Source organism: Aquarana catesbeiana, linkage group LG06, assembly GCF_042186555.1.
Source record: "Aquarana catesbeiana isolate 2022-GZ linkage group LG06, ASM4218655v1, whole genome shotgun sequence".
NCBI classification, from domain to species: Eukaryota; Metazoa; Chordata; class Amphibia; order Anura; family Ranidae; genus Aquarana; species Aquarana catesbeiana.
This window is the reverse complement of record NC_133329.1, coordinates 40,894,425-41,006,261: the sequence shown is the minus strand read 5'-3', so window position 1 is coordinate 41,006,261 and position 111,837 is coordinate 40,894,425. Positions and strand designations below refer to the sequence as shown.

General features: G+C 44.4%; 1 protein-coding gene and 1 long non-coding RNA gene across 2 annotated transcripts; both read right to left on the bottom strand.

Moving 5' to 3' along the window:
• Positions 1–13,113: 13,113 nt before the first annotated feature.
• LOC141148348 (F-box only protein 6-like) lies at positions 13,114–27,595 on the bottom strand. Its single transcript, XM_073635739.1, has 7 exons — positions 27,453–27,595; positions 23,910–23,970; positions 21,156–21,193; positions 19,124–19,250; positions 17,308–17,403; positions 14,631–14,766; positions 13,114–13,413 (listed from the first exon to the last, which is right to left on the bottom strand). Exons 2-7 carry the CDS (start codon positions 23,924–23,926, stop codon positions 13,279–13,281), a joined length of 549 nt encoding a protein of 182 aa, XP_073491840.1. The 5' UTR covers positions 23,927–23,970; positions 27,453–27,595; the 3' UTR covers positions 13,114–13,278.
• Positions 27,596–72,621: 45,026 nt separating this feature from the next.
• On the bottom strand, positions 72,622–105,034 carry LOC141147552 (uncharacterized). Its single transcript, XR_012245066.1, has 2 exons — positions 104,880–105,034; positions 72,622–73,498 (listed from the first exon to the last, which is right to left on the bottom strand). It is a non-coding gene; the product is annotated as an uncharacterized lncRNA (long non-coding RNA).
• Between the last annotated feature and the right edge of the window lie 6,803 nt (positions 105,035–111,837).

Here is a 111,837-nt window from a genome sequence, read left to right as displayed (position 1 = left end):
AGGACACGGCCCTCTCCTTAGCAATCAGCTATATACAGTGTGTTTACAGTGCGTTTAACCACTTCTCTCGCACTTTCAATAAGAATTGCGCGGTCATGCAACACTGTACCCAAATGAAATTTTTATCATTTTGTTCACACAAATAGAGCTTTCTTTTGGTGGTATTTATTCACAAATCAGTTTTTTATTTTTTGTGATATAAGTGAAAAAAAGAGCAGAAATTAAAAAAAAAAAAAACAATATTTTCTATTTTCTGTTTTAAAAAAAATCCAATGAAATCAAATTTTGTCATAAATTTAAGCCAAAATGTATTCTGCTGCATGCCTTCTAAAAAAAATCCCGTTAAGTGTATAATAATTGGTTTGTGTGATCACGGACAGATGTACGCAGATGATCATGTACAGATGTGCGCAGATGATCACGGACATCATGATCATTGGGACATATGATTTTACTGTTACATATGTGGGGAACAGGTGTTTTTACTGTGTGTGGACAGTGTTTTGGGGACTTTGTGATTTTACATTGTGTGGGGACATGTGTGGGGACACTGGGCCGGTGATCAGTGTGTAAAAAGCTGTAAAAGACAGCTCATACTCACTGATCACTGGCTGGCTTCAGCGATCCGCTCTCCTCACTGACAACTTCCGTGTGAGGAGAGGAGAGCTGATCGCCTAGCAACCGACTCTCTATTTACATCACATGATGGCAGTGATTAGACACAGCCGTCATGTGATCAGGAGATCCAATCACAGAGCCCTTCTGCCGATCCAAGATGCGCCGTGTCTGGGTGATACGAGCGCATTGGGATTGCGCCGCTGCGTGGGCACCCTTGCGTGATCCCCCTCCTTCTGAGGGACGTTCCTGAAATTTTTTTTCCCTTTTCTTCATTACTCTTTTCTCATTTTCCCTTTATTTTTCTTTGGTTGATAATATTCATTTATAAAATCAGGATACTTTTTCCTTGGACAATCTTGCCTTGTACCTTGTTTCTGGTGAACCTCTAACTCTTTAAACATCACAAGAACCTCCTTTTTAGAACAGTGTACAATGTGGAAATTTAGCAATGCTGAACTGACGTCATTCCTGACCAGCCAGTGAAAGCGGCCTGCGTTCAAAACCCTGAAAATGGCTGCTTAAAAATGTCAGCGGCCGGCGGGAGCTCCAGAAAGTCACATCTCTGGAGCCAAGGTGGGTATAGTTCCACTTGAAGCTATCCCTTTGCAATACCTGTTTGCCAAATTATTCTGCGAATACCGAACATTATGGGGCGTTCGCGGGAAATTTGAGCGCCGCGGAACGCCCCATAATGCACTTCGAGATTGCAGTGCATTGGCGTCTTACATTGTACCCCTACCCATTCACCAAAAAAAATGTAAAAAAAGTAAAAACGACAGGAGACAGTTTTTGACAATTCCTTTATTTAAAAAAAAAAAGTGTCCCGCGATGTAAATCCATCTTCAATCACGGCGCCGACAGAACAAAAAATAGAAAGAAAAACAGAAAAATTCCGCCTCAATGGGAGGCGTCCCAGCGACTGCTGTCTTTTCGCTTTGACAGCTGTTATATAGGCAAGAGTGGGGCCACCCGGTGATGTAAACGGGTGACTGCCCCCTCTGACGTCATAGGAGTTTTTCCTTTTTTTTAAAACTTTTTCAGGTCCGTCGGCGCTGTGATTGACGATGGATTTACATTGCGGGACACTTTTTTTTTAATAAAGGAATTGTCAAAAACTGTCTGCTGTTGTTTTTACTTTTTTGACACATTTTTGGTGAATGGATAGGGGTACAATGTACCTGATACCCATTCACATGGGGGGCTGGGATCCGGGGGCCCCCTTGTTAGAGGGGGCTTCCAGATTCTGATAAGCCCTCTGCCCGCAGACCCCCTTGGGTTGTTGGCTAAGGTCCTTTACCTCATCAACATGGGAACAATGTGCTTTGGGGGGACCCCAAAGCACCCTCCCCATGTTGAGGGGATGTGGCCTGGTATGGTTCAGGAGGGGGGCGCTCTCTCATCCCCCCTTTCCTGCGGCTTGCCAGTTTGCATGCTCGGATAAGGGTCTGAAGGACCTGGTATGGATTTTGGGGGGGACCCCCATGCCATTTTTTTAAAATATGTTGGCATGGAGTTCCCCCTAATATCCATACCAGACCTGAAGGACCTGGTATAGACTGGGGGGGGGCGTTTTTTTCAATGATTTTTTATGTATATTGCTGGGATCCGGCAATACATTACAGCCGCGAGCAATTTTAAATGAGATTTTTTCCTTTAGGAATGTAATTTTGCTGCGGTATTGTTATACTCATGGGAAAGATGCGCTACTTTACAGGCAGACTAAGGGGACCCCGCAGGCATGATATTTAAAGGAATATTTCATTTTTATTGTTTCACTTTAAGCTTTATTAAAATCACTGCTCCTGAAAAAACTACCGTTTTTAACATTTTTTTTGCATTGATACATGTCCCCTGGGGCAGGACCCGGGTCCTCAAACACTTTTTATGGCAATAACTTGCATATAAGCCTTTAACCGCTTCAGCCCCGGAAGATCTGGCTGCTCAATGACCAGGCCATTTTTTGTGATACGGCACTACGTCGCTTTAACTGACAATTGCGCGGTTGTGCGATGCTGTACCCAAACAAAATTGACGTCTTTTTTTCCCACAAAAAGCTTTCTTTTGGTGGTATTTGATCACCTCTGCGGTTTTTATTTTTTGCGCTATAAACAAAAGAAGAGCAACAATTTTGAAAAAAAAAACAGAATATCTTTTACTTTTTTCTATAATAAATATCCCAATTTAAAAAAAAAATGTTTTTCCTCAGTTTAGACCGATATGTATTCTACATATTTTTGATAATAAAAATCGCAATAAGCGTATATTCATTGGTTTGCACAAAAGGTGTAACGTCTACAAAATAGGGAATAGATTTATGGCATTTTTATTTTATTTTTTTTGGGACTGCGACATTATGGCGGACAAATTTTTGACACATTTTTGGGACCAGTGACATTTATACAGCGATCAGTGCAGTAAAAATGCACTGATTACTGTATAAATTACACTGGCAGGGAAGGGGTTAACACTAGGGGGTGATCAAGGGGTTCACTGTGTTCCCTAGTGTGTGTTCTAACTGTAGGGGGGGTGGGACTGACTAGGGGAAGAGAGAGATTGGTGTTCATGCTTAGTATGAATACACGATCTGTCTCTACTCCCCTGAAAGAACCGTGATTTTTGTGTTCACACACACATTCCCGTTCTCGTTCTGTAACGAGCAATTGCAGGTGCCCGGCGGTCATTGCACCCGCCGGGCACTCGCATTGGTTCCGGGAACATGCTTCGACGCCGGAGGCGTCTTAAAGAGCCGATATACAGCTATGACGGCTTGTGCAGGGGAGCCAACCTGCCGCAGTATAACTGCGGCGGCTGGTCTGGAAACAGTTAAAATTAGCACTTTTGATTTTTCCTCAACTACGCTTCTGCTTGATCCTAACCTGCAACCTGTTACCAACCTTTGGTTTGTTTACTGACTATTACTTAATCCCTAATGCCCCGTACACACAATCGGAAATTCCGCCAGCAAAAGTACGATGTGAGCTTTTGGTCAGAAATTCCGACCGTGTGTATGCTCCATCAGACTTTTGCTGGCGGAATTCCCGCCAGCAAAAGATTGAGAGCGGGTTCTCTATTTTTCCGATCGTCTGTACCAATTCCGACGCGCAAAATTCCTACGAATGCTCGGAAATAATTCGACGCATGAACGGAAGCATTGAACTTCATTTACTTGGCTCGTCGTAGTGTTGTACATCACTGCGTTCTTGGCGGTCGAAAGTTCAGAGAACTTTTGTGTGACCGTGTATATGCAAGCCAAGCTTGAGTGGAATTCCGTAGGAAAAACCATCCAAGATTTTTCTGACGGAAATTCCGCTTGTGTGTACGGGGCATATCTGCTATATCTGCTACTGGATCCCAGCTTGCTCAACTCCTGGTAGGGCAGTTCTGAGGGCTGTGTTTAGGCAGGTGCCTACAAGGAGGATTTTGAGTGCAATTAAGCTAGTTGGTCTGCCCAGGCTGGGAAAGGGTTAAACATGTCTAGTTTCACTTACCAGGCTTTTTGAGCCCTGCCTTACTTAAGCGTGCATATATAGATAGGGGGGTGGCCGGGCCCAGAGAGAGAGCCTGCACATGAGATATTGAGATAGGGCTGCTACATCATGTAGACCCACAAGGTACTGGAGTTTAGGAGGAATCTGCCAGCCTTAGAGCACACCAGTTATGGACTTCACCTTTTGAAGGTATGCATTGAACTTGTATTTACATTGCCACACAAGTTTTCAGTAAAGTTCCTAAACTGTTCTAAGCCTGGTCTGAAGTTACTTAAAGGGGTACATGATGGTTTCTGGCTTATGTAAGAACTGAGCCTGTAAAGCACATATGGCGTAGGTAGCAAGGCCACTACTAAAGGTTAATTTGACATGAGAGTTGGAGATGGAGAACAGTTGCCACGGATAACCAAGTACTAGTGGGAAGTGTATAGCAGCTGGTCATAAAGCTTGGTACCTGCAACATACATCAAGCAAGGTGTGTAGTAACAGGGGACAACACACTTCACTGCACACAGTGTACGGTTTATCTCTAAGCTGGGTTACCACCATAATGTTGACTTTCACATGAATGCCGACCTGCCTGGTCTTGGGTATTGATGAGCGCGCACATGGAAAGAGCCCCCCTGCCCCAAAGCACCCCCCCTCCCCATCTTGATCCTGAGGGCATATGGCCTGGTATGGTTCAGGAGGGTGGGGAGGTGCTTGCTCATCCCCCCTTTCCTGACCTGCATGCTCAGGTAAGGGCCTGGTATGGTTTTTGGGGGACCCCACATGGGTGTATTGTCAGGGGTCACAGTTGCGACCCCACCCATGCTCCAGGAGCAAAAATGTGGCCAACATCTTCCTTAATAAATGGGAGGAGGAAGAGATTTTTGGAAGGTGCTGGCCACACTTGCTGACATCCAAAAGATTCATAGATGACATACTGATCGTATGGAAAGTCAGTCAGGAGGAGCTGAAAGAATTTGTTAACCATATAGGTACAAATGAATATGGAATAAAGTTCACTGCAAATGTGGGTTGGTACACCATACATTATTTGGATTTAGAAATGTTAAAAAATGGCAATAAACGAAGCACTAGAACACACTTTAAGGACACCGATCGAAATGGATACATACCAATGAGAAGCTGCCACTACCCCCAGTGGAAGAAGGCCGTCCTCAAGGGCCAATTTATCCGAATTAGGGGCAATTGCGACCTGATAGAGGATTTCCTTACACAAACAAATATCTTGATTGAAAGGTTTGTAGATATGGGTTACAACAGGCAGGAACTAGTAGCTACCTGAGAAAGAGTTGGAAACATGGATAGGGAAACCATATTACAAAATAAAAACAGGGAACGAAACTATAAAGATGGAGTACCGTTCATAACAGGATTTAATAAACAATATAAAGATCTGGAGGATATTATTAAGAAAAACTGGCCCATAATTAGCAGTGACCCACAACTAAGTAAAATTTTGCCACCAAAACCTACATTCATATATAGAAGAGCAAAAAGAATCAGGAACCAGATTGTGAAGAATGTACCCGACCCCCCAAAGCGAATTTCCACTTTTTTGGACCAGAAAGGTTTTTACAGATGTGGCAGATGCAAGCCCTGCAGACTAACTAATAAGGCAGAAAGGAAAATAACAGGGTTCAAATCCAATGCAACCAAACAGAAATATAAGGTGGATAAGTTAATCACGTGCTGCAGCATCCATGTTTCATATGTGTTGGAGTGTAGATGTGGGCTGCAGTACGTGGGCAGAACCACAAGGGCGCTTTCGGTGAGAATTGGTGAACATGTCAGGAACATTGAAAAAGGGTATAAATACCATAGTGTGTCGAACCACTTTAGAGAGATACATAGGAGAGACCCCAGACACCTAAAGTTTTATGCGATAGACAAAATAGAACCTAACTGGAGAAATTTAAACATGCGTAGGGAAGTATCCAAAAATGAAACTTATTGGATATTTAAATTAAATACAATGCAACCTATGGGGTTGAATGTGGAGCTGGATGTGAACTGTTACATAGAGGATATTTAAACACATATTTTCCATTTTAATTTACTTTATTTTTATATTCATATTGATTTTTATTTATTTTTTATTATTATTTTTTCAGTTTTTTGTTTTTTATTTTTTATTTTTCATTTTATTTAATTTTATTTTTTATTTTTATTTTATTTTATTTTTATTTTCATTTTTATTTTTATTTTATTTTCATTTTTATTTGTATAATTCTTTCCTGTATCCACATTTTTAAATGAAAGAATCAATTTGTGTTATGAAGCTCCCCCATATATGTGTCCATACATGTGTGTGGTTTATTTGTTTATATGCGGGCATATGTGTATACATATTTTCTAGTTGATATGGATAAATTAAAAGAAATTTTTTTAGGTATTAAGTAATACTGAAATATATAGGCATTTTAGATAAATATTTTCTGATGTTTTTTGATGTTTATATGGGTTTAATAAAGACTCAGGGTTTTTTAAGGAATTTTTAAATGAACTTTTTAAAGGATTAAGGATAAGTAACATAGTAACCAATGTAAGATTGTGAAAGTTTTTCCAGCCATTTGTATGGATGACCTCGGCGAGGAGAAAGAACAAATTGCAAATGTAAGGTATAATGCTCAGATAATAGCCCAAATATGATATCTAAAGCGGACGTGTAAGATTGAGTAAATATATGTAATAATACTGATTTGGGTGTGGGCAAAAAGGAACAGTAAAAATGGCGGCAAGAAACTTCCGGGATGGGAAAATATGTGATTGGCCCACAGTAATGGGACTAGGACATAAAGGCAGTGACACCCAATCACCATGTAGCTTCCTGATGACGCAAGTACCATTACGAAACGTGTAGAGGCTGCTGGGAATTCACACGTGACGCCACTACGTCATCTCCTGTCAGGCGATAGCGAGGCCTGAGCTGCAAATCGGAAGACGAGCGGGGACGAGGCTTGTTCCACACGCCGGCGAACGAGGTAGACGGCGACCCTTACCATTCATTCAAACTGCTGGATAAGCTTGGTGCCGGCTCATGGGCACCAGTAACATGAGTTATATAGCCTTTTACTTTTGATCTTTAACTGCTTCCCTACCCGGCCATAGACAAATGACGTCCACAGATGGGATCTCCCATCCTGGGTGGACGTCATATGACGGCCTCGGGTTCCCGGCCGCCTAGGGGGCGCGCGCGCGCGCCGCGTTGCTTGGGACCCAGTGCGTGTGCCCGGCGGCGATTGCCCGTTAACCGGGTTGGACCGTGGATCTCTGTGTGTAAACACAGAGATCCACGTCCTTTCAGCTCAGAGGAGAGCGATCTGCGTTCCCAGAACGGAGGAACACTGATCGGTCTCCTCCCCTTGTGCGTCCCCGCCCCCTACAGTTAGAAGCATTCCCTAGGAAACACATTTAACCCCTCCCCGCCACCTAGCGGTTAACCCCTTCACTGCCTGTCACATTTACACAGTAATCAATGCAATTTTATAGCATTGATCGCTGTATAAATGTGAATGGTCCCAAAAATGTGTCAAAAGTGTCCGATGTGTCCGCCATAATGTCGCAGTCACGGAAAAAAATTGCGATCGCCGCTATTACTAGTAAAAAAAAAAAAAAAATTTTTTTTAAAAATGCCATAAATCTATCCCGTATTTTATAGACGCTATAACTTTTGCGCAAACCAATCAATATACACTTATTGCGATTTTTTTCACCAAAAATATGTAGAAGAATACGTATCGGCCGAAACTGAGGAAAAAATTTGTTTTTTTTTTTAAAAATTAGGATATTTATTATAGCAAAAAGTAAAAAATATTGTGTTTTTTTCAAAATTGTCTTTTGTTTATAGCGCAAAAAATAAAAACCGCAGAGGTGATCAAATACCACCAAAAGAAAGCTCTATTTGTGGGGGGAAAAAAAGGACATCAATTTTGTTTAGGTACAACGTCACACGACCGCGCAATTGCCGTTTAATGTGCGACAGCGCTGAAAACTAAAAATTGGTCTGGGAAGGAAGGGAGTGAAAATGCCCGGTATTGAACCGGTTAATAAATGGTTTAAGCATATTGCGCTATGAAGGCTGTTTGTTTTCTATGAGGACGGATTTACATGCTAAGCGGCACGGGGGACAGCTTCAAGTGGATTGGTTATCCCTTAATGAACCGAGGACTTGTATGTATTTGCATTCTGGTGAGTGGCCATTTCATATGCGGTGGTGGTTTTGGCACTGGAAGTCACTTTAATCACTAAGGAGGGATTAGAGCACCATAGCAGCACAACAGTGGAGAGCCCATTCAGGGACCCACGTTTTCACCAGCACAAGTGGATATAAACTGGACTCTATATATTTCAAACTTATATTTTTTAAATTGGTAAATCTTAGTGGTGGTATTAAGAGTTAATGTAAATCACTGATGTATATGTAGAAGATTAAATTAGAAGGTAGCGCAGTCAACACCAGATATACACATGATGGGACTTGTAGTTTTGCAACAGCTGGAGGGCCGCCAGTTTGAGACCCCTGACTTAGAGGGATGTTCAGATGTGGTATCTGCAGATATGTGGAGTGCTCGGATGTCTTCACCGACTCTGATGGTGTTAATAAATACAAGATTAAACAATGTATTAATTGCGTCACCACTAGAGTGCTCTATATCTTGGAATGTCCCTGTAGGAAACTCTATGTGGGTAAGACAAAACGCCAATTGTGCGTTAGGATCGCTGAACACGTCAAGAGCATTAACCGAAAGGGAGGACAATCCTATCGGACAACACTTTGCAATACATCATGGTGCGTGCACGAAAGGCCTTTTTTTCCCTGAATCTTTCGACCAGAAGAGAGGATTTCGATCCAATCCTTCTGAGAAGAGAAAAGGCCTGGATATTCATGCTAGGAAGCTTGACCCCTAAGGGGTTGAATAAGGAATTGAGCCTCAAAGTGTTCTTGGAAAAATAATAAACTAATATCTATGCCCCCTGAATCACTGTGCATCAAAGTCAATCCCTTTAGTAAGTAAGCTAGGTTCTGATATTAGTCTTTATATATATGTATGTCTATTCAGATATGTATACCTCAATTGTTACAACATGGCCCCTATACTCCAATAAAATAAATAAGTATATAATTTCTCTCCCCACCATAGGTACTCTGGTTTGCTCTGTCATATTCCCCTCTCCTCATTCAATGATAACACAATAAAATTAAGAACTATTTATGCCAATCGACCTTGGTTCCGCTCTTGACTCTCTTTGGGGGTCTTTTGGTTTTTCACTGTTCTTAATAGAATCTGATAAGTCACAATACACGAAAATACAGTGTTAAAGAATTGTTTATTTCATATTTACTATGTTCTGCTATTCTTTAAATGGCCGCTAGATGTCCCTGCTGCGGCACTTAAGGACGCGATTCAATTTAATCGGGGATTCCCCAGGCTTTAGAATGAACGTCTTGTCAGTCCTTCAATGTCCTGATGAAACAAACGTAAAAGTTCGTGAAATGCATCGACTTAAGCAGTGACACCAGGACGCCCAGCTGTATGTCATGCACCGCTGAATGGAGGCAACACAGAGCGCAGCTCTTTTTGCTGAAGACGTGACGCCGCTGATTTCTTTCATGGGGAATCCCGTCTGAGTTCCAAAGGACTGTTACCCTTATGTCAGTTGGTGGACACTGGAGTCTCCAAACAGCCTCAGGAGGACAGTCAGTCTGACTGTAAGGTTCTCAGGGAATGTTTACATTGAGCCGCCCCCCGCACTGAGGATTACCTATCCAGGATACCCAGAAGCCTGTGTATATGCTGGAGAAACTAGACAGCTGCACGGAGGTAATCTACTAAGGTTCAAGCTCTACAGTGGAATGTGTTTAAACTGACCAGCCTTTCACATGGTGATCTATCTACCCGGGATATCTGGAAATTGTATGTACAGGGGATTTCCCTGAATTACTTTGATCTGTCCATATCTCCTACACGAGGCTCTGTGGATGTGGGCTCCTCTCGTATATTATCCATCTATGACTCAATCTAAGTCTGTTGCTCTCTTTCTCTTAGAAATCTGACATACACTGGATCCCGATTTATACTGGATAGACTTTCTTGAGCTAAATGGATCCACCCAATCTGGGACACTGGGACTAATTTAATCCATGTATGTGTGTCTATTGGCTCTTTCAACACATTTTTTAGGAGGACATTTTTCTCAATTTGATTTCACAGCAATGACACTTCATTTAACTGGATTTTTCTAAGCGGGATCCCCATTTCATACTATACAGCTGCAGAGCTATTTTCACTAATACCTAAGGACTTCCTTTTAATAACCTTTATATAACTAATTGGTATTCAGCTGCAGTCCCATGCTACTGATCTCAGTGGTGTACTATTTCCTCAGGTATCAGGAAGCCCTGGACAAGCAGTCCTTCAGTTGGTCATCATCTGTGGAAATCTTCGACACATGTAGCATACAACCAGCTCGAAAGGGACAAGTGTGGCTCTGTGTTCAGGATAAAATCCACCTATAGACCATCGTGGATCTGATACGTGGAAATATACGTGATTCATGTATTATGTGGTTTCTACTTGTTTACAGCTATGTCTTGGTTGTCCAATATTTTAGAGTGATGACGGTTTCTCTTTAACATATTTTTAAACACTATTTTATGGTGCTTAGAGGGTATTTTTTCTAACTTTAGATATTTTTTTCTTTAATAAAGTCTATATGGCATATGAATACCATGGTTTGGTCCTCCATTTAAACTACCTTATTTATCGGCATATAACACGCACTTTTTTTCCCCTGAAAATCGTGGGTGCATGTTATAGGCCGATCCCCGCCAATTTTGTGTGATCGGAGCGATCGCGGCAATTGCCGCCGACATACACAATTCAAATATGGCGCCAAGACTGCGGGGACTCGGCGGAGCCTAGATACACATACCCGAGTGTCCTCGGTGCTGCTCACAGTCCCGCCCAGTCCCACCATTGGACCTGTGTTATGTCCATCATAGGGCGGGACTGGGCGTGACTGTGAGCGGCGCCGAGAAAAGCCGAGGACTCTCGGGTATGTTTATCTCGGCTCCGACGAGTCCCTGAAGTCTCGGCGCCATATTTGAATTTACACACAGCTGTGTATGTCGGCGGTGATCGCGGCGATCACGCAAGGCTGCACTGGAGAAAGGCTGCACTGGGGCAAAGCTGCACTAACAAGGCTGCAATGGACACTGGGGCAAGGCTGCACTGACACGGCTGTAATGGACACTGGGGCAAGGCTGCACTGACACGGCTGTAATGGACACTGGAGCAAGGCTGCACTGACAAGGCTGTAATGGACACTGGAGCAAGGCTGCACTGACACGGCTGCAGATGGACACCGATAATGCTGCATTGATGGGCATTTTAATGTAAGTTTTTCTTCCTTAAACTTTACTCCTAAAAGTTTTTTCCTTAAAATTCCCTCCTAAACTTGGGGTGTGTTATACGCTGATAAATATGGTACTTGTCCCTTTCTCGTTTCCTTTCCCAATTTTTTTTCAACTTTTTTCCCTTTTGCTTATTACATGTAATTTTGGATGTGGTGCCACATCAAACATGGTGTGTCTCAATTTGCACCCCATAAACAACAATTATTTGTGTCTATGCGTTGATCTGCATTTTACAAGTGCGCTTAAAACACACATCAATCAATGCACTTGTGTGAATTAGCCCTATATGTTGCTGGGGAAGGGTGGGTTAGGCAACCCTTTTTTTCTTTGCACTACATGGACTTAGGCTCCATTCACACTTGTATGACTCCAAAGTTGTGAGGACTTTGATGCAATGGATGGGTGCAACTTGTATACGACTTTGGCTTTGACCAGTCATAATGGACATCTGTTGCACAACTATTGGATTGTATACCATTCAGGTACGACTTTAATGCGACTTTTGAGGGTTAACATTGAAGTCTATTTTCCTCAAGTTGCATTAACGTCAGACCAAAGTTAACTAAAAGAAAAACAGAAATGTAAGGCGTGATATCTGTTACTCCACACCATGGAAGACCTATTAGCGCTGGAAGTGACTGTTTTGAACCCCAAAGTTAACTAAACCCTGTTTTTAACACATGTGCTCCTTGCTGTGAAGGTCAGTTATAGGTGGGGGCAGGGGCCATCTTTGTTACTGGTGTAAATTTGGCGACGGGGACACACTTGGCACCTTTGCTGCCATTGTGCTATGTGTCCAATATGCCACCTCCTGGCCCACCTGCCCCTTATTTATCCATTAGAATGCATATGCTTCCATTGTGGAGACCCTCAAAAATTTAGAAGGTTAGGACTGCAGGTGATACAAGGTGCCATGAAGAGGCCTTGCAGCTTACGCATGAGTTTGCAAATGTGTGCCAACTAAACCCCTGTTTTTAACGCAGACTGTTGAACAGGTTAATTCGGTTGGTAAGCAGACTGGTTGGTCAATTGAGTTGGGCATTTTCTATGGTTTTGTCTTCCAGCCCTTATCACTCCCAGATTACCCAATAACATTCAGTATATGGGGAAGGTGGTTAGGCTACCAGAGCATCATATTGATTCTTAGAAACATTTATGGGCCTATTCAATAAATAATGCGAAGCTCAAAAGTATAGTAGTACATAGCAAGAATTCACAATTTACTTTGTTAAAGCAACTCAGCAGGTGCCCATTCAGAATGGTGAACTGTAAATCATTTTACCAAGTGTTCCCGCAATGCTTGACAATGCAGGTACCGTGCTGTAGTGTATTACTGTGCCATTCATTTGTAGTACTGTGTTGCAATTAAAAAGAAAGGACAAGACCGTTTTTTTGTGTTGTCATGCATTGGCAGCCCTTTTATAATAAATGGATGCATGTTTACATGCTCCTCAACATTAAGTGGGCTTAGTGACTGTAGGTACTACAGTTTTCACTGAGAGCTTCACGGCAACTGGTTGTTGAATAAGCATAATATATTGCCCATTAGATTTATTTGTAGAATAAATAAAAGTCTGAGGATGAGAGTCATGCTTTATTGACACTGGTACTGTAGTACCAGAACAATGACAGAGTAATGCTTCATATTTCCACTGCTTTGAATTACAATTCTTAGACTGCGTCGTATTATAAAAATATAAAAAGAGAAGAGGAAATGAAAACATGTCACATTCACGCAGTTGGACCCTAAATGTCTATAGAGATGCTGCTGTTGGTGACTCGCGATCCATACCAACCGGCCCAGTTCAAAGTGTCCTTCCCGCCATGCTGAAAATAGATATAGCGCACTCCTGGTCCATAGTTACTGAATGTGTGTGTTACCTAAATGGGAAGAGAAAGTAGAGAAAAGTCTTAACATAAAATTGAATTAAGGGTTGCTACACATACAATTTATGTAGAAAAGGGTTAAAATTAATAGGAAATTGTATAAAGTTAGAAAATTAAGAAACGGGGCGCTCTGGGGGAATAAACTAAAGCACTGCTTCAGATGTACAGTTCAGCAGCACTTCAAGGAAAGGGAAGCAGCTCTCTGGTAGAAACAAAAGGGAACAGCAGAAGGTGCTTCTAAGTGCAGTATAAACAAGTATTTATTGCCTCAAGGAGATCAAACTCACAGGAACCAATAGGTAGAAAGGCTCATCTGTGTAATAGAAGTCACTGAGTCCCAGCGGTGTCCAAGAGACATCCAAACGGGTGTCCGGCAGGTTCTGTCCATGTATGATATCTGTGTCAGGCGGTGGCGCTGATGGAAGATCCGGGGCCAGGCAACAAGGAAGAACCATGGAAGCTGGAAGAGCAGTCGCAAATGTGAGAACCAGCGTGGAAGATGGGACACAGGAGTGGGGGCGGAACACGTTTCGGAGCGGCCCATCGGCTGCTCCTTCATGCCGGGCAATGGGCCGCTCCGAAACACATCCCACCCACTGCTGAAGTCAGTTCCGGGTCCTGCGTTCCATGATTCTCTTGCTGGCTGGCCCCAGATCTTCCATCAGCGCTGTCTGACACAGACTACCATACATGGACAGAACCCGCCGGACACCACTGGATGTCTCCTGGACACCACTGGGACTCAGTGACTTCTATTACATAGATGAGCCTTTCTACCTACTGGTTCCTGTCAGTGTTTTATCTCCTTCAGGTAATAAACACTTCTGCCTTCTGCTGTCCCCTAATGATACAAAGTTGTCAGAACTTTGTGTGTGGAAGATCGCAGCTCATCTAGAACAGTCTATGTCAGAGTTACCCCATCAGTGAGTGTCAGGGGTCAGAGTATACTACCATGGTGCTCGTTTGTGTGTGTGGGGGGGGTCAGAGTATAGTACCGTTGGGGGGACCACAGGCATCCAGCCTTCCCAAAAGTGTTGACAACAAGGAGACTGAGAGCTGCAATGGAGGAAAGGGTTGCTACAAGTGATGTCAAAATATCTGAATTTCTGTTCAAACATGAGATTTTACACATATTGATGTGTCAAATGTCATCAGCAACTCTTTACATAAAGCAACATTATGGAAGGATCTGTGAGGAATTGGAACATTACATAATGCCATTGGCCATCACAATGTTGCGGTAGGGTCACGGGCTGTGGGTGAAACTCCTGTAAGGTTTTCTTGTCTGCAGAAAGCAGTCGGACCAACAACTCATACTGGCAGCCACAGTCCTTCCTAGCCGCATACCTGAGGGGAAGAAAGTTTCATAGGGCGTTACCACAAAGGAGATTACAGCTTAGCAATGATATGTTAATCAAACTTTTAACCCCTTCCTTCCCACCTAAGGGTAAAACAATCTAAATGCCTAAGCACAATTTTGCAACTTTGATATGTGTTAGTAAAACTGTAAATGGGCGGCACAGTGGTGTAGTGGGTAGCACTCTCGCCTAGCAGTAAGACGGGTCACTGGTTCGAATCCCAACCACGACACTACCTGCTTGGAGTTTGCATGTTCTCCCTGTGCCTGCGTGGGTTTCCTCCGGGTACTCCGGTTTCCTCCCACACTCCAAAGACATGCTGGTAGATTAATTGGATTCTGTCTAAATTGTCCCTTGTATGAATGTGAGTTAGGGACCTTAGATTGTAAGCTCCTTGAGGGTAGGGACTGATGTGAATGTACAATGTATATGTAAAGCGCTGCGTAAATTGACGGCGCTATATAAGTACCTGAAATAAAATAAATAAATAAATATCACAACTTTGTGCATCCAGGTGGATTATACCGGATTTTTTTTTTTCAGGTCAAATTGGACTTTCATGTGGTGGTAAATGGTAATGGATTTCTCTTGATTTTTTTTTTTTCAAAAGAAAACTAGCCCAAAATAGTAAAAAAAAACACATTATAAATTTAGCTGCATATTTCTTGCTACTACCATATTATCTCCATACCATTGCCCTGCAATGTTATGGAGATGGGTGGGGGCCATCTTCCCTTCACTCGTCTCCATACCCAGCAGAGGAGAAGATCTGATTGCCGCGGCAGAGGGGGGGGGGCCCCCTCTCCCGCCGCCGATTAGTAATCTTGTGGTGAATCCGAAGCAGAGACCACTATTATCGGAAAGCAGACCGCCGGCTGAAGAAGAGGATACTAGGGTTATGGTAGCTAGCTGCTGCCATAACAATAGTCCTCTTCAAGCTTAGAAAGTATATCGGTGTGCGGCAGTCCATAAGTGGTTATAATAAAACATGTTCTACTTACCTGCTCTGTTGCAGTGGTTTTGCACAGAGCAGTCCGGATCCTCCTCTTCTCGGGTCCAAGCAGCTTGCTATGGGGGCACCTGAGGCCCCGCCCCCTCTCTCCCCTCATTGGCTCACTGACTGACAGCAGCATGAGCCAATGGCACCTTGCTGTGTGTCTCAGTTAATCAGGAGTGAGCACCAAACAGCCGGGTCTCTCGCAACATCTCTGGATCGAGATGGGACTCAGGTAAGTATTTGGGGGGCTGCTGCACACAGAAGGTTTTTTAACATTATGTATCTTAATGTATAGAATGCCTTTACAACCACTTTAACTCTTAGGCCCCTTTCAGATGTAGCGGATCCACCTGCTCAGTGGAGATTTGTCTGCTGAGCAGGTGGATGACAGGTCGGTGTCACTATGCAGAGCAGACACGGCCCACTTTCCTCTATGGGGCGGTTGGATGAAAACGGACTGCATGTTCATTTCCCTCTGATCTGCCATCTGTCTGTTTTTTAGCGGCCCGCATCGGATCAGATGCCAGCGGACACATGTCTGCTGACATCCGCCGCCCCATAGAGATCAATGGGTGGTCAGATTGGGTCCGCCTGAAAAACGGACAGGCGGACCCAATCGCTCTGCTGGTGTGAAAGGGGCCTTATGGTTTAACCGCTAGCTGACCAGCCGCCGCAGTTATACTGTGGCAGGTTGGCACGGCTGCGCAAATCGCCATAGCTCTACGTCGGCTCTTTAAGACACTATAGCAGGCACGCCCCCCCCCCCCCCCCCGAGTCCCCCCATTTATTACCTGAGGCAGTTCGTTCCAGCGACGAGCATGAGCCCAGTGGCTCCAGCCGCTGTCTCAGGTCCTCATTAGACAGATTGATTGCAGCAGGAGCCATTGGCCCCCGCTGCTATCAATCAAATCCAGTGACAGGGGGGCGGGGCTGAGCCCTGCTGTCTGTCAGTGGATGCAGCAGCAGGACTCAGGAGTGCCCCCATGGAAAACGTCTCTGTGGGGGCATCAGATGAAGAGGAGACGAAGAGGAGGGGCCAGGAGCACCACCGAGGCACCCCAGAAGAGGACGATCGGGCTGATCTGTGCAAAACCCTTACACAGAGGAGGCAAGTACAACATGTTTGTTATTTAAAAAAAACAAACAAACCTTTACAAATCACCATAAAGTGTATGTAAACTTACTAAGAACTTCCCTTTTTTGCTCTATTGTCTGTTAAATATACTGACTCTTACCCAGCTATCTCTGTGACCTCTAAAACATCTACCTCTTATGTTGAGGAGAAAAAGGGAGAACCTTAATCAGGACATGCAGGAGAGGAGATTTACTAAAACCGGAGAGTGCAAAATCTGGTGCAGGTCTACATACGAACCAATCAGATTCCAGGTTTTATTGTCAAAGCTTAAACTGAACAAGCTGAATCACAATTCCCATTTGCTCTGCACAGATACAAGATTCATCCGACAACTCTCCCTCCACCAATCACATGTGAGATATTCCGTAGATTCGGATCAGCTTATAAATTACACTTACCAGTCTGTGACGATAATGGCCGGTTGAGCTTTGTCCAAAATATCAGCACTGAACCCCTCTTTCAGTAGGTCAATAGTCTGAGACTTCTTGCAGGGTCTGCAAAGATCCAAAGATTTTTAATTTTTTTATTCCATATTTAGGACCCCAAGAAAATCATATACAACATGATCTATATACATTGCAAAACCTTCTACCAAAAACGTATCCTTTTCACACCTGGTTGCACTCCCCCAAATCCATCGGGGAAATGTCCTAGTTGTAGACTTAAAAAAACAAAAAAAAAAAGATAACTTGGACTACCGGTAGATCAAGAGATTTAAATGCATACACCCACCTTTTGTAAAAAAAAAAAAAAAAAAAAAAAATTGGCCCTCATAAAAAAAAAGTGCATTATTGTTTGTATTGGCAAAGCATTGCAACTGCGATCAGTGGATCGTGGGTGCCATGCTTAAGTCTCTGCAGATTATTTCCCAGCCTCAGGTCCTCATGCACACTACTCCCCCAGGAATTATGTACCTTCATTTACGGGTCTGGAGAAGTAAATGCTGGACATGTGCTCCATTAGGAACTCCAAGTCCTTTTTCATGGCAGCAGATGGGTCTGGTGGTCCTCCATTCACATATTTGTGTGCCTTGTCTGAGTGGATAAGGTAGCTGTGTGGGTGATCCATCCAATTTAAATAAAAATACAGGACGCTATGGGCAGAAGTACCCCATGATTGGGGCTTCAGAATGTGACTGATTCATAGTACACCCTAAATTTTGGGTGAACATAAAACGTGGTCAGAAAGGTGGACTAAAGGCGTTACCTTTTTTTCATTTTGGAAGCAAAGCAGGCCAGTCAAGTTCCTCCACCCCAAACTCATTCATCCATGTCTTTATGGACCTTGCTTTGTGCACTGGTCCAAATCATTTGGTGGAGGGGGGGATTATGGTGTGGGGTTATTTTTCAGGGGTTGGGCTTGGCCCCTTAGTTCCAGTGAATAGAACTCTTAAGGTGTCAGCATACCAAGACATTTTGGACAATTTCATGCTCCCAACCTTGAGGGAACAGTTTGGAGATGGTCTCTTCCCGTTCCAACATGACTGCACACCAGTGCACAAAGCAAGGTCCATACAGACATGGATGAGCGAGTTTGGGGTGGAGGAACACACTAGAACACCTTTGGGATGAATTAGAGTGAAGACTGCGAGTCAGGACTTCTCGCCCGACATCAGTGCCTGACCTCACAAATGTGCTTCTGGAAGAATGGTCAAACATTCCCATAGACACACTCCTAAACCTTGTGGATGGCCTTCCCAGAAGAGTTGAAGCTGTTATAGCTGGAAAGGGTGGGCCAACTTAATATTGAACGCTACGGACTAAGACTGGGATGCCATTAAAGTTCATATGCCTGTAAAGGCAGGTGTCACAATACTTTTGGTAATATATAATAGTGTAGGTATCTTTATTATATAAGCATCTCTAGAATCCTATCCCACTACCTAGAATATGTGACTTTCAAAACCGCAGGAGACTCGAAGTAGGTTGATGTATCTTTTGTGGCTATTCGGAAGAGAATACTGGTATTGTTTATGATTTAGCAAGTAAAAGCTCCCCCTTATGTGCTGGAGATGAGGAGGAGGAGGCTTTATGTAGTCCAGCAAAGGATAACTGGGCAGGGCCATTAGGAGCCGAGCGCAGAGATGTTTTCAATGGATTTTTGTCCCCAGAGTTCAACCATCCCATTTCCCATTAGAAGTATAAAATTAAAATCTAAAAAACAGTTTACAGCATTTTTGTGTTAATGACATTAATGAAGGAAAACTGGCCTTACTGGTTAGAGGTTACAAAGTATTTTGTGACAGATGGATTTGGAAAAAGCTCTCCTTCACCTCCAGGCAAATCTTCAACCTTCCATAGACTACCACCATTTGCATCTATGGTCCAGTATTTTAAATCCTCTACAGCGGGGAACACAGAATGGGAAAACACATGTAGTTTAGACAACAGCAAAAGTCATGTTTCTACCAATATAAATGTTATGATATAAAATTGATTGTTGTTAGGCACACATGGTGAAGTCCGCTTTAATAACTTCCATGTCTGTGGAATTAAAGCAGAACTCTAGCCATAAACCCCATATTGACTAGTCCAATAAAATATATAAATAAAACCAGTGTTGGCTGTAATATTCGGCATTAATACAGATATTTCCCCCTCTGTGCCTTTCTGCTGCTAGATGTCCTCCTCAGTCTGATGGCCATCATCATTCCTCCCACTTCCTCTGAGCCCAAGTCATCCTGGATCTATCCCCAGCCTGTGACTGGACAGTGAAAGAAGTCAATCTCTGTCTCCCCTCCAGGTAAATGGAATTATGTGAAACACAGAATGTTGGATTTGGGCTTCAACCTTCATACACTACAACATTAAGTTCGTTTTTTTTTTTTTGTTTTGTTCTTCTCTGGGGCCCTCGCCGGTGTTTATGGCTCCTCCCTCCTGCCGGGTGCCCCCACAGCAAGCAGATTTTTTTGGGGTCACCCAAGCCGAGCCGCTGCTCTGTGCGTCCATTCAGACATGGAGCCGTGGCTCAGCCCCCTCTCTTTCCTCATTGGCTAACTGACTTTGATTAACAGCAGTGGGAGTCAATGGTGCCTGCTTCTGTCTCAGCCAATGAGGAGAGAGAGTCCCGGACAGCCGAGCCTCTTGTGCAACATTGCTGCATCAAGATGGGACCTTCTGCCTTCAGAACGACTTTAAAGTGTTACTAAACCCACAACAGTAAAATCTCTGTATATGCAGTAAAGCATGCTTGTTATACTCACTGTGGAACCTAAGGGGTTAATCCTCCTGCATTGTGTAAAAAGGCAGTTTGAGCCTGTCCTCTGATCCTCCCCTTCTTCCACTGTCTCTAATCCATCTCCTGAGAGCACAGAGCTGTGTGGGCGCTCTGCACATGCTCAGTTTGGTGTATATTGCTAGAGAGGTTTTTTTTCTCTTGGGAGAGTGCATGTGATCAGCACTGTCCAGACAGGGTCAGGGGTCCTGCAACCTCATAGGACAATCAGGGGAGAATGAAAAGCTTTAACCAGACACTGATAGAAGTCACAAGGCTGCTATATACTTCTGATGAGAAAAGGTATTTAGCAGTTTATAGTTACTAATATCATTGCATTTCCATGTTCTGTGTACTATGGGAGACCAGATATAGTGAATGCAGGTTCCTGGGTTTAGTAACACTTTAAGGCAACATTCACACTGCTGCAATCCAACGATTTTTAGTGTGATTATGTTGTGCAACTTGGATGTTTGCATATTCTTTAGGGCCAAAATGGTGCTGGAATCACACCGATGTAGTACAGGAACCTCTTCCAAAGTACGCCATGCTGAGTTGCATTGGGGCGAACGGGCACCATTGAAAACTATGTGATTGCCATTGTCATGCAATTCTGTGCAACTCAAGTTGCATCTGAAATTGCACGGTGTGAACAGAGCCCAATAGAATTAGGAAAAAAACTGGCATGCAAATTCCCTTGCACACCAGTGTCATATATAATCATGGTAATTTGCTATGTTTATTTCCTGTGATCATCAGCTCCATCTAGAGGCAATGATGTAAATCTTTACATAACACAAAGCACGCAAAACAAAAACCAAAAGTGATGGGTCTGCAGAGATCTCAGGATTATTGTGTATTGTATGTACAGGGAAACAAACCTCAATGGAGAGGAACCTCAACACAATCCTACAAAGTGCTTTTTTTGTATCCTTACAAATACAGTAATCACTTGTATATCAAATAACATTGAGCTCTTCATGTAACTAATCACATTTCAATTCATACTCTCAAATAGGAATAACAATCATACCTAGAGCGCGTGAATTTTTGATCAAGTTGGTCTTCAGGCTAGATAGAAGAAAATGAATAATTATTGGTGAAGGATTACCATTGATCCACTTCAATACCGGGCACTTAACCCCCTTCCGGCCCAGGCCATTTTTCAGATTTCAGCGCTGTCACACTTTGAATGACAATTGCGCGGTCATTCAACACTGTACACAAACAGCGTTCTTTTGGTGGTATTTAATCACTGCTGGATTTTTTATTTTTTACTAAAAAAAAAAATTTTGAAAAAAGTTTTTTTTTTACTTAGTTTCTGTCAGTAAATTTTGTAACTAAGTATTATTTCCCCTTCACTGATGTGCGCTGATGAGGCGGCACTGATAGGCTGAACTGGTGGGCATTGATGAGGTGGCTCTTACGGGCACTGATTAGGACACACTAATATGCTGCACTTATGGGCACTGATATGTGGCACTGGTGATCACTGATAAGTGGCACAGCTAGGCGGTACTGATGGGCATTGATTGAGAGCATTGATGTGCAGCACTGATAGCCAGCATTGCTAATGGGCACTGATTGCTGGCACTGGTGGGTGACACTGTTGGATCTATATTGTAATCAGGGCACTGATGATCAGCTCCCTGATTACATGCCTAGATTTCCCCCTGCATGGAGATGCTGCTGATCGGTTCTACTCGCCACACACTCAGTGAGAGGTGAGGAGAGCCGATTACTGGCATCTGTGTTTACATGTGACCGGCTGTGATTGGACACAGCCGATCACATGGTTAAAGAGCCGCGGACACCTCCCAGAATGAGAGCCGCACTGCCCCGCCGTCATTTGATGGTGGGCGGGCGGCAGATAGTTAAACATCAGAAACATTTTCATGAACATACTTGCCTGCTTTGTATAATGGTTTTGCACAGAGGAGCCCCGCGATCCTTCTTTTGGAGCTCCTGGCTCCTCCCCACTGCAGTGTGTCCCCACAGGAAGCCACTTGCTATGGGGGCACTTGTGTATGCTCACTCCCGAGCCCTGCTCTGTGTGTCCATAAGACACACAGTTCGGGGTTCAGCCCTGTTCCCCCCCACTTCCTCATCAATGGCTGCGATTAACAGCGGGAGCCAATGTCTCCCACTGCTGCGTCTGAGCCAACGAGGAGGGAGACTCATGCACATCACTTGATTGAGATGAGGCTCAGGTAAGTACTGGGGGGAGCTGCATACTGAAGGTTTTCTTACCTTCATACATGGAATGCATAAAGGTAAAAAAATCTCCAGCCTTTAGAATAAGGGAGCAATCATGTTTATTTTAAAAGGGTCACTCTTATTCTAGGTAGCTTCAAATTGCAGTGCCCCAAACTGCATTAATGAATTGAAGAGCAATTACCCCAATTTTTGGCCAAAGGGAAATCAACTATTTCTCGTCAAAATAAGTTTGTCAACATGTGACAGACCCAACAGGGACAGGGGACTGCAGGGTGGCCTCTTGCCTACTTACTATGGGCCCTGGCGTTTAAGGGGGCTCCATTCTTTGGGAGGTGTGTACCTGGGGGATCTTTAGATTAGTTTTACTTTGGATTCAAGTCCATGTCTCCCTGAGACACACAGACTGAGAACCGGAGGACCCAAATACAGATTTGGGGCCTCTGTGTTTTGTTGGGGGGTAAAGAACCAACAGCCCAAAACAGCTTTGGCTGCTTCAACCCCCTCCTAGACTTAGAGACTCAATACAGAAGATTACAATCGGCTCAAAACAACTTGATGCCGGGGTCTCCTGCTGATGTGTTATAATGTGTACCCGTGTTTACCTATCCTGTCTAGGTGTGAAGGGTCTTTCTCCCATTGTGTGCCACCTAGCTGTGAATTCCCCTTGTTAATTGAGTCGCCTATTGTTTCTGTCTGTTTGCTAATCCTCCTAAAGATGTGATTAGTCTTGTGTGGACTTTACCTCATTACTTAACCACTGTGGGATATTTACCCCAATGTGTAATATGTCTTTTCATTGTTCATGTGATGACTGCTCCAATATTTGAAGTGTATAAAAACCTGTATTTCTGTTCAAAAAAATTATTACTTTCGGTTCTACCTCAATATCTTGTCTGCGTACGATGCTTGGGGTAACAGGTTGTTATTAGCTACCGGTCTGCTGGAAGGGTTTGGAGGGCAGGAGGCACCCGGTTGGGGTACCAGGTGCTCCGCCACACAAAATTTTTGAGATTATAAACACTGTAGTAGGTTTACATTACAAAACCAATAAGTAACACCATCAATTACAAACATACTCTACATAGCTAGTTATTCCGCTAAACTGGACCAATCCTGTTGCCAGTGCAGTTTTTAGGCTGTGTTCGCAAAGTCTAGACACAGATCAGCCCCTATTGCTTTACCTCTCATTCTGATTACTGGGGGAGTGAAGATTGAGGAAATGCTTCCTCCTGCCTGCAGCACACTGATGACATCAACTTATCCTAGGCAAAGTCACTGACTAGTGTTCAAGGACGGCTTTTTAATAAAAGGTGGCGTTTCTGAAACATCATATTGCTATATATAATATGACTTATCAGAAATGTATTTATGCAGGCTTGTAAAGTTACTGCCATACCTTCTGACAATTTCCTGTTAAGTCTTTGTAGCCTTGTTCTCTAGATTTTCCAAATCTGGTTCTGGCTGAGAATCACTGTTCAACAATGTTATCTACTTCTCCCTATCCTGCATGGTGTGTGCACAGAAAATAGACCCCATACATCGTGTGTGATCAGGTCAATGGTAATCTCACCTATTTGTTGTCCACATATTTGCAGTCACAGTCCCCGCAGCTGAACAGGATCTCACGTCCACTATGTAAATGAAAAAAAACATAAGAGAATTACAATCATGCAAAAAAAAAGGAAGTGGTACAGTGCAAAGTCCATACATACAGAATAAGAACAGATACTGAAAATTACACCTGGCATACAGGACAATAGAAGTGGTACTGTGCAGAGTCCATACATACAGAATAAGAACTGTCTTCTAGTTTTTTCTGGGTCTTCTCCACTGTCTTCTCCCTCTGTTCTTCTTCCGGTATTGACTCAACGATCTCTCCCGCTCTAATGCTGGGTGCGCGGTGTGCCACTACTTATATTGGCATGGGGCGGGGTCACCAGAGGCCCGTCCCTTATGACGTCACCGCCGATCACCTGGTGACCCCACCTCATGCCAATATAAGTAGTGGCACACCGCGCAGCCAGCATTAGAGCGGGAGAGAGCAACACATCAGCGGACAGGGGAGACGAATCGGCAGAGGCAGAAGGCGGTCGCCAGAAGAGGGAGAAGAAGTCAGAAGAGCCCCCGGAGCTGCCCAATAAATTACTTTAAAAATCTGTGTACTGTGTTTTATTTTTGATACTTCTTTTGGGTGAATGGGTAGGGGTACAAGGTACCCCATACTCATTCACATAGGGAGGGGGCCAGGATCTGGGGGCCCCCTTGTTAAAGGGGGCTTCCAGATTCTGATAGGCAGACCCCGACAACCAACGGCCAGGGTTGTCGGGAAGAGGCCCTTGTTCTCCATGTTGCTCTTCCCCTGCTTCTTCCTCTATCTTCCTCTGCTTCTTCCTCCAGTTTTCTCCTCCGGCTTCTTCTTCCCCGCTTTGTGCTCCGGACGATCCGCCTCAATGGGAGTCTTCCGCTGTGTGACGCTTATGTTCTTTTGAATGCCCTTATTGGACAGAGGGCGGGGCCGCCCCCTCACCATAGGGAATTCCGTGCGTCAGAGGGGTGCAGGGTCACCGGGTGGCCCCGCCCTCAGTTATATATGAGCTGTCACAAGAACAGAACATTTTTGACACTTTTTTTGTGAAATGGTAGGGGTACCAATTCACACGGGGGGGCCGGGATATGGGGGTCCCCTTGTAAAAGGGGGCTTTCAGATTCCGATAATCCCCCCGCATACCCCCACAACCACCAGGCAAGGGTTGTGGGAATGAGGCCCTTGTCCCCATCAACATGGGGACACGGTGCTTTGGGGGGCTACCCCAAAGCACCCTCCCCATGTTGAGGACATGTGGCCTGGTACGGTTCAGGAAGGGGGGCGCTCTCCCGTTCCCCCCCCCTCTTTTTCTGCGGCCTGCCAGGTTGCGTGCTCAGATAAGGGTCTGGTATGGATTTTGAGGGGGACCCCCACGCCATTTTTTTTAAAATTTGGTGCGGGATTCCCCTTAATAGCTAGACCTGAAGGGCCTGGTATGGAATTTGGGGGGACCCCCACGCAATTTTTTTAAAATTTTTGGTTCGGGGTTCCCCTTAATATTCATACCAGACCCAAAGGGCCTGGTAATGGACTGTGGGGGAATCCCATGTCATTTTTTTCAATGACTTTTATGTGTATTGTCGGGACCGACAATTCATTAATAGCCGCGAGTAGTTTTAAATGACTTTTTCCCTTTAGAAATGTAATTTTGCTCTCGGACTGTTCTAAACACGGGAAACATGCGCCCCTTTACAGGCATACTATAGACACTCCCCAGGTACGAAATTTAAAGGGATATTACACTTTTATTGTTTGACTTTAAGCATTATTAAAATCACTGCTCCCGAAAAAACGGACGTTTTTAAAACTTTTTTTGCATTGATCCATGTCCCCTGGGGCAGGACCCAGGTCCCCAAACACTTTTTATGACAATAACTTGCATATAAGCCTTTAAAATTAGCACTTTTGATTATTCATGTTCGTGTCCCATAGACTTTAACGGTGTTTGCGTGTTCGAACAAATGTTTTGCCTGTTCGCATGTTCTGCTGTGAACCGAACTGGGGGGTGTTTGGTTCATCCGTAATCTACATGTCCAACCTAGTTATCTCTGTTTTGGGAAACCTCTTCCCCTTTCCTCTCTTTTCTTATTCCTCGAAACTTCTAGCAACCTTCTCTCGAGGTTAAACAAAGGTGATTTATTGTTATACTGTTGATGGTGACTAATTGAATTACGTGTGATTCAAGATTCTCTCTTTCTTTGTAATTGACATCACTGTTCTAATAATCTTTACATTGTAAACAATAAAAAGAAAAAATGATTGAACGTAAAACAAGGATGCTATATAGACGACCGGCATGCTCCTTATCAACTGATGATGCCATTGGCCGTTACGACACCTGCAGCTAGAAGGTTGTAATGGTGCACAATGAAAACCCATGGCTTTGTATAACTAAAAGGCTTCATCCACCCGCCGGATTGTATTCAATTTTTGAGAAGCTTTTAGGAATTTTGCCAAGGCACCCCTGAAGAAACCTCAAGGCACCCTGGTTGAAAAAAAGGCTGGTCTGGGACATCAAACAAATGTAATATTTTTATTTACTACAGCATAGCCATACAGTACATGAGCAAACAACAGACTTGAGGGGGGGGGGGGGGGGGGGGAGGCACACCCTAAAAATGCGTTTACATTCAAGATGGTGCTGTTATAAGACCGCAAACAGAAAAAAAAATAGATTACAGCGCACACATACAAAAATGACATTTAAATCTTGCAAGGCTATTTAAAACACCTGAACGTATTGAAAAATATGGGGTATTTGGTTACACCATATGGTCATATATTGCTAAGCCCACTACTGCATCACAGTACCCCTTTATCAGTGGGTCCTACACTATCCATACAATTTTTGTATGTGTGTGCTGTCACTCTATTTTGTTCTGTTTGTGGTCTTTTAGCAGCACCATCTTGAATGTAAGCGCATTTTTAGGGTGTGCTCCCCAAGTCTGTTGGTTGTATATTGTAAGGGTCCTGACCAGATCCCCCCCGCCATTACCTCTTATTAGTGTCCACCAGAGACATATATGGAGGAGTCCTTATAGTTCTCCCATAAAGAGGAGTTTGTCTCCCATGGTTGAGATGCAGGACCTTTCATTCTATGGATAGTGTAGGACCCACTGATAATGGTACTGTGACGCAGTAGTGGGCTTAGCACTACATGACCATATGGTGGGACCAAATCCCCATATTTTTGAATATGTTCAGGTGTTTTAAATAGCCTTGCAGGATTTAAATGCCATTTTTTGTATGTGTGGCTGTAATCTATTTTATACAGTACATGAGGACACAAAAATGTTATACATATAATCATTGTAAACATGTACTAAAGAGGCAATGAGGAAAAAAACAGTTTGTATCTTAAAAGCATGCCTTAGGAATTGAGATGGACTCGGGTGAGCAGAAACCAAATAAAGCTGCAGTAAAAGGAAACCTAAAATAAAACATATCAGTGGCAAAGTAGCTCAGAGTGGAAAGGCTCTATCAGCAGATAAGAAAATGTCTGAAGCAGAACATTAAAAGGCATCATACCTGGGATTTACTGCTTGGAAAGTTTCAGGAGAACAGATGCACACCTGTGTAAGTGAATGCTGCAAAGGTGAGTGATGTTCTCATGTTGGGGGTTTATATAGAAGAAAAAGGTGCAGAAATGTGAAAAAGGGGGAGGAGAGCGGGTGCATGGGACCAATGAAGGATCAACACTGACTAGCCCTGAGGGAGACAGGAAGGAAATACTTGGATGAAGATGGGGACACTGATACTGATAACAACATTGCCTAAGGAGAGATTGCTTCACACATTTAACCACTTGAAGGCTTTTTCTGGCACTTTTTGGTTACAAGTTTAAATCAGTATTTTTTGCTAGAAATTTACTTATAACCCCCAAACATTATACTTTTTTTTTTTTTTTTTTTTTTTTTAGCAGAGACCCTAGGGAATTAAATGGTGATCGTTGCAATTTATGTCGCAAACACAATTTTTAAAAAAAAAGAAATACACTTTTTTTAATTAATTTAAAAAAAAAACAGCACACAATAGTTACCCCAATTTTTCTTTAATGTGAAAGAAGATGTTACATCGAATAAATTGATACCTAACATGTCATGCTTTTAAAATCGTGCACGCTCGTACTATGGTACCTAAAAATCTCCATAGGTGACGCTTTAAACACCTTAGCAGGTTACCTGGTTAGAGCACTAGAATTATTTCTCCCGCTTTAACGCGATACCTCACATATGTGGTTTGAATATTGTTCACGTATGCGTGCGCGACTTGCTTATGAGTGCACTTCTGCGCGCAAGCACGGAGGGATGGGGGCGCTTTAATTTTTAAATTTTTTTTATATTTAACTTTTTATTTTTACACCTTGTTTTAACCTCAGAGTCACCAACACTGCCCAAATGAATGACCAATCTATGCTGTCAAAGGCTTTTTCTGTGTCTGTAGACAAAGTGAGATAAGGTCTAGGGCCTGTACTAGGCCCAGTAGATAAGATGAATGGCTCTGGGATAGTTATCTCGCGCTGAACGACCTACAATAAATCCCGTTTAATCCGAATGTATGACCTGGGGCATGAGGTGCGATTCACTAGTATCTTTGCCAGAATTTTAATGTCTGCGTTCAGCAGAGATATTGGGCGATAATTCCGCGCTAAGGTAGGTTCTTTGCCCTCTTTCGGGAGTACCCTAATGTGTGCCAACAGGGCTTCTGGGGGAATTCGACTACCCTTGGCTATAAAAATAGTAACTACACATAGGGCCGAGTAACAGGGGGAGGAAACATAGTATGAGTAACATAGCATGCCTTAGTATACCCATATGGGCTGATAAGACATTCCAGGGTCATCCATTGTTCTTCAGCTAGGGGCGGAATGCCGGACCCAGTCAAGTATGCCTGAATGCTTGACAATCTAGAGGCCTGAGCCTCAGGGGTAACCTTTGCATCTAAAGAGTAAACTTGAGCGTAACAGTTGCAGAACAGGTAATTTTTATTAGAATGAGAGACTCCTTCCCCAGAGGGAGATTGAAGTTTATGGACATGTATCTGAGCACGTCATTTATGAAGAGCTCTGGCCAGCATCCTGCTGCATTTGTTACCATGTTTATAATATTTGTGAGAAAGATAACAGCATTACCTGCTAACTTTATGGCGTGAAAAAAGGTCCCTAAGCTCAGTTAACTGTTTCAATGCCTGGGGGTCTCCGTGATGCTTATGCCGAAGTTCAGCCTGCTGAAGTTTGCCCAGGACCCTCTGAAAGTCTGCCTGATGTTCTTTCTTGCTTCTAGATCCACTGCCTTCTGTCCCTTCCAGACCAACCCCTCACTTACATCGTCGGTAGAGTTCCCCCCAAAGTAATACATGAGAGTATCAGAAACCCCTGCAACCACTGCAGCATTATCCAGGAGATTTTCGTTTGACCGCCAAGACCAGGCTCGGTGGGTGCCCCGCGGCAAGGTAAAGGTGGCGGAGACCAAGAAATCTCGTCTGAGTCTGAATTAACTTTTCTTTTCTCTGGCCCTAGTAAATGGCTGGAGAAAAAGTCACTGATATACTAGCACATTAAAACTTTTGAGGAATATATTAAAGAAGATTTGGTAATAGAGGGAAAAACACATGTAGGAGAGATGTAGACGCTGCACACCCCGAAGCAATATGTTAGCAAAAATGGACAGTTTCCCCGATGTGGCTTTGGACAGCAATATCTTAGAATCAAGAATTGTCTAAAATGAATAACCAGTAAATGCATTTATTTGAACAATAGGCACATATCATATTGTAATTGAATTTACATTGTAACATATAAAGGACCGGCCAAATAGTACAATACATATTCCACAATATAGCACAAAATTGTATACATTGATACATATCCGGACTGTTGAAAGTATGAAATCCCCGGCGCGTTTCGACCTATGGGCGGTCATCATCAGGGGCATAATTAGTTCTATAAAACACATTAAACAGCTTCAAAATTTAAGAACATATCATCATAAATCCCATTGTAGGACTAAAATGGAGATATATTTACAGCTAGAGAGTGGAGGGAATAATCCCATGGCCAGAACTGTTAACAGCCGTAAATGGATCCGGAGGGCCCCATGATCGCCCCTGCCTCCCCAGAGCGCATGGATCCAGCCCAAGGGGCTTACAAGGAGCCACATTATTGACGCCCTCCAGGGAAAGGGGAGAATCCACACCTGCAACAAACACCCAATCAGTCATAATGATCGATATATATTCATCGGGTATCCTAAAGTCTCATAAGTATAGTTGATTAGATATAGTGTGGGTAAGCCGTTATAGGATAAAAGAAATTGTAGTATAGTTGTGGGGTTATTTGGAATATAAGGTGTGTGAGAGTGAGTGGGGGAGAAGTGGTGTGGAATACTGGGAATAAAGAACCCTTAGGTGATTGAGTTAAATAGAATGGATGGCCAGCACAGCACAGTGCTGGCTAAAGTGCCATATTTAAGTGAATAAGTATGTGTATGGTGTCAGCCAACACAAGTTGCAATAAAACCATCAAACAATCAAGAAAGTTTGTGAGAGACCTAAACCAAATATAGGAATAGGAATAATAGTATTAAAGTTTACCTTCTACCGCAATGTAGCTGGTATGGTATGGGAAGTTGTACTTGTATATACCAAACTGCAATAAAGCAAGAGAGGTAGAGAGTTGGAGCCAAGAAAAATATATGCAGTGCCATCCATTGGGTCTGCGTGGAGTCATGGTTAGACTCACAGGCAGCCAGTCATGGATATATGCCTAGGATAGGCAATTAGGTGAGTGAGCACAGGTGCTAATCTCCTCCCCCCCAGAGTGGTGGCGTCCGGGCCACTGGAAGAGTGGCCCACGTGTGGTTCCCTCAGTGTCCCGGAAGGCAGATGCCCCGGCTAATGCCGTCATCTCCGCTGCAAACCGTGAGATGTTGCGGCGTTGTGCGCACACCGAAGGAGCTCGCACATGCGCACCTCGCTGCAGCTCATCTGGAGGTGATCAAGGGATGCCGCCGGCAGGGTGAACCTCACATCGGCGGATGAGGGAAACCACTCGTCCGTCAACCAGAGCATGGGCGGCAGAGCGCGGTATGTATGTATGTAGGTATGTATTTTAAAGAAGATTTGAACCCTCTTGGGCTTCGCATACAGATTTTTCCTTCCTTTGAGAGTATAGATTCTACCGTTAAAACGACATGGGAGAGCAATTTGAAATCTTGCTTCACCAAAACGATGAGTCTTCTCATTGACGAATACCAAAAGCGTCTAATTTAGACAGACAACAATGTGGATAAAATATACTTGCAAATCCAATCTTTACAAACTCATTCCTCTTTTCAAGAACTCAATGGAAAATTGAAAACTCATATCGAGATTTTCAACAAATCTATACTCTCCAAGAAAGAAAATCAATTTTTAAGAGACAAACAGGCCTCCCACGAAGGCCGGACCTTCTAGATCCCTGCTAAATCAGTATGCCTCGCACCTCTGCCTTATGTCCCTCCCAAACCATCCCCTCGCTTACATCGTCGGTAGAGTTCACCCCAAAGTAATGCATGAGAGTATTAGAATAGAAACCCCTGGGGGGGCCTGGAGGCGGAGTCTAGTGGTGTGGACATGCACAGTAAGAGCTCCGTCCGGTATGGGAGAAGAGCTGCTGTCAAACTAAAACCCGCAAGTATTAGAAATAACCACGGGCTTCAGTATCTACCCGGGAACTCGGGGTCCGTTTTTGTGGGAAAAATATGGTTCTGGGAGGCGGCCGTTCTAAGTTAAACAATCCCCTCACCTCACAGGGGAAAGCAGCTGTTAAAATGGCGCCGACCCCCTCTTCATACACTGCCTCAGTGCGCTCTCACAGGCACAAAATGACACAGCCTGACAGGCACAAAATGACACAGCCTGACTCCCCAGCTGATTCAGAAAGTGAACTTTTCACCTCACAAGATACCTCACAGAATTTACAAATAGCTCCAGCTATACTTAAACAATTTGAACATATGTTGCATAAAGCCCTAAAACAAACCTCTGAGCAAATTACAACCAACCTTACTAGAGAAATAAGAGAATTAGGCAACCGCACAGCTGCACTAGAACTTAAAATGGATGATTTGGAAAATGCCACACAAGAACATAACACTGCTATGGAAAATCTCAGAGAGGAAAACCTAATGCTCCAAACTAAATCGGAGGACCAGGAGAATAGAGCCAGAAGGTCCAATCTACGCATCAGGGGAATTCCTGAATCGATCATTGACCTACAATCCACCATAACGGCTCTATGTCATGAACTGCAACCAGATATCCCAATTGAAAGATTGGAGTTTGACAGAATACACCGAGCCCTTACAGCAAAAAAATTGGACGGTCCGCCACGTGATATAATAGTGAAATTTCACTATTATCGCACAAAGGAACAGCTCTTATCATCAGCCAGAGATAAAAAAGACCTACATTTTCAAGGTAACAACTACCAACTATTCGCTGATTTATCCCAGGTCACTATATCAAAAAGACGAGCAAAGAAACCCCTCCTCATGGAATTCCAACGTCAGAGCATCATTTATCAATGGGGCTTCCCATTCTCTGTACGCTTTGCTTACAATGGAACGAAATACATCTGTAGATCTAATGAAGAACTTCAACAAACGCTCATAGACTTGCACCTAATGGATTCCTCACCACGTATTACTTCAACACGTAGAAGATCACCATCCTTATCATCCGCAGGCAACTCCTCACAATCCACCTTGAGAAATGGAAACCATCCATCCCATAAGCGAGGTCGCTTTGCATCTCCCACTCAGGAAAGAGATGATTCTATGGACTGAAGGAAGTAATTTAAGCAGAGCTTACTGTTCATTCTTCATCCTGATAATAGCTTTCATCACAGATGCACCGTGCACTCTTGCCTTAAAACTAGTAATCTACTAATATAAAAACTCTATTTTACATTTCCTTTATTTAATTACCACATGATTTATAATTCTCATTAATCTTTTTAGTCACAGCTGAAGATAACTATCTTTAAATGTATTTTTTATTATTTCTTTCTTTTTTTTTTTGTGTTTTTTTGTTTTGTTTTTTTGCTCTAAAACTACGGTCAGTATCCTAAAATTAGAATATAGACCATTGCACATATAGTGTAGAAAATTTAAAATACTTTAGTCCTCCTGAAAAGATACTTATAGATGGTCTAAAAGTATTTCTAATTTTTAGTCTGACCACAAGATTTAATTGATTTACTTATTATTGTTCTCAATCTTTAGTTGATTTTTAGTTTAATAATAGGAATTCTAATATGCTGTTATTATCATAGGAGTTTTTCACTCCAAACCCTTCAGGTTGACCTATTGTTTTACCCTTATTACTAATTTAGGGACCCATTAATCCTATTCTATCCTCCAGTTCCCTTCTTCATTATTACAGCCTGATACACACTTTACCATGGGATCTTGAAAATGCTTAATAACATTCTCAAATTTCCCACTTCCCCGGTTTTCCCCTCCTTAATTTTGTTGGATCTCGTTTCCAAAATTTATCCTAGATTGTGTGGTGTATTGTTAGGAACATCTTGGTCATGTTCTCATTGGAAGGCTCTTCTCCCAGGTACGGGAGATCCGTGTGCCCTAGTCTGCCTCCCTCATTCTTCCACTTATAATATGTGGAAGTCTGACGGTTGCACTTTTTTCCCTGAGATGGATCTCTATCCCTTCTCACGGGAAGTCTCTGTACATTTCTTTATAATATCTAAGATATTCGTTAACCGCTTCTGTTTTCTTTCTCTTTCTCACCTCAGCATTTATTTATATTTTCCTCCTCTTCTCACTCTTCAAGTCCACGTGGAATGACCCATTTAACCGGAACAACACGCTATTTGGTAAGTCTCACTTCTCCATTCGGTTACCATGGCACCACTATCTATCCCTGAATGTTCAGGGAATTAATTTACCCCAGAAACGAACCAAGGCTTTTCGTACATTTCATGCCCGAAAGGCTCACATAGTTTGTTTACAAGAAACACACTTCACAAAAAATTCTACTCCTAAATTTATGTCCCATTTTTATCCACAAATTTTTACAGCCTCGGCTACCTCTAAACAAAGAGGTACCCTCATAGCCTTTCATCGTTCTACTCCATTTATTCTCCAATCTCAAATTAATGACCCAGAAGGATGCTACATAATTCTTACAGGACAAATAATGGATAAACCAGTTACTGTCATCTCATACTATGCGCCTAACAAAAAAAACAAACCTGTTCTTATCACACTTACTACAAGTTGTGAATGATCATAAAATAGGAACAGTTATTTTGTGTGGAGACTCCAATCAGGTCCTCCTTCCATTTCTGGATAAATCCCCTTACACTCCATCCAATAAAACATTCAAAATGTCTTTTTCCCAATTGTTATCCAAATATAACTTAGTAGACACATGGAGAGAGTGTAATCCCACAAAACGTAGATACACATATTACTCTCATCCCCATCAAACTTCAACACGGATTGATCATATATTCCTAACAATTGGCATGATTCCAGAAATACTTACAGCCGACATAATTCCTATCCCATGGTCTGACCATAACGCAGTACTCACTTCAATTAATTCTACTATACCCAAAGGCCATGACCCCACATGGTATCTCCCAGATATTATGCTCAAACCACCGTCAAATCATCGAACAAGCCCTAAAAGAATATATATCATTTAATACCAGCCCAGAAATAACTACATTAACACTTTGGGAAGCACATAAACCTGTGTTACCTAATACAATTCAGAAACAATTTACTTTATTCAAACGTGAACGAAAAACCCTTGCTCGTAAATTAGAATCTGAGTTTAATAATGCCTTTATAGCCCATCAAGACAATCCATCGCCCATCACAAAATCTCAATTAGATAAAACCCATACTGCATTTGACTTATTTTTAACTGAGTCAGTCGAAAAATCTTTTAAACGCTCTAAATACAACCATTTTATGAAATCCAATAAACCGGGTACTTACTTAGCACGTACACTTAACTCAATAAACAAACCCTTTAAACCAATTCGCTTAAAATTAGCGAAAGACATATACACAAGTAACCCTATGAAAATTGTCCAGAAATTCCACTCCCACTTAACCTCATTATATTCATCTTCTAACAATTTTGACTCAAACCCAGCAGATGCTTTCTTTTCTAGCATAAAATTACCAGAGCTTTCCCTAAATCAAAAGAGTCTACTAGAAGAAAGCATCTCTCCAGAAGATGTCTCTAATACCATTAAAGAATTAAAGATAAATAAGAGACCAGGCCCGGATGGTTACTCTGCCTTATATTATAGAACTTTTATAGATACCCTATCACCTATGTTAGCTGATGCTTTTAATGCGTTACTAGAGGGAAAATCTTTTAGACAAGAATCACTAACTGCCATAGTTTGCATGATCCCCAAACCTCTCACTGATGACACCTCTTACACAAATTACTGTCCAATATCCCTTTTGAATCTAGATATCAAAATTCTAGCAAAAATTTTAGCAAAATAACTAAACAAGATCATAGGCAATCTAATCCACAGGGACCAAGTAGGCTTCATGCCAACACGCCAAGCTGGCGACAATGTACGTCGAGCAGTTTTATTAGCGCAAATAGCTAAAGCACGCCATATTCCTTCTTGTTTCAATCCACTCGTTATAAAAAAGGCCTTTGATTCTGTATCATGGCCTTATCTACGCTACACATTACAAAAATGGGGTTTTGGACCCCACTTTTTGACATGGATTGAAGCACTTTACAACAAACCCAAAGCATATATCAAATATGCGGGTTACAAATCTAATTCTTTTAATATAGAGAGGGGAACACGCCAAGGATGTCCACTTTCCCCTCTCTTATTTGCCCTCCTAATAGAACCTTTAGCTCAACAAATTCGATCAGACCCGACTATCACTGGTATAGAAACCGCTGGATACCAACACAAATTATGTTTATTTGCAAATGACATTTTACTATTTCTGTCATCTCCACAAATTTCTGGACCCAATCTCCTGCCCATTCTCAATAATTTCGCGATGATTTCAGGTCTCTCAATTAATCCTAAAAAATCCATAGCCCTGGATATATCTCTCTCCAAAGTGGAATTGGACTCGGTAAAACATGCACTTCCATTTATTTGGGCTGAAAGGTCAATTCCCTATCTAGGAATTCACTTAACAGCCTCTCACCACGACCTCTTCTCAGCAAACTACCCCCCAATCCTGAAACAGATTACAAAACTCCTACAGCAATGGACACATCTTCCATTATCATGGATAGGCAAAATTAACGCAGTAAGAATGACAATTCTGCCAAAACTGCTTTACTTATTTAGAGTTTTGCCAATCTCAATCCCTCCTCACTATTTAAGAATAATACAAAAAAGATCAACAACTTTTATCTGGGGCTCCATCAAACCCCGCATATCTTTGCACACATTACACCTGCCAAAACTCAAGGGAGGCCTTGGCTTTCCGAACTTTGCAAACTATTACAGAGCAGCACATATTGCCAGCCTCTCTAAATACCATGCAACACAAGAAATACCTTTATGGGTAATAATAGAAGCTTCAGAATGCGACCCGCTCTCTATTTCAAATCTATTATGGCTCCACTCCAAAGATCGGAAGAATCTACGTAATCCTATCACCAAATACTTTCTATCCTTATGGGATAAGCGCAAATTTAAACACCAATCACAATCTCCTCATAACCCTCTTTTATCCTTCTTCAAAAACCCTGCTTTTTATCCAGCATGGGTCTTCCCTAAATCATTCAAAGCCTGGACCTCTTTAGACATTACTCGGCTAAATAAACTGATTTCTTCCACGTCCTTCCTCACCTTTCCTACCCTCTGCGATACCTATAAGCTACCACACTCCGAACTATTTAGATACCTTCAAATTAAAAAATTCTATTCACCTTTGGTAAGCACAAATACCTCCATGTCCCAAATCACTAATTTTGAATCAGTATGCCTAAAAGACCCCCCACTCAAGAGGTATGATTTCTTCCATATATTCACAAATTTCAACGAATACTGGCCTCGAAAATCCACCTTATGCCCGGAAATGGGAGGAGGACTTGGAAAAATCGTTAGATATGGCTGATTGGTCTAAAATCTGGACTGCAACTAAATCTTCTTCACCAAACATTCTGGCGGTAGAAACTAACTATAAGGTTCTAACTCGTTGGTACCTTGTACCCTCCAGGTTGGCCAAATTTGTGCCAACCCAAGCAGCTCAATGCTTTTGGGGCTGTTCAGATCCAGGCACTCATATGCATATATGGTGGTCCTGTCCGACGGTACAAACGTTTTGGGGAAAAATATTTGAAATTGCCTCCAGAATGTTTGAACTAAAATTGCAACCAGATCCTGTCATAGCCTTACTCAACTTAAAACCAGATTGTCTCACACATAATCAATTTAAACTCGTTACTCAACTCCTCACTGCTGCAAAACAGACGATTGCAAAGGCATGGAGGTCTGCCAACTTGGAAATACCCGAGACCAAACTCAGATTAAACACTTTCATGTCACATGCCAAAATGCTGGCAATAGAAAGAGACCAAATTCCTATATTTGAAAAAACTTGGAACCCTTGAATTAAATCATTTATTGCCAATATTTGATAATTCACCCCATTATTATAATATAGCGTTCTTAATATCAACAAAATCATACCATGTTACCTGGATCAATCCTGTGGACTCTTTCTCTTCTATTTCTATCTTTCCTACTATTCTTTCCTTTCCTCTTTCTTACATCTTAAACTCATTTTTACTATATTTTCCCTTTGTAATGTTTTAATAAAACAATATCTCCAAAGCTCTGGTCCAACAAATAAGACAGTTTATTTTAACATAAAATCTCCTTCATTCCCTTGGTCAGACAGTAACCAAATGTTAAATGGAAGATATTGCATTGATTACCTGATTGTAATGAATTAATAAGCCAGTGAGTTGTACCATTTATCATTTCTGTCATATTATATTATTAGTACTTATTGTATCTAATTGTATTAAACTTTTATGCTCAACTAATAAAAACCTTTTTGACAAGGAGATTAGAAACCCCTGCGACCACTGCAGCATCATCCAGGAGATTTTCGCTTGACCGCCAAGACCAGGCTTGGTGGGTGCCCGGCGGCAAGGTAAAGGTAGCGGAGACCAAGAAATTTGACACGGGATCCATGGATATGATCTCTATCTCTGTGCCTTACCCTAGGTTAACACCTATGCGTTTCTTAGTGCGTTTTGCAGTTTGCAGCAATGCACTACAGTCCATTTAACATGGTTTCCTATGGTACACATTCACAGCTATACGTTTTGCGGCTGGTGCATTTTTGGAAAGGGTCAGGGACTTTCTTTCTGCATTTTGCGTGTAATAGACTTCGATGGAATCACACCAGAAACCCAAGTTTTGTATTTGTGATGCGATTTTTGATGTGTTTTGCATTTTTATTTTTCTGTTTAAAACACTGTATATAGTTGGTTGCTAAGGAGGGGGCCGGGAAGCTGGCTGCCTTGTCCTTAACAACAGATAAGTCATCAGCTGTCAGTGGGCTTCCCCGCTGAAAGTTGAATGTAAAAAAAAAATTACCGGCAAAAAAATTTGCAAAAAAAACAGCGTGGGGTCCCCCCCAAAATCCATACCAGACCCTTATCTGAGCATGCCACCCGGTAGATCAGGAAAGGGAGGGGACGAGCCTCCTGAAACATACCAGGCCGCATACCCTCAACATGGGGGGGGTGCTCTGCGCACTTTGATAAGACTTTGATAAGGCTCTCCTTCAACGGGAGCTGAGATGGATATCAAATTTGAATGCTACTTTCCCACTAGTCCTGAATGAGGCCTTTATTCTCAAACCATTCTTACCAGGCTTCTCCTCTGAAGGTTTTGATAGGGACGTGTAAACTTATGTTACGCTTTATCTACAGGTTGTAGGCCATATCCTTTTAATTCTTCAATTAGTGCAATCATTCTCTATTCTCTTTCCCTTTTTTTGATTAATATTGTGTGCTTTGATGGTCACTTGTATTGTCTGTTCCACAAATTCTAATCCAATTGCAAAATTTGTATATTTTTTAGCTGTACAAGCAATGGCTGATACCTCTCCTAACTCCACCATATTATATGTATATATTCTATCTATGTGACATGGTTGCATCGAAGTGCCCGCCCTTTGATGCATCGAGGCTCCTCGGGACTGGGGGGCCCCCTGGTGTTTATTGCCCTATGGGTCCTTCCTTTTACTTGGGCTGCGGCTTCACTATGCGAGTGCGAGCTCCCCATCCCACGCCTGCGCACTTGGGGCATTTCCACTCTGCCGTTGGTCACCGCCGACTTGTTGCGTCGGCAGCTCTGTCGACGTCTGACGTTATTGTGTCCTTTGACATGGCTGCGCCGGACACCGCACGAGCCGGGGGTTTGCCAGTGAGATGTTCGGTCTCACACTCTAGATGTACAGGTGTATCGCCAGGGTTCAACAATCGGATGACCCTGCTGATCACCTGTTAAACTTTATCTTCACCCATTTGACAGTCCATGTATGTTCAAGCTTGGTCCCTCCCCTATACTTTCTTTATTAGCCAGGTAGGTTTGTAATCACTTTTGCTGCACAGCCCGAACGACACACAGGCCTTCCATCTCTGCAACATAAGATATAGAAACCTAGACAGGTGAGCATTTCTGGTGTATTGTCTCTGGACATTCTGAGCACTACCCTCTCTGGTTGACATACACTGACTTTATATTGAGCCAACTCCTGGCATTTTTTTGCAAACATACTTATTGCATCATTTTTCCTCTTTATGATAGGTCCACATGTCCAGGCATTTTTGGCTTAATCCTTGTGAGCATTGATGTGTTGTGCGGTGAGGCAAGTGCTGCTACCTTCCGATATATAGTCCTTTTAATTTTTCTGCTGTATTTGGATTCATACAACACTAAATTGGGTGAGGCCTCCTTTGGCCCCCACATACAATACTTTATGAATCTTCAGAACATATGGTAGAGCATAATAGGAAGATTTCAGCCTCGCTTTGTGTCAACTCATCTTGTTGTGTAAAAAGACATGAATTATGTAAGTACTCTTTGCAATTCTTGATGTTTTGCCATGCTTATGAAACGGCAAAGAAACAGCCACTCATACTATTATACTTACTTATTATGAATTTTGTATTATTGTTTTTTTCTTTTGGTAATAGAATAAAACAGCATACCCCAGTTCCGTCCCTGAAGAAGGAAATAAATACTATACCATCTTTCTGAAACATGTCGGGTATACTGTAAACACATTTTGGTCGACTACAGGTCTAGACCTCATGTGTATATTAGTAAATTATTTACTGTTTATCATTTGTGTCATGTACTATTGTTTTTTTTTAGGTATTTCTATTTTTTGTGTATCAAGTCTATGCTTTTGTGAATGTCTAATACATTTTGTACTTTTTTTTTTTTGTATGATCTGGTTTTACCTCCCATGCCCATATAATCCCTGGGACATTTCCTTTTTGCAAATTTCTATATATGGGATGTGGCAAGGGCTTCCAGCTCTGACTCCCAATTGTGGTTTCTCTTAAACAATTTTCCCTGTTTTTTGGGTAGCAGATACCCTTTAAGCCCCTCTCTTTCAAACCTTATTCTTTTGAGTTTACATTGGCTGTTTTTTTTCTCTCTCTTTCTAGCATGGCAGAATTTTGTGGTCAGGCATGGGGCGACTTTGCATCTAAACTCCAAAGAGAATACGGTCAAAACTAATCTTGTGAGTCTGAATTGACTTTTCTTTTCTCTGGCCTTAGTAAATGGCTGGACAAAAAGTCACTGATATACCGGGACATTAAAACTTTTGAGGAATATATCAAAGAAGATTTGAACTCTCTTGGGCTTAGCATACAGATTTTTCCTTCCTTTGAGAGTATAGATTCTACCTTTAAAACGACATGGGAGAGCAATTTGAAATCTTGCTCCACCAAAATGATGAGTCTTCTCATTGACGAATACCAAAAGCATCTAATTTAGATAGACAACAATGTGGATAAAATATACTTGAAAATCCAATCCTCTTTTCAAGAACTCAATAAAAAATTGAAAACTCATATCAAGATTTTCAACAAATCTATACTCTCCAAGAAAGAACATACATTTTTAAGAGAAAAACAGGCCTCCCACGAAGGCCGGGCCTACAAATGGCATCAAGGGACTAGTGGCGGGGGTTTCCGGCGCAGGCCTACACAACACCCAGGCCAATCTGATATGTTGGACATTTCCTCCGCGTCGTCTCTTGTATCCCATCCCTTTTCTAAGCAGTCTAGACGTACGAGACGCCCAAAAAGACTTTGCGATGGTGATAATCCATCAACAAACACTTTTCCAAAATGTTCCTCTAAGGATAACTCACGTATCCCTCCTGGAGGTGCTAGAGGTGCCTCGGTGTCAACGTCTAGTATGACACCGATCCCCTCAGCCTGTTCCAATCATTAGTGCCCCCAACCCTTCACTTTTTGTCACACCTAAAATCCCCACAATATTTTTTCCAAAAAAACAGGGGAACCTCCCTGTTCCACCAATTCTAACACCTCCTTAAATACTTATCAAGTTGAATCTTCACAATTTAATATAATTAACTTGTCTTCTCACCCTCTTACAACGGCTTTAGACAAGACTTTGGTCTTGTCTAAAGGCCTCACTTTTTGTCCAAATCACAAATTGGACAAATTTGAAGCAATTAAGGATTTACACCTATACACACGCACTCTCTTATTAAGAACTATGTTTGAAAAACGGAACCCAGACGTTGAAAGCTGTCATACCTTCGGTGAACGACAAGCTTTGGAGATTCTTAATTCCCTGCTTGAGGAGAGTGACTTTACAGATCTCATTGATACGCCAGATCTGGAGTCCCTCCTCAGACAGGCAGATGATCCAAACACTGAGAAGATTGTGATCACCACTAAATCCCTATTGAAGAAAAAGTCATCTTTATACCCTGCACCTTGTTCCAATCATGGAATAGCCACCTTCCTCAAGTTGACTTGTCAAGAGATAAGGGCCCTAAAACCTACACCCAATGAGCTGGGAAATCTGTCTGATAGCGAGAGGGTAGCTCTCCAAAATGTATCCACGAATTATGATATCACCATTAAGCCCTTCAACAAGGGGGGGCAACATTGTCCTTTTGGACAATGAGACATATAAGCAGATGTGCATGAAAATTTTGAATCACACAGATTGGTATCATCCTGTAAGCCCTGGTACTGTTTATATCATAAACAGGAAATTCTATTTGTGGATAATGCTTTCCACAACAAAGTTATTTCCAAACAATCATGGAACTTCATCCGTACTCCCTTCCCTAGAACGGCTACCTTTTATTTACTGCCCAAAGTACACAAAAATGCAATAGAACCCCCAGGGAGGCCCATCGTATCTGGAAATGGTGCCATTACTGAAAACCTGTCCAGATTGGTGGATGAACATATTAGACCATTTGTTCTTGCTTTACCCTCATATGTTCGTGACACCATTCATCTACTTCTAATTCTGGAAGGAGTGCCGATGTCTGATAGCTCCATTTTAGCCACCATTTGCGTGGAAGGTCTTTATAGTTCTATTCCACACTCTAAGGGCCTAGCATGTATTTGAAAGGTTTTGTCTCAGATAAGTCATCATGAGGAATCGTTCATTGAATTTATACTTCTCTCTCTTGAATTCATACTGAATCACAATATTTTTTCATTTGACAGTCAGTTTTTCCTCCAGGTGCAGGGCATAGCCAGGGGCACTTGCTGTGCCCCTGGCTATGCCAATCTGTATCTCGGGAATGGGAACACTCCATATTTGAGGATGAGGGTCTCTCTATGTACCTGTGCCACGTTGTTATGTGGCACAGGTACATAGATGACATCTTCATCGTATGGGATGGACCCGAACAGTTGTTGGTAGACTGCTTGTCAGCCCTTAACTATAATGAATTTAACCTTAACTTCACCATGTCCTTTCATTCTTCAAAAATAACCTTTTTAGATGTTGAAATATACAAAGATGCGACTAATATGCTGTCAAGCAAATTATTTAGAAAGCCTACTGCAGGCAACACTATTTTGCATTCATCTTGTTCTCACGCTAAATCCCTTGTCAACTCCATACCATATAGTCAATATATGCGAATCAAACGGAATTGTTCTGCCTATGCGGACTACAAAAAGGAGGCCAACTTTCTGAAATGACGATTGTTAGACAGAGGATATAGTCATAAATGTCTCAAACAGGCATTTAATTGTGTAGAAAAAAGAACGAGACATGACCTTCTATTTTTTAAGAAGGCCAAGCCTCCTGAGACTCAAAATTCCAGGATCATTACCACATACACTAATGATCATTCCAGAGTGAAGGGCATTCTTGATAAGTATTGGCATCTCCTAACGTCTGACCCCACTGTGGGACCACTCCCAAACCATGGGAGTGGTATAACTCCTGCAGTGTAGCTGTAGGTGTTACTACATAGGAAAAACTATTCAAAAAAAGTGGCAAAGAGTTAATCGTCACATTAGGGCCATGAAAGTAAGTGACCCTGACTCGCCTCTAGGGAGACATGTAGCACAGGCTCATAGTGGTGTGTTTCCAAAAATATCCATCCTTGTTGTGGATCGTGTTCATCCCAGCCCCAGAGGAGGAGACTTAGATAAGGCTTTCCTTCAACAGGAGCTGCGATGGATATCAAATTTGAACACTACTTTCCCACCAGGCCTGAATGAGGTCTTTAATCTCAAACCATTCTTACCAGGCTTCTCCTCTGGAGGTTTTGATAGGGACCTGTAAACTTATGTTACGCTTTATCTACAGGTTGTAGGCCATATCCTTTAATTCTTCAATTAGTGCAATCATTATCTATTCTCTTTCCTTTTTTTTGATTAATATTGTGTGCTTCGATAGTCACTTGTATTGTCTGTTCCACAAATTCTAACCCAATTGCAAACTTTGTATGTTTTTTAGCTGTACAAGCGATGGCTGATACCTCCGTTCTCCTAACTCCACCATATTATATGTATATATTCTATCTATATGACATGGTAGTATTGCAGTGCCCGCCCTTTGATGCATTGAGGCTCCCCGGCACTGGGGGGCCCCCTGGTATTTATTGCACCATGGGGCCTTCTTTTTACTTCGCCTGCGGCTTCACTATGCGATCACGCTACCCATCCCACGAGCCCATGCCTGCGCACTTGGGGCATTTCCATTCTGCCATTGGTTGCCACCCATTTGTTGTGTCGGCAGCTCTGTCGACGTCTGATGTCATTGTGTCCTTTGATGCAGCTACGCTGGACGCCGCACAAGCCGGGAGATTGCCAGTGGGACGTTCGGGATCACACTCTGAATGTACAGGTGTATTGCCAGGGTTCATCAATCGGATGACCCTGCCGATCACCTGTTAAACTTTATCTTCGCTCATTGGACAGTCCATGTATGTTCAAGCTTGGTCCCTCCCCTATACTTCCTTTATTAGCCAGGTAGGTTTGTAATCACTTTTGCTGCACAGCCCGAACGACACACAGGCCTTCCATCTCTGGAACATAAGATATAGAAACCTAGACAGGTGAGCATTTCTGGCGTATTGTCTCTGGACGTTCCGAGCACTACCCTCTCTGGTTGACTTCTCCTTACCAATGTGGAGGTCTGTCCCTAAGGGGTGCTACAAATTTGCTTTACATATACTGGCTCTATATTGAGCCAACTCCTGGCATTTGTTTTTGCAAACATACTTATTGCATAATTTTTCCTCTTTATGATAGGTCCACTGTCCAGGCCCTTTTGGCCTTATCCTTGTGAGCAATGATGTGTTGTGTGGTGAGGCAAGAGCTGCTACTTTCCAATATATAATCCTTTTACTTTTTCTGCTGTATTTGGATTCATACAATACTAAACTGGGGTGAAGCTTCCTGTGGCCCCCACATACAACACTTTATGAGTCTTCAGATCATGTGGTGGAGCGGAATAGGAAGCTCAGCTTCGCTTTGTGTCAACTCATCTTGTTGTGTAAAAAGACACAAATGATGTAAGTACTCTTTGCAATTCTTAATGTTTTGCCATGCTTATGAAATGGCGAAGAAATAGCCACTGTTACTACATATACTATTATACTTACTTATTATGAATTTTGTATTATTATACTGTTTTTTCTTTTGTTAATAGAATAAAACAGCATACCCCAGTTCAGCCCCTGATGAAGGAAATAAATACTATACCATCTTTCTGAAACATGTCAGGTATACTGTAAACACATTTTGGTCGACTACAGGTCTAGACCTCATGTGTACATTAGTAAATTTGTTATACTTTTTGTATGATCTGGTTTAGGGCTGAAACAACTAATCGATTAATCGACAACTAATCGATTATGAAATGAATCGATTATTATTTTCATAATCGATTAATCGGCCAGTAACATAATGGGGTTAACAATAATAAAATTAGCCCTTTATAGTACAAAAAGATCAAATAATCGCTACTGTAAATATTACTTTCACAGTTCTACAAAAAATGAACCCCTTACAGTAGCGGTTATTTGCTTTTTTTGTACTATAAAGGGCTCATTTTAGGTTTTTTAACCCCATGTTACTAAACATCTTAGACCTGGTTCACATCTTTGTGTTTTTTGGTGCTTTTTGCAGAAACACACTACAGTTCATTTAACATGGTTTTCTATGAGACACGTTCACATCTATGCTTTTTTTCAGCCGCTGCGTATTTGGAAAGGGTCAAGGACTTTTTTTTTTTTTTTTTAACGCAAAATGGTGCGTTTTTTGGTTCAATATACTTCAATGGAGAAGCTGCAGAAAAGCATGTAATGCGTTTTTGCAGCAATTTGTATTTTTAATCTGCCCAACAACAAATTGGCCAAAAAACTTCTAATAGTGTATACAGTATATCTCCTCTAATAGTGTATATACAGTATATCTCTTCTGTCTGTTATTCTCAGAGTGGATTCAATATTTTGCTCCCTAACCATATAGTTGGTTGTTCATATTTACCACTGCATAGAGATATTTAAGAATAAATTGCCTTTTTTTAAAAAACTTTACATATTAACTAAATTATACACCACACTTTTTTTTTTAAGGTTATTAACCGATTAATCGATTAATCGAAACAATAATCGACCAACTAATCGATTATGAAAATAATCGTTAGTTGCAGCCCTAATCTGGTTTTACCTCCCATGCCCATATAATCCCTGGGGTATTTCCTTTATACTACCCAAACCTCCCAGTATAATGCCTTATACTACCCAAACCTGCCACTTTAATGCCCTATACTACCCAAACCTACCACTATAATGCCCTATACTACCCAAACCTGGCATTTTACCACCCTATACTACCCGAACCTGCCACTATACTACCCAAACCTGCCACTATAATGCCCTATACTACCCAACCTGCCACTATAGCACCCCAACCTGCCACTATACCACCCAAGACTACCCTTACCTGCCACTGTACCACCCTATATTACAATAACCTGCCACTATACTACCCTAACCTTCCACTATACTGCTACTATGCCACCCTAACGTGCCACTGTACCACCGTTATACTACCCTAACCTGACACTATACATTACTGCACCCTATACTGTACCCTCCTGACCTCCCCTGTACTGGGAGCAGTATGTACAGGGAAAAAGATACTCAATGTATACAGGGGGTCAGTGTATAAGGTGGGCAGTGTGTAGAGAGGGCAGGACAGTAAGTACAGGGGGTACTTTTTTTTAACTCAGTAAGGTTTTTATTGATATTTTATTGAAAAAAAAGTTGACAAGTAATTGAACCATTCCAGAGAAAATAACACAAACATTCCAAGTTATCAGTGACAAGTCCAACATTGTCACAATGGTACATGTACACCAAGTCATTCTTATCTAAAGTGTCAAGTTACAAACATACCACATTGAAACCGTTTGTAAGCCTACTAAACCCGAGACTGCTACCTGTACAAAACTCTGTCCAAAACTAAGTTGACTGGCGATAACCCCGGGGTATCAAGCTAACAGGGGGTAAATTAAATTTTTGATCATTTTCTGATTGTGTTCATGCTAAAAAGCCACACCCAACATGTAGCATAATTTAGACACCTCCACTTTACGAACGATGCAGGTCACCATCTCCCTGGTAGGGACCTTAGTGCACTACTTTGCCAAGCGGCCCACAATGCTATTAAGATGGCACTGGGGGTGGAGCCTAAGAGGGGGCTTGGATCCTGATTGGGCTGGACTCATGTGGGCAGCCTCAGACATGATAATGCCCGGCCCGCCTTGGTGCACATCCAAGTTGGCTGATATTCAAATGTAGGTGGGTGTGATTGGGATCTGTAATCAGACTTGTATTTGTACAGTGTTGTGTTGAAATGAATTTGAACTCTTTAAGTAGATTGGACCCTTACATACTGGACACTCTCCTAGGTCAGTGTTCACACCTAGTTCAGTACATCCTTATGGTCTAGCAAAAGCTGTCTGAGACACTGAAAAAACTGGCAGCTATGGTTATTAGTGAGGCATTAAAACTGCTGCTTGAGTCCTCAGGCCCTTCTCCCTAAAACCCCTTGGGTCCCAGAAAATTTCATTTTGATGATGTCTCTGCTCTGCAAATATACCTTTTAGCATTCGTATGTCTACCTTAAATGTATTATTTATGGCCTACCCTGCCACTGCATAATGCTCACTGACTTACCCGTCACTACATACCGCTCACTGACTTCCCTGTCATTACATACTGCTCACTGACTTACCCGTCACTACATACTGCTCATTGACTTCCCCGTCACTACATACTGCTCACTGACTTCCCTGTCACTACATACTGCTCACTGACTTCCCTATCACTACATACTGCTCACTGAATTCCCTGTCACTACATACTGCTCACTGACTTCCCTGTCATTACATACTGCTCACTGACTTCCCTATCACTACATACTGCTCACTGACTTCCCTGTCATTACATACTGCTCACTGACTTCCCTATCACTACATACTGCTCACTGACTTCCCTAACACTACATACTGCTCACTGACTTCCCTATCACTACATACTGCTCACTGACTTCCCTAACGCTACATACTGCTCACTGACTTCCCTATCACTACATACTGCTCACTGACTTCCCTATCACTACATACTGCTCACTGACTTCCCTATCACTACATACTGCTCACTGACTTCCCTATCACTACATACTGCTCACTGACTTCCCTATCACTACATACTGCTCACTGACTTCCCTGTCACTACATACTGCTCACTGACTGCTGATTCACTGAATACTTGAACTGTTACAAAACTCGGGCCCATTTGGGCATGGTACTTCCTTTTGGTTGGTTATTGGTGGTTCTCCCAGGAGCTACTGTAGGTCCTCTGGGAAAAAAGTAAGAATGTGTGAATTCATACATGGGCAATGCTAGTTATAAATTAGAAATGCCCATTACATTGCAAAACTGGGTTCTTATGGGGTTGGGTATTGGTGATTCTCTCATATGTCATTTATGTCCCCAGGGGAAAAAAATAAAGTGTGAGTTTGTAACATCTTTGATACAGCTGAGACACGGCTGAGGATATGGACAAGTCTAGTTACATATTGCAAAGGTCCCCAATAGTGTGACGCTGGTAGTTGTACAAGAGAATAAAGACTGAACCTGCCACCCCTGGATTGGATCTCCTTTACAGGTTGCTATTTTGCTATTGTTTGGATCTTTTATACTAGAGACAGGGTCCCTTTAAGGGATAAGTCCACCTTTGGGGCTCATTTACACTTGCTTTGACTTTTTTGATGTGTTTCTGATGCTACACTGATGCTACAGTGATGCTTTTTGAAGATTTAATGAAGCTTGGTAAATGCTCTGCGTGTGTTGATATCAGTCCAGTAGAACCCCAGGCTCAGTAGTACCCCCACTAGGCAGATTCCCATCTCATTAGTACCCCTGTTCAGCACGTCCCCAGCTTATTTGTACCCTTATTCAGCATATCTCCAGTTTATTAGTACCCTCGTTCAGCAGATCCCTTGCTCATTAGTTCGCCCAGCTCTGCTGATGCCCCACTCAGTAGTATCCCCAGCTTTGCTGATCCCCCTGCTCAGTAGTAACCCCCAGCTCTGCTGATCCCCCACTCGGTAGTAATCCTCAGCTTTGCTGATCCCCCTGCTCAGTAGTAACCCTCAGCTCTGCTGATCCCCCACTCGGTAGTAATCCTCAGCTCTGCTGATCCCCTGCTCAGTAGTAACCCTCAGCTCTGCTGATCCACTGGTTTGCTGATCCTCCTCTCTCTGGTCCCCGCTCACCTCTCACTATATTGCTCCCACACTGCACACCACATATAACATTTGCAAGTTTCTCCTGCTCCAATCCCCTAGCTCTGCTGATCCTCTGCCTTACGTTCATTCAGCAGATCCATTGCTCAGTAGTACCCCCAGCTCTGCTGATCCCCAGTTCAGTATTAACCTCCAGCTCTGTTGATTCATTGGTTTACTAACCCTCCTCTGTCCAGTCCCCGTTCACCTCCCAACATATTGCTTCCACACTGCACACCACACGTGACATCTGCAAGTTTCTTCTGCTCCGCTCCCCCAGCTCTGCTGATCTTTTGCTGCTGAGTCTTCTCTCCGGTCCCCGATCACCTTCTGCTATAGCGTTCCCATGTTGCACACCACGTGTGCCGTCTGCTAGTTGCTCTGCCCCAGTCCGGACCCCGCTCACCTTCCTGCTGCTTCGCGCTGCACACCAGATGTGACGTCTACACCAGACACTCCCAGAATATAAACACCTGAACCGGAAGTGACTGCTGATGACGTCTTTCCAGTTCACTTGTTGGTTTCCCAGTGGATATCTCATACAAAGTGAAGCTAATGCTGAATAAAAACCCCTCAAAAAGCTTCAGGTGCTGTTAGCGAGTGTTGTTATAGTAGATGTATAAATGGATGACTCCCGCGCTGTCTAATTAAGCTAGGCTAGTGGATACTGCTGCAGACACCTGTGGATCTGATCCAAAACAAGACAAAAGTAATGAGTGAAAAAATGGTGGTGTCTGCGCTGTGTGAAAGGAGGTGATATTATAAAATATTAATAAATATGATCCCTGTGAGGTATTGATCCTAATATAAATAATTGGCACAATGTTGAAATAAATAACAAGTGAAATAGAACAACGTGAACAATATTCCTATAGAAACGTGATAAATCCTGGTAAAGAATATAAAATCTGGTTAAAGGTAAACACGTGATGGTCAAATGTGATCATTCCTATTATAACTGTATGAGTCTATTGCCTCGTACACACGATCTGACTTTCTGGCATACTTGGTCCGGCAGACTTTCTGACGGACTTTGTCCGCCAGGTGCGCCGGACTTTAAAACGGACGGACTTGCCCACACACGACTGGACTTTCTGGTGGGCTAGGTCTGCCCGTCTTTCCGACGGACTTTCGCCAGAGTTACGGCGGACTTTCGCCAGAGTTACGGCGGACTTTCAGAATGAACGGACTTGCCCACACATGGACAAGTCCGTTCATTTAGAACGTGACTCGGGTACGACGGGACTAAAAAAGGAAGTCAATCTTGCCGCTTTTATCGGCGAGATTGACACCTTGCGAGCCCCATCGCGGGTCATACCAGGCCCTTAGATCTGGTATGGGTTATAAAGGGAACCCCCTACGCCGAAAAACGGCGTGGGGTCTCCCCTAAAATCCATACCAGACCCCGATCCGAGCACGCAGCCCGGCTGGTCAGGAAAGGGGGTGGGGACGAGCGAGAGCCCCCCCTCCTGAACCGTACCAGGCCGCATGCCCTCAACATGGGGGGTGGGTGCTTTGAGGGAGGGGGTGCCCTGCGGGGCCCCCCCACCACCCCAAAGCACCTTGTCCCCATGTTGATGAGGACAAGGGCCTCTTCCTGACAACCCTGGCCTTTGGTTGTCGGGGTCTGCGGGCGGAGGGCTTATCGGGAAATCTGTCTGATAGCGAGAGGGTAGCTCTCCAAAATGTATCCACGAATTATGATATCACCATTAAGCCCTTCAACAAGGGGGGGCAACATTGTCCTTTTGGACAATGAGACATATAAGCAGATGTGCATGAAAATTTTGAATCACACAGATTGGTATCATCCTGTAAGCCCTGGTACTGTTTATATCATAAACAGGAAATTCTATTTGTGGATAATGCTTTCCACAACAAAGTTATTTCCAAACAATCATGGAACTTCATCCGTACTCCCTTCCCTAGAACGGCTACCTTTTATTTACTGCCCAAAGTACACAAAAATGCAATAGAACCCCCAGGGAGGCCCATCGTATCTGGAAATGGTGCCATTACTGAAAACCTGTCCAGATTGGTGGATGAACATATTAGACCATTTGTTCTTGCTTTACCCTCATATGTTCGTGACACCATTCATCTACTTCTAATTCTGGAAGGAGTGCCGATGTCTGATAGCTCCATTTTAGCCACCATTTGCGTGGAAGGTCTTTATAGTTCTATTCCACACTCTAAGGGCCTAGCATGTATTTGAAAGGTTTTGTCTCAGATAAGTCATCATGAGGAATCGTTCATTGAATTTATACTTCTCTCTCTTGAATTCATACTGAATCACAATATTTTTTCATTTGACAGTCAGTTTTTCCTCCAGGTGCAGGGCATAGCCAGGGGCACTTGCTGTGCCCCTGGCTATGCCAATCTGTATCTCGGGAATGGGAACACTCCATATTTGAGGATGAGGGTCTCTCTATGTACCTGTGCCACGTTGTTATGTGGCACAGGTACATAGATGACATCTTCATCGTATGGGATGGACCCGAACAGTTGTTGGTAGACTGCTTGTCAGCCCTTAACTATAATGAATTTAACCTTAACTTCACCATGTCCTTTCATTCTTCAAAAATAACCTTTTTAGATGTTGAAATATACAAAGATGCGACTAATATGCTGTCAAGCAAATTATTTAGAAAGCCTACTGCAGGCAACACTATTTTGCATTCATCTTGTTCTCACGCTAAATCCCTTGTCAACTCCATACCATATAGTCAATATATGCGAATCAAACGGAATTGTTCTGCCTATGCGGACTACAAAAAGGAGGCCAACTTTCTGAAATGACGATTGTTAGACAGAGGATATAGTCATAAATGTCTCAAACAGGCATTTAATTGTGTAGAAAAAAGAACGAGACATGACCTTCTATTTTTTAAGAAGGCCAAGCCTCCTGAGACTCAAAATTCCAGGATCATTACCACATACACTAATGATCATTCCAGAGTGAAGGGCATTCTTGATAAGTATTGGCATCTCCTAACGTCTGACCCCACTGTGGGACCACTCCCAAACCATGGGAGTGGTATAACTCCTGCAGTGTAGCTGTAGGTGTTACTACATAGGAAAAACTATTCAAAAAAAGTGGCAAAGAGTTAATCGTCACATTAGGGCCATGAAAGTAAGTGACCCTGACTCGCCTCTAGGGAGACATGTAGCACAGGCTCATAGTGGTGTGTTTCCAAAAATATCCATCCTTGTTGTGGATCGTGTTCATCCCAGCCCCAGAGGAGGAGACTTAGATAAGGCTTTCCTTCAACAGGAGCTGCGATGGATATCAAATTTGAACACTACTTTCCCACCAGGCCTGAATGAGGTCTTTAATCTCAAACCATTCTTACCAGGCTTCTCCTCTGGAGGTTTTGATAGGGACCTGTAAACTTATGTTACGCTTTATCTACAGGTTGTAGGCCATATCCTTTAATTCTTCAATTAGTGCAATCATTATCTATTCTCTTTCCTTTTTTTTGATTAATATTGTGTGCTTCGATAGTCACTTGTATTGTCTGTTCCACAAATTCTAACCCAATTGCAAACTTTGTATGTTTTTTAGCTGTACAAGCGATGGCTGATACCTCCGTTCTCCTAACTCCACCATATTATATGTATATATTCTATCTATATGACATGGTAGTATTGCAGTGCCCGCCCTTTGATGCATTGAGGCTCCCCGGCACTGGGGGGCCCCCTGGTATTTATTGCACCATGGGGCCTTCTTTTTACTTCGCCTGCGGCTTCACTATGCGATCACGCTACCCATCCCACGAGCCCATGCCTGCGCACTTGGGGCATTTCCATTCTGCCGTTGGTTGCCACCCATTTGTTGTGTCGGCAGCTCTGTCGACGTCTGATGTCATTGTGTCCTTTGATGCAGCTACGCTGGACGCCGCACAAGCCGGGAGATTGCCAGTGGGACGTTCGGGCTCACACTCTGAATGTACAGGTGTATTGCCAGGGTTCATCAATCGGATGACCCTGCCGATCACCTGTTAAACTTTATCTTCGCTCATTGGACAGTCCATGTATGTTCAAGCTTGGTCCCTCCCCTATACTTCCTTTATTAGCCAGGTAGGTTTGTAATCACTTTTGCTGCACAGCCCGAACGACACACAGGCCTTCCATCTCTGGAACATAAGATATAGAAACCTAGACAGGTGAGCATTTCTGGCGTATTGTCTCTGGACGTTCCGAGCACTACCCTCTCTGGTTGACTTCTCCTTACCAATGTGGAGGTCTGTCCCTAAGGGGTGCTACAAATTTGCTTTACATATACTGGCTCTATATTGAGCCAACTCCTGGCATTTGTTTTTGCAAACATACTTATTGCATAATTTTTCCTCTTTATGATAGGTCCACTGTCCAGGCCCTTTTGGCCTTATCCTTGTGAGCAATGATGTGTTGTGTGGTGAGGCAAGAGCTGCTACTTTCCAATATATAATCCTTTTACTTTTTCTGCTGTATTTGGATTCATACAATACTAAACTGGGGTGAAGCTTCCTGTGGCCCCCACATACAACACTTTATGAGTCTTCAGATCATGTGGTGGAGCGGAATAGGAAGCTCAGCTTCGCTTTGTGTCAACTCATCTTGTTGTGTAAAAAGACACAAATGATGTAAGTACTCTTTGCAATTCTTAATGTTTTGCCATGCTTATGAAACGGCGAAGAAATAGCCACTGTTACTACATATACTATTATACTTACTTATTATGAATTTTGTATTATTATACTGTTTTTTCTTTTGTTAATAGAATAAAACAGCATACCCCAGTTCAGCCCCTGATGAAGGAAATAAATACTATACCATCTTTCTGAAACATGTCAGGTATACTGTAAACACATTTTGGTCGACTACAGGTCTAGACCTCATGTGTACATTAGTAAATTTGTTATACTTTTTGTATGATCTGGTTTAGAGCTGAAACAACTAATCGATTAATCGACAACTAATCGATTATGAAATGAATCGATTATTATTTTCATAATCGATTAATCGGCCAGTAACATAATGGGGTTAACAATAATAAAATTAGCCCTTTATAGTACAAAAAGATCAAATAATCGCTACTGTAAATATTACTTTCACAGTTCTACAAAAAATGAACCCCTTACAGTAGCGGTTATTTGCTTTTTTTGTACTATAAAGGGCTCATTTTAGGTTTTTTAACCCCATGTTACTAAACATCTTAGACCTGGTTCACATCTTTGTGTTTTTTGGTGCTTTTTGCAGAAACACACTACAGTTCATTTAACATGGTTTTCTATGAGACACGTTTACATCTATGCTTTTTTTCAGCCGCTGCGTATTTGGAAAGGGTCAAGGACTTTTTTTTTTTTAACGCAAAATGGTGCGTTTTTTTGGTTCAATATACTTCAATGGAGAAGCTGCAGAAAAGCATGTAATGCGTTTTTGCAGCAATTTGTATTTTTAATCTGCCCAACAACAAATTGGCCAAAAAACTTCTAATAGTGTATACAGTATATCTCCTCTAATAGTGTATATACAGTATATCTCTTCTGTCTGTTATTCTCAGAGTGGATTCAATATTTTGCTCCCTAACCATATAGTTGGTTGTTCATATTTACCACTGCATAGAGATATTTAAGAATAAATTGCCTTTTTTTAAAAAACTTTACATATTAACTAAATTATACACCACACTTTTTTTTTTAAGGTTATTAACCGATTAATCGATTAATCGAAACAATAATCGACCAACTAATTGATTATGAAAATAATCGTTAGTTGCAGCCCTAATCTGGTTTTACCTCCCATGCCCATATAATCCCTGGGGTATTTCCTTTATACTATACTCCCAGTATAATGCCTTATACTACCCAAACCTGCCACTTTAATGCCCTATACTACCCAAACCTACCACTATAATGCCCTATACTACCCAAACCTGGCATTTTACCACCCTATACTACCCGAACCTGCCACTATACTACCCAAACCTGCCACTATAATGCCCTATACTACCCAACCTGCCACTATAGCACCCCAACCTGCCACTATACCACCCAAGACTACCCTTACCTGCCACTGTACCACCCTATATTACAATAACCTGCCACTATACTACCCTAACCTTCCACTATACTGCTACTATGCCACCCTAACGTGCCACTGTACCACCGTTATACTACCCTAACCTGACACTATACATTACTGCACCCTATACTGTACCCTCCTGACCTCCCCTGTACTGGGAGCAGTATGTACAGGGAAAAAGATACTCAATGTATACAGGGGGTCAGTGTATAAGGGGGGCAGTGTGTAGAGAGGGCAGGACAGTAAGTACAGGGGGTACTTTTTTTTAACTCAGTAAGGTTTTTATTGATATTTTATTGAAAAAAAAGTTGACAAGTAATTGAACCATTCCAGAGAAAATAACACAAACATTCCAAGTTATCAGTGACAAGTCCAACATTGTCACAATGGTACATGTACACCAAGTCATTCTTATCTAAAGTGTCAAGTTACAAACATACCACATTGAAACCGTTTGTAAGCCTACTAAACCCGAGACTGCTACCTGTACAAAACTCTGTCCAAAACTAAGTTGACTGGCGATAACCCCGGGGTATCAAGCTAACAGGGGGTAAATTAAATTTTTGATCATTTTCTGATTGTGTTCATGCTAAAAAGCCACACCCAACATGTAGCATAATTTAGACACCTCCACTTTACGAACGATGCAGGTCACCATCTCCCTGGTAGGGACCTTAGTGCACTACTTTGCCAAGCGGCCCACAATGCTATTAAGATGGCACTGGGGGTGGAGCCTAAGAGGGGGCTTGGATCCTGATTGGGCTGGACTCATGTGGGCAGCCTCAGACATGATAATGCCCGGCCCGCCTTGGTGCACATCCAAGTTGGCTGATATTCAAATGTAGGTGGGTGTGATTGGGATCTGTAATCAGACTTGTATTTGTACAGTGTTGTGTTGAAATGAATTTGAACTCTTTAAGTAGATTGGACCCTTACATACTGGACACTCTCCTAGGTCAGTGTTCACACCTAGTTCAGTACATCCTTATGGTCTAGCAAAAGCTGTCTGAGACACTGAAAAAACTGGCAGCTATGGTTATTAGTGAGGCATTAAAACTGCTGCTTGAGTCCTCAGGCCCTTCTCCCTAAAACCCCTTGGGTCCCAGAAAATTTCATTTTGATGATGTCTCTGCTCTGCAAATATACCTTTTAGCATTCGTATGTCTACCTTAAATGTATTATTTATGGCCTACCCTGCCACTGCATAATGCTCACTGACTTACCCGTCACTACATACCGCTCACTGACTTCCCTGTCATTACATACTGCTCACTGACTTACCCGTCACTACATACTGCTCATTGACTTCCCCGTCACTACATACTGCTCACTGACTTCCCCATCACTACATACTGCTCACTGACTTCCCTGTCACTACATACTGCTCACTGACTTCCCTATCACTACATACTGCTCACTGAATTCCCTGTCACTACATACTGCTCACTGACTTCCCTGTCATTACATACTGCTCACTGACTTCCCTATCACTACATACTGCTCACTGACTTCCCTGTCATTACATACTGCTCACTGACTTCCCTATCACTACATACTGCTCACTGACTTCCCTAACACTACATACTGCTCACTGACTTCCCTATCACTACATACTGCTCACTGACTTCCCTAACGCTACATACTGCTCACTGACTTCCCTATCACTACATACTGCTCACTGACTTCCCTATCACTACATACTGCTCACTGACTTCCCTATCACTACATACTGCTCACTGACTTCCCTATCACTACATACTGCTCACTGACTTCCCTATCACTACATACTGCTCACTGACTTCCCTGTCACTACATACTGCTCACTGACTGCTGATTCACTGAATACTTGAACTGTTACAAAACTCGGGCCCATTTGGGCATGGTACTTCCTTTTGGTTGGTTATTGGTGGTTCTCCCAGGAGCTACTGTAGGTCCTCTGGGAAAAAAGTAAGAATGTGTGAATTCATACATGGGCAATGCTAGTTATAAATTAGAAATGCCCATTACATTGCAAAACTGGGTTCTTATGGGGTTGGGTATTGGTGATTCTCTCATATGTCATTTATGTCCCCAGGGGAAAAAAATAAAGTGTGAGTTTGTAACATCTTTGATACAGCTGAGACACGGCTGAGGATATGGACAAGTCTAGTTACATATTGCAAAGGTCCCCAATAGTGTGACGCTGGTAGTTGTACAAGAGAATAAAGACTGAACCTGCCACCCCTGGATTGGATCTCCTTTACAGGTTGCTATTTTGCTATTGTTTGGATCTTTTATACTAGAGACAGGGTCCCTTTAAGGGATAAGTCCACCTTTGGGGCTCATTTACACTTGCTTTGACTTTTTTGATGTGTTTCTGATGCTACACTGATGCTACAGTGATGCTTTTTGAAGATTTAATGAAGCTTGGTAAATGCTCTGCGTGTGTTGATATCAGTCCAGTAGAACCCCAGGCTCAGTAGTACCCCCACTAGGCAGATTCCCATCTCATTAGTACCCCTGTTCAGCACGTCCCCAGCTTATTTGTACCCTTATTCAGCATATCTCCAGTTTATTAGTACCCTCGTTCAGCAGATCCCTTGCTCATTAGTTCGCCCAGCTCTGCTGATGCCCCACTCAGTAGTATCCCCAGCTTTGCTGATCCCCCTGCTCAGTAGTAACCCCCAGCTCTGCTGATCCCCCACTCGGTAGTAATCCTCAGCTTTGCTGATCCCCCTGCTCAGTAGTAACCCTCAGCTCTGCTGATCCCCCACTCGGTAGTAATCCTCAGCTCTGCTGATCCCCTGCTCAGTAGTAACCCTCAGCTCTGCTGATCCACTGGTTTGCTGATCCTCCTCTCTCTGGTCCCCGCTCACCTCTCACTATATTGCTCCCACACTGCACACCACATATAACATTTGCAAGTTTCTCCTGCTCCAATCCCCTAGCTCTGCTGATCCTCTGCCTTACGTTCATTCAGCAGATCCATTGCTCAGTAGTACCCCCAGCTCTGCTGATCCCCAGTTCAGTATTAACCTCCAGCTCTGTTGATTCATTGGTTTACTAACCCTCCTCTGTCCAGTCCCCGTTCACCTCCCAACATATTGCTTCCACACTGCACACCACACGTGACATCTGCAAGTTTCTTCTGCTCCGCTCCCCCAGCTCTGCTGATCTTTTGCTGCTGAGTCTTCTCTCCGGTCCCCGATCACCTTCTGCTATAGCGTTCCCATGTTGCACACCACGTGTGCCGTCTGCTAGTTGCTCTGCCCCAGTCCGGACCCCGCTCACCTTCCTGCTGCTTCGCGCTGCACACCAGATGTGACGTCTACACCAGACACTCCCAGAATATAAACACCTGAACCGGAAGTGACTGCTGATGACGTCTTTCCAGTTCACTTGTTGGTTTCCCAGTGGATATCTCATACAAAGTGAAGCTAATGCTGAATAAAAACCCCTCAAAAAGCTTCAGGTGCTGTTAGCGAGTGTTGTTATAGTAGATGTATAAATGGATGACTCCCGCGCTGTCTAATTAAGCTAGGCTAGTGGATACTGCTGCAGACACCTGTGGATCTGATCCAAAACAAGACAAAAGTAATGAGTGAAAAAATGGTGGTGTCTGCGCTGTGTGAAAGGAGGTGATATTATAAAATATTAATAAATATGATCCCTGTGAGGTATTGATCCTAATATAAATAATTGGCACAATGTTGAAATAAATAACAAGTGAAATAGAACAACGTGAACAATATTCCTATAGAAACGTGATAAATCCTGGTAAAGAATATAAAATCTGGTTAAAGGTAAACACGTGATGGTCAAATGTGATCATTCCTATTATAACTGTATGAGTCTATTGCCTCGTACACACGATCTGACTTTCTGGCATACTTGGTCCGGCAGACTTTCTGACGGACTTTGTCCGCCAGGTGCGCCGGACTTTAAAACGGACGGACTTGCCCACACACGACTGGACTTTCTGGTGGGCTAGGTCTGCCCGTCTTTCCGACGGACTTTCGCCAGAGTTACGGCGGACTTTCGCCAGAGTTACGGCGGACTTTCAGAATGAACGGACTTGCCCACACATGGACAAGTCCGTTCATTTAGAACGTGACTCGGGTACGACGGGACTAAAAAAGGAAGTCAATCTTGCCGCTTTTATCGGCGAGATTGACACCTTGCGAGCCCCATCGCGGGTCATACCAGGCCCTTAGATCTGGTATGGGTTATAAAGGGAACCCCCTACGCCGAAAAACGGCGTGGGGTCTCCCCTAAAATCCATACCAGACCCCGATCCGAGCACGCAGCCCGGCTGGTCAGGAAAGGGGGTGGGGACGAGCGAGAGCCCCCCATCCTGAACCGTACCAGGCCGCATGCCCTCAACATGGGGGGTGGGTGCTTTGAGGGAGGGGGTGCCCTGCGGGGCCCCCCCACCACCCCAAAGCACCTTGTCCCCATGTTGATGAGGACAAGGGCCTCTTCCTGACAACCCTGGCCTTTGGTTGTCGGGGTCTGCGGGCGGAGGGCTTATCGGAATCCGGGAGCCCCCTATACCCTATAAGAGGGCCCCCAGATCCCAGCCTCCCACCCTATGTGAATGAGTATGGGGTACATGGTACCCCTACCCATTCACCTAGGGAAAAAGTGTCAATAATAAAACACACTACACAGGTTTTTAAAATAATTTATTAAACAGCTCCGGGGGGTCTTCCTCCAGCTTCGGGGGTCTTCTTCCGGCTTCGGGGGTCCCTCCGGTTCCTCTTCTCCCGGCGTCCGGTTGGTTCTTCTCCGCTCTCACTGGCCTCTTCTCCCAGTGTTTCAGTTCTTCTGCCGGCTCATCCGCTGTCTTCATGCCGCTCTTTTGCCAGCGGAGGTCCGGACTTCTGGGCTTCTTGTCTTCTTCCCTCTTCTCTTCTCCAGATTTGACACAACGCTCTCTCCGGCTGGACTGCTTTCTGAGCGCTCCGTTGTGACTTATATAGGTGGAGACCCCACCCCCTTATGATGTCACAGTCCCTGGGCATGCTGGGACTGTGATGTTTTAGGGGGCGTGGTCACCACCGCCGGAGCCTACACACGGTCGGATTGTCCGGCGGACTCTGGTCCGCCGGACCAAGTATGCTGGAAAGTCCGCTCGTGTGTACACGACATATGAATCACAACAAGTGACTAGACAAAAACTAGATCAGCTGGTGAGATAGAATGATATGTAGTTGTATTTCCAAATACTGTCAGTGTAGACTATAATAAGTCCCTCCACCAATATAGCAAACGTGCTACAAAAAACGGCAAAGCTTCAGTGATGACACCTGTGGTTGTGCAAGCAGCTCACCTTACTGCCGTAAGGTATACAGCATAATTTGATCACAAAGGTAGGATGGCAGGTGCACACATACATATATATATATATATATATCTTTTATTAAATAGTTTTGGGGTGATACATATAATTTCACACTTTTTTCAGTATACAACCTTGTTTGAGGATTGGTTATACATTCCGTAATATATCCCTTTCATTTCCTGCATTCCCTTTTTTTGCCGTTTATATGTAATTTTTGATCTATTTGTTTTAACAGCGGTGTTATGGACCATTGCAAAATGGCCCCTGCATCATATTATGTTAGGTCTGCATTTTTGGTATGTAAAAGTGGATGTAAACCCGAATTTTTTTTTTCTTTTTTTTAAGTCATAATGTAGAGTATAAGATTTCCTATCATTTGAGCCCAGTCTTGCCACAAAGAGTTAATCCAGCTCTGAGCAATCCTCTTTTATTGTTCAGTTAGATAAAACTTGACAAACAGAGAAAAACTTTGTCAAATCCTCCCCCTTGCTGTGAGTGACAGGTGATTTACATATCTCGCGCACTAGCCTAAGACCTGCATTATTTTTTATTTCCCACCCCCACTCCTTTCTTCAGCAGCTCTGCAAGGATTGGCTGTTCCACACCTTGGCATGCTGAAGTCATGTGGTTACTTTCCTGTCTTTTCACTGGATGTTAGAGATCATAGCAGAAGTTCAGTGTAAGAAATACACAGGAGAAAATGCATATTGACAAGGGGAGTGTAGAGGTGGGCGGGGAGTCTACTGACATCACGACTCCACCCACCGAGCTCCAGACAACAGACCCACCCACAGAATATGCAGTTTTTCGGGTCTCATAACAGACAGAGGGGAGACATTTGACAGGTAAAGATACATGCAGGAGGCGTGTATATCCTTATAGATAACCCCTATGGCAGTAGTTTAGAAAGGATGACATTGGGTTTACATCCACTTTAAGTTGGTCTTCTCTAACATGGCCACATGTAGTACTTTCACCGCCCCAAGTAGGGAGATTGTTTTGAGCATCTCCTTGGCGACGGACTTATAGAAAATGGCCGTGGTACTGGCTCCATTCATTTCAATAGCAGGCTACTATAAAATGGCCGATGAGCGCTTAATTTACCACATTATTTAAGGACAAGTTTTTCACCCAGTAGCATCCCCTGATGAAGTCACGTGGTGTGACGATACACAACGGGATTGGAGCACTGGGTTCAGACAAAATCTGACTGTAGGTTACGAGCTCGACGCTCGTGGTTTGCTGCGCTATTTTTGCCATTTAAATGTGAGTTTTTATGGTTTATTTTATTAATAAATTTGTTTCAAAAACGGGATCACGCTATGGGCATCTCTCTATTTATATTTTAATACATCATTTACTGAGCCATATTGGAGCCAATTTGAAGCAAGAGCAGACCCAGGACCACACACACAGGGGCTTATGAACTCGGCGTTTGTAGATTGTTGCCTACGCTCTTATTGCAAAAGTGAGTTTATCACTTGTGGATCTGCTTTTGTTCCACCCCCAGGAGTACTTTACAGAATTATGTTACGTAATTTATGTTTGTGTCTCTCCATATGATTGAAAACTGCCGCTGAGACGAGTCAAGCAATCTTACACAGCCTGGAGGGGATTGTGCTATTTTGTACCTGCCATCCTACCTTTGTGATCTTATTATGCTGTATACCTTACGGCAGTAAGGTGAGCTGCTTGCACAACCACAGGTGTCATCACTGAAGCTTTGACGTTTTTTGTAGCACGTTTACTATATTGGTGGAGGGACTTATTATAGTCTACACTGAGAGTATTTGGAAATATCAACTATCAACTACATATGATTCTTTCGTACCAGCTGATCTAGTTTTTATCTAATCACTTGTGATTCATAGACTCATACAGTTATAATAGGAATTATCACATTTGACTAGAGGTCGACCTACATACTGCTCACTGACTTCCCCGTCACTACATACTGCTCACTGACTTCCCCCTCACTACATACCACTCACTGACTTCCCTGTCATTACACACTGCTCACTGACTTCCCTATAACTACATACTGCTCACTGACTTCCCTATCACTACATACTGCTCACTGACTTCCCTATCACTACATACTGATCACTGACTTCCCTATAACTACATACTTCTCACTGACTTCCCTATCACTACATACTGCTCACTGACTTCCCTGCCACTACATACTGCTCACTGACTTCCCTATCACTACATACTGCTCACTGACTTCCCTATAACTACATACTTCTCACTGACTTCCCTATAACTACATACCGCTCACTGACTTCCCTATCACTACATACTGCTCACTGACTTCCCCATCACTACATACTGCTCACTGACTTCCCCATCACCACATACTGCTCACTGACTGCTGATTCACTGAATACTTGCATTGTTACAAAACTCGGGCCCATTTGGGCATGGTACTTCCTTTTGGTTGGTTATTGGTGGTTCTCCCAGGAGCTACTGTAGGTCCTCTGGGAAAAAAGTAAGAATGTGTGAATTCATACATGGGCAATGCTAGTTATAAATTAGAAATGCCCATTACATTGCAAAACTGGGTTCTTCTGGGGTTGGGTATTTTTGATTCTCTCATATGTCATTTATGTCCCCTGGGAAAAAAATAAAGTGTGAGTTTGTAACATCTTTGATACAGCTGAGACACGGCTGAGGATATGGACAAGTCTAGTTATATATTGCAAAGGTCCCCAATAGTGTGATGCTGGTAGTTGTACAAGAGAATAAAGACTGAACCTGCCACCCCTGGATTGGATCTCCTTTACAGGTTGCTATTTTGCTATTGTTTGGATCTTTTATACTAGAGACAGGGTCCTTTTAAGGCAGTGGTTCTCAACCTGGGGGTCGGGACCCCCTCGGGGGTCGAATGATGATTTGCCAGGGGTCACCAAATCCTGGGCTGTTCCTGAAGCCGGCACTGCTCTCCCAGCCTTTTTGTGGCCGCCCAGCTGGGTCTGTCCCTGCAGCCCGCAGCCGCCCACTCAGCCTCTTCGCAGCCGCCCATTCAGTTCACGGCATGGCTGGGGGTCAGAGACTAGAGGTCAGCTGACTGATGAGGAATGTGAAGTGGGAGGGGCTGGAGGAGACCCTATCTCCTGATTTCAGCATAGGTGTCACTACTACGAGACACCACAAAGTCGGAGACACAGTGAGTAACACTACCTGTGATTATAGTTGCCATTAAAAGTCCCCACTACAGTTCTCAGATCAGCAGATGACCTTGATCAAGAGCACCTAAGTTGGCTCAGAACTCCCCCCAGCACCGCCACTCATCCCACCCCCCCACCACGGAGTAAGAGAAGGAATAAAAATAGAGAATACATGGAAGGGAGAGGAAAAGGGGGGGGGGGGCAAAGAATAAGGGAGAGAAAGAATAAGAGAAAGAACAAGAAAGTTGGCTAGAGAAAGGGATGGGGAAAAAAAATTAGGATAGAGGGGGATACAAGGGAAAAAAAGGAGAACAAAGAGAAAGAGTGGTACCATAAGGGGTTTTAATATTGTACGAGTGGAAGGGACTCAGGGAGCGCTAAATGTCCGTGGGTTAGGGGCGCAAATTACTTGTCTTGCCTTGGGTGCTGACAACCCACGCTACGAAAATAATTTTACTGTTGGGGTCCCCACAACTTGGGAAATTTTATCAAGGGGTCACGGCACTAGTAAGGTTGAGAACCACTGCTTTAAGGGATAAGTCCACCTTTGGGGCTCATTTACACTTGCTTTGACTTTTTTGATGTGTTTCTGATGCTACAGTGATGCTTTTTTGAAGATTTAATGAAGCTTGGTAAATGCTCTGCGTGTGTTGATATCAGTCCAGTAGAACCCCAGGCTCAGTAGTACCCCACTAAGCAGATTCCCATCTCATTAGTACCCCTGTTCAGCACGTCCCCAGCTTATTAGTACCCTTATTCAGCATATCTCCAGTTTATTAGCACCCTCGTTCAGCAGACCCCCTGCTCATTAGTTCGCCCAGCTCTGCTGATGCCCCACTCAGTAGTACCCCTAGCTTTGCTGATCCCCCTGCTCAGTAGTAACCCCCAACTCTGCTGATCCCCCACTCGGTAGTAATCCTCAGCTCTGCTGATCCTCTGGTTTGCTGATCCTCCTCTCTCCGGTCCCCGCTTACCTCTCGCTATATTGCTCCCACACTGCACACCACATATGATATTTGCAAGTTTCTCCTGCTCCAATCCCCTAGCTCTGCTGATCCTCTGCCTTACCTTCAATCGGCAGATCCATTGCACATTAGTACCCCCAGCTCTGCTGATCCCCCGTTCAGTATTAACCTCCAGCTCTGCTGATCCCCCATTTAAATGTAACCTCCAGCTCTGTTGATCCGTTGGTTTACTGACCCTCCTCTGTCCAGTCCCCGTTCACCTCCCAACATATTGCTTCCACACTGCACACCACATGTGACATCTGCAAGTTTCTTCTGCTCCGCTCCCCCAGCTCTGCTGATCTTTTGCTGTTGAGTCTTCTCTCCGGTCCCCGATCACCTTCTGCTATAGCGTTCCCATGTTGCACACCACGTGTGCCGTCTGCTAGTTGCTCTTCCCCAGTCTGGACCCCGTTCACCTTCCTGCTACTCCACACTGCACACCAGATGTGACGTCTACACCAGACACTCCCAGAATATATACACATGAACCGGAAGTGACTGCTGATGACCTAATGTAAATAATTGGCACAACGTTGAAATAAATAACAAGTGAAATAGAATAACGTGAACAATATTCCTATAAAAGCGTGCTAAATCCTGGTAAAGAATATAAAATCTGGTTAAAGGTAAACATGTCAAACGTGATCATTCCTATTATAACAGTATGAATCACAACAAGTGACTAGATAAAAACTAGATCAGCTGGTGAGAAAGAATGATATGTAGTTGATATTTCCAAATACTCTCAGTGTAGACTATAATAAGTCCTCCACCAACATAGCAAACGTGCTACAAAAAAACGGCAAAGCTTCAGTGATGACACCTGTGTTTGTGCAAGCAGCTCACCTTACTGCCGTAAGGTATACAGCATAATAAGATCACAAAGGTAGGATGGCAGGTATACACATACATATATATATATATATATATATATATATATCTTTTATTAAATAGTTTTGGGGCGATACATATAATTTCACACTTTTTTCAGTATACCACCTTGTTTGAGGATTGGTTATACATTCTGTAATATATCCCTTTCATTTCATGCATTCCTCTTTTGGCCATTTATACGTCATTTTTGATCTATTTGTTTTAACAGCGGTGTTATGGACCATTGCAAAATGGCCCCTGCATCATATTATGTTAGGTCTGCATTTTTGGTATGTTAAAGTGGATGTAAACCCGAAAATTTTTTTATTTTTTTTGTTTGTGTCATAATGTAGAGTATAGGATTTCCTATCATTTGAGCCCAGTCTTGCCACACAGAGTTAATCCAGCTCTGAGCAATCCTCTTTTAGGCCTCTTTCACACTGGGGCGGTTTGCAGGCGTTATTGCGCTAAAAATAGCGCCTGCAAACCGCCCTAAAACTGCCGCTAATGTTTCTCCAGTGTGGAAGCCCGAGGGCTTTTACACTGAAGCGGTGCGCTGGCAGGAGAGAAAGAAAACTCCTATTCACCGCTCCTTCACAGCTCCTGCCCATTGAAATCAATGGGGCAGCGCGGCTATACCGCGGCTGTACCGCGGCCGTAGCGGCGCTATGCGAGTGGTTTTAACCCTTTTTCGGCCGCCAGCGGGGGTTAAAACCACACCGCTAGTGGCCGAATGCTGCCGCAAAAACGACAGTAAAGCGGTGCTAAAAATAGCGCCCCCACCGCCCCAGTGTGAAAGGGGCCTTATTGTTCAGTGAGATAAATCTTGACAAACAGAGAAAAACTTTGTCAAATCCTCCCCCTTGCTGTGAGTGACAAGTGATTTACATATCTCGTGCACTAGCCTAAGAGACATGCATTATTTTTTAAATTCCCACCCCCACTCCTTTCTTCAGCAGCTCTGCAATGATTGGCTGTTCCACACCTCAGCATGATTGGGCATGCTGAAGTCATGTGGTTACTTTCCTGTCTTTTCACTGGATGTTAGAGATCATAGCAGAAGTTCAGTGTAAGAAATACACAGGAGAAAATGCATATTGACAAGGGGAGTGTAGAGGTGGGCGGGGAGTCTACTGACATCACGACTCCACCCACCGAGCTCCAGACAACAGACCCACCCACAGAATCTGCAGTTTTTCGGGTCTAATAACAGACAGAGGGGAGACATTTGACAGGTAAAGATACATGCAGGAGGAAGGTATATCTTTATAGATAACCCCTATGGCAGTAGTTTAGAAAGGATGACATTGGGTTTACATCCACTTTAAGTTGGTCTTCTCTAACATGGGCGCGTGTAGTTCTTTCACCGCCCCAAGTAGGGAGATTGTTTTGAGCATCTCCTTGGCGATGGACTTATAGAAAATGGCCACGGTACTGGCTCCCTTCATTTCATTGGCAGGCTACTATAAAATGGCCGCCGAGCGCTTAATTTACCACATTATTTAAGAACAAGTTTTTCACCCAGTAGCATCCCCTGATGAAGTCACGTGGTGTGACGATACGCGTCGGGATTGGAGCACTGGGTTCAGACACAATCTGACTGTAGGATACGAGCTCGACGCTCGTGGTTTGCTGCGCTATTTGTGCCATTTGAATGCGAGTTTGTATGGTTTATTTTATTAATAAATTTGTTTCAAAAACGGGATCACGCTATGGGCATCTCTCTATTTATATTTTAATACATCATTTACTGAGCGATATCGGAGGATTTGGAGCAAGAGCAGACCCAGGACCACACACACAGGGGCTTACGAACTCGGCATTTGTAGATTGTTGCCTACGCTCTTATTGCAAAAGTGAGTTTATCACTTGTGGATCTGCTTTAGTTCCACCCCCAGGAGTACTTTACAGAATTATGTTATGTAATTTAGGTTTGTATCTCTCCATATGATTCAAAACTGCCACTGAGACGATTCAAGCAATCTTACACAGCCTGGAGGGGATTGTTCTAATTTGTACCTGCCATCCTACCTTTGTGATCTTATTATGCTGTATACCTTACGGCAGTAAGGTGAGCTGCTTGCACAACCACAGGTGTCATCACTGAAGCTTTGACGTTTTTTCTAGCACGTTTACTATATTGGTGGAGGGACTTATTATAGTCTACACTGAGAGTATTTGCAAATATCAATTATCAACTACATATGATTCTTTCTCATCAACTGATCTAGTTTTTATCTAGTCACTTGTGATTCATAGACTCATACAGTTATAATAGGAATAATCACATTTGACTAGAGGTCGACCGATATATCGGCCGATATTTGGTGTCTCTTAATTAATCGGCGTCAGCCGATTGTGCTGATAAAAAAGGCCGATTATAACTTCAGCGTGACTTGCAAATGACTTCTGTAAAGAAGTCAGTGCAAGTTGCCTGAAGTCTTCCGTGGAGCGACTTCTCTCCTCTCTGGGCAGCCTGCCAAGTCTGAGAAAAGAAGCTAAAAAGATACAATGTTTCTACTTATCAATGAACTGAACTCTGTGTGGAGGAGTTCTCAGTTTAACCATTTAAAGACTAAATATTTTTTGTTGCTTACAAGTAAAAATCCTGTATTTTCAGAATCACTTAGAACCCCCAAAAATGATATATATATATATTTTTTTGCAGAGACCCTAGGGAATAAAATAGCGGTTGCTGCAATATTGTATGTCGCACGGTATTTGCGCAGCGGTCTTTCAAACGCAATTTTTTTCGGAAAAAATACACTAATGAATTAAAAAAAAATAAATAAAACAGTAATGTTAGCCCATTTTTTTTATCCAAGAGTTTTGATTACCTGTTTTTGTGTATTTAATATTTAAGATATAGTTTTTTTTTTTAAATCTAAATTATACATACAAGTGAACTGATTGGAGGTTTGTTTTGTTTAATAAATGTTTAAATGTAAGAAATTTTCTGTATCACTATTTACTTAAGGTTGCTCTCACACTGGAGCGGGCAGGCGTTGACGGTAAAACGCTGCTAGTTTTAGCTGCGCTTTACCGCCATTTTTGCTGCGCTATTCGGCTGCTAGCGGGGCGCTTATAACTCAGCTAGCGCCCTAAGAGGGGGTTAAATGCGCCCATGAAGCCTTGCAGGTGCTTCGGCAGCGATGCCCATTCATTTCAATGGGCAGGAGTGGTGGAGGAGCGATATAAACTATTTATTCGAGGTTCCACTGTACACCCATATTTAGGGTGAAACATGATGCCAAGGGGACCTCCTTTCCTAACCCCCCCCCCCATCCCTATACCATCTTTCTGACATCGAGCAGAGGTTCTCTTCTCCCAAAATAGCTTTCAAATTTGAAGCCAGTGGGGCTCCATCTGCACAGCCATGTCATTCATTCACAGAGACCTGTGAATCAGTAAACTACAAGAAGTCCCACTTGTAATTACAGGTCCCGCTGTGAACAGTTGGGAATTCTGGGAGCCGATAGGCTCCCATGGCACAGCCATTGTTGGTGCTCCCTCATTTTCCCCTGCAGCCACTACTCACTGACACAGGGGAGCCGGAACTGATGGATCATGTGACCAGAACAGAGAGGACTAAACAACAAATAAGTATACAGATCTTCTTTAGACAGGGTGGGAAGGAAAGGTGGGGGTGGGGAGGGGTGAGCCAGTATCTTAACCACTTCAGCCCCGGAAGATTTTACACCCTTCCTGACCAGAGTACTTTTTGCAATATGGTACTGCGTCGCTTTAACTGACAATTGCGCGGTCGTGCGACGTTGCACCCAAACAAAATTGACGTCCTTTTTTCCCCACAAATAGAGATTTCTTTTGGCGGTATTTGATCACCTCTGCGGTTTTTATTTTTTTTTGCGCTATAAACAAAAAAAGAGCGACGATTTCGAAAAAAAACCCCAAATTTTTTACTTTTTGCTATAATAAATATCCCCAAAAATATATAAAAAAAACTATTATTTTTCCTCAGCTTAGCCCGATACGTATTCTATTACATATTTTTGGTAAAAAATATCGCAATAAGCGTATATTGATTGGTTTGCGCAAAAGTTATAGCATCTACAAAATAGGGGATAGTTTTATGGAATTTTTATTATTAATTTTTTTTTATTTAATTTTTTTTTTTTTTTTAAATTCAGGCCATTATTTTTCGTGTCAAAAAGAAGTATCATTCTTAGTTCAAACATTTTCCTTTCCTGGATATTTCTGAAATTCCCTTTAAGAACTAAAACATTGAGGTCTTCTATAGTGTGGTCCGGTTGTGAGTCATGATATGGACTGTATGTGAAGAAAATCTAAACCAATTCTTCTCATTGATCAACACTTTTCACCCATCTATCGAACTAAAAATGGACTATTCGAACACACATGTCAACTTCCTGGACACTACAGTATACATCAGGGATGACAAGCTTCACACGTCGATATACAGAAAACCGACTGACCGATGCAGCTATCTTCATAGTTCCAGTTTTCACCCCCAACACACTAAACGGGCCATCATACACAGCCAGGCCATCAGATACCACCGAATTTGTTCAGACCCAGAAGACAGAGATAAACATCTCAGAACACTGGCAGACTCCTTCCATAAGAAAGGTTACAAAGACAAAACCATCAACAACAGCATAAACACAGCCTTGAAAACCCGAAGAGAAAATCTCCTCCAATACACAGAGAAAAAAAACAAATAACCGAGTACCTCTAGTCACCACATACAACCCAGCACTTGAAGGGATCAAAAAGATAATCAAAGATTTACAACCCATTATAACAGAGGATGAAACTCTGAAAGGAATATTCCAACAACCCCCATTATTGGCTTTCAGACCACCACCCGACCTCAGACAACCACCCGACCTCGGACAACCACCCGACCTCGGAAAACCACCCGACCTCGGAAAACCACCCGACCTCGGAAAACCACCCGACCTCGGACAACCACCCGACCTCGGAAAACCACCCGACCTCGGAAAACCACCCGACCTCAGACAACCACCCGACCTCCGACAACCACCCGACCTCGGAAAACCACCCGACCTCAGACAACCACCCGACCTCAGACAACCACCCGACCTCAGACAACCACCCGACCTCAGACAACCACCCGACCTCGGAAAACCACCCAACCTCAGACAACCACCCGACCTCAGACAACCACCCGACCTCAGACAACCACCCGACCTCGGAAAACCACCCAACCTCAGACAAACACCCGACCTCAGACAACCACCCGACCTCGGAAAACCACCCAACCTCAGACAACCACCCGACCTCGGAAAACCACCCAACCTCAGACAACCACCCAACCTCAGACAACCACCCGACCTCAGACACAAACTAATCAGCAGGAAACTTCACTCTGATTATGAAGTCACAAATAATGGCAGCAAACCCTGCAATAAAAAAACGCTGCAAACTATGCAACCAGATCAATCTATCCAAAAATGTTACACACACAAATGGGATCTTCAATATCATGGGATCTTACAGCTGTACCTCCCAGTAATGTTGTGTACCTCATCCAATGCAAAAGGTGCAGCAAAGGATCTTATGTTGGTGAAACAGGACAGAAGTTGCAAGCGAGGATGAATTTGCACAGACATACCATCAAAGAACATAAAGAAGACAGTTTATGCACACATGTGGGACATCACTTCTCACAACCGGACCACACTATAGAAGACCTCAATGTTTTAGTTCTTAAAGGAAATTTCAGAACTATCCAGGAAAGGAAAATGTTTGAACTAAGATTGATACTTCTTTTTGACACGAAAAATATTGGCCTGAATTTAGATATTGGTTTCCTTACTCATTATGCTAAAGTTTTACGACCCCCTCTGTGACTAGTATCCCTCCCTGCATTCTATAGCTCTCCCTCTGTCTTATCTCACTAACTCTGCTGCTATCTTTATTACCATTCATTTTTTATGTGTTTGGGTTTCTCTTTTTTTTTTTTCTTCTTCTTCTTCTTTAACATTCTGCTTAAAAATTTGTGAATCAGTACTGCTTGGACCTTGAAGAAGGGGACATACCCCGAAAGCTTGTCCTGAAAAATTGTATTTTAGTGCAAATAAAAAAGTATCACGGACAGTACTCAATTTTCTCTGACCCCAGATCTCATATTTAAGAGATCCTGCCATGCTTTTTGTCTTTTACAAGGGATGTTTACATTCCATTTAATAGGAATAAAAGTGACACAATTTTTTTTTTAAAGAACAGTGTAAAAATAAAAGGTAAAATAAATAAGAAAAAAAACATTTTTTTTAAACTTGCCCCATCCCGCCAAGCTCGCGTGCAGAAACGAACGCATACGTGAGTAGCGCCCGCATATAAAAGCGGTATTCAAACCACACATGTGAGGTATCGCCACGATCGGTAGAGCGAGAGCCCTAGACCTCCTCTGTAACTTAAAACATGCAAGCTGTAGAACTTTTTAAACGTCGCCTATGGAGAATTTTAAGGGTAAAAGTTTGTCGCCATTCCACAAGTGGGCGCAATTTTGAAGCGTGACATGTTGGGTATCAATTTACTCAGCGTAACAATATCTTTCACAATATAAAAAAAAATTGGGCTAACTTTACTGTTGTCTTATTTTTTAATTCAAAAAAGTGTATTTTTTCCAAAAAAAAAGTGCGCTTGTAAGACCGCTGCACAAATACGGGGTGACAGAAAGTATTGCAACGACCGCCATTTTATTCTCTAGGGTGTTAGAAAAAAAATGTATAATGTTTGGGGGTTCTAAGTAATTTTCTAGCTAAGGTTTTTTCATTTTGAAACAACAAATCTCAAAAAGAGGCTCGGTGCCTAAGTGGTTTAGAGTAGTTAGATTTGAATTCCATTTTAAGGTTATTGGCCCAGGCATGAATTTCCCTGAAGGCAAATTTCCATCAAAGCACCGGATCATTTTTATTGAGACCAGTATCAGCCCCTAAGGCATTATTTTAGTTCTCACAAAGGTACATTCCTTACAGCTTTTTTAAGCTCAAAAAACAAGTGTGAACCGGAGAAGAGAAAATGAATGGAGGGTCTGCATGACTAAGGGAGTTACAGTAAAAGGGTTAAAAATGTGAGTTCCGTGTGGAACGGGTGTAGGTCTTACTAGATTGATGGTAAAAGTTCAGATGGGCAGGATGGGACCACAAGGGTTGTTTCTACAAAGGCTTCTGGGTACTTGCTATTCTTTCTGGAAACTTCACTCAAAGCGGAAGACCCCCCATCCACTCATCCGTGATTTGCAATTCATTGGAAGTCGAGGATTGTTAGGAAATAATAAAACAAGTCACAACAGGTAGGCAGGTCAGGGAGTCTTGGAGTGGGGTAGTGAATACAAAACATGAGGCCTATTTGGGCATGGTACTTCCTTTTGGTTGGTTATTGGTGGTTCCCCCCCAGGAGCTAGGTCCTCTGGCAAAAAAGGAAGAATGTGTGAGTGCAAAATGTCTTTAATCCAGTTGGGACACAGGCAATGCAAGTTATCAATTAGAACTGCCCATTACATTGCAAAACTGGGGATCATTCTGGGGTACAGTGCTTCCAATTGGTTTGTTATTGGTGGTTCTTTCAGGATGTATGTCCCCTGGGAAAGTAAGAACGTGTGAGTTGGTAACATCTTCAATCCAGTTGAGACACGGCTAAGGATATGGACAATTCTAGTTAGGAAAAAGAATTGCCCCATTGCATCATAAATCTGGGGGTCCATCTAGAGTATGACATTTCAACTTGGCTTGTTATTGGTGGTTCTGCTAGCAGCTAGGTCCCCTGGAGAAAAATAAAGAACATGTAAGTTCATAATGTGTTTGGGTTGGTTGGTGCGCTGCGGTCAGGTAGTACTTGCAACAAATCTCTGTGCACAGACGACTTAGAGTCATTTACATCCATGCTCGCACACATCCACGCGTGTAATCGCATGCCCATACATGCACATATGTCACTAATGTTGCTATTTAAACTAAGCCAGTGCTCGGGTTCAGTGCGGTCTGATCTTCATCATTTCCCATGTGATCTGTGACCTGTTTCCTGCATCTGATACCATTCACAGACTTGGCTTGTACTGACCAACCCTTGAGCTCTGCCTGTACGACTTGTTTCTGACCTCTGCTTCTGCCTGCTCCTGTTGCCACAGTACTGCTGAACCTTTCCTGACTCCGGCCTGCATCCTCAACGTGCACCTCACTATGTACTTGTACCTCATGCAATTACCAGTCTCTGACCCGGCATGTGCCTATCTCTGCTCTTCCTCCACACACTGCCTAGCAATCCACAACAAGCACCTACAGACCTGCTACCAGCCAGTACTTGTTCATCGCCCACTCGCTGACCAGCCAGCACCTGCTCACTAAAAGCCAGTACCTACCTGTTCCAGCCTTCTACTTACCCGATGTCTCCCGGCCAGACTATTCCACTGTGGTCCACTGTCAGCTTCCTTCTGCTCCCGCTTGAACACCATGCTTGGCTCGCTGCATTTTAAGATCAACAGGAACTCGCGCCACTCTGTGCTCTTGTCCCACCACGTCCATTCTAGCAGTGGCCCTGAGCCCGAGTGTCACATACCTGGTGGAGATTGAGCTGTAGAGAGGGCTTCTCTTGCACCTCCTGTCCAGCACCCCTGGTAGAGATGACAGGGAGTGAAGGACACAGAGTGGCATGAGGGCCGAAGTAGCAGATGGGTCTGGTTGGGTCTTGGCAGGAACCCGACAGCTGCGGATCACCAGATAGGCACCAAGACAAGGAACTCTATGTTGCTGGATCAGCAGGCGGAAGTGTGGTCGGAAGGGCCTGGTATGTTCTTATGCCGCGTACACACGGTCAGATTTTCGGCCCGCAAAAGACAGATGAGATGTTTTCGTCAGAAAATGCGACCGTGTGTATGCTCTATTGGACTTTTGCTGGCCGAATTCCAGCCAGCCAAAAAAATTGAGAGCATGTTCTTAATTTTTCGGTCAGAAAAAGTTCCTATCCGAAAATGCTGTGGCACGTCTGTGGCAATTCCGACGTGCAAAATCCCTATGCATGCTCGGAAACAATTCGACGCATGCTCGGAAGCATTGAACATCATTTTCTTGGCTCGTCGTAGTGTTGTACTTCACCGCGTTCTTGACGGTCATAATTTCAACGAACTTTTGTGTGGCCATGTGTATGCAAGGCAAACTTGAGGAGAATCCCGTCGGAAAAGCCGTCATATCTTTTTCCAACGAGAAAACCGATCGTGTGTATGCGGCATTAGAGGGGGAACCCATGTCATTTTTTTATTTAAAATTTGCCGTGGAGTTCCCCCTCAAGATTCATACCAGACAGTGCCTGGTAAAGTCGGATATCCGTTCATTGAAGTCGGACGCGTCTCTGACTTCAAGTCGCAAGGCAAAGTCGGATCCAAAGTAGGACGAGTGTCGTGTCGCACCAGTGTGAGCCCAGCCTAAGGCTGGGTTCACACTGATACGACGAATGCTCCGACATTGAGAGCTCATGTCGCATGATGTGTGAAAATTAATGTTTCCCTATGGGAGCTGTCCTAATTGGTCCGACACAAGTCGGTCCGACTTTGAAAATGCTGCCTGTACCATTTTAGTCCGACTTTGATCCTACTTCAGCCGATTGACTATCATTGAAGTCGGATCGCCGTCCCGCATGATCCGACTTTGGCATGCGACTTGTGCTCTGATGATCTTGAGGGGGAACTCCACACCAAATTTTAAATAAAAAACCTGCATGGGTTCCCCCTCCAAGAGCATACCAGGCCCTTGGGTCTAGTATGGATCTTAAGGGGAACCCCCCAAAATCCATACCAGACCCTTATCCGAGCAAGCAGCCCAGCCGGTCAGGAAAATGGGTGGGGACGAGCGAGCGCTCCCCCTCCTGAACCGTACCAGGCCGCATGCTCTCAACATGGGGGGTGGGTGTTTTGGGGCAGGGGGGGGTCGGAAGAGACCCTCGAAGTCGGAAGAGACCCCCGGAGCTGCCTAATAAATTACTTTAAAAACCTGTCTAGTGTGTGTTTTTTATTGACACTTTTTTTCCCCAAGGTGAATGGGTAGGGGTACAATGTACCTCATACTCATTCACATAGGGTGGGGGGGCCGGGATCTGGGGGCCCCTTTATTAAAGGGGGTTCCCGGATTCCGATAAGCCCCCTGCCCGCAGACCCCGACAACCAACGGCGAGGGTTGTCGGGAAGAGGCCCTTGTCCTTATCAACATGGGGACAAGGTGCTTTGGGGTGGGGGGGCCGCGGAGCACCCTCCTGCCCCAAAGCACCCACCCCCCCATGTTGAGGGCATGCAGCCTGGTACGGTTCCAGGGGGGGGGGCGCTCGCTTGTTCCCACCCCCTTTCCTGACCGGCCAGGCTGCGTTCTCGGATAAGGGTCTGGTATGGACTTTGGGGTGGACCCCCTTGCCGTTTTTTCAGCGTAGGGGACTTCCTTTAAAATTCATACCAGACCGATGGGCCTGGTATGCTCTTAGAGGGGGAACCCATGCCGTTTTTTTTTATTTAAAATTTGGCGTGGAGTTCCCCCTCAAGATTCATACCAAACACAGTGCCTGGTATTTTTCAGGGATCCAAGTTTGATCCCTGTTCATTGAAAGCCCGACGTATATCGGCTTCAAGTCACAGGGCAAAGTCGGATCCAAAGTAGGACGAGTGTCGTGTCGCACCAGTATGAACCCAGCCTGAAGGCAGCAGATGTCAGTAATTTAAAACTCCATTATTTACTTACAACCATCAATCAAGTCCAGCCCTGCCTGGGAAATTACAGATGGAATTTGATTTCTTGAATCTGGTTTGTGACAATAACAAGAACTGGAAAATACCGAATGAGGAAAAACCTGTTTGTTTTTCTCCTTTAGGCCCCTTTAACACTGGGGTGGTGGGTGCGTCGCCGAAATTGACGGTAAAGCACCGCTAAAAATAGTGGAGCTTTACCGTCAATTTCGCGGTGCTATTTGCCCACTAGCGGGGTGCTTTTACCCCCCGCTAATGGCCGAGAAAGGGTTAAAACCACCCGCAAAGCACTGCTGCAGCAGTGCATTGCCGGCGGTATAGCCGCGCTGCCCATTGATTTCAATAGGCAGGAGCAGTGGTGGAGCGGTATACACAACGCTCTTTCACCGCTCCAAAGATGCTGCTAGCAGGACTTTTTTTAGCGTCCTGCCAGCGCACCGCTCCAGTGTGAAAGCCCTCGGGGCATTCACATTGGAGAAACAGGAGCGGCTCTTTCAGGGCGCTTTGCAGGCGCTATTTTTAGCGCTGTAGCGCCTGCAAAGCGTCCCAGTGTGAAAGGGGTCTTAACCACTTAAAGTGATTGTAAAGCTTCGATTTAAAAAGATAAAAATTAACAAACCTATCATACTTACCTCCACTGTGCAGTTCATTTTGCACAAAGTGGCCCCGAACCTCAACTTCTGGGGTCCTTTGGCGGCTCTCGCGGCTCCTCCCCGCATCATATAACCCCCTAGGGGAAGAGCTCTCCTGGGGGGTTACCTTGCGGGCGTGCTCCCGAGTCCAGCATTCGGCGTACACAGACACTGAATGTAGGACTCGGGCCCGCCTCCTGCGTCATTGGATTTGATTGACAGCAGCGGGAGCCAATGGCTGCGCTGCTTTCAATCTATCCAATCAAGAGCCGGGACCCCTTGCAGAGAGGGAAAGCGTGTCTCCGCCGAGGGAAATACGGGGCTCAGGTAAGTAAAACGGGGGGGGGGGGGGGGGGGCGGTCACTGCCAGGTGTTTTTTCACCTCAATGCATAGGATGCAAGGTGAAAAAACACAAACCTTTACCACCCCTTTAAGATTTTCCCCCTTAATGACCGGGCCATTTTTTGTGATACGGCACTGCGTCGCTTTAACTGAGAATTCCGCGGTTGTGCGATGCTGTACCCAAACAAAATTGATGTCCTTTTTTCCCACAAATAGAGCTTTCTTTTGGTGGTATTTGAACACCTTTGCGGTTTGTATTTTTTGAGCTATAAACAAAAAAAGAGCGACAATTATATGCTATAATAAATATCCCCCCAAAAAATATATAAAAAAACGAATTTCTTCCTCAGTTCAGGCCAATATGTATTCTTCTACATATTTTTTTGGGGAAAAAAATCCCGATAAGCGTATATTGATTGGTTTGCACAAACGTTATAGCGTCTACAAACTTTGGGATAGATTTATGGCATTTTTATTATTATTATTATTATTTTTTCTTTTTACTAGTAATGGCGGTGAGCTTCAATTTTTAGCGGGATTGTGGCGGAGAGATCGGACACCTAACTGACCTTTTTTTACACTTTTTTGGGAACCAGTGACATTATTACAGTCCTCAGTGCTAAAAATATGCACTGTTACTGTACTAATGACACTGACAGGGAAGGGGTTAACATCAGGGGCGATCCAGGGGTTAAATCCATTCCCTGCAGGTGTGTTCTAACTGTATGGGGGGATGGTGTGCCTGGAACAACACACAGATCCATCTTCCTGCGTAGCAGAAGACAGGATCTGTGTGATCTCCCCTGTCAGAACGGAGATTTGCCTTCTTTACACAGGCAGATCCCCGTTCTTTCAATGCAGGGAGCGATCGCGGGTAGGGTTGCCACCTCATCACTTTAAACCCGAACACATATGAATTACACAGGTTCTGAGGCTAATTTAATGCAGATAAGGCACCAAGTGCGTTTAATTACCATCTTAATCAGCCACAGAACCTGTGTAATTAATATGTGTTCGGGTTTAAAGGGATGAGGTGGCAACCCTAATCGCAGGGGGGCCTGCGGACATTGAGTCCTCCCCACCGGCTGATTGGCTCCTCCTGCTGGCCAGTGGGAGCACGCACCCACAAACTCTAGTTTCTCAGCCGACGTCCAATAACGGCGATTCGCGGGAACGTGCCGACCTGCCGCAGTACAATGACGGCGGCAAGTAGTTAAGCACTCAGCATGCATCACACAACAATTTGTATCTTTTTTTTTTTTCCCTACATACCCCGTTTCCCCGAAAATAAGACCTAGCATGATTGTCGGTGATGGCTGCAATATAAGCCCTACCCCCCAAATAAGCCCTACCCTGTTTCCCCAAAAATAAGCCCTACCCTGAAAATAAGACCTACAAGGACTTTAACTAGGGCTTATTTGGGGGGGTAGGGCTTATATTGCAGCCATCACCGACAATCAGGCTAGGTCTTATTTTCGGGGAAACAGGGTAGGAATTTCTTTTCTTGCCTTTTGTACCTAGAGAGATAGAAAGAGACACATTATTACTTAAAGTGTATATAGACCCTAACAACGAGCTTCTATGAGGCTTCATTCACACTTGTACGACTCCAAATTTGTGCCAACTTTGGTGCAACTTGGACGAGCCTAGGCTTTGACCAGTGATTCCGTGTCTGTAAGCCCTGGTACACGCTGTTGCGATGCAGGAAACGCACAAGTTTCGCAATGTTTCCCCCGAATCGCACTGCATACCAATCCCACGGCATCCATGCGATCTGCTGTAGGTGTCAATGTTAGATTAACGACACCCCAAACCAGATCGCAAAACGCAGTGCAATTGCCAGCATTGTATCACATGTGTGTGAACTCCCATGCAATGCGATTCAGGTGCAGAAAAAAAAAAGGGGGGGGGGGGTCCTGCACCATTATGGTGCGGATGCAATGCAATTTGAGCCAAACAAAATGTACGGCTCAAATCGAAATCGCATAGACATCGCATGCGACGTGCACAGGAATGCGGTCCGAATCAAATGTGGTGTCCCGCACGTATCAGTGTGAACCCCCCTCCTCCCCCGGCTAAATGTCTGGGAATGGCAGCCGCTGCCCATAAAAAAGAAATAAATATGGCCACAGGTTAGCTTCACAGCTATGCATGCGCAGATCCAAAGGCAGCAAAATGGTGTTTGGTTGGGCTCCAGGCGGGCATAGTGACGTCATGGCGCTTGGCATCTTTTTCGAAATGTTCATTTTACAGGTCGTTTTCTTTTGAGGTTTTTAGTGTGTTTTCAGGTACAAATTGTGAATTTCTAGCGTGTGTGCGCAAAATGAAAAACAAAAAAAGTCTCTGCCAGTGAAATGATTAGGAGGTAATAACTCTTTTTGTAGGCAGCAGGTGTGTCAGTATTATAAGACGCCATTATTTACTTACAACCATCAATCAAGTCCAGCCCTGTCTGGGGAATTACAGATGGAATTTGATTCCTTGAATCTGGTTTGTGTCAATAACAAGAACTGGAATGAGGAAAAAGCTGATTTTTTGTCTCCCTTAACTTAAAGTGATTGTAAAGCTTCGATTTTTTTTTTTTAATAACAAACATATCATAATTACCTCCACTGTGCAGTTCGTTTTGCACAGAGTGACCCCGAACCTGCTCTTCTGGAGTCCCTCCCCACATCAGTTAACCCCTTAGGAGAAGCGCTTGTGGGCGCGCTCCCGAGTAAAGCATTCAACGTCCACAGACTCCGAATGTGGGACACGGCCCCGCCCCCCCCCCCCCGGCGCCCGCGTCATTGGATTTGATTGACAGCAGCGAGAGCCAATGGCTGCGGTGCTATCAATCTGTCCAATCAAGAGCCGGGACCCCGTGGAGAGAGGGAGAGCGTGTCCCTGATGAAGAGATGAAGGGGCTCAGGTAAGTAAAACGGGGGGGGGGGGGGGGCGGTGACTACCATGTGTTTTTTCACCTCAATGCATAGGATGCATTAAGGTGAAAAAAACACGAGGGTTTACAACTCCTTTAACCACTTCCGATGTACATCGGCAGAATGGCACGGCTGGGCAAATGGGCGTACCCATATGTCCCTTTGAATTTGCCGCCCTGCTACCCTGTTTCCCCGAAAATAAGACCTAGCGTGATTGTCGGTGATGGCTGCAATATAAGCCCTACCCCCCCAAATAAGCCCTAGTTAAAGTCCTTGTAGGTCTTATTTTCAGGGTAGGGCTTATTTTTGGGGAAACAGGGTAGGGCTTATTTGGGGGGTAGGGCTTATATTGCAGCCATCACTGACAATCACGCTAGGTCTTATTTTCGGGGAAACAGGGTATTGCGTGTGCGCTGGCCAGTAGCTCCGTGAGTCGGGTCGCGGGTCCCGCGGACTCGATCGCCGCGGGGATACCCGCGATCGTCTCACGGAGAGGACGAACGGGGAGATGCTAATGTAAACAAGCATCTCTCCGTTCTGCCTAGTGACAGTGTCACTGATCTCTGCTCCCTGTCATCGGGAGCAGAGATCGGTGACGTGTCACACGTAGCCACGCCCCCCACAGTTAGTAACACTCCCCAGGACATACTTAACCCCTCCCCGCCCCGCTAGTGGTTAACCCCTTCACTGCCAGTGTCATTTACACAGGAATCAGTGCATTTGTATAGCACTGATTGCTGTATAAATGACAATGGTCCCAAAAATGTGTCAAAAATGTCCGATGTGTCCGCCATAATTTCGCAGTCACGATAAAAATCGCTGATCGCCGCCATTACTGGTAAAAAAAAAAAAAAATTATTAATAAAAATGCCATAAAACTATCCTCTATTTTTTAACTTTTGCGCAAACCAATCAATAAACGCTTATTGCGATTTTTTTTTTTTTACCAAAAATATGTAGAATACGTATCGGCCTAAACTGAGGAAAAAAACGTTTTTTAACCACTTGCCAACCGCCGCACGACTATATACGTCGGCAGAATGGCACGGGCAGGCAAAAGGACGTGTATGTACGTCCTTGCCTGCCCGCGGGTGGGGGGTCCGATCGGACCCCCCCCCGGTGCCTGCGGCGGTCGGCAAATCTTCCCCGGCGATCGGAGGTGAGGGGGAGGCCATCCATTCGTGGCCCCCCCCTCGCGATCGCTCTCAGCCAATGGGATCATTTCCCTGCCTCTGTATTGTACACAGAGGCAGAGGAAATGATGTCATCTCTCCTCGGCTCGGAATTTCCTGTTCCGGGCCGAGGAGAGAAGACTGCAATGTAAGTGCACCAACACACTACACACAGTAGAACATGCCAGGCACACAAAACACCCCGATCCCCCCCCCCCGATCGCCCCCCGACCCCCCCCAATCACCCCCCCCCCTGTCACAAACTGACACCAAGCAGGTTTTTTTTTTTTTTTTTTTTTTTTTTTTCTGATTACTGTATTGGTGTCAGTTTGTGACAGTTACAGTGTCAGGGCAGTGAGTGTTAGGCCCCCTGTAGGTCTAGGGTACCCCCCTAACCCCTCCTAATAAAGTTTTAACCCCTTGATCACCCCCTGTCACCAGTGTCGCTAAGCGATCATTTTTCTGATCGCTGTATTAGTGTCGCTGGTGACGCTAGTTAGGGACGTAAATATTTAGGTTCGCCGTCAGCGTTTTATAGCGACAGGGACCCCCATATACTACCTAATAAATGTTTTAACCCCTTGATGGCCCCCTAGTTAACCCTTTCACCAGTGATCACCGTATAACTGTTACGGGTGACGCTGGTTAGTTTGTTTATTTTTTATAGTGTCAGGGCACCCGCCGTTTATTACCGAATAAAGATTTAGCCCCCTGATCACCCGACGGTGATATGCGTCGCCCCAGGCAGCGTCAGATTAGCGCCAGTACCGCTAACACCCATGCACGCAGCATACGCCTCCCTTAGTGGTATAGTATCTGTACAGATCAATATCTGATCCGATCAGATCTATACTAGCGTCCCCAGCAGTTTAGGGTTCCCAAAAACACAGTGTTAGCGGGATCAGCCCAGATACCCACTAGCACCTGCATTTTGCCCCTCCGCCCAGCTCGGCCCAGCCCACCCAAGTGCAGTATCGATCGATCACTGTCACTTACAAAACACTAAACGCATAACTGCAGCGTTCGCAGAGTCAGGCCTGATCCCTGCGATCACTAACAGTTTTTTTGGTAGCATTTTGGTGAAATGGCAAGCACCAGCCCCAGGCAGCGTCAGGTTAGCGCCAGTACCGCTAACACCCACCCACGCACGCACCGTACACCTCCCTTAGTGGTATAGTATCTGAACGGATCAATATCTGATCCGATCAGATCTATACTAGCGTCCCCAGCAGTTTAGGGTTCCCAAAAACGCAGTGTTAGCGGGATCAACCCAGATACCTGCTAGCACCTGTGTTTTGCCCCTCCGCCCGGCCCAGCCCAGCCCACCCAAGTGCAGTATCGATCGATCACTGTCACTTACAAAACACTAAATGCATAACTGCAGCGTTCGCAGAGTCAGGCCTGATCCCTGTGATCGTTAACAGTTTTTTTGGTAGCGTTTTGGTGAACTGGCAAGCGCCAGCGGCCTAGTACACCCCGGTCGTAGTCAAACCAGCACTGCAGTAACACTTGGTGACGTGGCGAGTCCCATAAGTGCAGTTCAAGCTGGTGAGGTGGCAAGCACAAATAGTGTCCCGCTGCCACCAAGAAGACAAACACAGGCCCGTCGTGCCCATAGTGCCCTTCCTGCTGCATTCGCCAATCCTAATTGGGAACCCACCACTTCTGCAGCGCCCGTATTTCCCCCATTCACATCCCCAACCAAATGCAGTCGGCTGCATGAGAGGCATTTTTATGTCCTCCCGAGTACCCCTACCCAACGAACCCCCCAAAAAAGATGTTGTGTCTGCAGCAAGCGCGGATATAGGCGTGACACCCGCTATTATTGTCCCTCCTGTCCTGACAATCCTGGTCTTTGCATTGGTGAATGTTTTGAACGCTACCATTCACTAGTTGAGTATTAGCGTAGGGTACAGCATTGCACAGACTAGGCACACTTTCACAGGGTCTCCCAAGATGCCATCGCATTTTGAGAGACCCGAACCTGGAACTGGTTACAGTTATAAAAGTTACAGTTACAAAAAAAGTGTAAAAAAAAAAAAAAAAAAAAAAACACAAACAAAAATATAAAATAAAAAATAATAGTTGTAGTTTTATTGTTCTCTCTCTATTCTCTCTCTCTCTCTCTATTCTCTCTATTGTTCTGCTCTTTTTTACTGTATTCTATTCTGCAATGTTTTATTGTTATTATGTTTTATCATGTTTGCTTTTCAGGTCTGCAATTTTTTATACTTTACCGTTTACTGTGCTTTATTGTTAACCATATTTTTGTCTTCAGGTACAGCATTCACGACTTTGAGTGGTTATACCAGAATGATGCCTGCAGGTTTAGGTATCATCTTGGTATCATTCTTTTCAGCCAGCGGTCGGCTTTCATGTAAAAGCAATCCTAGCGGCTAATTAGCCTCTAGACTGCTTTTACAAGCAGTGGGAGAGAATGCCCCCCCCCCCCCACCGTCTTCCGTGTTTTTCTCTGGCTCTCCTGTCTCAACAGGGAACCTGAGAATGCAGCCGGTGATTCAGCCAGCTGACCATAGAGCTGATCAGAGACCAGAGTGGCTCCAAACATCTCTATGGCCTAAGAAACCGGAAGCTACGAGCATTTTATGACTTAGATTTCGCCGGATGTAAATAGCGCCATTGGGAAATTGGGAAAGCATTTTATCATACCGATCTTGGTGTGGTCAGATGCTTTGAGGGCAGAGGAGAAATCTAGGGTCTAATAGACCCCAATTTTTTCAAAAAAGAGTACCTGTCACTACCTATTGCTATCATAGGGGATATTTACATTCCCTGAGATAACAATAAAAATGATTAAAAAAAAAAAAAAAATGAAAGGAACAGTTTTAAAATAAGATAAAAAAGCAAAAAAATAATAAAGAAAAAAAAAAAAAAAAAAAAAAAAGCACCCCTGTCCCCCCTGCTCTCGCGCTAAGGCGAACGCAAGCGTCGGTCTGGCGTCAAATGTAAACAGCAATTGCACCATGCATGTGAGGTATCACCGCGACGGTCAGATCGAGGGCAGTAATTTTAGCAGTAGACCTCCTCTGTAAATCTAAAGTGGTAACCTGTAAAGGCTTTTAAAGGCTTTTAAAAATGTATTTATTTTGTTGTCACTGCACGTTTGTGCGCAATTGTAAAGCATGTCATGTTTGGTATCCATGTACTCGGCCTAAGATCATCTTTTTTATTTCATCAAACATTTGGGCAATATAGTGTGTTTTAGTGCATTAAAATGTAAAAAAGTGTGTTTTTTCCCCAAAAAATGCGTTTGAAAAATCGCTGCGCAAATACTGTGTGAAAAAAAAAAATAAAACACCCACCATTTTAATCTGTAGGGCATTTGCTTTAAAAAAATATATAATGTGTGGGGGTTCAAAGTAATTTTCTTGCAAAAAAAAATAATTTTTTCATGTAATCAAAAAGTGTCAGAAAGGGCTTTGTCTTCAAGTGGTTAGAAGAGTGGGTGATGTGTGACATAAGCTTCTAAATGTTGTGCATAAAATGCCAGGACAGTTCAAACCCCCCCAAATGACCCCATTTTGGAAAGTAGACACCCCAAGCTATTTGCTGAGAGGCATGTCGAGTCCATGGAATATTTTATATTGTGACACAAGTTGCGGGAAAGAGACAAATTATTTTTTTTTTTTTTTTTTTTTTGCACAAAGTTGTCACTAAATTATATATTGCTCAAACATGCCATGGGAATATGTGAAATTACACCCCAAAATACATTCTGCTGCTTCTCCTGAGTACGGGGATACCACATGTGTGAGACTTTTTGGGAGCCTAGCCACGTATGGGACCCCGAAAACCAAGCACCGCCTTCAGGCTTTCTAAGGGCGTAAATTTTTGATTTCACTCTTCACTGCCTATCACAGTCTCGGAGGCCATGGAATGCCCAGGTGGCACAAACCCCCCCCAAATGACCCCATTTTGGAAAGTAGACACCCCAAGCTATTTGCTGAGAGGTATAGTGAGTATTTTGCAGACCTCACTTTTTGTCACAAAGTTTTGAAAATTAAAAAAAGAAAAAAAAAATTTTTTTTTTTGTCTTTCTTCATTTTCAAAAACAAATGAGAGCTGCAAAATACTCACCATGCCTCTCAGCAAATAGCTTGGGGTGTCTACTTTCCAAAATGGGGTCATTTGGGGGGGGTTTGTGCCACCTGGGCATTCCATGGCCTCCGAAACTGTGATAGGCAGTGAAGAGTGAAATCAAAAATGTACACCCTTAGAAATCCTGAAGGCGGTGCTTGGTTTTCGGGGTCCCGTACGCGGCTAGGCTCCTAAAAAGTCCCACACATGTGGTATCCCGTACTCAAGAGAAGCAGCAGAATGTATTTTGGGGTGCAATTCCACATATGCCCATGACCTGTGTGAGCAATATATCATTTAGTGACAACTTTGTGCAAAAAAAAAAAAAATAAATAAAAAAATAAATTGTCACTTTCCCGCAACTTGTGTCAAAATATAAAATATTCCATGGACTCAACATGCCTCTCAGCAAATAGCTTGGGGTGTCTACTTTCCAAAATGGGGTCATTTGGGGGGGGTTTGTGCCATCTGGGCATTTTATGGCCTTCAAAACTGTGATAGGTAGTGAGGAGTAAAATCAAAAATGTACGCCCTTAGAAATCCTGAAGGCAGTGATTGGTTTTCGGGGCCCCGTATGCGGCTAGGCTCCCAAAAAGTCCCACACATGTGGTATCCCCATACTCAGGAGAAGCAGCTAAATGTATTTTGGGGTGCAATTCCACATATGCCCATGGCCTGTGTGAGCAATATATCATTTAGTGACAACTTTTTGTAATTTTTTTTTTTTTTTTTTTTTTTTCATTATTCAATCACTTGGGACAAAAAAAATGAATATTCAATGGGCTCAACATGCCTCTCAGCAATTTCCTTGGGGTGTCTACTTTCCAAAATGGGGTCATTTGTGGGGGTTTTGTACTGCCCTGTCATTTTAGCACCTCAAGAAATGACATAGGCAGTCATAAATTAAAGACTGTGTAAATTCCAGAAAATGTACCCTAGTTTGTAGGTGCTATAACTTTTGCGCAAACCAATAAATATACACTTATTGACATTTTTTTTACCAAAGACATGTGGCCGAATACATTTTGGCCTAAATGTATGACTAAAATTGAGTTTATTGGATTTTTTTTAGAACAAAAAGTAGAAAATATCATTTTTTTTCAAAATTTTCGGTCTTTTTCCGTGTATAGCGCAAAAAATAAAAACGGCAGAGGTGATCAAATACCATCAAAAGAAAGCTCTATTTGTGGGAAGAAAAGGACGCAAATTTCGTTTGGTTACAGCATTGCATGACCGCGCAATTAGCAGTTAAAGTGACGCAGTGCCAAATTGTAAAAAGTGCTCTGGTCAGGAAGGGGGTAAATCCTTCCGGGGCTGAAGTGGTTAAAATATTTTTTGGGGATATTTATTATAGCAAAAAGTACAAAATATTGTGTTTTCAAAATTGTCGCTATTTTTTTGTTTATAGCGCAAAAAATAAAAACCGCAGAGGCGATCAAATACCACCAAAAGAAAGCTCTATGTGTGGGGAAAAAAGGACGTCAATTTTGTTTGGGAGCCACATCGCACGACCGCGCAATTGTCAGTTAAAGCGACTCAGTGCCGAATCGCAAAAAGTGCTCTGGTCAGGAAGGGGGTAAATTCTTCCGGGGCTGAAGCGGTTAAAGTGTATATAGACCTGTAGCAGATCCCCGAAGGAGTTGCTTTTGTTTATTGGTTCAATCCGTTGCTCTGCCTCTCAACCCCAGAGAACTGTCCCAGCCCCTCTGGCACACCTAGCAAGGTGGTAAATAGAATAACCTGATAATAATACACAACACAGTGCTGTACTTCAAGTTTACTTAGAGTAGAATAAAGTTTAGATTAACCAGTATCCCCGTTTTCGTGCGGCGGTCGGATTTCAGATAAAAGTGGTCTCTGCAGCGGATTCGCCGCGAGATCCCTTTTATCGGTGGCGGTAGAGGGCCCTCCGCCGCTTACCGGAGCCATTGGCAGCGGCGGAGGCGATCACGTTGTGCCTGGAGACGAGTGAGGGGAAGATGGCGCCCACTCGTCTCCATGACACTGCAGGGCGACGTCAAAACGTAACTTCCGCCCATACGTCTTAAAGGCACATTTTTTTCAATGTCATTTTTTTTTTTTTATTGCATTTTAGTGTAAATATGAGATCTGAGGTCTTTTTGACCCCAGATCTCATATTTAAGAGGACCTGTCATGCTTGTTTCTATTACAAGGGATGTTTACATTCCTTGTAATAGGAATAAAAGTGACACAATTTTTTTTTTTTTTAAAAACAGTGTAAAAATAAATAAAATCATGTAAAATAAATAAGAAAAATAAAAAATTTTTTTTTTTTAAACCCCCCCCCCCGTCCCGACGAGCTCACGCGCAGAAGTGAACGCATACACGAGTAGCGCCCGCATATGAAAACGGTGGTCAAACCACACATGTGTGGTATTGCCGCGATTGTTAGAGCGAGAGCAATAATTCTAGCCCTAGACCTCCTCTGTAACGCTAAACATGCAACCTGTAGAATTTTTTTAACGTGGAGATTTTTGAGGGTAAAAGTTTGACGCCATTCCACGAGCGGGCGCAATTTCGAAGCGTGACATGTTGGGTATCAATTTACTCGGCGTAACATTATATTTCACAATATAACAAAAAAAATTGGGCTAACTTTACTTCCTCCCACCGACCCGCTTTACTCTGATTGTAGTCTCTGCTACTCATCCTGTTTGAAGAGTTTTTCCCCCAGGGCTGGATTTACATTTTAGGAGATGTTCCTGGTGATAGTGACAACTTTGTCTGTCTATGATGGAGTGTGCCAACTGGATTTACTGATTGAGCCTTTGTACTACATGCACACATCACTTGTTTTTTATATCCTTCTGGTAAGCAGATTGACAAGCACTTGGGGGTGGTGTGCTTTTCTCTTGCACACGGAAGTTTTGGTGGAGGTTTCATCTCATCTCTACTCTCTATTGATTTATATGGACTGTCATATTTTATTTAGCGCTGCATTTATGATCTTTTGTACTTGTGTTTGATGAATCAACAAACTATGTTGGCTGCTTATTACATTTTTAATTATCTCAGTTAGCGCTGGTATTTGGTTACCGCTCTATACAACTTTACTGCTGTCTTATTTTTTTTATTCAAAAAATTTTTTCCAAAAAAAAAGCGTGCTTGTAAGACCGCTGCGCAAATACGGTGTGAAAAAACGTATTGCAACGATCGCCATTTTATTCTCTAGGGTGTTAGAAAAAAAAACAATATATAATGTTTGGGGGTTCTAAGTAATTTTCTAGCAAAAAAAACTGTTTTAATGATGTAAACACCCAAATTCCAAAACAAGGCTGGTCCTTAAGTGGTTAACATTAGTCAGTTAAGGCCTGTGTAAATAACCAGGACTTGGTTAAAAAAGTAAGAAAAAAAAACAGTCAGTAACACTATGCAACAAATAAAAAGGGTAAATAACAATATACACAGGTTAAGTAGGTTCCCCTAAGAAGATTCTGTTCCTCTGGGCTGGGCTCCAGACTGTGTGTCACTGGGCAGGCCGCAATCCCCCTCACACACAGCAACAGAGGGGTTGCTCTCCTCATGGGGATCCAGGAAAACCAGGCTCTGGCCTAGTCCCTCCCTGTCCTTTGTAGTCTCTCCCACAATCCTCCTGACTCTGAGCAATGCATCCTGGGATTTGAGGTCTAGTCTCTTAAACAGTCAATCAGCTTGCCTTGTGTTATGACTTTATATCCCACACTTCTCTGCTGCTGCTTCCTGCTGATTGGTTACTAGAGGTTACTGTACAGTATTACTGCTCACTGATTGGTTGCTAGAGGTTACAGCACATCATCTCCTCACTTCATGATATACATATGAATGCTGCCATTATTTACATATCAATGCCGGTTATTTACATGTAAACACAGGGTCTGGGCAGCATTAGTACCAGCACTTCACACTGAGATATCGGGACACAGAACAGGACTAAAACTTCAAGGGACAAGGGAATTTAAACTGGGATAGTTGGCAAGTATGAGGCAGCTGTTTGGGGCCCCACAACAATGACAGGGCCCAGGGCAGCTGCCCCGCCTTAAAGACGGCCCTGGCTGTCAGTCTCTTCCAATAGGAAGGCTAAAGAGCAAGCAGTTCTGTCATGGATTGAATCAGCCTGAAGAGGTACCTGCTACAGACCCTAACAACAAGTTTTTATGAGGCTTTATTCACACTTGTACGATTCCAAAGTTGTGCCAACTTTGGTGCAACTTTGGATGGGTGCAACTTGGATGGGCCTAGGCTTTGACCAATGATAATGGACAACTGCTGCACACAAGTTGCAGTGTATAACATTCGGGTATGGCTTTCATGCAATTTCTGAGGGTTAACATTGAAGTCTATGGCCCTCAATCTGAATGAAAGTTGGACCAAAGTAGCGCATGAACTACTTTGAAATTGCTGCAACTTTGAGTTGCGCAAATATGAATGGGTATCATTGGAAAAATGGGGAACAACTTGTCATGCAACTTTGATGTCCAAAGTTGCATGGCAAGTCTCACGTGTGAATGGAGCCATATTGGCGTCTAATTGGTTTATTAACCACTTCCCGCCCGGCCTATAGCAGATTGACGGCTGGGCGGTGGTTCCGTTATCCTGACTGGGCGTCATATGACTCCAGCAGGATAACATGCAGCTGCGTGCCTGCAGGGGAGCGCATCACGGCGATCGGTGGAGCGGTGTGTCAGCCTGACACACCGCTCCACCGATCTTTACCACGTGATCAGCCGTGTCCAATCACGGCTGATCACGATGTCAATAGGAAGACACGAGTAGAGGAGAGCCGATCGGTGGCTCTCCTGAAGGGGGGTCTGCGCAGGTTATTTATCAGCGCAGCCCCCCCTCAGATGACCACACTGGACCACCAGGGACACCACTAGGACCACCAGGGAAGGGGCAACATGTGGATGGCCAGGTATGTACCCCATGGCCATCCACATGTGCCCAATCTGTGCCCACAAATGGGCACTGATTGGCACCATTATATTTCAGTTCTGCCCAGCAATGCTACCAATCAGTGTAATCAGTGCCACCAATCAGTGTCACCAGTGCCACCTGTCAGTGCCCATCCGTGCCACCTGTCAGTGCCCATCCGTGCCACCTATCAGTGCCACCCATAAGTACCAATCAATGCCACCTACGAGTGCCCATCAGTGCCGCCTATGAGTGCCCATCGGTGCCATCTATGAGTGCCCATCAGTGCCGCATACCAGTGCCACCTATCAGTGCTCATCAGTGCCACCTATCAGTGCCTATCAGTGCTGCCTATCAGTGCCCGTCAGTGCCACCTCATTGGTGCCACCTCATCGGTGTTCATCAGTGCCGCCGTATCAGTGCCCGTCAGTGCAACCATATCAGTGCCAGTCATTGAAGAAGAAAACATACTTATTTACAAAAAATTTTAACAGAAACAAAGAAAAACTTTTTTTTCAAAATTTTCGATCTTTTTTTATTTGTTGCGCAAAAAATAAAAACCGCAGAGGTGATCAAATACCACCAAAATAAAGCTCTATTTGTGGGAACAAAATGATAAAAAATGTGTTTGGGTACAGTGTAGCATGACCGTGCAATTGTCATTCAAATTGCGACAGCGCTGAAAGCTGAAAATTAGTGTCTAAGTGCCTGGTATTGAAGTGGTTAAATACTCTATTACATGTTTTGTTGTATCTGTTTTTAAGTGCACAAAACACCTGTTGATCCTGCCAGAAGCCCAGTGAGTTGATAACCTCCTGTGCTCTCTGCCTGTACTACTTCAGTATCAAATGTTTTCTCTTTAGATAACAGAATATCAGCCCCCTACAGTATGCTATGGAGAAGGAGAGAGGGGTGTTCTGTAGTCCTGTCCTAGGGTGACAACGCTCCTCCATAGACACAATACAGTGAGTGTTGTCACCCTAGAACAGGAAGTGTTATGGATAAAATATATTATATGACTAAGGCCCCCTTTTACACTTGTGCGACTTAAAGCAATGCCTGTGTAATCTTGAGGTCTATCACTGCATCAAAGTCGGACCAAAGTAGTGCAGGGACTACTTTGAAATCGCTGGGGCTTGAAGTCGCACAGATATGAACAGTACTCATTGGAAATTATGGGGTACGACTTGTCATGCGTCTTTGCAGTCCCAAGTTGCACGAAATGTGAAAGGGGCCGTAAGGATTCGTCAGCCCTTCTATTAAGGACTTGGATAACATGGGTTTGAATGGACACAGCAGGAATGTTAATTACAAAACAAAACAACAAAATAATAACATACAATTAAAATAAGCAACAAACAATTTTGACAAAGCGATCAGGAGGGGTTTGGGGTGTTCTTTAACCACTTGCCGTTTTTACTTTTTCTCACACATGTTTAAATCACCACTTTTTGCTAGAAAATTACTTAGAACCCCCAGATATTATATATTTTCCGAAAGCAGAGGCCCCACGGAGAATGAAAAAGGAGGCTGTAACAATTTTTTATTTGACACATCATTTGTCCAGCTGTCTATCAAACTCAAATGTTTAGGAGAAAATACAATACAATTAATTTAAGTGCACACAAATGCAATATAACATCTATTTTTGTGGTCAAATGTAAAAGATGAGGTTGAATCGAGTAAATGGATACCAAATATGTCAAGACTTAAAATTGTGTGTAACTGAGAAATGGCCACAAACTACAGTGACAAACATTTTTCATAGGTGATGCTTTAAAAACTTTTACAGTTTATCAGGTTAGAATTCACACTGTAACCCGCTGCGGATCGCACAGGAGCGCTGTGCGTCCCTGTTCCCCATTTCAGGGATGAATCAGGGTCGGTTCTATGCCTGAATTTGGCCCTGAAACGGAGCCAAAGACACACAGCATTTCTGTGCAGTGCGCTCCACAGCCACAATGGAGATATGTGAACCAGCTCCATAGGGAGCTAGTCACGTTCTCTTGCTATGCGAATTGGATGCGGGGAAATCCGCATCTAATTCGCATAGGTGTGAACCCGGGCTTAATCAAGAATCACTCTCATGTTTGTAGTGATACCTCACACATATGGTGCAATCGCTGTTTGCATATGTGTGTGGGCAGGGCCGCTGATAGAGGGGACCTCCTGTAGGGGGCCCGGGCACACAGGGGGGCCCGAACAGCAGAGGGAATTGGTGTGGTCGGGCAGAGGGGCAATTACAGAAGGATGCCCTGTGCGGCTCTCTGCAGCAGTTAAAAGCCAGTTTCTCTCCTTCCTGCTGGCTTTCAGCTACTACAGGGAGAGACACAGACACATGACATCATACCTGTAATTGCTTTCCTGACACCGATCCCCCACCCTAATCTGCATGCTTCTGATCCCCCCCTGCAGCGCTGCAGGCTTAAACACTGTAATAAAAAAAAAAATTAAATTGTAAAATAAAACAGTTGACGCAGTTTTAAAACTAAACCTGGACAGTGCCTGCAATTCATCAGCGCCTGCCACCAGGTGTCACTACAGCGCACACTGTCTGAAGCCTGCTTACAGTACCTCGCACGCTGAACCAACAAGCATGTGGGCGGAGTCACGCCCAGTGGAGAACAGTGAGGAGATCAGCATACTGCGCGCCAGACACGAGGCGGATGAAGATGGCGGAGGGTGATCGGAGGATGCCCGCTGTACAGCGACTACCTGAAATGCAGGACTGGGTGCTAATTGACACTGGCATCCGTTTGGAGCTCTGTGGAGGACTTGCTTTGGGGGTGATCGGAGGAGTGGAGTGGTTATGCATGCTGTGCCCCAGGTGCCACCTGCCTACGAATAGAGTCAACGCCTGGGCCTGGTGCGGTCACTGTGGGGAGCCACTAACCCGCTTATGGCCGGTGCAGTGGGAATCAAGATATTATAACATCCACCTGCTCAGAGGACTATGCATGCTGCAACCACAGGACGTCCGGAAGGCCAGAGAGGGCCGAGGATCGCCTGCCAGTGATGGAGGAGAACAACCATCAGGTATGTCCACTTCAGAGTTCCGAGACATATGGGAGAAAGAGACTGCTGTAGAGACCCATGGCCTGGTCAAGGGCCCGGGGGTTGCAGGAGTCAGTGTGCGGCCTCTGGTTGATATCCCTGAAGAGCCAACTCCAAGACCCTTGCTGTGCCCATTCGGAGGGAGAACATGTTGCAGGAGGGAAAACCTTCAGGTGAGCTGGATGAGATGAGCGAGGGCCGGGTCATAGACTGGGGTTCGCTCAGAGTGCTGGAGAGGTTCGGATCAGTGGAGAAGCTGTTTTCCTGGTCTTCCCCAGAAGAGGGCTCCAGTGAGGAGGAGTGGGAGACCGGAGATTCCCCATCCATAGATACCTCATCAGAGGCAGTGGAGGAACTACAACTCTGCATGGACCCCAGTACAAGCCAGCAGACTTTTCACAAATGAGCCATTCACTTCCCAGACCAGGGCACCCACGTACAGGCAGAAGGTCATCAAGGCCCCAGATGCCTGCGTCCTGCTGGGAACAGGAAAACTTAAGGAGTTACCCCAACTCTCATGTTTCCAACAGGAGGTACAAAGGAGGGTTGCCTTGGAGTGGGGCTTAGATTACCCCTATGTCCCAGCCCAAACCATGGACGTTATTGAAAACTCACAGGGACAGTTGGAAGATGACTTGGTTTGGGACTTTTTGCACGTGCCCAAGCCACTCTGGGTACCAGGAAGTGATGCCTGGACCCAGGTTCTAGTACATCCAGCAGGAATGGAGGTTGGGCCGTGCGATCCACAAAGACCGAGTCCATAGTTGCCAACAGTCCCGATTTTCCCGGGACAATCCTGATTTTGGGACCCTCGTCCCGATCGGGGGCTGTCCCGAATTGGGATTTCCCCAGGGAAATTCGGGAATGTTTGCATTTTTCATTTTTTTGCAACAGGCTTCAGTAAAATGGCGGCTGGTCCCGCCGCTAGAACGCTCCCCCTTGTGTTCAGTAGAGAGAGGAAGGGGGTTTGATCCGTGCAGCCAATGAATCGGCTTCTCCTCTTGCACGGATCAGCCCCTCCCCTCTAGACTGAACACACGGCGCCGGCGGGCGCTGTAATGTAATGTGCTGGGGCCTGGGGGCGTTATGGGAGGGGGGTTTGCACTGAGGGGCATTTGCCGAGGGCTTCTGCATTGATAGAGGGGGGCCTGCATTGACGGAGGGGGGCCTGCATTGATGGAGGAGGGTCTGCACTGAGGGGGTCTGCATTGATGGAGGGGGGCCTGCATTGATGGAGGGGGGTCTGCACTGAGGGGGTCTGCATTGATGGAGGGGGGTCTGCAGTGAGGGGGTCTGCATTGATGGAGGGGGGTCTGCACTGAGGGGGTCTGCATTGATGGAGGGGGGTCTGCACTGAGGGGGTCTACATTGATGGAGGGGGGTCTGCACTGAGGGGGTCTGCATTGATGGAGGGGGGTCTGCACTAGGGGATCTGCACTGATGAAGGGGGGTCTGCATTGATGGAGGGGGGTCTGCCCTGAATGGGTTTGTACTGATGGAGGGGTCTGCACTGAGGGGGTCTGCACTGATGGAGGGGGGTCTGCACTGATGGAGGGGGGTCTGCACTGAGGGGGTCTATACTGACTCTGCTGGGGGCACCTGATGCGAGGACGGTTTCTGCTGGGGGGGCACCTGATGCGAGGACGGACTCTGCTGGGGGTACCTGATGCGAGGACGGACTCTGCTGGGGACCCCTGATGCAAGGACGGACTCTGCTGGGGACCCCTGATGCAAGGACGGACTCTGCTGGGGACCCCTGATGGAAGGACGGACTCTGCTGATGGCACCTGATGCAAGGATGGCTAGTGACACATCCGGGGATCCCACTGATTCGGTATTATGGTGAGTTTAATGATTTCATTTTATATTACAATGTAATAATAGAAATAATGCACTTCAATCATCCTGACACCATAACAATCATGGTGCCGGGATGATTGAAGGGGTAACACCAGGTGTTTGGAGTATCTTTATCTGCTGATTGTTAAACTTTCTAGAATACACATTTCTATTGTTGTGTAGGATCTGGGGCTTCTGTCCCTTCATTCCTCTCCTCCCTTTCCCTCTCCATCCCTCATTCATCTCAGACTCTAACCACACCCCCTTCGAGCCACGCCCATTTAAGCTACGCCCACTATTTCGCGTAAACCATGCCCATTTTTCGCCGCGGCCGCTTCGCTCGCCGCAGCTTTCTTTTTTTGCTAAGCCACGCCTACAAACAAATGCCCCACCCCCTAATTATTGTACAGCTCCGCCTACAGCCAAAAAAGCGTCCCACATATTTTTTTTGCAATGTTGGCAACTATGCGAGTCCTGGTTGTAAAGGCGGGTTGGCCTGCATTGCATCCGCACCATAATGGCGCAGGACCCACCCTTTTTTTTACTGCACCTCAATCGCATTGCATGGGAGTTCACACCCATGTGATGCAATGCTGGAAATTGCACTGTGTTTTGCGATCTGGTTTGGGGTGTCGTTAATCTAACATTGACACCTACAGCAGATCGCATGGATGCCGTGGGATTGGTATGCAGTGCGATTCGGGGAAACGTTGCGAAACTTGTGCGTTTCCTGCATCGCAACAGCGTGTACCAGGGCTTACAGACACGGATCACTGGTCAAAGCCTAGGCTCATCCAAGTTGCACCAAAGTTGGCACAACCTTGGAGTCGTACAAGTGTACTCGGCACGTTCCCGCGAATCGCTGTTATTGGACGTCGGCTGGGGAACTAGAGTTTGTTGGCGCACGCGCCCACTGGCCAGCAGGGGGAGCCAATCAGCCGGTGGGGAGGACTCGATGTCTGGAGGCCACCCGCGATTAGGGTTGCCACCTCATCCCTTTAAACCCGAACACATATTAATTACACAGGTTCTGTGGCTGATTAAGATGGTAATTAAACGCACTTGGTGTCTTATCTGCATTAAATTAGTAGCCTCAGAACCTGTGTAATTCATATGTGTTCGGGTTTAAAGTGATGAGGTGGCAACCCTACCCGCGATCGCTCCCTGCAGTGAAAGAACGGGGATCTGCCTGTGTAAAGAAGGCAAATCTCTGTTCTGACAGGGGTGATCACACAGATCCTGTCTTCTGCTATGCATACAGTTAGAACACACCCGCAGGGAATGTATTTAACCCCTTGATCGCCCCTGATGTTAGCCCCTTTCCTGTCAGTGTCATTAATACAGTAACAGTGCATATTTTTAGCACTGAGCACTGTAATAATGTCACTGCTTCCCAAAAAAGTGTAAAAAATGTCAATTATGCCGCGTACAGACGAGCGGACTTTACGGCAGACTTTGCCCGGCGGACGGGATTTCGTCGGACAATTCGATCGTGTGTGGGCTCCAGCGGACTTTGTTTTCTCAAAAGTTGGACGGACTTAGATTTGAAACATGTTTTAAATCAATCCGTCGAAATCGAGTCCGGTCGAAAAGTCCGCTCGTCTGTATGCTAGTTCGACGGACAAAAAGCCACGCTAGGGCAGCTATTGGCTACTGGCTATGAACTTCCTTGTTTTAGTCCGGTCGTACGTCATCACGTACGAATTCGACGGACTTTGGTGGATTGTGTGTAGGCAAGTCCGTTCATTCAGAAAGTCCGTCGAAAAGTCCGCCGGGCAAAGTCTGCCGTAAAGTCTGCTCGTGTGTACGCGGCATTAGGTGTCCGATCTGTCCGCCGCAATGTCGCAGTCCCGCTAAAAATTGAAGATCACCGCCATTACTAGTAAAAACTAGACGCTATAACTTTTGTGCAAACCAATCAATAAACACTTATTGGAATTTTTTTTCCCCCAAAAATACGTAGAAGAATACATATTGGCCTGACCTGAGGAAAAAATTTTTTTTTTTTTTTTTTAAATTGTTGCCCTTTTTTTGTTTATAGCTCAAAAAATAAAAACTGCAGAGGTGATCAAATACCACCAAAAAAAGCCCTATTTGTGGGGAAAAAAAGGACTTCAATTTTGTTTGGGTACAGCAACGCACGACCGCGTGATTGTCAGTTAACGCAACGCAGTGCCGTATCGCAAAAAATGGCCTGGTCATTAACCACTTAAGGACCGCCTAACGCCGATTTACGTCGGCAAAGCGGCACGGGCAGGCAAAATCACGTACATGTACGTGATTTGCCTTCCGCGGGTGGGGGGTCCGATCGGACCCCCCCCCGCCGCCCGAGGCGGTCCCGTTCTGTTCCCCGGCGATCCGAGATGAGGGGGAGGCCATCCGTTCGTGGCCCCCCCCTCGCGATCGCCACCGGCCAATGGGAACTTTCCTTTGCTGCTGTATGCTAAACAGCAGCAAAGGAAATGATGTCATCTCCCCTCAGCTCGGTATTCCGTTCCAGCGCCGAGGGGAGAAGACATCAATGTAAGTGCACAATACAAAACACCCCGATCCCCCCCCCGATCGCCCCCCGATCCCCCCCCAATCACCCCCCCCCTCCTGTCACAAACTGACACCAGCAGGTTTTTTTTTTTTTTTTTCTGATTACTGTATTGGTGTCAGTTTGTGACAGTTACAGTGTTGGGACAGTTAGTATTACCCCCCTTTAGGTCTAGGGTACCCCCCTAACCCCCCCTAATAAAGTTTTAACCCCTTGATCACCCCCTGTCACCAGTGTTGCTAAGCGATCATTTTTCTGATCGCTGTATTAGTGTCACTGGTGACGCTAGTTAGGGACGTAAATATTTAGGTTCGCCGTCAGCGTTTTATAGCGACAGGGACCCCCATATACTATCTAATAAATGTTTTAACCCCTTGATTGCCCCCTAGTTAACCCTTTCACCACTGATCACCGTATAACTGTTACGGGTGACGCTGGTTAGTTTGTTTATTTTTTATAGTGTCAGGGCACCCGCCGTTTATTACCGAATAAAGGTTTAGCCCCCTGATCGCCCGGCGGTGATATGCGTCACCCCAGGCAGCGTCAGATTAGCGCCAGTACCGCTAACACCCACGCACGCAGCATACGCCTCCCTTAGTGGTATAGTATCTGTACGGATCAATATCTGATCCGATCAGATCTATACTAGCGTCCCCAGCAGTTTAGGGTTCCCAAAAACGCAGTGTTAGCGGGATCAGCCCAGATACCTGCTAGCACCTGCGTTTTGCCCCTCCGCCCGGCCCGGCCCACCCAAGTGCAGTATCAATCGATCACTGTCCCTTACAAAACACTAAACGCATAACTGCAGCGTTCGCAGAGTCAGGCCTGATCCCTGCGATCGCTAACAGTTTTTTTGGTAGCGTTTTGGTGAACTGGCAAGCACCAGCCCCAGGCAGCGTCAGGTTAGCGCCAGTACCGCTAACACCCACGCACGCAGCATACACCTCCCTTAGTGGTATAGTATCTGAACGGATCAATATCTGATCCGATCAGATCTATACTAGCGTCCCCAGCAGTTTAGGGTTCCCAAAAACGCAGTGTTAGCGGGATCAGCCCAGATACCTGCTAGCACCTGTGTTTTGCCCCTCCGCCCGGCCCAGCCCAGCCCACCCAAGTGCAGTATCGATCGATCACTGACACTTACAAAACACTAAACACATAACTGCAGCGTTCGCAGAGTCAGGCCTGATCCCTGCGATCGCTAACAGTTTTTTTGGTAGCGTTTTGGTGAACTGGCAAGCACCAGCGCCCTAGTACACCCCGGTCGTAGTCAAACCAGCACTGCAGTAACACTTGGTGACGTGGCGAGTCCCATAAGTGCAGTTCAAGCTGGTGAGGTGGCAAGCACAAGTAGTGTCCCGCTGCCACCAAGAAGACAAACACAGGCCCGTCGTGCCCATAGTGCCCTTCCTGCTGCATTCGCCAATCCTAATTGGGAACCCACCGCTTCTGCAGCGCCGTACTTCCCCCATTCACATCCCCAATCAAATGCAGTCGGCTGCATGAGAGGCATTTTCTTTATGTCCTCCCGAGTACCCCTACCCAGCGAACCCCCCAAAAAAGATGTGTCTGCAGCAAGCGCGGATATAGGCGTGACACCCGCTATTATTGTCCCTCCTGTCCTGACAATCCTGGTCTTTGCATTGGTGAATGTTTTGAACGCTACCATTCACTAGTTGAGTATTAGCGTAGGGTACAGCATTGCACAGACTAGGCACACTTTCACAGGGTCTCCCAAGATGCCATCGCATTTTGAGAGACCCGAACCTGGAACCGGTTACAGTTACAAAAGTTAGTTACAAAAAAAGTGTCAAAAAAAAAATATATATATAAAATAAAAAAAAATAGTTGTCGTTTTATTGATCTCTCTCTCTCTATTCTCTCTCTATTGTTCTGCTCTTTTTTACTGTATTCTATTCTGCAATGTTTTATTGTTGTTATGTTTTATCATGTTTGCTTTTCAGGTATGCAATTTTTTATACTTTACCGTTTACTGTGCTTTATTGTTAACCATTTTTTTGTCTTCAGGTACGCTATTCACGACTTTGAGTGGTTATACCAGAATGATGCCTGCAGGTTTAGGTATCATCTTGGTATCATTCTTTTCAGCCAGCGGTCGGCTTTCATGTAAAAGCAATCCTAGCGGCTAATTAGCCTCTAGACTGCTTTTACAAGCCGTGGGAGGGAATGCCCCCCCCCCCCACCGTCTTCCGTGTTTTTCTCTGGCTCTCAATAAACAATAAAAACAATAAACAATAAAAATGATTAAAAAAAAAATATGAAAGGAACAGTTTAAAAATAAGATAAAAAAAGCAGAAAAATAATAAAGAAAAAAAAAAAAAAAAAGCACCCCTGTCGCCCCCTGCTCTCGCGCTAAGGCGAACGCAATCGGCGGTCTGTCGTCAAACGTAAACAGCAATTGCACCATGCATGTGAGGTATCACCGCGAAGGTCAGATCGAGGGCAGTAATTTTTGCAGTAGACCTCCTCTGTAGATCTAAAGTGGTAACCTGTAAAGGCTTTTAAAGGCTTTTAAAAATGTATTTATTTTGTTGCCACTGCACGTTTGTGCGCAATTTTAAAGCATGTCATGTTTGGTATCCATGTACTCGGCCTAAGATCATCTTTTTTATTTCATCAAACATTTGGGCAATATAGTGTGTTTTAGTGCATTAAAATTTAAAAAAGTGTGTTTTTTCCCCAAAAAATGCGTTTGAAAAATCGCTGCGCAAATACTGTGTGAAAAAAAAAAATGAAACACCCACCATTTTAATCTGTAGGGCATTTGCTTTAAAAAAATATATAATGTTTGGGGGTTCAAAGTAATTTTTTTGCAAAAAAAAAATAACTTTTTCATGTAAACAATAAGTGTCAGAAAGGGCTTTGTCTTCAAGTGGTTAGAAGAGTGGGTGATGTGTGACATAAGCTTCTAAATGTTGTGCATAAAATGCCAGGACAGTTCAAAACCCCCCCAAATGACCCCATTTTGGAAAGTAGACACCCCAAGCTATTTGCTGAGAGGCATGTCGAGTCCATGGAATATTTTATATTGCGACACAAGTTGCGGGAAAGAGACACATTTTTTTTTTTTTTTTTTTTTTTTGCACAAAGTTGTCACTAAATGTTATATTGCTCAAACATGCCATGGGAATATGTGAAATTACACCCCAAAATACATTCTGCTGCTTCTCCTGAGTACGGGGATACCACATGTGTGAGACTTTTTGGGAGCCTAGCCACGTACGGGACCCCGAAAACCAAGCACCGCCTTCAGGCTTTCTAAGGGCGTGAATTTTTGATTTCACTCTTCACTGCCTATCACAGTTTCGGAGGCCATGGAAAGCCCAGGTGGCACAAACTCCCCCCCAAATGACCCCATTTTGGAAAGTAGACACCCCAAGCTATTTGCTGAGAGGTATAGTGAGTATTTTGCAGACCTCACTTTTTGTCACAAAGTTTTGAAAATTGAAAAAAGAAAAAAAAAAAATGTTTTTTCTTGTCTTTCTTCATTTTCAAAAACAAATGAGAGCTGCAAAATACTCACCATGCCTCTCAGCAAATAGCTTGGGGTGTCTACTTTCCAAAATGGGGTCATTTGGGGGGGTTTTGTGCCACCTGGGCATTCCATGGCCTCCGAAACTGTGATAGGCAGTGAAGAGTGAAATCAAAAATGTACGCCCTTAGAAATCCTGAAGGCGGTGATTGGTTTTCGGGGTCCCGTACGCGGCTAGGCTCCCAAAAAGTCCCACACATGTGGTATCCCCATACTCAGGAGAAGCAGCTAAATGTATTTTGGGGTGCAATTCCACATATGCCCATTGTCTGTGTGAGCAATATATCATTTAGTGACAACTTTATGCAAAAAAAAAAAAAAAAAAGTGTCACTTTCCCACAACTTGTGTCAAAATATAAAATATTCCATGGACTCAATATGCCTCTCAGCAAATAGCTTGGGGTGTCTACTTTCCAAAATGGGGTCATTTTGGGGGGTTTTGTGCCACCTGGGCATTCCATGGCCTCCGAAACTGTGATAGGTAGTGAGGAGTAAAATCAAAAATTTACACCCTTAGAAATCCTGAAGGTGGTGATTGGTTTTCGGGGCCCCGTACGCGGCTAGGCTCCCAAAAAGTCCCACACATGTGGTATCCCCATACTCAGGAGAAGCAGCTGAATGTATTTTGGGGTGCAATTCCACATAGGCCCATGGCCTGTGTGAGCAATATATCATTTAGTGACAACTTTTTGTAAATATTTTTTTTTTTTTTGTCATTATTCAATCACTTGGGACAAAAAAAATAAATATTCAATGGGTTCAACATGCCTCTCAGCAATTTCCTTGGGGTGTCTACTTTCCAAAATGGGGTCACTTGGGGGGGTTTTGTACTGCCCTGCCATTTTAGCACCTCAAGAAATGACATAGGCAGTCATAAACTAAAAGCTGTGTAAATTACAGAAAATGTACCCTAGTTTGTAGACGCTATAACTTTTGCGTAAACCAATAAATATACGCTTATTGACATTTTTTTTACCAAAGACATGTGGCCGAATACATTTTGGCCTAAATGTATGACTAAAATTTAGTTTATTGGATTTTTTTTATAACAAAAAGTAGAAAATATCATTTTTTTTCAAAATTTTCGGTCTTTTTCCGTTTATAGCGCAAAAAATAAAAACCGCAGAGGTGATCAAATACCATCAAAAGAAAGCTCTATTTGTGGGAAGAAAAGGACGCAAATTTCGTTTGGGTACAGCATTGCATGACCGCGCAATTAGCAGTTAAAGCGGCGCAGTGCCAAATTGGAAAAAGACCTCTGGTCCTTAGGCAGCATAATGGTCCGGAGCTCAAGTGGTTAAGGGGGCAAATCTTTAAAGGGGTTGTAAACCCTTGTGTTTTTTTACCTTAATGCAGCCTATGCATTAAAGTGAAAAAACAACTGGCAGTGACCGGCCCCCCCCCATTTTACTTACCTGAGCCCCGTATTTCCCTCGGCGGAGGTGCGCTGTCCCTCTCTGCACAGGGTCCCGGGTCTTCATTAGATAGATTGATAGCAGCGCAGCCATTGGCTCCCGGGGGGGGGGGGGCGGGGCCGAGTCCTACATTTGGAGTCTATGGATGCCGAATGCTGGACTCGGGAGCGCACCTCCAAGGTAACCCCCCCTGGAAGAGCATTTCTCCTAGGGGGTTATACGATGCGGGGAGGAGCTGCGAGAGCCACCAAGGGACCCCAGAAGTCGAGGCTCTTGATTGGATAGATTGATAGCAGTGCAGCCATTGGCTCCCGCTGCTGTCAATCATATCCAATGGCGGGGGGGGGGCGGGGCCGAGTCATTCTGTGTCTATGGACGCAAAAGCTGGACTCGGGGGCACACCCGCAAGGTAACCCCCTGGGAGAGCGCTTCTTCTATGGGGTTTACCGATGTTGGGAGGACCTGATAGCGCCACCGGGGGGACCCCAGAAAAGGAGGTTCGGGGCCACTCTGTTTAAAACAAACTGCATTGTGGAGGTAAGCATGACATGTTTGTTTTTTGGTTTTTTTTAAATCGAAGCTTTACAATCACTTTAAGTGGTTAAAGGAGAAAAAAAAAAACAGGTGTTTCCTCATTCCGTATTTTCCAGCTCTTGTTATTGACACAAACCAGATTTGAAAAGTCAAATTCCATCTGTAATTTCCCAGACAGGGCTGGACTTGATTGATGGTTGTAAGTAAATGATGGCGTCTTATAATACTGACATCTGCTGCCTTCAATACTTCAATAGAGAGTTATTACCTCCTAACCATTTCACTGCCAGAGACTTTTTTTAGTTTTTCATTTTTGCGCACACGCGCTAGAAATTCACAATTTGTACCTGAAAACACACTAAAAACCTCAAAACTTTTTACATTTTCTGAAAGCAGAAGGGCCCGTAGAATGACATCATTTCAGTTGCAATTTTTCATATTGCACAATATTAGTGCAACTGTTTATCCAACTCATATTTTCAGGAAAAAATCCACTCAGGAGAGCACTGATCGAACGCAGCACTGATCGAACGCAGCACTGATCGAACGCAGAGATCAATGGTGCCGATCCCTGCAGCATGCTAGCAAAGGCCAGACATCCTTCTTAGGTTGTAGCTGCTTTAGAAAATAAATGACCTGTAAAATGAACATTTCGAAAAAAGGTGCCAAGCGCCATGACGTCACTATGCCCGCCTGGAGCCCACCCTGAACCCAAACACCATTTTTCTGCCTTTGGATCTGAGCATGCACAGTTGTGAAGCTAACCTGTGGACATATTTATTTCTTTTTTATGAGCAGCGGCTGCTACTCCCAGACATTTAGCCGGGGGGGGGTGTTCACACTGGTACGTGCGGAACACTACCTGTGATTCGCACAGGAATCTCACCGCATTCCTGTGCACATCGTACGTGATGTCTGTGCAGTTGCAATTTGAGCTGTACATTTTGTTTGGCTCAAATCGCATTGCATCCACACCATCATGGTGCAGGACCCCCCCTTTTTTTATTTCTGCACCTGAATCGCATTGCATGGGAGTTCACACCCATGTGATGCAATGCTGGCAATTGCACTGCATTTTGCAATCTGTTTCGGGGTGTCGTTAATCTAACATTGACACGTACAGCAGATTGCATGGATTCCGTGCCATTGCTATGCAGTGCGATTCGGTAATGTCGCAAAACTTGTGCGTTTCCTGAATCGCTTCAGTGTGAGCCAGGGCTTACAGACATGGTAATGAGTCAGCTGAATAGGAGGTGTTAAGGGATTATTATACCAACATTTCTGTAAGTGTTGGGTGCTGTGCGGGGGGGGGGGGGGGGGTGTCCGTTCCCAGCTGTCAGTGTTCCCACATGAGCAGACATGTCAGGGTGGGGTACACTGAGTGACATGACTGGGCAAATCAGTGTCTTACCTCAGGTACAGCCGTCCTGTCCTGGCTATCAAGCGCGGCTTTTCTCCTCCTCGCTCACTCAGGTCTCTGTGACAGGGAGGCGGCTCGCCGTCCCCACAACTTGTCAGCACACAGCAACACAGAGCCACACCTCACCGTGAGTCCTTCACTCCATTCAGGGCACTGAGAGCGGAGGAGGGATGTGGAAGCTGAGAACTGGAATATAGAGCTCGGCTGTGGGGCACAATGCAGATAGGAGCTGCCAATCTGGATTTGCTGACCACTGTACACACGGGCGTAGCATAAGGGGTTGCAGGGGTCGCAATTGTGACCCCTGCAACCCCTTATGCTACGCCCATGTGTACAGTGGTCAGCAAATGTTTAAAGGCATAGTCTATAATAGGGCTGCAGCTAACTAATATTTTCATAAACGATTCGTTGGTCGATTGTTTTGATTAATTGATTAATCGGATAAAAACCTAAAAAAAAAACAACCAAAAAAAGTGTGATGTATAGTTTAGTTATTATGTAAAGTTTAAAAGAAAGGCAATTTATTCTTGAATATCTACATGCAGTGGTAAATATAAATAACCAGCTATATAATTGGGGAACAAAATATATATTCCACTCTGAGAATAACAGACAAAAGAGATATACTGTAATATTACATTTACCCAGAAGTAGAATAAAGAGGGTATTCTAACTGGGAGTCAGACAGAAAGCTATATGAGGGGTGATAGAAATCTTTTACAATAAAAAAAGTACTAAAGACTGAGACTATTTTTAATGGATATGATCATTTTAAATATAATGCACAATACTGGTAAACTTTTATTGTAAATGTAATTGTAATGCCTTCTATTACCTCCGGTCTATCAGCCTCCACCCTCTCTGGGTTCAGACGCTGATCTTCCCTGCACAAACCACTTAAAGTGATTAAAAAAAAAATCCAACGTTTACAAACAACAAACTTGTCATTCTTACCTGCTCTGTGTAATGGTTTATACAGAGCAGCCCTGATTCTCCTCTTCTGGGGTACCACAATGGCACTTCTGGTTCCTCCTGCCTTCAGAGTGCTTCTATAGCAAGTTGCAATGTATAATATACTGTAGGATACCCCTAAAGCAAGATAAAAAAAAACACTTCTGCCTTTAGAACTATTGATTTCCTTTTCCTGCCCAGCACTACATGTCCCATGATGCATTGCTCCTCACACATTCACAAGTTCCCAGGTACTTACTGACATGTATGGAGGGTGTACTGAGCTGTATGTGTGCTGCACTGTGTATACTGACATGTATGGAGGGTGTACTGAGCTGTATGTGTGCTGCACTGTGTATACTGACATGTATGGAGGGTGTACAGAGCTGTATGTGTGCTGCACTGTGTATACTGACATGTATGGAGGGTGTACAGAGCTGTATGTGTGCTGCACTGTGTATACTGACATGTATGGAGGGTGTACTGAGCTGTATGTGTGCTGCACTGTGTATACTGACATGTATGGAGGGTGTACTGAGCTGTATGTGTGCTGCACTGTATTTCCTGATAGGTAAACAAATAATGCATTCTGTATGCAGGACAACTAATCGGCTGACCAACTAATATCCTAGTCTATAGGGATGAGCTTCGTGTTCGAGTCGAACCCATGTTCGACTCGAACATCGGCTGTTCGCCCGTTCGCCGAATTGCGAACGATATGGGCCGTTCGCGCCAAATTCGTGTGGCACGTCACGGCCCATAATTCACTGCGGCATGGCAGTGCATTGCTTGCTGATGATTGGCCAAGCATGCACTATGACCCGCATGCTTGGCCAATCACAGCGCCGCCTGAATAGAGAGCCATAATTGGCCAAAGCCAAGGAGGCTTTGGCCAATTATGGCTCAGGGGATTTAGTACACGCCCCACACTATATAAGGCCGCCTGCACGGCGGCCCTGTGTAGTGTGTGTTCCAGCGTTCATTGAGAGAGAGAGAGACAGACAGTGTCATTTGATTTGAGTTAGATAGATTAGGCAGAACAGTCAGTCAGTTAGCTGCACTTACAGTGTATTGTGTATATATATGCATCCCAGGTGTTGCATATATATATATACACTGTATTCAGTTTAGCTAGATCCGTTCCTGTTATCTTCTATCTAGACTATTTACATTTAATGCAGTGCGTCCTGCTCACAGTGTTCAGCTAGATCCGTTCCTGTTATCTTCTAGACTATTTACATTTAGTGCAGTGCGTCCTGCTCACAGTGTTCAGCTAGATCCGTTCCTGTTATCTTCTAGACTATTTACATTTAGTGCAGTGCGTCCTGCTCACAGTGTTCAGCTAGATCCGTTCCTGTTATCTTCCTACTGACAGGCAGGCTTGTCTGGTTACAGTATATAAAGCTACCTGAAGAAAATTACTGGTGTTCTATTTGATCCTATTAGTACCACGGTCAGGCAGCTAGACTATTTACATTTAGTACAGTGCGTCCTGCTCACAGTGTTCAGCTAGATCCGTTCCTGTTATCTTCCTACTGACAGGCAGGCTTGTCTGGTTACAGTATATAAAGCTACCTGAAGAAAATTACTGGTGTTCTATCCCAGCTTAGTGCAGCTACAGGCCATTAGTATGTCTGGAAGGCCAAGAAGGAGAGGCAGACAGTCACAAGCCAATAAGAGAGGGCAAGCAGGCTCTGTGTCTAGTGCTGGTCGTGGAGACGGTGTATCCTCATCAGCACGTGGCCATGGGACACGCTGGGCCTTTTTTACGGCAGCTGGCCGTGTTGAGCCGCAACATGCGGAAGACTTGGTCGAGTGGATGACCAAGCCGTCCTCATCCTCCGCATCCTCTCTCACCCATGCCCAGGGTGCTTTGTCTGGCAAAGCAGCGGCCTCTTCCCTCAGCTCAATGTCATCAGTGACTCCTTCCCTAGCTCCACCATGTCCTCATGAGGATTCCCTCGAACTGTTTGACCACAGTGTTGGGTACATGCTCCAGGAGGATGCCCAGCGTTTGGAAGGCTCTGATGATGATACTGAGCTCGATGAAGGCAGTAACATGAGCACGGACAGAGGGGGTGCCCAAGAAGGACAGCAATCTGGCAGTCATGCTCCCCCTGCTGCAGCATACTGCCAGGTTTGCTCCAGTGATGAGGAGGGAGGGGATGATGAGGTCACTGACTCAACGTGGGTGCCTGATAGGAGAGAGGAGGAGGAGGAGGCGGCACATCACCAACGAGGCAGGATGCCCTCCAGGGGCCAGCCTAAGGGCAGCACATTGACTGCATCACACCCCAAAGCTCCACATGTGCAGGGCGCTGCAGTCTCTGCGCGTTATTCAAAAAATTCTTTGGTGTGGGCCTTTTTTGAGACGAGTGCATCAGATCGCACCGCTGCTATTTGCAACATATGTCTCAAGCGTATCTCACGTGGCCAAAACATCTCCCGCTTGGGTACCACATGCTTGACCAGACATATGTTGACCTGCCATGCAGTTCGTTGGCAAGCGTATCTAAAAGACCCACACCAAAGAACAAAGAGGATCTCTCCTTGCTCCTCATCAGCTGAGATTTCCAACCCCACTAGACCTCCAGTCCTCTCTGAGACCTGCAGTGAGAGGAATGAAGGTGTAGAATTAGGTGTGTCACAGCCAAGTACTTGTGGGCAATCTGCTTTTGGTACACCGACGTCAGATTGTACCAGGCAAATTTCCCTGCCCCAGCTGCTGCACCGCCGAAAGAAGTTTCCTCCCAGCCATCCACATGCCCAGCGGTTGAATGCTAGCTTGGCAAAATTGCTAGCACTTTAACTGCTGCCTTTTCAGTTGGTAGACTCTGCCCCCTTCCGTGAGTTTGTGGAATGTGCGGTTCCTCAGTGGCAGGTACCCAAACGCCACTTTTTCTCACGGAAGGCGATTCCGGCTCTCTACCGGCATGTGGAAGGCAATGTCCATGCCTCGCTGGACAGGGCGGTCAGCGGTAAGGTGCATATTACCGCTGACTCATGGTCCAGCAGGCATGGACAGGGACGTTACCTAAGTTTCACGGCACATTGGGTGACTCTGCTGGCAGCTGGGAAGGATGCAGGACAAGGTGCAGTAGTGTTGGAGGTTGTTCCGCCACCACGCCTCCAAAATGCTGATTGTGACACACCTCTCTCCTCCACCCCCTCCTCTTCTTCTTCCTCCATGGCCTCTTCCTCGGAACCAGCGGTGCTCTGTAGTCGTTCAAGGGGCTACGCAAGTACGCAGGCCAAAAGATGCCATGCGGTGCTTGAGCTGGTGTGCTTGGGGGACAGGAGCCACACTGGGGCAGAGGTTCTGTCAGCTCTGCAGGGGCAGGTTCAGAGGTGGTTGACGCCACGCCAACTTAAGGCAGGAATGGTGGTTTGCGACAATGGCACCAACCTCCTCTCTGCCCTCCGACAGGGACAAATGACCCATGTGCCCTGTTTGGCTCACGTCCTTAACTTGGTGGTGCAGCGGTTCTTGGGCAGGTACCCGGGCTTACAGGATGTCCTGAGGCAGGCCAGGAAAGTCTGTGTGCATTTCCACCGGTCATATAATGCCAGTGCTCGGCTGACGGACCTCCAAAAGGAGTTTAACCTGCCCAAGAACCGCCTAATCTGTGACATGCCCACCAGGTGGAACTCAACGTTGGCCATGCTGCAGCGGCTGCACACGCAGCAGAGGGCCATCAATGAGTACCTGTGCGACTATGGCACCAGGACAGGGTCAGGGGAGCTTGGTTTTTTTTCCCCACGCCAGTGGGCCATGATCAGGGATGCATGCACTGTCCTGTCACCATTCGAGGAGGCCACGAGGATGGTGAGCAGTGACAGTGCATGCATCAGTGACACTGTCCCCCTTGTCCACCTGTTGGAGCACACGCTGCGTGGAATAATGGACAGGGCACTTGAGGCAGAACAGAGGCAGGAAGAGGAGGACTTCCTTAGCTCTCAAGGCCCCCTTTATCCAGACAGTGTTCCTGCGTGCCCGCCGATCACACAGGAAGAGGACGAGGAGGAGGAGGAGGAGGAGGAAGATTGTGTCAGTATGGAGGTGGAGCCTGGCACTCAGCATCAGCAGCAGTCTTTAAGGGATCAGTCCCAAGAAACACATGGACTTGTACGTGGCTGGGAGGAGGTGGCTGCGGACGTTGTCGTCCTTAGTGACCCAGAGGACTCCGGACCGAATGCCTCAGCAAACCTACGCTGCATGGCCTCCCTGATCCTGCAAAGCCTGCGTAAGGATCCTCGTATTCGTGGTATCAAGGAGAAGGACCAATACTGGCTGGCAACCCTCCTTGATCCACGTTACAAGGGTAAGGTTGCGGACCTTATCTTGCCATCGCAGAGGGAGCAGAGGATGAAACATCTTCGGGAGGCCTTGCAGAAAGGTCTGTGCAATGCGTTCCCAGAGACTGGGAGGTTACAAACTCCTGTTTCTGGACAACGTGTTGCTGAGGCTTCGGTCAGTCAAAGAAGGAGCGGTGGAGAAGGTGGCCGTCTGACCGATGCGTTCAGACAATTTTTTGGTCCGCAGCCCCAAGGTATGATCGGTTCCAGCAACCATCGCCAGCGTCTGTTTTACATGGTGCAGGAATACCTAGGGGCAAGATCAGACTTGGACACCTTTCCCACCGAAAATCCTCTGGGTTACTGGGTCTTGAGGATGGATCACTGGCCAGAGCTTGCACAGTATGCAATTGAGCTACTGGCCTGTCCTGCATCCAGCGTTCTTTCGGAACGCACATTCAGTGCTGCTGGAGGCGTGGTAACCGATCACAGGGTGCGTCTGTCCACCGACTCGGTCGATCGGCTGACCTTCATAAAAATGAATGAGTCTTGGATCACCACCAGCTACCAAGCACCTGATGCTGATGTAACCGAATAATTTTTTTTGAAATCTCAGATCCCTTCAAAGACTGCCTATGCTGATGCTGAGTGACTATCCCTGAGTAATTATCCTCTTCCTCCTCAATCATCACGCTGATAGCTTGTAAGAACATTTTTGGTTCTGGGCGCCACCACCAGTGCCTAAGGCACAATTTTTCAGCCCCTGTTTAACAGGGGCGTGTTAATTACAATTTTTGATGTAATACTTTGCAGCAGGGCTCGTTCCTGCATTCCAACTAGAGTGTCTGTGAGGGGTTGCAGTGTTGTGGCACCAGCACCAGTGCCTAAGGCCCAATTTTTCTGCCCCTGTCTAACAGGGGCGTGTAATTACAATTTTTGATGCAATACTTTGCAGCAGGGCTCGTTCCTGCATTCCAACTAGAGTGTCTGTAAGGGGTTGCAGTGTTGTGGCACCAGCACCAGTGCCTAAGGCCTAATTTTTCAGCTCCTGTTCAACAGGGGCATGTAATTACAATTCTTGATCTAATATTTCACAGCAGGGCCCTGTGAGGGCTTACAGTGTTGTGGCCACAGCAACACCTAAGGCCCAAATTTCTGCTGAGTATATAGGGCAGGACCCTACTTTCAAACATCTAACTTACAAACGACTCCTACTTGCAAACGGAAGGAGACAACAGGAAGTAAGATGAAATCTACCCCTAGGAAGGGAAATTCTCTCCTGTAAGAGTTAATATGGGAAAACAATTTCTCCTTTCCACTGATGCTTTCCAATCCTTGTTCCACAAAAAACCCAAATTTTCAAAAAACATTTTTCATTGGGACAAAAAGTGAGGTGAAATCTTATGAAGAGGAGGAAAGACAGAAAAACAAATGTCACAGGGGTGATAACCCTTCCCTATGTTTTCCAAAAAGCTTAAAAAAGATTTTTTGGCTGGAGCTAAACGCTTTAAAAATTTACCCGTTCAAAATTACAAAGAGATTCTACTTAACAACAAACCTACAGTCCCTGTCTTGTTTGCACCGCCTGTATACTGCTGTTCAGAGTATATAGGGCCTTTCCTTATTTTAATTTGGGTGCGGGGTTCCCCTTAATATCCATACAAGACCCAAAGGGCCTGGTAATGGACTGGGGGGTACCCAT

What these genes read in the sequence shown, in the direction of transcription:
- LOC141148348 (XM_073635739.1), bottom strand. An exon ending in TACTTTGTAACCTCTAACCA is followed by an intron (nt 17,404 to 19,123) that starts GTAAGGCCAGTT and finishes GGATCTTTGCAG; the next exon opens with ACCCTGCAAGAAGTCTCAGA. An exon ending in GTGATGGCCAATGGCATTAT is followed by an intron (nt 13,414 to 14,630) that starts GTAATGTTCCAA and finishes CTTCCCATTTAG; the next exon opens with GTAACACACACATTCAGTAA.